This window comes from Lactuca sativa, chromosome 4 (assembly GCF_002870075.4).
Source record: "Lactuca sativa cultivar Salinas chromosome 4, Lsat_Salinas_v11, whole genome shotgun sequence".
NCBI classification, from domain to species: Eukaryota; Viridiplantae; Streptophyta; class Magnoliopsida; order Asterales; family Asteraceae; genus Lactuca; species Lactuca sativa.
Window position 1 is genome coordinate 22091178 of NC_056626.2, and position 144179 is coordinate 22235356.

Here is a 144179-nt window from a genome sequence, read left to right on the forward strand (position 1 = left end):
AGGCCCTTAGGACCGTCATTTGCGGCCACCAACCACCAGAGAGAAACCCTAAGAGATCTAGAGCGTTTGTGAGGAAGGAGAGGCCATTCTTGATCCTTTTGTGGGTGTTCTTGCAAGAAGGAAGTGACCAAGGCAAGAGGAGGTTGAAGGAGGTGTGATTTTGGTGGTTTTTGAGCTCATAAAGATTGTATTGAGGTATTATTCTCGGACCTTCTTCAGTTTTGGTGTTGATTCTTAAGGTTAGGGTTTTCTAACCCTTTTAGAGGTTGATTAAGTAGAGCATTTGGTCCCTTCTCGAGTTTGTGTTCTGGATCTGGACCCAAAGAGGTCCAGAGGCCTTAACCCTTGGAGCTTTATGAGTAATTTTGGGAGCCATGAGCTTGGGATGTCATTTTTGGTGCTAAATCACCATTTTGGACCATTTAGATGTTATATGAGTGCCAAGGCCCGAACTTTACGTGAGTATCATGCTTAGGGAGGCCAGATCTATGATTGTATGGAACATATCTGAGCTCAGGAGTTGTATAGAGTTTGTGCATGGCATGAACTCGCCGAGTCCGAAGAACAGACTCAGCGAGTAGTATGAAGGTTGCCCGTTAATCACTAAGTGAGTGGACTTGCCGAGTTGGGGAATAACTCGGTGAGTCAGGGAGAGTCAGGGGAGTCTGAGTTCAAGTTGGAACTCGCCGAGTTGTTTTTGAGACTCGGCGAGTTGAGTCGGGGTGGCCCCGCGATTCATGCCAGGTGGAGCTCTTCGAGTCAGGGGAAGTACTCGACGTGCCAAGAGAGGGACTAAGAGAGTCAGTGGACACGCGTAAACTCGCCGAGTCGCCCTAGTGCACTCAACGAGTCGGGTCAGAGTTTGACCGATGACTTGTTGACTTTTAGGGTTAAGTACAGTTGTATTTATGAGATTATTTACTTTATGTGATTAGGCGGAGGCTAGATCACATTTCTACTGAGTCAGATACTTACCAAGACGTCGAGGTGAGTCTTCTCACTCTACGTTACCTAGAGTGGTATTATGTGTTGACCAGATGGTCTTATTTGTTACGTATGATTTTATGTGCTATGTGATATATGTATGTGTATGATTTTATAGACCGGACCGGAAGGTCCAACGAGCTATGACCGGACCAGAGGGTCCAACGAGCTACGGGACTGGAAGGTCCCACTGAGACACATCGACCGGAGGGTCGTATTATAGCCTCGAGTGGCGTATGTGTTGTATGCGGTATTTTCGGGAACTCACTAAGAATTTATGCTTACCGTTGTCGTGTTATGTGTTTCAGGTACGAGTGATGAGCGCGGGAAGGCACCGACATGATTCGTACACACACGCATTGGAGTTTATGTTTGAGATTCTGGGGAGATGTTTTGTGATGATAACATTTGATACAATGTGTTTTGACATTATTTTATGAGTGAATGAATGTTTTAAAAATGAAAATTTGTTTTGAAAATTTACGTTGTTACAGAGAGAGACATCAAAATATGAACTTTGAAAATCCAAAGTCTCTTATATCATCATATTTAACAAAAATACTTAGGAACCCATTTTAGAATGGGTTTGGAAACATACCTCCCTTTTTGTGAATGCCTTTGATTACATGAAGAAATGTCAATTCCACAATTTTGAACTCCCTTTTTCTTTGTGTAACTTTCTTCAACAAACTTTCCAAGACACTTTAGATTCCATTTCTTTCGTATTACTTCTCTACATGGCTTTCTTTTAGATTGTGAAGACAAATTTTTGGGAAACCACACTTGCTTTATATTCTTAGGTTCTGGAGATGCTTTCTTTTCAACCCACATCTTCTTTGTCTTTATGCGACTTGACTTCATTTTGCGTGTGTGATTGGCCCTGTAAAAAGAATTACTTAAACAAGAGCATACATTAGAGAATTTACCAGCTTGAGCTCTTCTAATGTTTGGAGATGGAACTTGAGTTTTGATGTGGTGAGATGGAGTCTTCACAACTTGAGATGGCTTGGCAGTGTAACTTGATTTATCTGCGTAAACTGACTTGCTAACGTGAACTGGCTTTCCAGCGTGAACAACCTTATCGGGGAGAACTGATTTTTCAGTGTCTGATGTCTTTGCATTACGACTTGAAGTGACAATATGGACTTTCTCAAATTGAAGCTTGCTAATGTCAGACTTGTCAGTGTGAGAGCTCCCCTGATGTTCATCAGGGTGAAAACAAGAGTTTCTTGATGATGAACTCTCTTCAGGTATATCTTCTGTTTGAACACTAACAAATGAAAAGATTTTCTTCTTCATATATTTTTCTTTTAACTTCTCCTTCAGATCTGATATCTCTTTCTCCCTTTCAACCAGCTTCTTCTGCAACACTTCCATATCATCTTGGTTCTGATTGATGATTTTTTCTTTCAGATCCAATTCAGCAATGAAGAAAACGGATAAAGGAGCCTTTGGATCAAACATTAGTTCATGAAAACAAGATAAAGGACTCACATCGACTGCACATTTATTAATTTTACTTTTATTCTTTTCTTCTTCATTAAAAACATTTGTATCTTTTTTTATTCTCCCATTTAAAATAGTTCTCTCATCTACGAGACATTATATGGACCAAACATACTTCATATAATTAGATAATACCAAAGATAAGAAAACATACCATACTATCTCCTCTTTGTTTCTGAAGTTGTGTTCATGTCTGGATAATAGAAATAGATATATTCTTCTTCTCCTCTTTCTAGTTTTTGAGTTTCTGAGAAATACTTGAACTTCTGAATCTTTAACAGATCTTAGAACAAATGTTCTAAACCGCTCTGATACCAATTCAAAGTCCCATCCCTTTGTAGATTCGTAGATCGAATACAAACAAGAAAGAACAGTCAAGAACAATGAAGAGCATAAAAAGTAAACAACAAAAGAGATTCTCCAAATTGTTCCTTTCACCAAGAAAGAGTTTTGTCTTCACCAAGAAGACGGGTTGTCACAAAAACGGTTACGACACCAATCCATTCTACCAGACACTCAACATTGGGGTGAACGCTATTCTTGTATATATGCGAATCTAATCTAGTAAATCCCTTAAATCAAGAGATTGTATCTAATCTACATGTAAGTGAGGAATGGATCATATCAGATATTATCTAGATTCAGATATCAGCACCAGCACTTCAGAAGTTGATCAGAACATCAACTTCAACATCAAGGAGATCACCTTCAGGTTGATTCATCATTGTCAGGGTCAAGCTAATCAACTTCAACTTCAGCAGATAGTGAATGACCATCAGTGAGTATCATCAGTGTATCATCTGATCAGTGTGTCGTTAGTGTATAATCATCAGCGTCTGGACAGACTAAACAGTCTCCAATAGATGGTATCTTCATGGATTTGGTGCTGATAGAGTCTTTAGGGTCTTTCAGTCATTAGAGGATGTTCTTCAATCTTCGACATATGAACTTCCATCAACATATCTTCAAATTAACTAACTAACTATAGTGTATATACTTTGCATCATCAAATCAATACAATTGAGTGACCCAACAAAAACAATCGATAAACTCTGATCGTCACGTCGTGACATCCATATGGTCACGTCATGAGAATCTCATTGGGACAAGTTAATGTATTAAGGCCCTTATCCATTTAGTCATTCATCCTAACTTTTCAGATGGCTTTCTTATCCCAAAACCTTCTAAAGATCAATGTTTTATAGACATTCATGTCTAAAGCATGTATTGAACTCAAGATGGGTCAAAATGGAGAAAATGGGACCAAAATCCCATGCATGGATTCAAAATTACACCAAACTCCAGATCTAAAGCATATAATCTACAAAGTACCTCAAGGATCCGTAAAGTTGCCAACTTTATGGAATTCTTCCTCCCAAGCTAGCTCATGTTTGAAGAAGGAGGGACAAAACCCTATACTGGGTCTTGAATACTTACAAAGGTCCATATATGCCCAAATATAGTCTTAAAGCTGGCCAAGATGCTTCATTCACCACAAAGGTATCTTTCTTCCTTCAAGAACCACCAAAACACCTAGATGATCTGACAAATAGAGGATAAGGATTAGAGTTTCTTCAAGGGTAGGGTGGGTTAGGAGGCGATGGAGGATGATGGTGGAGAAAACCCTAGCCCTCAATTCCTTTAAATAAGGATTAAGCCCCAAAATTAGGGTTTGCTTTTGATCAAATCTCACATCTTGAAAAATAGAGTGTCACGTCGTGACACCTAAAATAGAAACGCACCTCAAATATCCGTGCCACACCATGGTGATGCCTTCGTCACGTCGTGGCCAAAAAAACCCTCAAAATTTACTTTAAATTCTATACCTCGAGGATATGAATGTTACATGTTTAATCCTCTTCACAATCAATTATTAATCTAAAATACACATGAAACAACATTTTGATTTATCCCTAATTTCCCGTGTATATTCTATGTTTTCTTCAAAGCTAATGTAATATTCCTTATGGTATTTCCACACAATAGCTCATTCCATCTCATCCGATGTCATCTCATTAATTAATTTCATGACCCAAAGAGTGAAATGATCATAACCCCCTCAATTAATAGGTGTTGGTTGAGTTGTTTCAAATTTAAATTCCTATCACGCATAATCAAAAAAGGCAACCATTTTTCTCTAATGGAGTTCCCAACATCACTTGGAGTATAATAGCTCTACTACTACTGTTGGCCTTCTTGTCGGTAACAATTTTCATTTCCATTCTCCCCATCGCATCATCATTCTATTTAGGATTCCAGAGGACATAATAAGAATGGTAAGCTTTAGTAGGGTTAACTCAGAGAGATGCGTTTCTCACAATCATCCTTCGGGTCGATGAAAACAATGGTTTATAAAATGTATGTGCCATGTTTAATTTTGAATTTCAAAATGCTCCGCCAAAGTCAATGACGGTAGCGGATCTAGGACTTTGAGTAGATTGGGGCATAAAAAATTATTCAAATACAACATTTGGTTCAGATCAAAATGGTTTTAAATAGTGGTCAGATCAAATGGCCTACTTCCTATTCCAATTTAAAGAAAAATGTTCATAAAGATAATGTAATTTACCATTCCAATATATAGAATCATAACACATTCTAGCCAAAATTCTCATAACAAACATCAAAGACTTAAATTTCAACAACTCTCAAAATTTCCATTCCAATCTAAAGAATTATAACATATTCTAGCAAAAATTCAGAAATTTTATAATATTTTATGAAGTACTACCATACTACTACGATCGAATATCACCACAAGACCTAACATCAATGACTCGAAAAGTTCAAAATTTTACAAAAATCACAAACTTAACAAAATTAAAAGACTGTAAGTAGGGGTGGTTCCACTATGGTGCCTATAGTGGCATTGACAACCCCTATTTTTTTGGACACAATGTAAAATTTTTCGAATTTTGTCGTTTTTTCTACTATTGTGCCACAACATACAAAAAGTGTGACACTGGCAACACCTACTACGAAATCCTACGTCCATCCCCATGTAAGAGAGAGAGAGGTTGTACTAAATTAGGTCTCCATCGCTCCAAAGCTCATCCCTTTACCTAAATCATCTGTTCAATTGCACAATATTTGTTTTACTATTATGCAACACTTTTTTTTTAAAAAATATTTGAAACTTTTATCACTTAGGTTGACTACGTTGAGGCCTTGAGGGCATACATATTTGGATCGCGACCATGGACCACGTACGTTGGGTGTACGTGGAGTATGCACGACGTACGCATGGATTAATGAAACCCTAATTTTAGAGTATTGCACCCTATTTAAAACTTATGATAGCCTCACTAGGTTATGTTTAGATAGCCTCCATCCCCTCTTGTCTAGAAAATTGAACCCTAAGTGAGGTCTTGAGAGTTTGAACCTTAAAGTGTGATTGTTGGGTGCTTGTGAAGGAGAAGAAGAAGTGTACCATTTGGAGTTGTGCTTGGAGCTTGAAGATCTGAGATCTGTTCTTCATTTTCTTTCCTTGTGAGGTAAAAAGCTTCCATCTTGCAAACCCATGTTGCTAGATTTAGTTTGGTGTCATTTTTGTACTTTTTGAGTCCATGGTTGGGTTGTTGAGCCTCTTGATTCACTCCCGAAGTGATTGATTGTAGATCTAGGGTCCTTTAGGTCCATTTGTCCATAAAAATGAAAGCTTTATGGAATTAGTGGTCTCGTGCATGAGTTAAGTCATTTGTTAAGCTATTTTGAGCTCTAAAAGCCTCATTAAGCCATACATGCACGTAAAGTTGGCAACTTTACGTGATAAACCACCGTAATGAAGTCAGATCTAAGTGTTGGTGTGAAGTCTTAACCGTTTAAGAGCTGAATGAGAAAGCTGGTTAAGAGGGTGGAGTATGCTGGGCGTACAAGCAGGTACACTGCATGTACAAGCCCTTAAGCGAGTATGCTAAACGTATGAGTTGCGTACGCCCTGCGTACTCAGCAGTGGGCTTCGAACATGTGGGCTTCTCGGTATTGGGCCATGTTGGGATTTTGATGTATTGGGCCTTGTTAGGCCATCAGAATAATCTTTTTGGGTTGTTGATATTTTATTAGGATCTTTGGTTGATGACCCATGAAAGAGGTTTGGGCCCAATTTGGAAAATTGGGTCATAATTGGGCTTTAGGAGATTATTTTGGAATTTAGGCTTTTTGGACAATTAGATTGGGCTTTGGCCTTGGGCCAAGTTAGGGAAAGGGTAAAAAGGACTTTTACCCCAATTTTGACTCTTAGTGTGAGTCGGGATCCAATGTCACACCCCAAAACCATGAACGGCGAAAACATCCTGGGGCGGAGGACGTCATGTACAGTATCACAACAGTGTAAAGTAGTAAACAAGCAACAACATCATCCATTGCATTAATAATAATATTTTAATACAAGTGTGTTCTTTCATAGAATAAGACATGAAAATAAGTAATCAAAATAAAAGACGAGTCTTGACCGCTCCGTCTTTTCAAAACCTGGTCTTCGTACCTGTCTACTGGTGACCTGAGAATACAAGTTATTTTGAAAGCGTAGATCAACATTTAAACTGGTGAATTCATGAGTATTTTAGTGTCAGTACTTTGTAAAACTGTAAAGAAAAGACTAGTAAAACTTTAGTCAAAAAGTTTGTATAAGTATGAAACTCTAGAAAATCCTATATTTCCTATTAGTATAAAAAGTAGTCTTCTACCAAGACCCAACTGTTTTGAAAGTTTTCCTCTCTGTAAGAATGAAGGTTTGTTCCAAGTAGAACTATTATTATCAAAATATAGCCTTATATTACCCTTTTATGTGAGAAGATCACAATTTGAAAATAATGGGAAAATGTATATGTGTACTACAGTATTATTTGTATTAATCACTGAAGTAATAGCTACCTTAAAACCAATGGTTTAAGGCAAAATGTGATATGACTGTTACCATACTAATCTGACTAAAACACGACGAAGAAAGACGTCGGAAGAAATGACATTTGGCACCTGTAGACTTGCAAGTCCCACTGTAGCGAACAACAAAGGTGTAAGATAGTCAATCCAGTATAAATCTATACGCAAACTCACGCTCTCCCTCCAGGAGATTTTGGTTACAAAACGTGACATAACGAAATGGTTGATGTGTCATTAAGTAGTATCTCACACTATGTTATCTCTGAATCTTGTTATAGTATACTTAATATAGTAATAGTATTCTATGTATAGTATTCTCTGTCTAGTATTCTCTGTTATAGTATGCTCTGTTATAGTATTCTCTGTCTAGTATTCTTTGTTATAGTATTCTATGTTATAGTATTCTCTGTCTAGTATTCTCTATTATAGTATTCTCTGTTATAGAATTCTCTGTTATAGCATTCTCTGTTATAGCATTCTCTGTTATAGCATTCTCTGTTATAGTATTCTCATTCTAGTATTCTCTGTTATAGTATGTAATAGTATCTTTGTATAGACTCATGAATGAACTAACTCTTGTGTGATTCCTTGTACTAGGAATAGTAAGTAGTATCTCCTAACTATACCTATTATAGTTACTAGCAATGTATGTATATGACTGAATAAAGGTATGCCTTTTCTACCTAAAGGTACTGAACGGACTGATAGAACTTTTATGTCTACATATGTATACATAATATGTAACTAATATTTATACGACCTTCGGACAAATAACCGAAACCCTAAGGCCACATCCAAACAAGGAAAAGGAATTAAAGCGACTTAGCAGTCCTAAGTCCTTTAAACATTACTTACATAACTATACATATATAGGCATGCATTTGACAATATAAAAGTTTAAAAGAAGTTTTGTAAAACATTTGAAGAGTTTAGTAATTAGATTGATGACTTCATGTGAATATATAAAACGATTTAAAAGCAGTTTGTTTGATATGAACAGTTTAAAGCATAAGAAATCCTTTGTTTGAAACACAGTTATAACAGAATTTGTAAGGAAAGATTTAGTATAGAAAGCAAGTTTGATAAAGAGTTTAACATGTAAAAGCATTTGAAAATCATTTTGAAGTAGTTTTGTTTACAAGATAGTTTAAAGCATAGTAAATCTATTTGTGTACTAGTTATTAATCACATGTGATTGATATAATAACTATCATGATTTAACATGTATTCCCCCCCCCCATAAAAGAATTGAAAAACATGTAAAAGCATTTAAAAGGTTGGTTAAGGGGGTATGAACTCACCTGTAGTGAATGATTTGGATGAACGGATGGTATAGGATGCTAAGTGTCAAGTGAAGACTTGAGCACACACACGGATCCTACTTAACATATATTGACACATATATGTCACCAATTAGTCACTTAACAACTAATTACTCAAATAAAGATACCCTAAAACATGGATAACACTTTGGTTCAAGTGCTAGGAGTACATTAGGGTTGCATCTAAGGAGTGTAGGGCTTCTCAAAGGAGTTTATGGTCTAAATGGTAACAACTCATGAGTTTACGGCCCATGGTCATTTCCCCATGAGTTTACAGCCGTAAACTCATGGTATTAAGTGCCATTTTGTGTATTGAGGTCTTATAAGTCACAAAGAAGCATCCTTACTTCAAGTCTAAGCCTTAGGAAGTCATGGTGACACCATCACACTCCTTTATAGAGTTTAGGGCCCATGGACCGTTCCTCAAGGGTTTACGGTAGTAAACTCTATGTATTCATGGTCTTTTTGATGTTTAAGGTCCCTAGTTCAATGGTTGTTGGTTCTAGGCTAAGTTCTAGTCATTAGAAAGGAAAAGAGGGAGTCATTGCACACTTAAAGGGAGTTTACGACCTTGGGAGATCCTTGGCCGTAAAATCCCCTCCAACCCACAAATCTTGATGTTTCTAAGGTATATACGAGATGATTCTAGTGTAACAAGCTAGGAAAAGTGTACTTACACTCTAGGAGCTTGATTGGGTGTTTAAGGTCCAAGAACACTAGTGTGTGTTCTTGGTGTTTTGAGGAACACTTGAAGATTTAAGTAAACATGAAGAATTCATGGATGAAATAGAGTATAACAACTAGATTAAAGGTTATAAACACAAATCAAACAAAGAAACACTTACATTTGGATGTTTTGGAAGAAGAATTGGATGATACCTGAGAGAGAAAATGGTTCTAGACTTGAAAAAGTGATAAAATGACTAAGTGTCACTTATATAGTCTTTAGGGTTTACGGACCTAATACCATTTGGTCCGTAAACTCCAAACTCTTGGATTTTAGGAACTTAAATGTTGCAAAATTTACCTTAAAGTATACTCTCTCCGGTTATCTCTTGTAGTGCTAGGCATTAGAACACTCAAACTGACTCCAAAAAGCTTAAAAGTTAGCATAAACAGTTTTGACTTCTATTGAAGTGTTTGACTGAGCAGGATAGAAAATTTCGGGTTGTCATATCATCCCCCCATTAGAGTTCATTTCGTCCCGAATTAGAGTTTAAGCAAGGAAGTAGCTACGAACAATCAAGTAAGAAGGGGTGAGGATATTTCAGTTTCACTGATCCTCGCGCTCCCATGTGAATTCTGGTCCTCGCTTGGCGTTCCAGCGAACCTTCACCCATGGGATGCGGATTTGCTTCGTCCGCTTGACATCTCTGTCCATGGTCACTACGGTTCTTCCACGTAGGTGTGGCTCTCGTTGAACTCGATCTTGTCGAGTGGGATTACAAGAGTCTCGTCGGACAGTCACTTTTTCAAGTTCGAGACGTGGAAGGTAGAATGTACGTTGTTAAGTTTGTGGGGTAGTTTGATTCGTAGATGCTTCTATGCTCTTTCTTACTACGAGGGTAGATAAGTAGGTCGTCTATAAGGACAATGACGAACTGATCCAAGTAAGGACAACATACTCTATTCAACATGTTCATGAATACTACGGGCGCATCGGTCTTTTCCGAGAGATATCACAATGGACTTGTAGCGTCCGTATCGAGTTCGGAAGGATATCCTCGGGAAATCCTCCTTTGACACATGTAACTGGCAATACTCGGATCTCAGATCCATCTTCGAAAGGTAATTAGTTCCTTGCGGTTGGTCAAACAATCTACCTATGCGTGGCAGAAGGTAACGATCCCTAATGGAAATCTTTTCGATGTCTCCATTAGTCGATGCACATACTAACTAATCCGTCTTTTTTCTTGATGAACCAGATCGGAGTTCCCCAGGGTGAGAAGCTCGGTCTTATAGAGCCATTGTTGAGCAGTTCGTTAAGTTGACCGGACAGTTCTTGCATCTTTGTAGGTGCTAGACTATAGGCCGATTTGGTTACATGGGTAGCATTTGATTGGATTCTAAGTTTTATTCGCATGACAGCACGATCACTCGTAGTCTTGACAGCACGATCACTCGTAGTCTTTTACGAGTCGTATATAATTTAAGATTGAAAAGGCAGTCAAATAAATGATTCTTCTTTAAGCTCACATCCAAACAAGGAAAAGAATTTAAAGTGGAATCATCAATTTTAATCTTGTAGAACCTTGATTATATACCACCCTTGCGTATACTTTCTTCAACGACAGATCAACCGTATGGGTCTTCGGGTTGAACTTGACGTACTGTACGAGTGGTACTCCAGGGAGGTTTGCTGAGCTATCTTCGGGAAGGACACGAATCATAAGGTACTCTATGCATGAGTACCTCAGAGTTCTGGAATGACGGCTTCGCTAGGACGGCGGTTACGGAGAAAGAGATGTACGCACGAAACTAGTATTGTGAGGATCGAATTGACTCAACTCAATGACAATGTCGGACTACTCGGAATAACTGGCGTTAGACTATTTTAAGAAGGTGTTACAAAAAAAAGCGGTGCAACCTATGAAAGAGTTTTAGTACTATAATTTCATCTACAATACTACAGCTGCGAACAAGATATACTGCTAAAAACAAGTACAAGCAGCACGAGAGTCCCTAACACTGATGGGGTCTCGCAAAAGATAAAACTCTAGTTACACTAGTATTCATAAGTTTAAAAGTCTGACATTGACGCCATAGAACACACCATAATTTCAACGTGGATCCGGAGTAGTCTCTCCGGCAGCGGTGATCCTTAGTATCTTCCCGTTTGCGCCAGAGTTCTTTGATATTGGACAATCCTTCCTGAGGTGTCCTATCTCACCGCATTGGTGACATATCTGGCTTGTACCAGCATCGGTGGTGGAAGTGATGTGTCGGGCCGGAGTTATGTGGACACAGTTGCTTTCGTTGTTCTTCCTTTTCGAACAATTCCTTTTAAAGTGTCCAATTTCACCGCAACCATAGCCAGCCTGGTTGACTCCGATGTCAGGGACTTGAGTGATGGGTCGTGCCGGTGCTCCACAGCTACAAGCATGGTGCCCTATCTTGTAGCAATTGCAGCATTGCATTTCATGGCAAGCCCCATTATGATGAAAGCTACACTTGATACACTTCGGGATTTTTCCTTCATATCGTCTGAACGGTGCTGAAAGGGCAGGGATTTCCACTTGTTGCATGGCAAGTTTTTAGAATCGCTTGCGCTCATTTTGGGCTTGACGCTTTCGTTTCCTTTTCTCGGTTTTACGGCTTTGCAAGTCTATGACTGTTATCATTTGTTGGTTTCCCGGATTGATACAACGATCGGAGTTGTCAACCCCTTTTCCAGTTGTGTTTGTGTTGCCAGAGCTGAGGTTTGCAAGGACAGCTGTCACAGCAGCTGTTGCCGCGGCTTGGAATGTAGTGGCGTCGATATGAAGGATAGGGGTTTCGTTGCTCGGTTGACTATTTCTGGATGATGACGTGATTCTGTTATACGAAAGAAAAGGAGTTCATGAGTGATTATGATTGAACCTAGACGTAGTCCTATTATTCATGTAAAGAGTAGGAGCATGTTCTCGAGGGTTTGACCTACATCCCTATGATGCAGTCCTAGTACAGAGTAGAAGTAAGTTCATAGAATGGTCACAAGATGTTTTCCGTCCAAACTAGGGTACCATTGGTTGGTGGATACATGATCCAACCTTTGAAAAAGAATTGGAAATGATCCCGGAGCTAAATTACCATAGTCCAATAATTTGACTAGAGTGAGTTTCAGATAGACTCCAACGATAGTATGATGTTAGTATTTGAACAAAGAGTGACATAGAAATTATCCAACTGTCAATATCATTGATGTTCATGATGAAATAAGTTTGGGAAAATTGACCTTGTAGTTGGTCTTACATCATATTCGGAGTAGAAAAGTTTTGACAGCATAAAGGCCTAACTAAAAGTACTTACAATACAAGATAGTTACATAGAAAAGTGCTACATAGAACATAGACAGGAAAACGATTCCTTATAACAAGAATGGAAAGATAAAGCATATCCTACTGATGACGGACATCCCTCTAGTGAACCCTTAGTTCAGCCAGTTGACGCTCCATATCAAGCATGTGTCTTTCGTACACCCTCTGGCATACTCAGAGCTCTATGACTTCGGCTCGTGTTTCAACTAGTGCTTGCATCAGAGCCTCATGGTCTCTCTCTGATCTCTCACGAGCATTCCTAAGGTGATTGGTGCGAATGGTATGCATTCTCGTATTGGCATCAACCTCTGTGATCCGATGGAGAGCTGTTCTGCCCTGGATTTTGTTTCAGGCAACTCTACGGACCAGGATTGGCAGACCTCTGTCTGCTAAGCCTCCTTCCTTTATGTTATAAAAGCTTTGGTCTCCATTAAACGGCATAGGTTGGTCTTGCTCTTCGCTTCAAGTCTCCAAACTTTCTACCCAAGGGGGCGTTGGGCCTTGAAAAGTCGGACGAGGGTTAGAAATTGGGTTGGGAGCCACCAGGGGTAGGTTCTCAACCTCAGGCTCGGAGTCAGCACCATCCGAAAAGCCTTCAACATGGTGATCATCCAAAGGGATTTGATGATCATCTTCTGGCTCTTCTTCAAACCATCCATCATTGCCTTCGTTCGGAAGGTACGGGTCACCGTGGGGATGGTCCAACCATGTTATCTACACGAGAATTAGGGTAACAAAATAATTATTAGACGTACTAACTAGATAATTATAAGATAATCTTCATCGGTTACTTCATTATTTGTAAAGTGCATACCAGTTATATGTAATCAACACAGGATACGCTGTCGAATAAATGACCTTAACTCCAAATTCACAAGGAATAAGGGGTAAAGCACAATTTCACAGATTCTAAGTCTATGAAATCTTAGTTACATATAACCTTAGTGTATCCACTTAGCAACTATTGACCTATTGATGAAGATCTTCAGTTCTCAACTAATTAATTTATAGTAACACAAAATACTCCTAATGTCTTCGTTGTGGTAGTGTTGGTAAGTTTTTAGACTTGTTGCCCTATCACAACCATTCTTGAGAAGTCTCCATCCTGAAGTTCATTTTAGGAGTCATATTTGGTATTAGAGCATTGTTTATAGTGAATTGAGTATATCAGCATTGTTCATAAAAGTTCATTTTAGGAGTCATATTTGGTTCATCAATCGCAGCATAGTTCATTCCTCATGGGTTTTTGGCCGTAAACTCTATGTATTCATGGTCGTTTTGATGTTTAAGGTCCCTAGTTCAATGGTGGTTGATTCTAGGCTAAGTTCTAGTCATTAGGAAGGAAAAGAGGGCATCATTGCACACTTAAAGGGAGTTTACGGCCTTGGGAGATCCTTGGCCATAAAATCTCTTCCAACCCAGAAATCTTGATGTTTCTAAGGTCTATATGAGATGATTCTAGTGTATAACAATCTAGGATAAGTGTACTTACAATCTAGGAGCTTGATTAGGTGTTTAAGGTCCAAGAACACTAGTGTGTGTTCTTGGTCTTCTTGGTGTTTTGAAGAACACTTGAAGATCTAAGTAAACATGAAGAATTCATGGATGAAATAGAGTATAACAACTATATTAAAGGTTATAAACACAAATCAAACAAAGAAACACTTACATTTTGGAAGATTTGGAAGAAGAATTGGATGATACTTGAGAGAGAAAATGGTTCTAGACTTGAAAAAGTGATAAAATGACTAAGTGTCACTTATATAGTCTTTAGGGTTTACGGCCCTAATACCATTTGGTCCGTAAAGTCCAAACTCTTGGAGTTTAGGAACTTAAATGTTTCACACTTTACCTTAAAGTATCCTCTCTCCAGTTATCTGTTGCAGTACTAGGCTTTAGAACACTCAAACTGACTCCAAAAAGCTTAAAAGTTAGCATAAACAGTTTTGAATTCTATTGAAGTGTTTGACTGAACAGTATAGAAAATTTTGGTTGTCACATCTAAATATTAATTGGATATTATTTTGTGATAGCGCGGGGATTTTAGCAGGCCAGCAGCCAGAGATTTTTCTGTGAGATTCAGCAGTGCGAGGTGAGTTTCCTCACCATGTTTAGCAAGTCTAAGGCACCAATGCCGGCCCATGATCAGTTATGTTAGGATACTAGATGTCTGTGTGACTCTTGTATGTGTATATGCTTATATGATTTGTATGTTGGGCAGAACCCGCTATACTAAGTGGGCGAGGCCGGATATGCGGGTTTGGGCCCGATACACTCATTGGGCGGGGCCCACTATGTGTTTGTTTATGTATGGTATGTGGTATTTTAGGAAACTCACTAAGCTTTGTGTTTACAGTTTTTAGTTTATGTTTCATGTACATCAGGATCAAAAGGGAAGAGCCCAGGATGATTGTAGGCACACACCACCTTTTTCCGCATTTTGAGATTTACTCTGATATGTTTTGATGTAGTGACATACTTTGATCTTTTGGGGTTGTATGAAAATGTTTGGATTAATGTTTTATTAAATCAAAAATGAAATTTTTGGGTCTTATTTTTGGGACGTTTCACATAGCAACAGTTATTCTAATCCCAATTTTGTAATACAAAATATAAGGTCACTAAATTGGTATTGGGGGAACTGTAACACCCGATCCTTGCAGGTAAATTCCATTATTTATCTCTTATGATGTGATGTTGGATTTTGATCTACACAAGGCATAGAGGGAGAAACTTGGAGCAAGTTTAAATGATCTACGCAGGGTATAGATCCTAGTATGCAACGCGTACTTGCCCAGAGCCCAAACCCTAATTTTGGGTTTTTTAGCCATATTTAATGTCTCTAACTCTCTTGAGGCCCTTCCATTCTCAACCTCCATTCCCTAAACCTTCCCTTTTAAACGCTAATTCCCTTTTTTTTGTATTTGTGATCTAAAGAGTATGTTCGTGTGCTTTTGAAGAAAGAAAAAGGTGGTGGAGTTGCTTAGAATCTCAAATCAGCCTTGGATCTAGAAGTTTCATTCCCTCATCCATCTCCAGGAGGTATAAAGTTCCTATCTTGATGTGTTTCTATGCCAGATCTAGCTTCGTTTAGGTTTTCATGCTTTTTGTCCCCATAACCATGGTGTATATGAGTATAAGCTACTCTAGACAATTAAAGTGTCATTTCCAGAAGTTTTTAGGCTTGAGAAGTTATTAAAACGAGAGCTTGGTCACTCTCATTCATCCATGCATGAGTTATGGAGCTTTGGGTGACTTTTAGACTTAGATTATGATCTTGTGCCTTTGGTATTCATGCAAATGGATAAAGTAATAGACTTTATCCATTAGGGCATTTGGGATAAGAGAGATATGGAAGTTGGAATGGACATTGGTCTAAATTAATGACTTAATGATTAATTTGGAGTTTCTGGGAGTATACAGGATGTAACTTCTCTTATGCGGGGTGTAGAGCCATATTTCCCCGAATTGCTATCTTAGGCTTTACGTTGGGCGTAGAGTTGGTACGTTGGGCATACTCAAGCTGGATGTTGAGTTTGACTTTTGTACCGTTGACCATCGTTCTAAAAGGCGCACCATGGCGCGCTCCAAGGCGTTCCTTGGCATGGGGCGTGGCTTCGCCATTACGAAAAACCTCATAAGGTTGCTGTTAGGCGTGACACATGGCAAGGCGTGATATGGCGTGCCATGGTGCGTTATAGCTTGTCATGGCGCATGTTTTTTCGTTTGAGACACATTTTTTTCTGTTTGTTATGTCTTTTTTAATCGGGGATACAAGTATTGTCTTTTCTAAAAAGTTGTTATATTTAATATAAATTTATATTTATGTGGTAATATAATTATAAATTAATACAAAATCACCATCTTACATCACGCCTTGAAAAACACCATGACGTTAAGCTTGAGGCTTGGCCTTGCCGCCACGTCACGCCTCACGCCATTTAGAACCTTTTCATTGACCCTTGACTTTGACAAAGTTTGACTTATGGTCAAATAAGGTAATTTAAGTAGTAGTTTGAGGCTTGGCTCATGTTTGTTGTTTAGGTGACATGTAGAGCCGGTATTTTGGAGCAGTGATCAATTCGGCTATCTTCTAGACTTTGAGGTGACTTTTCCTCACTGTACTCGTGGTTTGACGACACGAATGTCGGCCCACTAGGTTGTGTTATGTATCATGTATATAGGATGTTGTTATGATGTGGCAACCTTTAGATTGGTAGATCTGTATGATTACTTGAACTTGCTGATTATTGTTTATCTATTGCATATGTCGACATATTGGTGGTTGGGTTGAGGCGGGAGACCATCAAACCCTGGATGGTCGGGTTGAGGTGGTACTGATTCATGTGGTAGACCAACAAACCCATGATGGTTGGGTTGAGGCAATATGGCAATAAACCCTGGATGGTTGGGTTGAGGCCACATGCCAACAAACCTTATATGCATGTATTGTAATTGTAATTGTATTATTGTGTGGAGTTTTTTTTTTTTTTTTTTTTTTTTTTTGGGGGGGGGGGGGGGGGGGGGGGGGGGAACTCACAAAGATTTGCTTACAGTTGTGGATTTCAATGTTTCATGTACTTCAGATGATTGGGGGAAGACAAAAGGTTGATCGTACACATTATCTTATAGATTTTTATGATTTGAATGATGTCTTGATACTCTGATTTTATGAATATGATTTGGAAACAATGTTTTGTATGATGTATGGTTTATGAAAATGATTTCTGGAAAACGAAAATTTTTTATCATGATTTTAGGATGTTCCGGATATTGACCCCCTACCCCCAATCTTAAAGCGTACATTCGTCTCTGGTTAATTGATGACAAAACGATGGGTTTCTGACGAGGTTAGAGGAAAAAGGGGATGGTGGCTGAAAAGAAAATGTGAAGCCTCAAAGTTTTTAGAGCTTTTTTTATTATTATTATTATTATTATTATTATTATTATTATAAAGTTAGTCTCTAAAGTTTATTAATATTTTAAAATATCATAAAACAATAAATGTTTTTTTAGTAATTTTATAGACATCTAACAAATGGATCCTGACGGTAACAACCTCATAGACCATGAGTGAAACTTATGGAGACCATAAAGATGAGTCATATCAAAAATTTGCGGTGGAGAGTAAATCACAAGGACCAAAACCATAGTTACTTTTTTTATTTTTGTTATTGTCCATCCAACATTGGTCTGCAACTTTTGGAACCACACATGCATCATATTAAAAATTCAAAAACCAGAGTAAAACTCGGATGTATATTACTATAGGCTCATTAGATATTCAAAACTCAAAAGTAGACTAAAATTGTAGACGAGTATAAACTATAGGCACCTAAACTGTAATTTACTTGTTTGTAAACTTATCCATCCAACATTGTTCACGTTCTTTGAACGTCGTACACGAAAAAAGTGTATAACAAGGGTAACATGTTTTAACGTTATCGAATTTTTAACAAAAAGTATTATAGATGTATTGAGTGTTGTAAATTATGAGAATAAATAATCAGAATAAACGAGACGTCTTTTTTGTATGGGGACATGTTTTTTTTTTCTAGATTCAAGTACGAGTCTCTTTAAAACAATGAATATATTTAAATATGTCTCTATAGCTTATGATAGAATTTAACTTTAAAAATAATATTATTTTGTAAGCATCTAATTATATACATTCGGTAGATATGAACACAGAGAATATGATTTGAATACGATTATTTTGATTGTGATTTTAGTATTGATTGAGAAAGGTGTCTCCATCTCTTGAATGATAAAGTCGATGCAATGAAAGCCAAATGAAAGAATATAGATTGATACAGAAAATAGTATTTTAGAATATTCTTTTTTTGTTAAAATATCTTATTAAAATTTTGGTTGATATATATCTTAATTAGGGATATTGTGATTTGGGTAATTTTGAATATTAACTGTTATCCTTATCTACCCTAATAAATAAGAATGATTTTGTCACATGTCATTCTCTCATTCAATTGACTACTTGTCATTTTGTCATTATTTTGAGATATATTTATTTCCACTTGTCATTTACTTCATTTTTTATTTCCAATTTATCATTAATATAACTTCTATAAATTAAACCTACCATAATGACTATTAATTTCAAATTTCAAATTCTAAATTTTAATTTCAATTTCAAATAAATTTACAGTTTAAACCTTTGTGTTTAGCATTTTGTTATAATTATCCATTAGGATACAAATTTGATAACTAAACACATAATTTTAATTTATTTATTTTTTGCATGTATTTTTCTCATAATTTTCAGTTATCTTAAATTTCAAATTCAAATAAATTTTCTATTTAATCATTTATATTAGCATTTTGTTTTAATCAACCCATATAATATACGGGTCTCACACCTAGTTAATTATGAATTATCTTCGAAATTAAATATAACTTTCTTACAAAATTAGTATAATTCATTACAAATATAGTATTTGTTATTAACATATCGAAAAAGTAGCATTGGTCACTATAGACAAATAAATATGATAAGGACAAACGAAAACAAAAGAAGTCTACGATCTATTAGAAGTTTTGAACCTCATTTTTTGTGGGAGGTTTTCACTCGATCCTTAAATTCCATAATACGGGTTTCCAAATTTCAGTTTCTGCAATTTTCAGTTATTACCCAATTTACGTTTATTAGTTTGGATTGTAATGTCAAAGATATGGAAGTTTAATTCGACATCACGATTAGGCAGAAAACAATTTTAAGTGTCTAAGGGCCCCACATAAGGCTGTTAATCGGGTCAACCCGATCGGGTTTCGGGTTAATCGGGTCGGGTTAGTCGGGTTTTCATAAAAAATAATTTAACCCGACACCCGACCCTATTATGGTATCGGTTGGTCGAGTCCGGGTTAATCGGGTTTCGGGTTAATAGGGTCGGGTTTGTCGGGTTAATAGACTAAACACTTGATTTAAACATAATATATATGGTTTTTTCAAGAGTGCAATCCGATATAAACTCAAACCATTTTTTTACTCTTTTCTTAACATCAAGAATGCATACGAATTGAAATAAATTAAAAATAAAAGATCATAGTCCTCATGGTTATTACAACATATGAGAAAGCATGCATACCACAATAACTAAAAGAGTTTTCCCATTATAAATATTAAATATATGAACTTTTAATCTCTAGTTAACGATCAACACCATGTAGTTTATTCATGTTTATAGTTAGTTTAAAGTAGAAATAACCATCAAATAAAATCTTTACTTTCTCAGTTGCTCCAGTACTTTTGAGATTTTATATCTTTTTGCACTTCAACTTCACCAATGGGAGTTACTTGACCCTCGTATGCTTCTAGAGTCACAAAAACTTAAATTTTCAAAGGGTTTATAGTCTTTTGCCAATTTTGATAGTTTCAGTCCCTAAACCCTTTTATTTGACAATTTTGGACCTTCTGGTCGATGACTAGTCAATGTTGGATACATGTTAGGTTTGAGCTGCTCTAATTTGGTCTTCATCAGCAAGACATGTTCCAACTTATTGTTTCACCCTTTTTTGGTCCGATGGAATCCTTCCAAAACACCAACTCCACCGCCTTCTCTACTGACTTCTACTCTTAGATTTTTAAAATTCGACCTCCTCCTCAAAACTTCCATCGTTTTGTAACCAACCACCATCTGGAATGACAAACATGATGCCTCTGAGATGAAGTCGATCGACTAGGACAAATTCTTTGAGCACTACCCCTACCCCTCACCCTTCACTCTTTCGTCTCCTTTCTCAAATAACCGTCGTTGTTGCATGCCCTTGGTTTAGGACATTAACAATCGTTTTGGCTGTTTAGGATAAGACGGTCAAGATCTGGAAAGTTGTTGATGTGTATAAGATTTGAATATGATTTTTTTTGAGTTTGCATATTGCCCTCTCCTTTGGCTTATTAACTGCTCCTTACATATCATAGTTGGTGTTTCCAGCCGCCACCATCACATTGCTTCACTACCATGAAGATCGAAGGTGCACCAAAACCCAAGAAGTGTTAGTTGTTCAACAATCGCAGAAGAAAGAGATGGCCAACCAACGTTTTCTAAAAGCCGATGATGGCTATAGTGATTGGGGTCAGAGGCAATTATATTGGACGAGTTCCCCTGCTGATTAATACTATCCTAAATAAATATGGGCATAAAACTTTCTTCTAAATTGTTCTTTATTTTTCACTTTTTTTGAATGAAGCTTTATAATTGGTATTGTCATTTGGAAGGGATGGTGGAAATTGGTCAATTTTGGAATCGGAACACGGTCGCCGCCCATGACCACCATCGGATAATCACTGCCACCTTCAAGACCGAAAGCACATGATTGCCTTCTAAGGAGTTCGATTCAAGTTAGATAGATCATTTTTTTGTTGTTGACCGTCTTCCAAATTTTATTTCACATACGACTGCCCATGACCACCATCGGATAATAACCACCACCTGTAAGACATTGTCTTTCTATAAAATACGAAACTTGCCTATGATAACGAAAATGAAAGGCAAAATTATTGAAGAAGAATGTGGTGATGAAAATTAGATGGTACCCCCAAAGTCTAGTCATTACAAAACAATGACTATAATTTCCAATATAGTTTTTCAAGTATTGGTAGTATCTTTGATCGTGAGTGTTTTATCGTTTGGTACATTATTTCATTTTAACATTTGAAAGTTGTTTGTCGTTTTAAAATCATGGAGAAATGTATCATAGACAAAGACTTAAGGACGAGTCATTTCAAAGGATGGGATGACGATGAATGAAATCGTGTTTTAGGGTTTTCTAATTTTAGAATTATTAGAGTTGGTTAGTAGTTTTATCTTAATTTGGGGATATATATTGTTTATGGTAATTTTGAATATTTTATTAATATACTTATAATCTATAAATTATATTCTAAATTAGAGATATTTCTTTCCTTACATTATTAATATAGTCGTTTATATATACTTAATACAATTTTTTATGTCTTAAAATCTAATAAAGTTTATGAAAGAATTTAAGAAAAGTATTCAAAATCAACACAACATTGAGACTCTAATACCAACATTTAAGATAACCACTACTCGAAAACATTAAAAAACACATAAAACATAAACGAGCATACATGTACATTTCAAAAGAAAAACGTTCGTCAAATCTTTTTTTTGGAGCATAGATCTCTCTTATACGCAACTCTAAGAGTCCAACGATGGTTTTAGTTTTGAAAAATGATAAGCTGATCAGAAGTTCTCGAGTTCTTGTAAATCTTTAAATTCTCAAAAGAATATATATATATATATATATATATATATATATATATATATATATATATATATATATATATAGAGAGAGAGAGAGAGAGAGAGAGAAAGAGAGAGAGAGAGAGAGAAAGATCTTTATGCTGAAAGATCATTATGAAATGATATTGCTAATAACATTAGATTATATAGGGTCACACAATATAAAAAGTAAATACTAATTGATTATTTATTAAGTAATATGATTATTCATAAATTAAATCATCACTAGTATTTAATTGAGGAATTATTGTTGTTGAGAAAATAATAATTAACGATATCATAACTAGTTATATTTCATCAAATGGTATGATTTAAATGTTATGTACAATATTTTGGACTTGTAGTAGACCGTTGCAACATGTTGTGAACATATAATGATAGAGGAGATGTGGCATCCACTCACTCTCTTTCTTTCTTCTCCAAACCATCCAAACAAGGACAAAGGAAATGGGTTTGCTTATTTGACTTTGCTCTTACACAACTTACTTACTTGCAAGTATTGATTTCGTTAAATGGAAGCATAGGCTTTCATCTAAGAGTGTAAGTATAAAAAAAGAGAGAGGGTATTAAGTAGTTACTTTCTTCTTCCTCTTTTTCTACACAAAATCCAAGAGAAAAAGGGTCATCCCCTTTCCTTTCTCTTTCAAGTTTGTTGCTAGTTTTTAGTGCTTTTCTTAGTTCTCCATTGAAGGATTATTTGATATAAGTCTTATAGGCGTAATAAAAACTCCATACAAGTGAAACACTAGCATCCATTGGTGCCTTTGGTGACTTGTTGGGTGGATACACATAGTGATATTCTTACTTGGATCTTTACCTTCTTCATTAACTTTCTAGCCTCCCCTTGAGGACTCAAAGGACTACAAAGTTTGTTATACTTTTACCTCATCTATGGTTGTTGTTTTCTTTCCAATATTTGCAAGTAGACCGTGGGAATAAAATTAGTTTTATGTTCCTTAAATCTTAAGTCTTCCTTTTCTAATATTGTGTATTAGAAACATTTTTTGAATAAAATCCCACCAATTGGTATCAATGTCATCTTTCAAGCTTGGTTAGAGTATCTGATTATTTGGATAACCTTGGTTTTTGGAAAATATGGATATCGTTGTTTTTGTTAAAAAAAAGTACATATATATATATATATATATATATATATATATATATATATATATATATATATATATTCTATGACAACTTTATAGTTGTTATTTTTTTATGACAAGAGTTTACATGTATTTTTTATCACTTAAATTTGTCTTAGAAAAACAAAAGGTTGTTGTGTAAGTTAATTGTATTTTAGAATGCATAAACAACCCATGGACCATTTGTGTTGACCTTTGAAATTGTTTGTAATATTCTTTTATTCATATGAGATGTAATAATCAATAACTAGTTTTCCATCTTTGTTATTTTGTAAGTAATAGATTAGTTTAGACTAGTTTATTTTTCATAAAATGTAACAAGATGAAGAAGATGTCCATTTTGGAGTAAGAAAAAGGACCCCACGTTTTAATAATATTTTAATAAAATTTTATAAATATCTTGTAAAATTGCTACAAAGAAGATTGCCAAAGTAAGTGAGAGCATAAAGGCAACAGGAAGATTATTTGGTTCATTTTCCCCTTTAGGAAATGACTTGACACTTTTGTGTTAGCTTACAAAAGTGTTACTAGATCATGACTTGTTTTATGTCTTAATGCACTTTTGTGTTGTTTATTCAAATTGTTGATTATTTTGTGTGGTTGATAATTAGTTTCTACATGCTCAAATAATATTTTGGACAAAATAAACATCAGAAGGAGTTTGACTTTTAATATAAAACTTGGAAACATAAGATGTATATGTTGGGTTTTTATCCAAAAATTCTTTCAGAAACATGAACATACCAAAGAAAGACTTAAGATTTGAACTAAATTAAACAAGTTTTATTCCCACCATAAGATCATTTTTCAAGACTTATAAAGATTAAAACAACCATAGAAGGTAAGTGTTACAACCTTTGAAGACTTTGATCCTCATGGGAGGTTGGAAGTTGATGAAATGTGACATTAAGCTCTAAATTAATCTCTAGAAGTATCCACCATTGCAAGAATGAAACCACCAAAACATGCTAGTATTTCACTTGTAATTTGTATTCATAAGCCTTAGAAACATATACCAAATATATGTTCAAAGGTGAACCAACAAATGAAATTTTATCTAGCACTAAATTTAAGAAGAAGGAGGAGAGGGAGAGACATTATTTTTCAGATTTTGGAATCCCTTTAAGAGCACACTTGCTCTCGGTTTTGAGGATCAAAATGAAGAAGAAAATGCTTAAAAGAACTAGCACCAAATGCATGCAAGTCCCTTCCTTTTATATATCATCTAACGTAAGAAAAAGGTGTAACCATAAAGCAAAAGAAAAAGAATCTCTCTAAAATGCATGGAACATACAATAAACAAAGGTAAAGCACGCCTCTTAGAAGCATGGTGCAATATGTTAGATAACTCAAAAGCAACTCATTCTTTGTCCCATCTTTTACTTTATATAACTAGTTAAGTGTGTGTGTGTATATATATATATATATATATATATATATATATATATATATATATATATATATATATATATATAACATATAACTAGTTATATTTATAATTATCTCTTTTATGTAAATCACATTTATATACAAATAAAATTTAGCTAGTTTAATGAGATAAATATATCTTATAAATAATCATACTTTATGATGTATTTTATAAGTTGTTATTTCTTCAATAAATATTATTTCCCTAACTAATAAATTCCCAATTAGTAAAAATATCATTTTCGTAAAATAATAATTTTCCTATTAATAATCAATTAATAAATAATCAATTAATGGTAACTTGCTATAAGGTCTGACCCTATAAGATCATATGATATTAGCAATATCATTCTATAATGAATCTTGGGCATACACGATCTTTCAATCTCCCACTTGCAGAAGAATCATCATAGATTGATATAGACAGTGGTGAACATCTAGCAACATCCCCCCAATGACACATGAAGAAGAATATCATTCATTAACATCCAATTATCGAAAGACCAAAGCTTCAATTGATGTATAAGGTAAGTTTATCAGTTATCCCTTTGTTATAGACATCTTGTTGAACATGAGACTTGGATCACAATCAATCTCATTTGGTGTTTAACTTTGGGTAACGCACGTTAGATGTATAATTCTCAACACATAAGAGGAACAAATCCCATGTTGGCTATATAAGCCTCTTGTATAGTTCACACCATACCTGAAAAAGGCTTTTATAACTACCCGGTTAAGGATCAACATTTGACTATATCAAAACACACCACTCCCTACACTTAAGTCCCACTATGTATCTCATGTGTTAGGGATATAAAGATAGTACCTTTTAATCAAGTATATGTGGAGTATTTGAGATATTGAAACTGATTTGGCATATTTGGTTATTTAGGGAAGCCTTTTTAGGGTTAATCATTTTATGATTCCCTACGGTGCCTTTACAATAGAAGTTCTTAATCGAGCTCTTCTAAGGCATTGGTTTTATATTAAGGCATAGATTTATTATTTATGGTATATATTTATTGTTCTCTATAAATAATCATTAGGTTAGCTTTTGGTGTAAGCTTTTTACCAGATTAGGGTTTTTCTCTATACGTTCATGTGATAATCAATATACAAAAAACCTTTATTAGATTAATTGCATATGTTGGTGATTGATTCTTGATTGTTCTTGATATTCCGCATTCGTCATCTCATATTTATTCCTAACAAGTGGTATCAGAGCGGGTTCTTGTAGATCTCAATAATTATTGCAAGAATCAATCTTGTTTATGGCGATATTTTATCATGAATCTCACCTTGTTCTTCAAGTTTTGTAATTTTCTGAAAAAAGAAAGTCTAATACATCGTTTTATTGCAAAATCTTGTTTAGATCTGTTATCCTCTACTCATTATTTCATTTGATTCGTTCTTGAATTGTGTTCTGGAAAAGAGTTAGATGGAAATTTTCATGTTTATTTGAATTTTCGTGTTCAGATCTACTTTATCTCTCTAAAATCCATCTCATATCTGTTTTCTCTCTCTAGAAACCATCTCATATCCGTTTTCTCTCTCTAGAATTCATATCAGATCTACTTTCTCTCTCTCTTCAAGTTATGTCACTTGTTGAAGATCTAATGGATAAAACGAATTTATTGTTTGACTCCATTTTAGAACTTGGATTAAAGGTTACTAAACCAATCTATGGTGTTGACAATGTGACCATGTTTCAAATCAGTGGTCAATGAATGATATTCTTGAGTTGTATAATCTTCTTGTTGATAAGAAAATATCTGAATACTCATCTATTAATTACTGTGAGTTAAGAGAGAATGAGAGAATAGTAGAACAATTTCGTATTATATATGATCATTTAGATCGGGAACATAAATAAATGTTGGGGATGAAAAGGGTTGAAAAAGAAAAATAAGAAGTTCATCATGTTCTTAGTGAAGTTCATAATGTTCTTCATGGTTCTGAAGAAAAGAGACTCCAGATGTTCTTGTTAAGGGGGAGTCAAGTGGTTCATGTTTTTCAGAAGAGTTACATTCCGAATCTGGTACTTCAGAAGATGAATGTCACAGAAATTCATCTGAAATCGTGTAAGTGAAGAGATTTTGTTTTATTGGAACTCAAATAGATGATTCTTTATGTTTTGAAGATGTTTATGAAGGAATGATTACTTACAGAAATTCAATGCTTCAAGAAACTCAGATTTATCAAACTCTAAAAGTTTGTGTTGAAGTCCTCTTCAAATTCAGAATGGTGAAAAGGTTTTTCAGATCCACAATTTGTTTTTGAAGCCTAGAAATAAGAAAAGGAAGAAGAAGAGAAAGAATAAGAGTAAAATAAAGAAGGTTTGGATGCCCAAGGTACAAGTACCCAATGCTTGTGAAAAAGTTGAGAAAGTTGAAGTCAAGCATCTTCAAAGAATATTTAATTCTCATTTTTCTTCAGTTAAAAATGTTAAAAGTTGGAAGGAAAAGAAAAGAGAATTTGGTTGGTTTAAAGAAATTTATGGAAATTTTTGTTTTCCAACTAAGAAGCGGATATTATTTTCAGAGGATGATAGATATTCTCCAAATAAATGGGTTTGAAAGAAAGGAACTTCAACGTTGAACCTTAAATGGATACCAAAAGTCCCATAAAAGATTTTGTCATTTCAAAAAAAAATGAAAAAGGGATAAAATATGATGTTCAGTCAAAGAGGAGAAAGTTTATTGAAGAAATCAATTTCCATTGACTTTTAAGTGTTGGAAATGACAAAAGGTGAAAAAGTTGAAAAGATGGGGTGAAAAGTGACATTTTTTGCAAAAAGAAGGCTGTCATCTGACACATTTCAACAATAAGGGTACAAGTCGCCAGTTCACAACATTCAGGAGGGTCAGATTCGCAATTTCTTGAAAAATTGGGGTTAGTTTCGCTTGTTTGCACGTTGTTGTGTTCTTTGAAGCGAAGATAGCCTAAGACGCTAAAGCAAAGATGCTTTCTTATTACTCTGAGAAACGAATCATACTTCGCAACGAACTCACCAAAAATGAAACTCATAGAAGCGAATATCACAGACGCGAAGGTCACAAATGCGAAAGTTCATATTCGTTGGTAGCTCCTTCTTTCGAAACACAATGCTAGGAGCGAAAGTTATATATTCGCCGTTCTTGGCTCGGGGGAATCAGATTCGCTCTGCAACACTTTCGTTGACACTCTACTGCATCGAAATCAATCGAAATCTATTGCATCTACAGGTTCGTTTTCATGGATCGATAGTTCACAGTTGCAAATCAAAAACAAAAGTCAAAATTAGTTCGCAACGAAAGTCAAAATTGCAATCTATACCACACATTCGTCGTCTTCCATTCGCATTTACAGTTTTGTTGTCCTTGGCTAACTCGTAAACGAAGGCTTGCTCGTAATTGAATCAACTGGTTCGCAACTCTTGGTCTCGTAATCAAAGGAAATAACTTTTGTAATTTTTGGATTAAGAATTAGGATCGCAATTGGCAGAACATATTTTGGGAATTTGGAATTAGATGTCAAAAATCGTCGACATCGTTATTTGAAGTTGTTGTTTGATATTTCACGTAATTGGAACACCAAATCTGATAACGGGCCTTCATAATCAAAATCGGGATACAAATTCGGAACGGCAATAGAGTGATTGTGTTTCGGAAGTCCAAAATAAGATCTTATGGTTCGCTATATTCTGAAATCGTTGCACTGGAAGTTTGTTTTCTTTGATTTTGACTTTTGAGAGTCAAATGCGTGTTCTTTTTCGTTTGTATGAAGAAGATGACTCTATGTTACAAATACAGTCCCCAAAAGTTATCAAGATTGACAGTTTCCACCCTTTTGAAAGATCGTTATTTGTTTCAGCGTTAAATTGAAGATAACGGGATATATTTTCATCTTTCATCCCCTGACTTTTAGAACTTCACAGATTTAATCCAATATTTTTTTTTCTAAAATTTTGACATGGTTTTGTTTTAATATTTTTGTGGGTGTCTTTTTAATTGTCATCGTACAATGAGTGAGATGGCAAACGGGCAACAAGCTGTGCCGCTAAGCCTTTTTGAATGGTAAAACTAATTCTTTTAAAGACTACATCCGAAGATCTAGGGGATATAACATTATTATGCATGATTCGTTGTACTCTTTTAAGAAGCTCTACCGCATCCGGTGCGAGGAAACCAAACGTATCAAATGTAAATGGTATGAACACCTGTTGATTTTCCAGACACGATCTCTCATGTTTGGTGACTTTGCCTGTGGTTGCTTTTAAAGCAGCATGTCCCGCTGTGAAACCCCTAGCCATCAGGCCCACGAGAGGGGATACCCCTGTAAGATCCACACATGCGTGTTTCTCTACGACCCATCCAAAAATCAAAATGTTAGCCGGTCTGAGGGTTGACCTTCCTTCTGTCGGGTCTTTTCAATTTTTTTGGATTTTTACCATTTTTACCCTTCTTTCCAAAAGATTTTCACTTCTTATCCTTTTTCTTTGGTCTTATTCTTTTCAAACTCTTCTAAAATAAATTGTTTCTTATTCTATTCTTTTGTCTAAATTTAAAATCGAAAAATACAATTTTTTTTCCGGTTTTAATTTTTGTGAATTGGGGATATTCCAAAAGGATTTATTTCATCTATTTTGACAGGCTTTGAAGATTGCTGGTGATTCTTCTTAGCTTTTCGGATTCTCTCCATGACATCTGTTGAGAATTCAAGGGGGAGTGATGATTATTCAAGGGGGAGTTCGTATTTGGAAGATTATTCTTATTTCTCTCGCTTTGAAGACCCCATGTGTTGATGTGTCTCACAATTTAGGGGGAGAAATTCCAAGAAGATCGGAAATCGTGATCTTCATCAGTTTCAACATCTAGGGGGAGATTGTAGAGTATTTGAGATATTGAAACTGATTTGGCATTTTGGTGATTTAGGGAAGTCTTCATAGGGTTTATCATTTTATGATTCCCTACAGTGCCTTTACAGTAAAAGTTCTTAATCGAGCTCATCTAAGACATTGGTTTTATATTAAGCCATAGATTTGTTATTTATGGTATATATTTATTGTTCACTATAAATAATCATTAGGTTAGCTTTTGGTGTAAGCTTTTTACCATATTATGGTTTTTCTCTGTACGTTCATGTGATAATAAATACACGAAAAACCTTTATTATATTACTTGCATATGTTGGTGATTGATTCTTGATTGTTCTTGATATTCCGCATTCGTCATCTCGGATTTATTCCCAACAGTATCACTCATAACTGCGATCGATGAGTTAATCTTAATGCGGGTCCGTTCAATACTAGTTCCTTCACAAGTACCTATGAAACTTGGTTACAACCACTTGCCTACTTTTATCTAGTGAGACTCAACCAATCCAAGTCATATTAGTCTTACTTCATAATTGTTCCCACAATTATAACCGACTACGATCCTTTATAATAACTAAAACATAGCAAGTATTGATGTGATGATCATATCCCAATATATCAAAACAATATATAACAATGGTTGGCTTAATGTTCCAATATCCAAATACTCAATCCAAATCAAAACCCATTTCTAGAATAATAAAGTCTTATTGCTGAAGTGTGACCATTCATACTTAGCTCAAAAGAAGGAGTTTATTAATGGGTCTGACTAAATTTAATTTGTGTGAATTCTACGAATACTATCATCTCCATAATAAACTTTACTTTAAGTATAGTTAAATATCTCAAAGAATATGATTGATGTTCTTTAGTGACATAGATTCTCTTAGCTTGATTAAATATACTCTCGAAGTCACAAAGAATTCTATGTGATCCTTGAATGGCATAAATCAACATAGTTTTTCAATGAACTCATTCATCTAATCATACTTGATTTCAATTTTTGAAGTAATAGTGTATTCTTATTTAGAAGATTGTGCAATTATGTTTTCCTTGGATCTCATCCATACAAAAACTTACTCTTCATTCCATAATGAAGTCATGATCCATTTGTAATTCATAATTATATATATTCGTTTTGAAGTTAGCATCTTATGTCAGTCTTTACATAATGATCTTCTAAACTGATTATCTCATGAATATTCCCTTAGTTCTTCTGAAGTACTCTTAGAATGTTCTAATAGTCATCTAATGACTTAACCATGTATTTCATTGGTATATAACGATATGACATAAATGATGGATTTATTTGCCAAGAAAATAGAATATAAATCATTTTATCTAGCTCAAAACTATTTTCTAGGTCCTTTTTGAGATAGACTCAAAATGGTGTCATGTGACAATGACAAGAATCCTCCAAACAAATCTTGTATCTTGACCTCTTTCAAGATACTGTTAATTCATGCAACATAAATTTAAAATTTTAAAATTCATCTTTATCTATATCTATAGACTTTACATTCCAAGAATGTATCTTGTCATTCCTAAGTCTTTCATTTTAGAAATATTTTCCGAGTTAAGGTGAGGCAACAATGCATAGTCAGAATGTTATTTAAAAAGATTAAGTATGTCTCATTCATAAAAGGTTAAGGATATCACTATCCGCCCACTAGTTCTTAGTAAACACATATGTTCTTTCATTTTGATATAAAATCATACCTAGTATCTCCATATGTTACACATTTTTCTAGGATAACATGGATTAAGAAAATTTATAGGTTAAGCTATATGGATATCTTCTAGTAGATGTCTTTAAGAAAAAAAATGTCTTTCTTGAAATCTATTTGTTATATATCATAATAAGAATATGAAGTTATAGTAAATAATTGATGGATTTTATACAAACCATCCTATGTGTGCATGCAACCCTAGATTTGGATCTATGTTTTTCTCTATTAGATACATAACTTTATGAACACAAGAAGAACCCTAGCATACACCTAGGTATTTCGAAATCTATGTAGTAGAAGGGATTACATACCTCTAGTTGTTATATTGTAATAACAACACATATCTTCAATCTCTTAGTCTTGAAAGCAAGTACCACAAGTGTAGTACCTCTAATGGCTCATAAACACCACAAGCAATTGGAGAGGCAAGAGAGAGAGAGAGAGAGGGAGAGAGAGGGGAAAGGCTAAAATCGGATCTAGGTCTTCTTGGGATCAAGTGGCCAATTTCCTAAGGCCTAAGGGGTCTTTAAATAGGGTAGATATTTGGGTTTCAATCCTTATCCTTATCTGGTTGCTTGCCCACCAAGCAACCCATAAGATAAGCCTTGAATCCTTATCATGGACGAATTCTAAGGCCCTATCACCTAGAATTCGTCCACCCTATCCATAGGGCATCTATTTCCCTAATTTGCAACTATCACATAATTACAATTCAGCCCATCTAGTTTAATTAATTACATTTGATCAGAAAATTAATTATTGACCAATATTAATTAAAAAAATATGATTTCTCCTTTAATATATTATTCTTATAATATATTAATAAATCACAATAACCTCTTTCTCTATTATTTCTCCAGTCAAATTGCTCTGGTGAAGGCAACCCAAAAGGACCATGCACAACCGGGTCAAGTACTTACCAAATATGGTTACGGGTTTAGACACTAATCCAACAGTCTCCCACTTGGATAAGTCTAGTAACCAAAAATGCAAGTATAACTCGATTAGCAATCGTAGCTCTCAAAGACGCTGTCGAACTCTGATCTTATCAGCAACCTGTCCTTTAGATAAGGGATCGTACAGTCCTCTGTTTTAGATATCGTGCGGAAAATCTCATGGAACATAGTCATATTTATTGTCCAACAGTTTTTTTCTCGATCTCGGATTCATTTGACATAGAACTTAATTGAACACATTAATTCAGTCCTGACCGGGCCCGACACATAAGTCAAATCAAATCATCGAGGGGCCCTGATATTGCTTTTACCCTCTTAGGTTAAAAGAAACAGATAAACTTCGACTTATATGCATTTACTACTCACTAATCAAATTATACACAACAATGCTTTTTATGACATCAATTTACTAATGCGGTTTCGCATTATCAATGTACAATTAATTAGCAAACAATAAACCATATATCTTGGTTTTAAGACCATATGATATTATCGGCTTGTGATCACTCGTGGTAAAATCCATGAAGCGATTCCAGCAAGCACGGGTTTATTCCAATGCTCAAAACTCATTCATCAGCACTCATGAACGTTGTAACAAAACTTTGTTATGTCTAATACCTTTCAGACAATTTACACACCAATTCTTGATAATCTTCATTCATACCTACTTCTAACATATGAACGACTATGGATCGTTTGAATAATTCGATTATTCTTAATTAACTCAATTATTCAGGAAGTCAAAATATGCTAATCAAAATAATAGTTAAACAATCAACATAAGACAGTGACCGTACTAATAAATAACACTCCTTTATTTAATCATAAAATGTCAATTACATTTATCTACTACACGTTTCTAAACTATCTAATCCAAATTAACATCGTCCTTCAGCCCAATGTCCCTAGCGTGCTGCAAGTGCTTAACCCTACTCAGTCCCTTCGTAAGCGGATCTGCCGGGTTATCCTCTGATAATATCCTCTTAACTACGAGGAGTCCTTCTTCTACCCGATGTCTAATAAAGTGATATTTTCTGTCGATATGTCGAGATCTACCATGATCCCTCGGTTCCTTGGTCAAGGCAACCACTCCTTCATTATCATAGAAAATTTCCATAGGCTCCTTTATGGCAGGTACAACTCCAAGGTCTCCAATGAAGGTTTTCAACCATATCGCCTCCTTTGATACTTCACTCGCTGCAATGTACTCTGATTCGCACGTTGAATCAACTACGATTTCTTGCTTGGAACTTTTCCAAGTCACTGCTCCTCCATTAAGGGTAAAGACCCAGACCGACTGTAAACGGTAGTTTCTCCTGTCAGTCTGGAAGCTGGCGTCACTATACCCTCGCACCTTTAAGTCATCATTCCCTCCGAGGACTAGAAACCATTCCTTGGTCCTCCGAAGGTACTTAAGGATATTCTTTCCTGCGGTCCAATGTACTCTGCAAGGGTTCCCTTGATATCTATTGACCATGCTCAAAGCGAAGGCCACATCAGGGCGAGTACAAGTCATAACATACATGATTGAGCCAACTGCAGAAGTGTAAGGTACTCAGCTCATCTCTGTTATCTCAGCTTCGGTACTCGGACTTTGAGTCTTACTCAACATGGCATTACTTTGTATCGGTAATTCTCCCTTCTTCGAGTTTTCCATACTAAAACGTTTTAGCACCTTGTCCAAGTAAGTATTTTGACTAATTCCTATTAGTCTCTTACTTCGGTCTCTCACTATCCTTATTCCCAAAATATAGGAAGCCTCTCCGAGGTCCTTCATAGCGAAGCACTTCCCGAGCCAAGACTTAACTTCCTGCAGAGTCGGGATGTCATTTCCTATGAGTAGTATGTCATCGACATACAAAACGAGGAAGCTAACTATACTCCCACTGGCCTTGACATACACACATGATTCATCTTCGCTTCGTACAATACCAAACTCTTTGACTTTCTCATTGAAGCAAAGATTCCATCTGCAAGATGCTTGCTTAAGTCCATAAATGGACTTCTCAAGGTTGCACATTCTATTGGATGCTTCATATTGACAAAACCCTCTGGCCGAGCCATGTAAACATCCTCAGCCAACTTCCCATTAAGGAAAGCGGTTTTGACATCCATTTGCCATATTTCATAATCATGAAATGCAGCAATGGCTAGCATCACCCTAATAGACTTTATTTTAGCAAATGGTGAGAAGGTCTCATCATAGTCAACTCTGGGAGTTTGAGTAAAGCTCTTTGCAACCAATCACGCCTTATACGTGTGCAAATTCCCATCCATGTCGGTCTTCTTCTTGAAGATCCACTTGCACCCAACCGTCTTACGTCTGGGCACATTGTCAACCAAATTCCAAACTTGGTTGTCACACATGGACTGAATCTCGCTGTCCATCGTCTCTTTCCATTTTGTAGACTTCGGGCCTGCCATGGCTTCCTTATAGCTGTTAGGTTCATCTAGATTTACTAGTGTACTATCACTAATATACGTGTCCCCTTCAGTAGTAATATGAAAACCATACAACTGGAGTTGAACTCTAACTTTTTTTGAACGTCTAAGAGGTAAGGATTCGTCAATCGGTTCAACCGGAGTTTCCTCCTCGGGTTGAGCGCTAGCGTTAGAGGTTCCTTCATCACTCGACTCTTGAATCTCTTCAAGATCGATTTACCTCCCAATGTCCCCTTGGCTTATGAGTTCTCGCTCTCGGAAAACCCCTATCCTCGCAACGAAGACAACATTTTCAGTCGGTCTATAGAATAGATATCCAAAGGATTTCTGTGGGTAGCTGATGAAAATACATCGCTCACTATGATGTTCACGCTTGTCGTGAGTCTCTCGTCTTACGAAAGCCTCGCAACCCCAAACCTTGATATGTGCCAACGAGGGAGCTTTCCCTGTCCACATCTCATGAGGTGTTTTGGTAACCTTCTTTGTAGGGACTAAGTTAAGGATTTGGGTGGCAGTCTCAAAGGCATACCCCCAAAATGAGATAGGTAGTGAAGCACGACTCATCATGGAACGAACCATGTCCAACAGGGTTCGATTACACCTCTCAGCTACACCATTCAACTGTGGTGTCCTAGGTGGCGTCAATTGCGAAACTATTTCGCATTCCTTGAGATAGTCGTGGAATTCAAGACTTAAGTACTCTCCTCGTCGATAAGATTGAAGCATCTTGATTTTCCTGCCCAATTGATTCTCCACTTCTTATTTAAACTCTTTGAACTTTTCAAAGGTTTCTGACTTATGCTTGATTAAGTAAATATACCCATATCTACTATAATCATCGGTGAAAGTCACATAGAAGCGGTTTGTGTCCCTTGTGGTGGATCTAAAGGGCCCACACACATCGGTATGTATGAGATCCAATAAACGCTCACCCCTCTCACAAGTGCTAGTGAAGGGTGACTTGGTCATCTTTCCAAGTAAACAAGACTCACACACGTCATCGTCCCTAAGGTCGAATGACTCCAACACTCCATCCTTTTGGATTTGGGCTATGCGTTTCTTGTTGAAATGTCCAAGACGATAATGCCACAAGCATGCTTTATCCATACTATTGGAAGAATCCACACACAATACATCATTTCCTAGGTTATCTACAACCATAACAATTTCATAAATTCCATTACAAGGCAATGCTTCAAAATATAAAACACCATTTAGATAAGCATAAATCGAACCTTTCTGATTATCAAACGAATATCTAAATCCTTTTCTAAACAAACCATGAAATGAAATGATGTTTCTTGCCATATCTGGTGAATAGCAACAATTATTTAAATCTAAACCTAATCCATTACTAAGCACTAGAGAATACACTCCAATCTTGGTGACAGACGACGATCTTCTGTTCCCCATGATTAGATTTATTCTTCCATGCTCCACATCCCTATCTCTTCTTAGTCCCTGCAAATCAGAACATATGTGAAAACTACATCCTGTATCAAGAACCCAAGAAATAGCATGTGATGAATCATTAGATTTAATTGTGTAAATACCTGCGAAGGACGGTTTGATCTTCCCATCCTTGATGGCTTGCAGATATTCCGAGCATCTTTTCTTCCAATGCCCTATTTTGTGGAAGTGGTGACACTCTGCCTCCTTTGGGTTTGAGTCGGGCTTAGCAGAACCAACTTTGGTTCCACTAGAAGAGGTACCATCTTGGGGCTTTCCCTTGTGGTGACTCTTTGAAGGATCCTTCCTCTTCTTTCCCTTCCCTTGCCTAATGGACAAAACAAGAGCAGCGGGTGGAGTGAGAGTTAACGCAACATACTTGTCCTTGAGGTTGCTCTCAGCAGTCCTTAGGAGCCCTTGGAGTTTGCTTAAGGTGACCTCTTCTTGTTCATATGGTAGGTCATCCTAAATTGGTTGTAGCACGAGGGCAAGGAGTGAAGAATGATGTCGATTGCCAAATCTTCCCCAAAGTTAACATTTAACTTGCGAAGACGATCAACATACCTCTGCATCTTTTGCAAATGCGAGGTTAGGGATTCTCCACTTCCCATCTTAGTGGTGATCTTGTTGGTGATGATCTCATAGCACTCTTGCCTTGTGCTTTGGTGGTACCTCTCCAACAAATCTTGGTGCATTTTGTACGGATACATGTCCTCATAGGACTTTTGGATTTCAAGGTTCATTGTGGCTAGCATAATGCAATGAACTTTCGTTGCATCAAGCTCATGGGTATCAAAGACGACCATTTCTTCGGGAGTAGCGATTTCCGGATTGATCTTTTCAAGCTTCTCGTCGAGGACATATTATTTGTCCTCGTAGCAAGCAATCATGCGAATGTATCTTATCCATTCGTTGAAATTCGATCCGTCAAATGTCACCTTTTGACATAGGCTCATTAGCGAGAATGAACCAGTAGCAGCGTTGTTGGCGTTTGCGTTAGACATCTGAAAATAGAAAGGAACAAAGTTTGATTAGAATTGAATCCCTAATTAAACACCCAAAATGAGAAGTTAGGGCTAGGATCCAACAACATTATTTACACATTAGAAAAGGGATGTCGAAATCCAACATGCAAATAATATGGAGGTAAGTGAATGACGATTCACTAATTTTTCACCATGAAAAACATAAAAGGTTTAGGTTTTAAATGTATTGAGAATTACTAGATTCCTTTTTAGATTCATTGAACTTTTCAATGACATGTTTAAATCTCGATATGCCCCTCTCGTTTGTGACTGGGATGCCGAGGATGACAAAGCGGGTGTGAATAACCATGCAAATGTACATGGTTCCCTCATTGTTACAGTCACCTATTCGATGTGCTGGTTAACCACACACGCTCCATCGAACTATGACAAACAATGAGTCACCCGTTGCCACCTTTGCTTAGAACCAATTAGTGTGCCGGTTAACCATACACGCTCCACTAACTTCTTAGCAAGGGTGCAAAGTGTAATTTCATGGGATTGCATCAATTCACTTTTGCCTAAAGTATCTAGGATTGGGAATTTTGTAAAAACGTTTAGTTACTTTATATAGATTCATTATACTTATTAATGAAGAAAGGATTTCCCTATCCTACCCGTTCGGCTAACGACCCTCCACCAATCAAGGAAGCGGTGGGTAAGAGTGGATACCCATTAAATGACCATTTTTTAGGCCATAACCTTATAACCCCCCCCCCCCCCCCCCCCTTATAGATTGGTTTCGTGAATGAGGCCTACTAACGGTAAGACTAGCATTTTAGTTATACATATATGTATTTATTAATCTTGTAATAATATAATAGTATAGGGTGTATTTTAAACATTTTAAAATACTAGGGTTTTAATTTCAATTTAAAATTTTCGAAATTTATAACCTTTAAATTAAAATTTTAAATATTAAAAATCTCGATTTAATAATTTTCTAAATTAAACAATTAATTTGAATTACTAAATCATAAAGGATTGTCTTAAATTAAACAATTAATTTTATCCTAATGCCTTAAATCCCTCAAGATTTCGAAAATCATGGGATGGGATAATTCAAAATCTTTAATTACCATATTTATCATTAAAAGATAATTACAAGATATGGGATTATCCAAATCCCTAAACTTTAGGATCTTATCTTGAGGAGGAGGCATATTTCGAAAATCCTAGGGTTTGCAAACCCTAGATTTCGAAATCTTGGGCACTAAGGAAAGGGTTTTAAAACCCTATCAATATTCGAAAACAGGGTTTCAAGAACCCTAATTTCGAAATCTTGCCTCCTCGGGTTTATTGGCCATAAACCCTAAAGTGTCAAATACATACAATTGTATAATTCTAATTGAAAACAATTTAACCATAAGCTCTGATACCATTGATGGGTTTTATACGAACAATCCTATGTGTGCATGCAACCCTAGATTTGGACCTATGTTTTTCTCTATTAGATACACAACTTTATGAACACAAGAAGAACCCTAGCATACACCTAGGTATTTCGAAATCTATGTAGTAGAAGGGATTACATACATCTAGTTGTTATATTGTAATAACAACACAAATCTTCAATCTCTTAGTCTTGAAAGTAAGTACCACAAGTGTAGTACCTCTAATGGCTCACAAACACCACAAGCAATTGGAGAGGAGAAAGAGAGAGAGAGAGAGAGAGAGAGAGAGAGAGAGAGAGAGAGGAGAGGCTAAAATCAGCTCTAGGTCTTCTTGGGATCAAGTGGCCAATTTCCTAAGGCCTAAGGGGTCTTTATATAGGGTAGAGATTAGGGTTTCGGTCCTTATCCTTATCTGGTTGCTTGCCCACCAAGCAACCCATAAGATAAGCCTTGAATCCTTATCATGGATGAATTCTAAGGCCCTATCACCTTGAATTCGTCCACCCTATCCATAGGGAATCCATTTCCCTAATTTGCAACTATCACATAATTACAATTCAACCCCTCTAGTTTAATTAATTACATTTGATCACAAAATTAATTCTTAATTAATTATTGCCCAATATTAATTAAAAAAATATGATTTCTCCTTTAATATATTATTCGTATAATATATTAATAAATCACAATAACCTCTTTCTCTATTATTTCTCCAGTCAAGTTGCTCTGGTGAAGGCAACCCAAAAGGACCATGCACAACCAGTTCAAGTTCTTACCAAATATGGTTACAGGCTTAGACACTAATCCACCAATAATATCCTTGTTGATCTAATCAAAGCTAATTGTGAAATAGGTTTGATAATAATCAATGTCATGAGTATGATAAGGATCATAGTCTATGACATGAATATGAGAAAATCCTTTTATGACAAGTATTGCTAAATATGTATAGATGTTAAATGTGACCCGAGCATTTGGATCATGTTCATGGAGCATTTGAAGCATTTTGAACTCAATGGAGCACATGGGGTTCATGGAGCATGTGACAAAGGAACAGATGATCTGAGAAAGGAATGGATCATCTAAAAAAGGAACGAATCAAATAGAAAGGGGTTTGGAGCACCTGGAAAAGGTTTGGATCACTTGGGAGTGATATAGAGCAACAAGGGGACCTTGTTGTTCCATATGTTAAATGGATGGGCCTATAAGGATGTTGTTGCGCTGTGGCATTCCTTCTTGCGCCATAATTCTCCTTCTTGCACCATGAGGGGTTCCTCTTGCGCCATGAGGATCCCTTTTGTGCCATGGGGTATGCTCTTGTGCCATGCATGGCCTTTTTGCGCCATGCATATTCCTGTTGCACCATGGTGGTGTTGTTTCTCCAATATTGATGTTCTTGCGCCACACTTAATGTAGCACCCGATTCCTGGTATGAATTTCATTCAAGAATTATTCATTTTTTGGCCTAGAACTCGGTGAGTTGATGGCCAACTCGACGAGTAGGAGCGAATTGGACCCGGGAGTTTAATGACCTACTCGACGTGTCGGCAGCCAGACTGGACGAGTAGGCCCTGACTAGACAAAACCCTAATTTAAGGGATTGCACCTTATTTAAACATCTTATTTAGCCTCCCTTCGTCCCTATTTCTCTCAAGAACTCTCCATATCAAACCCTAGTCGCGTGTGTAAAGATCTAAGGCCTTTGTGGTGGTTTTTGGTGATTTTGGAACATAAGAAGGAAGATAAAGGCTTGAGGAATCAAGAGGAGGCTAGATGAGTTCGATTTTGTGCACAATCTGCCGTTCCATAAAGGTATAAAGTTGATACCTTGCTATTTCATGTTTTAGATCCCTTTTTGGGGTGATTTAGGGGCTTTTAGGTGCCATTCTTGGTGACCAATCATGAGTGCAAGCATGGTTGGGGGCTAAAACTTCATATCCAAGGTTTTTAAGGGGTTACAAGTCAGAAAGGGACTGATTTTGGAGCTTTAGAGAGCCCCATGCATCTTAAGAGTCTCATTTAGGGCCATTTGAGCTCATAGTCCCATGCATGCACATAAAGTTTGTAACTTTATGTGCTAGATCGATCCTAGAAGCCTAGATATATCTTTTGGTCAAGTGTTGTACGTCAGAAATTGAGAAATAAGAGTTGGTAATTCTCGACTCGGCGAGTCGTTCTTAGGACTCAGCGAGTCCATGGCTTGACTTCCCTTTTCTGTTATGGTTCGAAGGAACCCAGTGAGTGTTAGAGTGGTCTTAGAGGGGTCCGAGGGAATGACCCAACACATTGGACTTAGCCATAGACCTGGGAATCATAGGACTCGGCAAGTGTATGAATAGACTCGGCGAGTCCAAGGCAATCTCCCAACGTTCGAAGATGAACTCGACGAGTTGTTCATACAACTCGGCGAGTCAAGGGCAGGACTTGTTCATAGGATGGAGATGAACTCGATGAGTTGTTCATACGACTCGGTGAGTCGGATGAAGGTTCATTCGGGGTTGTTTTAGAGGTTGAACTTGTCTAGTTGTTTCCAAACTCGACGAGTAGAGGCGTGGAGAAGGACAGATGAATGGATAGGGAATCGACGAGTTGGCGGCCCAACTCGGCGAGTCAAGTCAACTGGAAGTTGACTTTTAATTTGACTTGGTCAGGGGTAAAATAGTCATTTTACCCTAAGAGTAGTTATCAGTGTCTGATTAGGTGTTTTATGGATTTATAGCCTGAGGATCACCAGAGCAGCAGTCAGACATCTGCCGATCAGGTTTTTAGCAGTCAGCCTTACGAGGTGAGTTACCTTCCAGTAGAACTGGGTCTAAGGCACCAATGTCAGCCCACCAGTATGAGTCGTATGTTAGATGATTATCTTTGTGATATTCATCTAGGTTTTCTGCTACCTGATATGTTATGTGCCAGTATGATATGATGTTATATGCTAGTAGCAGTAGGGGAGATAGTCCCCAAGATTTTCGGTTGATAGGGCCGAAGGGGGGTAGTCATACCTAGTCATGCTAGATAGAATATGATTATGGTTACATGTTATGTGGTAGTAGTAGAGGGGTGAAATAGTCCCAGTATCTGGTCGAGAGGACTGAAGGGGAGGCCAGCACCCAAGTATGCTAGGCAGTATCCGGTCGAGAGGACCGAAGGGGAGGCCAACACCCAGGTATGCTAGGCAGTATCCGGTCGAGAGGACCGAAGGGGAGGCCAACACCCAGGTATGCTAGGTAATATCCGGTCGAGAGGACCAAAGGGTTAGGTTGGGCACCTATATATGCCTGACGATATATGTATGTTATGTGATTGTATGGTATGCGGTATGATGGGGGAACTCACTAAGCTTCGTGCTTATAGTTTTCAGTTTTGTTTCAGGTACCTCTTCAACGAAGGGGAAGGAGCCGGCGCGGTAGTTGCACATCATACACACATTGGATTCCACCTTATGAGATTTCTTGGGATTGTACTCTGACATTGTTACTACTTTTATGATATGATTTTCAGACGTGGGATTATGGTTTTATGAAATGATATGACATGGTGATGTTTTTTGATAAATGTTTTCTAAATCGTTATATCAAAATTGAAATTTTTGGACTCGGAATTTAGGATGTTACACTTAAAGCCACTTACGCCATCCATATTCGTGTTGTGCCATCATTGCCCAAGATGGACCATCTTGGTCCTTGATGATCCAAGTATGCTATGAAATCCTCTATGATGCTCAAGATCGTTCAAGGATGCGTAGAAGTTGGTATTGCTCAAGGATTACACCATGTTATTCCACCATGATGGTTGTTTTACCATTAATGTTCATGATGTGCCACTTTTAAATCATGATGCTCCACTATGGCACAAGGTGATCCATCATGTGTGTTGTTGATGATCATGGGTTGTATGACATGTAAGAATGTTCCATAAGATGATGCATGGTAGATTGTGATTAGTTGATACCTTTCATGGGCCTATGGGTCAATGGGCTTGGCCCATTAGGGTTTTAAGTCTGATCCCTCAAGTATAAATAGGGATGTATGCTACGTCATCTTGTATCTTGAATTCTATAGAGATAGGCGAATCTCTGTCTAATTGTATTTGTAACCTATGTTTGAGAGCTCTAAAATAAAGAAAACTCCCCTCCTTCCCGTAGACGTAGGTCACCTTGACCGGACCTTGTAAATATTGTGTCTTATATGCTTATAGTTTTGACTGTTATCCACTTTACTTCCTAGCAAGTGGTATCAGAGCTGTGGTTTGTATTCCTGTGATTGAAGATGTCTACTTACAAGTTTAGTTTGGAGAAATCCCATGGTTCAAATGATTTCCAATTATTGAAGGTGAAGATGAACGCTCTTCTGGTTTAACAATGATGTGCAACAACACTGGATGGAGACGCAACACTACCTAAAGATATAGCGGCTGAAAAGAATATGGACAATTTGATGAAGGCACATAGTGCCATTCTATTGAGATTAATAGATAAAAGTGCTGAGAGAGGTCGTGGATCAAACAACTACTTCTGGGCTCTAAGAAAAACTTTGTGACATGTACCAGAACAACTCATTGACGAACATGTTGTATCAGAAGCAAAACTTGTACACTCTCAAAATGTTTGAAAGTACCCAAGTGAAAGATCATCATGATAACTTCAATCCAATCATCTTGGATCTACAAGGTGTAGATGTGAAGATTGAAGATGAAGATCAGACACTCATTCTCTTATGTTCTCTTTCGAACTTATATGAGAATTTTTTTGATACCGTGCTCTATGGTTGGACAACGATCACTGTGAATGATATGAAGGAATCTCTGATTTCCATCTAACTGAAAAAGAAAAGTTTCAGCTGGAGAGGAGGTGTCTAGTTCTGGTTTGTTCGTAAGGAGAGGAAGGACAAAAGAGAGGAAAGGGGGAAATAGAAGGAGAGCATGTTGAAAAATTCAAGTCTAAAGGTTCATCATATGCAAAATGTTATAAATGTAATGAGAAGGGACACTTGAAGCAAAATTGCCCATAACTGAATAATGGGAAGTTCAAGAGTGAATCAAGCAAAAATAACACTGCTATTGTGGTTCAGGAAAGATCTGATGAATGGGATGATGGTGATGTATTGATTGTTAGTACATCAAGTTCTACTGATGATTGGGTCTTGGATTGTGGAGCATCCTATCACATGACGTATAATCGTGATTGGTTCAAATCCTTCAAAGAGTGGGATGGCACAGTCAAGATGGGTGATGACTAGGTGAGAAGTATCAAAGGTAGAGGCACGGTGCATATAAATATGCATGATGGCATGGTTAGAAAGTTAGATTGCTGGTATGTTCCAAAACTTCAGAAGAATTTAATTTCTCTTGGCACATTGGCTAAGATTGGGATGAGGTTTGTTAGTGAAGGTGACTGGGTCAAAGTAACCAAAGGCTCCCTCGTTATAATGAAAGGAAAGATGAATCATGGAGGGATATATATCCTAGAAGCCAGTACGTTTTTGGGAATGGTGGCTATCTCCAAATCATTGAATGAAGGTGATGAAAAGACAGAGTTGTGACATCATAGGTTACGGAACATGAGTGACAAGGGCATGTCAGTTCTAAGTAAACAAGGATTGCTTGGTGGAGAGGCTACTGGAAAGATAAAGTTTTATGACGCTTTCATCAAGGGAAAGTATTGCAAAGTGAAGTTCGGTACCAGTCAACACACAAGCTAGGAAATCCTGGAGTATGTTCAGTCATATCTGTGGGGTCCTTCACCAGTGAAGTCTCAAGGAGGATGCTCATACTTTGTGGCGCTCATTGATGAGTATTCATGGAAGGTTTGGTTGTACTTTCTGAAGACCAAATATGAGGTGTTTGGGAAGTTCAAGGAGTAGAAGAACATGGTTGAGAAAAGGACTGGAAAACAGGTCAAGTCTCTAAGGATTGACAATGAGTTGGAGTTCTATAATGCTCCATTTAATAGTTTCTACAAGGTAGAAGGTATAGTGAGGCACCGCACTGTACGACACACACCACATCAAAATGGAGTGGCAGAATGGATGAACCAAACACTCATGCCACGTGTAAGGTGCATGTGAATATTTGCTAACTTATCCAAGAAATTCTAGGCAGAAGTAGTTAACACTACTTGTTATCTGGTGAACATATCACCATCAACTGCAATAGATTTGAAGACTCCTTAAGAGGTATGGTCTGGGAAACCCTCTAACTATTCTAGTTTACGTATACTTTGATGCCCCGCGTATTCTCATGTGAATGATGATAGACTTGAGCCAAGGGCAATGAAGTGCATATTTCTAGTATATGCGACAAGAGTAAAAGGTTATCAACTGTGGTGTACAGAAGAAGGAAGAACTCCTAAATTTATCATGAGCATATATGTAACCTTTGATGAATTTTCCATGGGTAACCAGAGAAGAGGTAATACAAATCAAGCAGGGAACAAAGATCATGATGCTAGCCAGAAGGTGGAGTTTGCAACTTAAACTCCAGGCAGAGTTGTGATAAGTGACGAAGCACAAGGTGGCAATAAACAACCTGGACATGATGAAACCCAAGAGCAACCCATGGGATTTCTGTCCATTGGTGTTGATGCCGGGAAGGATGATGGGTCCAAATAAATAGAAAATAGAAGATCAAGGAGGGTCATTCCACAAGCCGATAGATATGTGGGATGTATAAATTCAGGTGAACTTGATTCCATTGCTTTTGCTTTAGCAACCGGAGAAGACATTGAAACTATGGAGCCTCAATCATATAAAGAGGTTGTAGCGAGTAAAGAAGCAAATGACTGTTTGATGGCCATGAAAGAATAAATGCAATCTTTAGAAGAATGAAACATGGGATGTTGTTCCATTACCAAAGGGAGCAAATTCAGTAGGATGCAAATGGATCTTTAAGAAGAAGGAAGGGATGCCGGAAAGAATAATATGTTGTTTGTGATTATATGTATATTGTTGTGTGTATCGGTATTTTGGGGGAACTCAGTAAGCTTCGGGCTTACAGTTTCAGTTTTGGTTTCAGGTAATTCAGATGATCACGGGAAGGCGAAGGCGTGATTGTAAAACTCCTCAAATTTTATGATTTTGATGAAACTATTTTGAAAACACTTTTTAATAATTAATGGTTTTAATTGGCTGGAAAAGTTTTAAATTTGCTTGATTTTTATGGGTGTTACATAACAATGATGCCTTTAATATATATCATGTTAAAGTCTATTGCTTAAAGAAAGTTGTTTAGGAGTAAGACCTTTAAGTGTATACAACTTCACATCTCTCGCATGATTGTTTAACAAGATATGAACCCATTCATTGAATTTGTATCTATTGAATGTTATTCTTTCATTAAGCTTTTAAATAAAATGAAAATTCATGGCTATGATTGTTAGGCCGAAAGTGTTGTGAGAGTTGAATTATAGTGTCTTTATGTTTGTATCTGTTAATAGCAAAAGTCTAAGGACTTTCATTATCTTAATATATTTCCAAGGTATCCGAGTGTTTCATATGTAATGTCTTGTCCTTGTATTTTTTGGTCTATGAGTACCCTATAAATAGGGTAAGTACGTATAGTTTAGTGTAAGAACTTTCAAATCAACACACTTTTACTCGAATTCTCTCTGTATTATTGTGGACATCAACTATGTTGAAAAACAGATCTTATTTAGATCTACGTGTTCTTACTTGCTTTCATTAAATCGATTGAATTAAACACATTTCATTTAACTTTTCAATTGGTATAAGAGCAAGAATCACTACTTTGATTGAAGAATTTGTTCATGTTTTTTATCTTTTTGATTCGTTCTTTCAGATTCATTTTTCCGCAAGATAAAAGAGTAATTCCTCGTTTAATCAAGTGTGATTAATCGATTCTACTTCTGTTTTTGTCAATCGATCTTATAAGCAATTTATTTATCTTCTAAGAAATTCTTCTTTTCATTGAATTAAATGGAAAATCTCAATGTAAACACAATAATGAACTTCGCGAATCTTTTTGGGTCTTCAACCTAGATTCCGATGCTAATATTTTATACACATTTTTAGGCAATATATTAATACATCTTTATTAATATTTGGTTATTTTCAAATATATATAATACTTATGAGGTTAAATTGTATTTTGTAGCCAAAAGGAACAATCTTGAAGAATAATGACCAAAATTAATGAGAATTGGAACTTTGGAGGATTGAAGATTAAAAGAAGGAAATTCTTGTTGAAAAGTCAATCTCACGACGTGATGGGTCAAGCTCACGATGTGAATATCAGATTCTATGGATTGCTACCCAACTCACGACGTGAGACTTCAAACTCACGTCGTGAGAAGCAATTTTCAAAATCTATAAATTAACCTTCATTTTCACGACTTGGGAGGTTGGCTTAGACATATTCTAGAGAGATAACCGAGTTTGGAGGTCTAAAACTTGCGAAAAACACCTTTTGAAGGAAAGTTTGCTTGAAGATTAAGAATTGGAAGATCTAATCATCACATTCAGTTTGATTTATTTGAATCATATCAATTGCTTATGAATTTGTGTGTTTAATTTCAGTTACGAGTAGCTAAATTAGTTTACTTTCATTTAGGTAGATGAAACCTTGAGTCTATGGTTTAGTTTATTATTTTATGGATTTCATAAAGTTGGTTTTGTGTTTGTGTTTGATTATCATTGCCTAGCATGTTAAAGTTTGTAACTTTGTTGCGTAAATTCAAGTTTAGTGTAGCTTAGTGACCATTAAATTACATGAACTTGTTTAGCTAGTAGTTTAGTGACTATTAAATTGTTAGATCTAGGAGTGACCACATCTAGATCAAGTAATAAAAGTAACACATTTAGCTGTGTTGGAGAACATAATTTTGACCATAACTGTGTTGGCTTAATTGCCTAGATAAATCTTACATAGCGCATCTATAATTAATAGCTAATTCTGTGTTTTGCTTATGTATGACCATACAAGATAATTAATGAATTAGTGAAAATATTAGTAAATTTGGACTTGAATTGCTAATTACATAATAATCAGTAGCCAACTTTAATAATACATAATTAGTAACTAACCATACGGAAAATGTGGATCCGAACTAAACGAAGGTGTTTTAGAATATTGATTAAAACCATAAGTTAAGTGTTTAAGTTTGTCCGAACTTGAAAAATCAGATAAAAACCCCCTTTTGACTTTTTTTTAGATTAATCTATTAGTAGTTAGGTTATTTAATTCAATATGTTCCCAGAGTTCGATACCCGACTGTTTGTCCTATATTATTTTCGAATATTAGGTCCATTACCTTAAGTCGTAATAGTTAGTTAGATAGTTGGTAAAACTAGTAGGTATAATATTACACATCAAGTTTTTGGTACCGTTGCCGGGGAACATCTATTTTGTTTTAGATTTAACTGCTTTAGGTTAATCGATCCTTTTTGTGGGGTTAAACCTGCAAAAAGTTAATTTATAGCATTAGTTTTTTCTGAATTACTGAACTCACGACGTGAATTTGGTTGTTTTACGTTTTATTTCGTTTTCAGCTTCTGTTTAGTTTTTTTGTTTCAACACGAGGTGGTATCATTACCTCATCCTAGTGAACGTTCAGTAGGAGTTTTAAATTGCTTTTTGTTCATTTTTACGTTTTTATATTTTGTGTTTATTACAGTTGTACATGACCCGTGGATCCAATACACCTTTGATACCACCGCTTGAAGATCCAGAGTCAGCCCTTCGTAAAAATATGGACAAGAATGTAGGAGAAACCAACACAACAAAGAAATCACAGTTCAAAGATCTTAATTCGTTTTTTGGAAAGAAGAAAGGACATAACGTAAGTGAATCAAGCAATCCCCCAAAGGAAGAAAGCAAGGTTGAAAGCTTTGAGCTAACTCCTAATACACAAGAATCCGAATACGAGTCTGAACCGAAATTAGAAAAAGAAGAGAGCAAACCCGAAGACGAGCCAAAAGACAAAATGGCAGACATTTCCGACATTTTGATCGAAACATACAAAAAGAGAATTCGAGAGGAAACTGGTACAGGCTTAGTGTAACCCACAATTCCCGCTACCGCAACATTTAAGCTTAAAGTACATATTCTTTCCACGCGTAAGGACGTCCCATTTTCCAGGAGAGATCATGAGGATGCTTAAAAACAACTTGATGAAGTCAATTTTAAAGGAGTTGCTAAGGATTGGTTGAAGGCACTCCACCCAGTGCCATTACTACATGGGCACAAATGTGTGAACAATTATTAGAGCAAATTTAACTGCCATCAAAAGTGTCTAAACTCAAGAAGGCTATAGCTAATTGTGAGCAACAACCGGGTTAATCACTTTATGAAGCATGGTAGTGTTACAAGGAAGGGATTACTTCGAAATTGCCGACAAAATGATCTTAATGTGCAACAAGAAGTATCAATCTTCTATGATGGGGTAAATGTGATGACAAGACAACTCCTTGATTCTCAAGGACCTATAACGAAGAAAAATCCCGCTGAAATTACGGAGCTGATTGAAGAGATTTCTAAGCATTCGCGTGGGTATCACAATCGTCGAAATGATGGAGCTAAAAGAATTAGGAGTGGCACTTTTGAAGACATGGCGACTGTTTTTGCTATGCTAAATAATATGGACCGAAGATTAACAAGGATGAATCAATCCATACATGCTATACATGTGGGTTGTGAAAAATGCAATGGTTCACATTTGAGAAAAGATTGCCACTTGTATGGAAATGGGAATAAGAAACCTCAGGTATGCTACTCAAGTGGAGATTGTTGCGATGAAGATTGGACGAAGCCAAAGAAATAACGGTTACCATACGACGAATACAAAAAGCAGAAAGAAGAAAAATTTAGGCAAACAGGCCGAGGCTTCTACCAAAAAGAGCAACCACAACCTGAAAAGAAATTTGATTTAGAGTCCATGCTTACTAGATTCATGGAGGCTTCAAAAAACGTCATAACGAGAACGATGAGGTGATAAGAGACCAACAAGTTCTAATGAGAGGCCGACAAGCTTTACATAGAAATCATCAAGCATCGATCCAGAACACTAAAGCTCAACTTGGCCAATTAACTACACTACACTACTAGAAAAACAGCCTTTTAAGACGCGCAATACGTGTCGTTAAACGCTCATACGACGCACAAATGTGTGTCTAGGAAGGCCCTGTCATAACGAGAGATGAAACTCTTTTGCGCATCATCTATTTATGACGCACAGTTATGACACGCAATGCGTATCAAGGAAGGCCGTGTCATAGAGGAAGACGACACGTATTTGTGTGTCGTAACCTTACGACGCACGTTTTTATGTCAAACAATGCGTATCAAGGAAGCCATTGTCATAAAGGAAGAAGACACACATTTTTGTGTGTCATAATTTTAAATGTTTTTAAAATTATATATTTTTGATAGATTTACCAATTTTCATATTAAATAACACATTAAAAGTCTGAAAACACAAAATAAAATATCATAAACAATAAAGATAATTCATTGCACTAATATGTCAAATACAAATAATCATTCCAATAGTCAGTAAATATAACATATTGTATAATATTTATTATAGAAAACAAAACATGTACAACATTAAAAGAAACCCATGACTAAATTCTCCTTTGACAATCTCCTCTGACAATTTTTTTTCTATGAGAATAACCTGAATGCAGGAACTTTGAGAGGCTGCAGGGCATGGAAGGAGGTTGCTAGAGCTGTCAGAACATACACAGGGCAAATTGGTAACTTAATATGCAATACAAGACAAGATAATATGATAGAGAAAAGAGAAAAGTGAATACCCACCTGAAAGTTTTCACCTTCAAAAACCGGATCAAGGGTACTAAGGTCAAGCAGCCAATCAATGAATAACTTGAAATACGGTCTAGGGTTGAATGTTGTACATCAATACCCCCAAAACCAACATTGGACCAAAGCTTGGATCTTCCATAACATCATAAATTTTTTCAGGAATATTTTTAAAATCTGAAATACAACAAATGAAGTAAGGTGGTGCTAATATGTTTGTTGTTGTTAATGATCTAAAGGTAAGTTTTTATCATGCCTATTGAAATATAAATAAACCATACATTATATGTTACTTGACATAGAAGCACCAGGATTACATTACAGTGAGCAATAATAACCATCAAACAATACTTAATAACATTGTCCCAAATATAAAACAAAAACAAGAATTAATATTTGTTGAAGCTTTCTCGTTTATTAACTTACTAATTTCCTCAACTAGAAAAGGAGTGCAGCAACCAAATAGAATTAATTCAACACCATCAGACCTTTCACTATTTTAAATACATAATATTGTGTATACTTTCAAATGATATAAACATATTATTGAAAACCATGAGTACCAGGTAAGCATCTATAAATAACATGTTTGTTATAAACATATTATTGAAAACCATGAGTACCAGGTAAGCATCTACAAATAAACAACTCTTATAGTTGTATCCTTACTTATGGGGGACACTATTGCTTTGTTCATTTTTACTTGCATAGAATGTACGTATTTTGTAAATTTGTTGAATACTTAGAACCTGAAAACTTAATATATATATATATATATATATATATATATATATATATATATATATATATATATATATATATATTATTTAACTTATTACTATAGATTGATTAAACAACTCAAACAACAGGAGAGACAAAGAGAGACTTACAGGACATATATTAGTTGTGAGTTGATCATATGTGATCTTAGACTTCTTTTCTATAACCTGCAAAAACTCAAAAATTCATGTTTAGTTTTGATTTTTTGGGGGGTTTTTGGATAAAGTAAATTTTGGAAAAAAGTAAATAAGCATACCAGAAATCCAACTCCCTGTCTTACACACTGAAGTTCATCCGATGCTGAGTCTGCATGCTAAGTCAATAAGAGGTTAGACCTACCAACTCACTTCAACTAATATTTAAATAAGAAAAAAATAACTAAACTAATAACAAAAGTAGATTGCTCTTTTTGGAAGCCTGAAATATTGATTTCCCCTTCGATGTATCCACTGGTTTTCCTACCAGCAAGGACATCCAATAAGGTAGTCTTACCTGCTCCACTATGTTATATTTGACTTGTATTTTTTGTTTTATTGTATAAACATGATACTGAATTGTGGTTATTTGTGTTGATGGTACAAAATTAGCCAACGTGGAACCAATGTCAACGTTGATTTACAAGAATCAAACACTTTCTTCAATGAAGAAACCAAAACACAGAAACTTGTGAACAAAAATATCGAAACTTTAAGTGAAAATACATCGGAACCCAATTCTTCATCCCTTATTACTCACACTCAAGAAAAGGACAAAAATATGGTTACAATGGTATGTCTTTTATTCATGTATATTTGTGTATAAATTTTATATAATTATATCCATGTTCTTAAGCACTTTTCATCTACTCGTTTTAGGTAAATCCTACATCAAAAATGAAACAACAAAAGCCAAAATTGAAGGCTGATGACTTTATTTCTGTGAAGGCTAAAACAAAGGAAATTAAAATTTTACACATGGAGGAAAAAGAAAAGAAAGCACCTCAACCTACTACTCCCATTGCGCATTCTGTGAGAAAAACTATAAAATCAGAAGTGAGTGTTAACATTTAACATTTTCTTTTACTATATTTATCACTTTCTCTTTTTTTTTATTTTGACATAAAACTACTAAAATCACATGGATGAATCATAAGTATCTTATGTTAGGAATCAAGTATGAGTTTTGTGAAGGCAAAAGTATTCCTCTAAATAAAAGGTATCATTTTTTTGGCATTTTGCTTTAAATAATTTGTCTTCTTGTGGTTATACAAGTTGTGTCATTTACTCATTTCATTTATATTGTAATATTTGCACCATTATGAAAGAATATAAATCTTTAAAACCAATGGAAACCAAGTCTTTGATGTTGGAGAAGAAATCTGCCAACAGGTTTGGAATATATAATTCCATAGGATTTGGAATTGGATTCCATTCCAATCTTTTTTAAAACTTTTTCCTTACATTTATAGGATTAAACAAACTACAATGACATCAAGTGTCAATAAGGCTCTACAGGTTTCACTTTTAGGAGCGATCAACGAGCAGAAAAAGGAAAGAGGCAAGACAAGACAAGTGTCGGTCGTGCTTTTTTTCTTGAGATATTAGATTTAAATGATATATTTAAATGTTTATTTTTTTTTATTTTTCAGGAAAAAAGGGTAGCTGACATGGATCAACATTCATATTCTTCATATGGAGGACAAGGACAAGCCACCCAGCCTCCGCCTTCAACTTACCCTCAAAATCAAGGATATGGTCAGCAACAACAACAACTTGAGCAGTATGGTAAGCTCCTTGCCTACAACATGCTGCCACAGTAGCAGGGAACCTATGGTCAGCCTTACGGACCACCTCCACCTCGTTAACAGTAGCAACAACTTTACCCTATGTCAATTGGGCCCACCCAACAACCTTACCCTCAGTATGGTACTACTACTCCTACTCCTGTTAATAATGATGGGTATAATCACCCTGGTGGTTACGCTCCTTCTCCGCCGGCTTCTGGGTAGGGACAACACTTGGCACCTGGTTATGCTCCTCCATTACACCATTACCACAACAATGAAAACATTAAATAATTAAAGAATTAAATTATTAATTCTTACCAAAATCAAGAATAGTAGGGTATAATGTTCCATTTTCACCCTCATTAATATAGTCAAGCTCCTCAAAGAAACGTGCAACCCATTCATCAACTAACCTAACAACATATGAAGAAAGGGTATAATGGTCATACATGAGAACAGAGTAAGAGCTATATACAAAGAAAGGGTAAAATGGTCAGACAAGATGAAAAGGTAAAAAGGAGTGTCTGAATAGTTAACCATTAAGAGGAGCTCTATTAACTATTAAGTGAAAAAGAAATAAGAAATAGGTAGTAAGATTATATACATATATATATATATATATATATATATATATATATATATATATATATATACCTTGATTAGGTTCATAAAACCTTTCGATTAGAAAAACAAGTGTGCTTTTACTGGACCCACTACCACCAACCACCGCAACTGTCTTTCCAGCCGGGAAGAAAATGGAAAACTCTTTAAATATAAGAACATCCGGCCTTGAAGGGTAACTAAAAGACACCTCCTTAAATTCAATGTTCCCGTTGACCTCGATCAAACATTTCCCATCTGTAGAGTCTTGAACTATAGTTGGTTTTTGCTTAATAATTTCCTATAATTTATATCAGCGGCTATCCCTTTGTTGAATGCTCCAAGATTCAAAAACGAATGACCCAAACTCCTGTTATGATTATATTAATTAAATTTGTGAAGAAACATAATTGCTATTATTATTATTAAAAAAAACAAAAAAGCTTACATCCCACCATCTGTCTGCCCATTCGTAATAAATACACCCGCATACCAAAACACAAGCGCCCATGACATGCAAGCGATTCCATATGTGCATCCCAATCCCAATCCTTTTGTCATTCCTGCTTTGTATCCCAATTTGAGAGTGTGTTGTATTGCATCTGAATATGAATCGAGGGCTTTGGTTTCTCCCGCATATGACTACAATGTTTTTACTTGTGCAATAGCCTATTAATGAATAACAATATATAGTCGATTAACATATGATCATATAAAGTAAGTGATTAATTTATTAAGATTTAAGGTTTAAGATTAGCAGATTACCTGTTCAGCGATGATGCCAACATTGGCATAGGATTCACGACTTTTGGAAGAGAGACCTGTAAGAGTATAAGCGTATAATACACCTGCAAATGTGATTCTCTGAATGATTGCGACACTTAGAATAGCTAGCTTCCATGCAGAAATGAAACCAACCACCAATTCCTAATCTTAGTATTTTGGTACAACCAATTTTAGGCATTTTGAATAGCTTTGATTTGAATTACACAGTGGTATTCTCACATAGGCAAATGATCGAACACCTGATGTGCACAGGAAAATAACAACAGATATCGTAAAGATGAAGATGAAACAAAAGTCAGGAGTGAAGATGAAAATCGACAAATTAACAAAAAAAACATACAAATTAACCGATTTAACTCACAGATTCAAAAACTGAAAAAATCCAACAATGTCCTTTGATTTCCTCTGTAAATGACCAAGTTTTAAAAGTGTTGATGGAAGACATCGTTTATCTTATCGGAGTTGAGTCGATGAAGAAATCGTTTATCTTATCGGCTGAGGTATAAAAGTATTGAATGAAGAAGGTCGATTTTAAGGACGTGGAGGGAAGGAGGAGATATTCCCAAGTTCGATTCGGTATTCCCTGTGTTGTTTCATTAGACGCAACAGTGTTGATGTCAATTTCATCAGATGCACTCCGAACTCTTAGAGATGATGGGGTTCGATGCTGGTGGTGGCGGTTAGGGTTTCCAAAGGGATGGTGATGGGATTAAAAACAACTTTTAATCTATGAAGATCGATTAGATCTTGAACAAGTATATCAATATGAAACAGCAAGAACACTATATTAATAACAAGGCAGAACGCAATAATAAGAACAAACAGCTTGAATCAAACGTGTCGAATGATTAAATAAAATCCTTAGAAGAGCTCGATTAAGAACATCAACTGTAAAGGATTGGAAGATTACAAGAGAGCAATATCGTAAAACTCTGGAATGCTAAAACTGAAATCTTGAATCTTAACCTAATATGCATGCAAGCGATAACTTATATACAATACATAAAAGGCTCTCGGTTGGACAGGCCCAAACCGGAGAATACAAGGCTAATCTACGAGCCCAAAAGACGCAACACAAAACTGAACTTCAGCCTAACAATCTCCCCCTTTGCGTCAATTTGGAGCGAGACCTTCACTTCTTACTTGGGCCGGCGGCTGAAGCTGGTACCTTCTTCTTCACGGTACTAAACAGACATTTGGTTATGGAAAGGATGGTCTGTCTAAACCGGATGTACCAATTGATCATATCTTCAAAGTACTTGATGTCATCAGCCGAATTGTCCTTACACCGCTTGACGATTGATAGGACGTGTTCCAAGCAGGTAGTGGTGTAGAGGTGCTTGTCAGCTAATGCGAACAGACATTTCTGTCCTTCGGCTCTGGTGAACATCTAGTGCTTGAAATATTCTAACCATAACTCTGCTCTGCAGCTTTCACTTTCGTGAACTTGCACCCCTTCGGAGTTACACACCTTCCTCTTTTCCTTTTTCCAAGGAACCCTCTTGGCCATAATGCCATTCCAACCGGTGCCACAGTGCTCGCCCCAAGCGACACCACCCTTTTTGCGTAACCGCTATTCACATACTCTGGTTCCCATTGCAGGGGCTCTCAATCCCATGCACTCTCTCCACTCATCAAAATCACTGCCTCAGCTAAACAAGATCACTAACCCGGGGCCAGACCTTCCAATGCAATCACACTGCAACATACACAATCCGCAATCTCAAACTGATCCAGCAATACCAACAGAGTCTCTAGCATGACTGGACCGACTCTCATAACACATACCAGCCACTCGAGGCTATATCTCTGTGGGTCCGTACACCCAACTCTGCGAACCCTCAGGTTCGAACTCTGGGAACCTTCCGGTTCCAACTCTAGAAACATGCACAACATAAATCCCGTGGGATTAACGCAGTACAACCCATCACGTACCTCAAACATACCAATACTCTGATCACATAACCCCGGTTACTTACTCAAGCTTGATCCCGGCCTTCTCTCAGGCCTCCACAATCGAATGCCCTAGGTCTGTATCCCGCCCCGCATACCCGACACTCGCTCTCGTCGGCCTATACTCTGCGCTGACAAACATTGCTGAATCCCAACAGCTAGGCACCCTCACATACTCATCGATCTTCCGGAGAATTTTCTAATTCTCCCCTCCACTAAAGCACTGACTAACTGCCACCGATCGTCATTAACGACCTTACAGAACAATCCTGTACAAAGAGAACAATTACACACTGACTGCTTCCCACAAGCACAAGCAACCCTCAACAAAACACACCTCCTCCCTGATCAACCCACTCACAAGAATCTAGTCCTTCAATCATCCACTCCACGACTGTAGATGCTACCCGACAATCAACCCAGTGCCGCACCTCCCCTAACAACCCCCACGAACGATAACCAAAGGAATCCTCGACAATAACCCATAACCAAACCCACAACCTGCCCAAAGGATGAACACCACATCGAGAACCGTACAAGACTACTGACACTAAAACACCAATTATAACCATACCCAACCATCAGGGAATAACGTATGCCAAAGCGAAAACCTGAAGCACCAATCCCTAACCATGCCAGACCCGCGAAACAACGAATACCGCATCGAAATCCATACAAGATACCAGCACAAACAATACGCCAAAATCAATGCAAGACAATTAAGACATCATGAAAGCATCATACCCGCAGCTGCCTCCGGCACTGCTCCGTCTCCCTCTGTCGCACGCAGATAAGCCCGACCCTGAGCCCTCTGGAGCTCCGCTTCATCCTGTCCTCCTCAAATCCCGTATTGGCACTGACTGCCAACAATCCCGTGCACAGTGCCCCTCCTTTCCGCACTTGCGGCATGCACCACCGGACCCGCAAGCTCCGATGTAACCCCTTTTTACTCGACCATCGACACCTATGGTCTCATGATTTCCTACTGCATCTCTATACCCCACTTATTACTACTCCTGACAATTCTTGCTTTCTTACATACTGCACCCGGTTCTCCCCCACTAAGGTTCGAACCAACACCAATTAGTATACAATCAACCCACGACTACCTTTCACCAGCGAAATCGTACCTGCCCCAGAAAAGTGCTGTGCAACACCCGATAGTCCCTCCCCTTATGGAGTCAATCAATCCCCTATACTCTGAACCTCTAGCTAACTCTCCAGGAACTTCTCATCACAGCTGCCTCTAATCGTTCCAAATCCCATACTGATCTAATACTAAGCACCTGCACCACTTGATAACATATCTGGCTCGTAGACCGCACCGCAGCATCATCGTTCCTCTTATCTCAACTCATCAATCCGTATCCAACGCCGGATTTGTCCCAAGAACAGGGACTTACCCTCAACATAGACGACAACTCTCCGCACTGCAAAACTCGTCTGAACTCTTCACTGCTACCACTATAACCCAACCTGTTATTCTCAATTAGGTGTGGTGTGGTTCTCGACTACCTCAGCCCCAACTGACTGTCTGTTCATGGTAAATCTCTGTCTCGCGGTACACCCGCTACCTGATGCTCTGAGGGAAGTCATTATCGATAACTACCTGCAGGGTGTACTCCCAATCCATAACTGAAACACCAGACCTCTCGCGTCTTGCACACGAGCATAAATGACACTACCCACCCAAAAGGTGACCTCTCCTCTGTCGTCTGATTGCTCAACTCAACTGAAATTCTCCCCTGTCCCTGACTCTTACCAAAATACTCTGATAGGCACTTGCCTTTCCCCTCAAGGAACGCCTCTCCGTACTCAATCATGGTCTACAGGCCTGAAACCCATAGCGTCCAATCTCTACCTCATCGGTCATAACCGGATAACAAGATAGCCACAAGCATCATCCACTACGAACCATGGTATTCATCCCATGACATCCCTCCTCAACATGCTTCAGTGTATGGTACCTGAACCATAGCACCACTCCTCAATCTGCTCCAATGTATAGCACTCGGACCACAACATCTATCTCAATCTGTTCCGATGTATGGTGCCCGGACCATAACATCACTCTGTATCTGCTCCGATGTATGGTATCCGAACCATAACATCGCCCCTCAATCTGTTCCTTAGGACCTTTAGGATGCCCCCTATATCAAGTATGGGTCCTCTGCTTTCAGTAGTACGGGCCCATACTACCTGCCACATCTACCCATACTTTCCACACGGACCATCCCAGAGTTCCTAAGTAGCTGATAAACCTGCTCTTTCACCCATCTCATCGCGCGTGCTCGCTTTCCAGCGAAATCCTCTACTCTACCAGCGCACTCATCTGGCTAGGTTTACTCCCTAGTCCCTTCCGCTGTCCTCCCACTTCTTTGCTATCAGCTGCTGAAGAGTTCCTAATGATGCCAACCCTCTACCTCCTGAGTATCGTCATACTCACTTAGTAGCTGACTCCCATCATCGATAACTCCACAAAGCACAAAGCAAGCAGCATTCGAGCATTGAAGCATACATAGGACTCCCCATCTGTGGTAGCTCCACCTTCTCAGCTCATCCTCGGAAGTACCTCTGTACCCCGTAGCTTTACCCCTTGTGCGTTCTAACTAGATACTCTCACTCATCACATACACACAAAAGCATAACGCACATATAACAACAAACCCTAGACTAAGGCATCACAAATCAGGCCACTCTAGTCCTAAGATGTGAAATACCTAGCCTGTCTCTAGCATGCAATAATGTCTCATAAGTGCATAATAGATATTTCATAATACAAAAGTAAGGGTATTTTGGGAAATCACCGTTTGGCTCTGGCTGATTGTACACACTGCTCTTTCTTGCTTTCTCTTTGAACTCTTATTCACTTTTAGAAAACTATTTATTTGAAAACCTTTTCTTAATTCCTCAGTTTGAGTCCAGACTCACCTGTAGGCGCGTCCGAATCCCTCAAACCAAGGCTCTGATACCAATTTGTAACACCGTGGATTTTCAAAGAAAAATTTTTCTTTTAAATAATCAATTTAATATTAAAACACTTGTTTAAAATCTTATTCATATTCGAATTACAAAACATAGTTCCATTTTCATTTGAATAGACAACCTGGATCCTCCAAAATACAACTCTTTCCTCGGTGTGTACAATCGAGCCGATGCCATTCCGCGTTACTGAAAGAACCTGAAACAACGTAACATAAATACCGTAAGCACGAAGCTTAGTGAGTTCCCCAATATACACCTTACACAATTACGCCTTTCCAGGCCCGACCTTCCGGTCCATCACACATCATATCGCCTTCCGGCCCATAACATATTGCCTTCCGGCCCATAATATAATCGCCTTCCGGCCCATAACATACATAGCACACATAACAAATAACTTACCACATATAGCATACATATCACATATCATATCCGACCTTCCGGTCACACAGTCAAACCCTTCCGGGTACAGTATAGTGAGAAGACTCACCTCGCGGTCACTGGAAGATAGCAACTCCTGAAATCTCTTGCACTTGATCCTCCGAGCTACAAGCTCCCTGTCTCATCATATATCTCTTTTTAATACTTCTATCTTCCACGTTAACTGACCCTAAAACGTTACACACAGGTCAACTCTGGTCAACGGCCATCTCGACTGGACTCGGCGAGTACCCTGGCGACTCGGCGAGTCTAGTCGTCCTCACCAATTCCTGCATGATCCCTTTCTACTCGTCGAGTATCCCTCTTGACTCGACGAGGTCCTCGTGGAAGAATCGCGGGGCCACCCCGACTCTACTCGCCGAGTCTGAAGAACAAACTCGGCGAGTCCCAGTGGATCTTCAAGCTACTCGCCGAGTCTGATCATCCGACTCGGCGAGTCCACGCCATGCAGTCGATCGAACTGCTTCCTGAGATACATATATTCTCGAATATACAAACATGGGACCTTCTGGACCTCTAAGGGTCCTAATACAAGGTTATAAACGTTGAATAACAACACAACAATCCATCTAGACTCCAAATGGGTTCCATAAACCCTAAATCTATATACACATCAATCACAGGAGAATGTAATCCGAATTATTACCTGAATGATGTACCTTCCATGTCCCCAAACTTCAGAACTCGAACTCCCTGCAGTTCCTTTAGCTAAAACCCTTCTCCTCCTTGCACAACAATTCCTTCAAGGTCACCAATGGCCTTCAAGCTTGCTCTAGCCGCCCCAGTCGCCTAGGGTTCTTCCCAATCGATCCAAAGTCGTGAAATGACGGCATAATAACCCTTATATACGACCCAATACTGAACGGCTAGGGTTTCCGCTGAACAGCGTCGACTCGCCGAGTCCATATCTGGACTCGTCGAGTCCAGTCGTGAACCCGCGACCAAACCTGCGACCCTACTCGGCGAGTCTGGCTCTAACTCGTCGAGTCTCCCCTTTAAAACACCCCAAAAATGCAACTTAACAATACTTGAGATTTTGGGCTGTTACAATTGCGACTGTTCTTTCGTTTTAACATGTCCGCAATGGTCTCCTTGTCTTCATCTTCATCTTCATCTCCATCCTCTGCTATGTGTTTGCCTTTGTCCTTCACACCCGAACCCGAGGCATGACCAGTTGGGGGTGGTTCGGTTGTGTGAGTAGCTTTGGAGGACGGAGGTGGTTTCGATCCTTTCTTCTCTTCTCCCCCTTGTTTCGGAATGGACACGAAACTCTGAAGGCCTTCAATTTTGCTTAAGAGGTCCATGGCCGGGGAGAGCTTTTCAGCGAGGGTGCGCCTCACCGAATGATTAAGGATGGGGTCGTGTGCTTCCAGGATGTTGGATAGAGCCGCGTGGACATCCGAAACACATGTCTTGATGACTTCCCTCTCGGATCGAAGAGCTTCCAATTGTTGTTCAGAGTTGGAAAGCTGCGTGCTCTTGACCTTTAGGGCAGTTGTTTTACTTGCCAGAACGTCCATCAGAGAGTTCTCTGCCGCAAGATCCTCTTGTAGTTTTGCCAGACGGGCATCGATGGAGGCACGGAGTGCCGAGTTGTCGTCGCTGATATTTTGTCGGAGGGTAGCGAACGAAGTCAACTCCGTCGAGACGAACTTGGCCAATTGCTGAACAATCGGTTCCAGAGTTGTCTTTGTGGCATTGGCGCTTTCCTGCAGAGACTTCAGCAGGTCAGAAGCGTCGGAGAATAGTTTATCGACTTTTTCGGTCGCTGCCTCACAAGCTCGGGTGGAGGCGTCTATCGCAGCAGTAGCTGAGACCACTGAGTCATGTTGAGCCCTAGAGAAGGCATCAACTATCCTCTGAAGGGCAGCTTCAGATAAGGATGACTGCTGATTGGAAGAGGAGGCGAGAAGTTGATCAACCTTCTCGTTCAGCTCGCGGAGATGCTTCTTTGTCACAGGAGCATCATCCTCCTCATCACTTTGAACTTGAAACAGACTATAGTAGACCGAATCAAAGTTCAGGTGATCACCACCAATGTATTGATCATCGCCATCGGAGGCGTCTTCTGGAGATTGAGGTGGTGGTGAAGCTGGGGGTGTTATGGGTTTGGTTGGTTCAGGTTGAGTGGGTGGGGGGTTAGTTTCGGGTGGTGGTTGTGTGGGGGTTTCGGTTTGTGGAGGTTCGGTTACAGGTGGGGTTTCAGTAACAGGTGGTGTTTCGGTTGATGTGGTGAATATGGGTGGTGGTATAGGGAATGAGGTTGGTGGTATAGTAGGGTTTATGGTGGGAATGGAAATAGGAATTGTGGGTGGAGGGGAAGGAACTGGGGATTGGTGAAGTTCCATCTCCGGGGTTGGGGACCGAGGGGGTGTGTTGCCTCTTTGTGGAGATTCGTCTTCTTGTGATCCCTCAGAGTCCGAACTCCCACCTTCGGATTCACTGGAGGTTGAGGGAAGGACGAGCTTTCGTTTCGGTTGGGTCTTCCTCCTTTTCGGTTGTGGGGAGGAAGCAGCCTTTGGTTGTTTGCGTTTCTTGGGAGTAGGTTTTGGGGCTTTGGATGGTTTCTTCCCCTTGTCTGCCTTCTTACCCCTGGCCACCGGTTTGTCGGCATCATGAATTGATCGCAGCATGTCCGGTGTCAGTTCCCTCGGACCAGATGGCCCTAACTCCTTGATCGCCTTGATCATACTGCTGTCTGATGGCACACTTCCATACATCGACTCCGGGATAGAGCCAATGAAGGAGAATTTCGATGCATCGGATACGATGATCTTCTTGGTATGGAACGTACCGACAGAAGACATCGGTGCACCGTCAGCAGTGGGGACCTCAAACCTGTCCATGGCCCATCTTGTGATCAAGATCCAGAACCGGGCCAGCGACACTTCAGAGTGTCAAGAAGTGGAAGAAAGGCTCTGAATCAGCTGTTGCCAAAGGACAAACCCATAATCTAGGTTGATCCCGTTGTACACCCCATACATGATTGACAGGAAAAGACGACTGGCCCCGTCCGATCCTGAACTCCTCTCAGACAGTCCCTTGAAGAGAACTGTAAATAGCCCATTCCACAGGGGCGGTAGGCATGACTTCTTGAACCTTGCGACGGAGGTTAGAACTTCCGTGTAGCCCATGTTGTAGAACATGCTGTATAACATGCCAACCGGAATCGTCTCCGGGTTAACACGTGATGGGTCTGCAGCAAACTCAAGCATGGTGCAGAAGCGGGGACGAGAAATCGACGTCTTGTGTTCCGCCACTTCGAAAAATATCCGGTCGACGCCCTTGTCGTAGTAGGCGGTCGCATAGACCTGAGATAGAGCCACCATTGGCACCGTTTCAATTCTGGACAATGCCGGAGCAAGCTGGGAGAACTTGAGGCATTCGATAACCGGCGACATGTAGGGATCATAGGCTAGTGGGTTCAGATCAATGACAAGGCATTGTTGAGGTCTGATGGGAAGAATCTGAGAAGTAGCATGAACGGATGAAGATTCAGCCATTGTTGTAGGTGTGGAGAAGAAGATGACCGGGAGAGAGTTTTGGGAGTAATTTTGCTTTGGGAATTATGGGGGCAGTAAAGAGGTAAAAGGTGGTGTTGATGGCTTTTTATAGTAGGTGATAGGAGAGAGAAAGATCGTTTCAAATCTCTTATTGAAATACGGAAGGGTTTTAGAGTGACTGATTGGTGACAGTTGGGACGTGCGATGATCACGTAGGAGAGAGAGTGTCAGATTCCTAGGATCACGCCGCCCAATAAGCGCCGGTTCAGAGAGAGAAACCGTTTCCATTTCCACACGCGCCATTAATGCCAGATGGATGCCGCTTCAATACTGCACACGCGTCCAATAAGTGTCAGAAAAAGCGTGGCTTCTTCAAATTCACGCGCCCTCCTTTTTACCGTCGTTTGAATATCTATCCTTTGAACTCCCGCCGCGTCAGCAACCTTTTGAACTTATCCCTTTTCTTTTAAACGCCACCTTTTGAATAAAATGCCCACGTGGATTATTGGCAACCACAACTTCAGTATTAACCATCCATTGATTATCCAGCCTGTAAAATAATTAGTAACGGAATTTTTGAAAATCTAGGATTTTCGTGCAAAGAGTGTAAAAGATAAAGAAATAAAGCAACTCTTTTTGGAATGATCTGTGATGTCAATTATGACACGAAACTGATGATCCCGGGCACGAATCTCTTCCTTCAAGGTCAAGACAGACCTCAAAGTCTTAGTGTGGAATCCCGTTGAATTTCGATCAAACATTTATCAATAAATGTTGAAAGGCTTCTTTAAATAAGGCAAATTAAGGGTGGTTTCGTTTTGATTCAACAATTCAATTCCTGATATAAGAACGAACGTGAACAAAGTACTTGTGAGACCAGTGTAGTCTGTTGAACAAGTAGGTTTGAGTTAATTTTGTAGTGGTTTGGATTAATATGAAATCTCAGATAAAAATTTAAAACTGGATCCCTTGGGAAGAAATGTCATGGTGTGTAACAATTTCATTGGAACCACGCAAGAAGGAAAAAAAAATGAGATTTCATGAAGGTACATTCGTTAATTCATTGGTGAAAACTTGATCAAGTTAATTGGTCACCGTCAATTCATTGGTGTTGAATTTTGGGTTTCACTCAGCTCGTAGTGGCACGAAGCTAAGATCATAAACACAGATGTTGTGTAACCATAAACCTCAGTGGTAGTTGCTGAGAGTCTCAAGGGTTACAGTGAGGATACGAATGTTATGGAGAAGTATAATGGGGATGGTGAAAGAAGACATAGTACCTCTGCTGCGAACATAAGGACCAAGCAGGAGACTCTAAACTCATGTGAGAAAAGAGTGAGGTAGCTCATGATTAGAATAAATGAGTTAGCCTTATTGGGAAGACAAGGTTTGTGTATAGCAGGTCATGAAGGCTATTATTCAAAATCTTATGAGGCTTGGGACACATACAGCAGCATGCTTCTAGGGACACTTAAGTAAGTTATCAAATATATCCTTATAAACGAATGAGCACACAAAACAAAAAAATTAAAATATTTTTGGAGTTTTTGAAATTGAATAAAAAAAAACTTTGGAATAGAGAAGAAAAAAAAATTGAAAAACCGAACCCGAACGTTCGGTTGGTTTCGGTTGGAAAAAGTTGAAAAACCGAACCCGAGCGTTCGGTTGGTTTCGGTTCAGAAAAATTTTGAAAAACCGAACCCGAACCTTCGGTTGGTTTCGGTTCAACAAAATTTTGGAAAACCGAACCCGAACCTTCTGGAGGTTTCGGTTCAGGAAAATTTTTAAGAAACCAAGGAGTTTAGATATGCAATAAAAAAAAACTTTTCACATAAAGAAAAACAAATTTTGCACAAGAAATATACAACTCAGAAAAACTACCTTTGAAGAAATGATCGAGTGAAATGGTCGAACCGAACCCGAACGTTCGGTTGGATTCGCTTCTTACGTTTGAGATCGAGAGGTAGTGTGAGGTACTGACTCTGATTCCATCATACCTAGCCCTTGCAAAATTTTATTGAATGATGCTTCTGGAAGAGCTTTGGTGAAGACGTCAGCCAGTTGATCAGTGGTTCTTACGAAGTGAACTTCGACATTTCCATCTTCCACATGATCTTTGATGAAGTGATACCTCAGTGCTATGTGTTTGGTTTTAGAGTGTTGCACCGGGTTATGACAGATCCTAATTGCACTTTCAGAGTCACAATATAGAGGGATCTTCTTCATATTGAGTCCATAGTCTCGAAGTTGACTCTGGATCCAAATCACTTGTGATGTGCAGGATGCAGCGGCAATGTATTCCGCTTCAGCAGTAGACAGCAACACACATGTTTGTTTCTTGGATTGCCAGCTGACCAACTTCCCATCAAGAAATTGACAGCCACCAGTTGTGCTTTTGCGGTCGAGTCCACATCCTCCAAGGTCAGCATCAGAATAGGCTTGAACAAAGAAGCCAGAGTTGGATGGATACCATAGACCTAAGGAGGCGGTTCGCTTGAGATAGCGTAGGATGTTCTTCACTGCCAGCATGTGAGGTTCGCGTGGGTTAGCCTGAAATCGAGCACAATAACATACAGAAAACATGATATCAGGCCTGCTAGCAGTTAGATACATCAGTGAGCCTATAATTTGACGATAGAGCGTGATGTCGACAGCCGGTTTATCCAGTGAAGGGGTAAGTTTGGTGCCGAATGCCATTGGGACTTTGACTTTTGAGTCTCCCATCATTCCAAACTTCGCTAGGAGAGTCTTTGTGTAAGCTTCCTGATTGATAAAGATGCCTTCGGGTCCCTGTCTTATATTTAAACCAAGGAAAAAATTAATAGGACCCATTGAGCTCATTTCAAACTTAGTCTCCATCAACTTTCTGAATTCAGCTGTTAAGCTGGGATTTGTAGAGCCAAAGATGATGTCATCGACATAAATTTGAACTATCATAAGGTGGTTACCTTCCTTTTTGCGAAAGAAGGTTGGGTCAACCGAACCTTGTTTGAATTTGGACATCTTTAAAAATTTTGTAAGCGTTTCATACCAGGCTCTCGGAGCTTGTTTGAGGCCGTACACAGCTTTATCCAGAATGTAGCAATGATTTGGATACTTTTCGTTCACGAACCCAGGAGGTTGCTCCACATACACAGTTTCTTCAAGTTCTCCATTGAGAAATGCGCACTTGACGTCCATTTGGAAGACCTCAAAGTTTTTGTGAGCAGCATAGGCCAGAAATATTCTAACCGATTCTAGCCTAGCTACTGGAGCGAACGTCTCTTCGTAATCTATTCCTTCCTCCTGACAGTATCCTTTGACAACCAGACGAGCCTTGTTCCTTATGACATTACCTTCCTTGTCCATTTTGTTTCTAAAAACCCATTTGAGACCAACAACTGAAGCATCCGGAGGAGTTGGAATGAGGCGCCAGACTTTGTTCCTTTCAAACTCGTTTAGTTCGTCTTGCATTGCTTGAACCCAATCAGAGTGATCGAGGGCAGTGTTCACTGTCTTCGGTTCAACTTTTGATACAAATGAGTTAAACATACAAAACTCAACCTTTGAGAATAAGGATGTCTGTTTTGCCTTCAGTTGAGATCGGGTCAGAACCTTTTCAGATACATCACCAACTACTTGAGAGATAGGATGATCTCTGGTCCATTTTGTAAGAGGAGGGTAATTCGGATCGAAGGTTGGATCTAGTTCAGCGTTGATCATCTCTTCAGGCTCAGATTGGCAATCGAAATCAAGCGTCATATCATCATGCTCCCCCTCAATTGATGAGTCTTGAGAAACACGAGGTTCAGGGGTTTCTTGTGGTGCTGAATTTTCAGGCATTGAAGCACCTTCGTTTGGAGGGGCACCTTCGGTTGGAGAGTTACCTTCGGTTGATGAAGGACCTTCGGTTGAAGTAGTAGAGCTTGGCTCCCCCTGGACATGTGAGCTAGGTTCACCCTCGACATGAGAACTTGGCTCCCCCTCGACTGAAGCATTGTTGGTTGGAGATTCATTAGTAGGCGATTCTTCTTCATGCATTCTTCTTGCAACATCTTCGACAATCTTCTTCATATGATCTATTTTGTTGTCGGCTGCACCTGCTTCGGAGAGAGAAGCTTTTTCAGGTTCATCAAATAGTTCCAGAAAATTTTCGTACAGATTGGCGATTGAGACAGTGACTTGGCCAGTTTGAGGAAAGATTTCACTGGCAGTGTCATCTATGGCCTGTAGCTTCTTGACATAGTTATCGTCGAAGGTCACATAGTATGTCTCTTCAATTTTTCTTGATCGTTTGTTTAGGACCCTGTATGCCTTTGAAGTGAGTGAGTAACCCAGAAAGATTCCCTCGTCGGCTTTTACATCAAACTTGTTGCGGTGTTCTTTAGAATTAAAGATGAAACACCTTGAGCCAAAAACGTGGAAAAATTTCACATTGGGCTTCCTGTTGTTCAATATCTCATATGGTGTGAGCATGAATCGCTTGTTGAGATATGACCTGTTTTGAGTATAACAAGCAGCAGAAATAGCGTCAGCCCAAAAATAAAGAGGTAAGGAAGCGAAACTTAGCATAGTTCGGGCAGCTTCACACAGAGATCGGTTTCGTCTTTCGACTATTCCGTTCTGCTGTGGTGTGTAGGGAGCTGAGAAATTATGGCTAATTCCCTTTTCTGCAAGAAACTCTTCAAACTCCCTGTTCTTGAATTCGAGACCATTGTCGCTCCTGATGTTGCGAACGACCTTCTTGAGCTGGACTTCAATTTGCTTGATAAACACTTTCAGCTTTTGAGTCGCTTCAGATTTGAGCTTTAGAAAGAATACCCATGTAAATCTAGAGAAGTCATCAACGACAACAAGAATGTACTTGCTACCACCGATGCTTTCAATAGATGAAGGACCACACAAATCGATATGGAGCAATTCGAGGTGTTCAACAACTTTTGTGTTAATTATGGATGGGTGACTTTGACGACTCTGCTTTCCCATTTCACATGCAGCACATAAATGCTCTCTGTCAAACTTGAGCAATGGAAGACCCCTAACATGACCTCCAGTGACAAGTCGGTTAATATCTTTGAAATTGAGATGAGAGAGTCTTCTGTGCCACAACCAGCTTTCATCGGATTGAGCTTTTGATAGCAGACATATTGCTGGGTTTCCTTTGATGGGTTTCATGTTCAGCGGAAACATTTCACCCTTTCGCTCTGACTTCAGAATCACTTTCTTTGTCTTTTTCTCTATGATTTCAGAACCTTCATCATCGAATGAAACTTTGAGACCTGTACCTCCAACAAGCTGAGATACACTGATGAGGTTGTGTTGAAGTCCTTCCACATAGGCCACCTTCCTAATGGTAAAATCACCATTCGTTATCATCCCATATCCCTTTATGGTGCCGAATGAGTTATTTCCAAACTTAACGTTGCCACCATTTGCAAGAGATCTGTATTCCCTGAGTTCCTCTTTCCTCCCTGTCATGTGACGCGAGCAGCCACTGTCGATGTACCATTCTTCGTCAAACTGCTCGTCACTTATAACCTGCAAAAATTAAGCAGATTTAGGAACCCAAAGTTTCTTGAGTCCATGTGACGTTTTCATGGGAACAGGAATAGTTAGAGAGATGTCAACAAGATATGTTCTTTTAATTAAAGTTGTTTCATCTTTCTTTTTAATGGTGAATACTTTTATTTTGTTAAGATTAGGTTGGTTTCCTGTGGGCTCAGGCTTGGATTCATCGACCTTTTGCTTTCCCTTCTGTTCAGCTGATGAATGAGGTTTTTGAGGAAAAGTGGGATTAGCTTTAGAGCAAGATGGAGATGAATGAGTAGAAGTAGAATGACGAGAAGAGTTAGAACGAGAGAATTTGGATGGGGAGGACTTCCTTGCTGATGACTCTAGGTGACCCTTTTGCTTTTGATCGTTGGTGGGTTTAACCTTTGAGTCTTGTTCTCGTCTGACTTCAGAGCCGAACCTCTGAGTTCGGTTGGAGTTGTTCTTGGAACCGAACCTTTGGTTTCGGTTGAAATCCTTTTCAGAACCGAACCTTTGCTTTCGGTTGGTATTTTCATGCGAACCGAACCTTGACTTTCGGTTGGTATCTTCTTGCGAACCGAACCTTGGCTTTCGGTTAGTGGAACTTTCAGGCTTTCGTACAGGATTGTTTTCATACTTCAGATTTTTGTCTTTGTGTGAATAGTATGCATTCTGGGAGTGCCAGAATTGTTTCCTTTCAGAAAGGTTTTTCCTGTATCTTAGGTTCCTTTCTATCTTTTTATCCCTCATCTGTTTAGGTTGATGATGAACGTTCGCTTTCGCTTTTGATGTCACCTTTGCTGGTTCCTTTTGAACTTTAGGAGTTTTTCTTTGAGCTGAGGGTGCAGAGGGAATGTTTGAAGAAGATTCAGTTTGCCCTGAGAAAGTGGAAGGAGTATCTGATGAAGTTTCACTTCGGGCTGTTGGCGTAGAAGGAATATCTTCTTTTGCTAAACAATCATCCTCTTGGGGAATTTCTTTGGTACCACTTGTACTTGGTTCACTGAAATTATCAGGCTTGTTCAAGGGTTCAGGTATGTACCTCCCTTTCTTCATCCAGGAGGTTCTTTCAGAAAGACCAACGGTTTCGTTTCCATTATCAATAGGAGCTTCCCAGAAATACTCATCACAACCATCAGCATTGTCTTCGTTAACAATAGCTGTGAGTTCAGCTGTTTGATGTTCGGTTACTCCAGTCACCTTGTATACTTGATTTGGAGTGGTCCTGACCTTTTGATACACAACAGCTTTTTCTACTAATTTCGGGGACTTTTGTTGGGACAATCTGGCGAATTCCACAGAATTTTCAGAAATAAGGTTTTTGTGGTTTTCAGTTTCGCTTTTAACAAATTCTGAGCAGTCAACTGTATCCTCCACAGAAATTTCACTCATGTTTTCGTCCTCGTTAAGCTCAGATGAATTTTCAACATCGATTTTGTTTTCTGAGCTTACGTTGGCGTTAAGAGAGTCAAACTTTTGCATGGTTTCGGTTCTCAGTTTAAGTCGGTCATTTTCGTCCAAAAGGTTTTTGAGCATGTCCTTGTGGTCTTTGGACTTAATGAAGGACTCAATTTTGTCCAGTCCATACATATAGGTTGGATTGACATCATCAGACGATATCACACTTTCACAATTGTAAGCTTCGGCATCGATTTCATCCTCCTTAAATTCTAGAAAGGGCAAAATCATGCGATGGATCTTTTGACCTATCTCACAGTCCAAGTGAAGTTGAGTAATATTGGAATATAAACATTTAGCTATTAAACAAAAAACATTTCGTTGTTTTAACAATTTCAAATTGTCTCTCTGCAAATAAATGTTTTCGTCTTTAACTTTAATTAATTCCGACTCTTTTAACTCAATCCACATTCGCCGCTCCTCACTCTTCGACGCCGCCCTGCTTAATTGATCAGTCAGGTTAGAATTGGTGACTCGAGTTTGAGTTAGGCTACTATCTAAATGAGAAATTCTTGTATTAATATTTTTTAGTTCTTTCTCGTAAGAGGATGATGGTACTTTAGATGAAATAAAAGCAGATTGTACCTTCTTAATCAGTTCATCGAGTTCATTGAACTGCTGGCTGAGTGGTTTGGCCGTAAAGCACATATCCTCCTGCACCTTCGGTCCATTGCTTCCTCCATCGGTGTTGTATCCCCTCATTTGAGACACCTCAGTCACCATGAAGCATTTTCCACCACTGCTTTCCTCCTTAGCCACATATGCCTTTCCATGAGTAGGCTTTCTCACTTCTTCGTCTTCTGAGTCAGTAGACCAAACTTCAGTGCTACCGAACTCATCGTCATTGACCGAACCCTTCACAATAAGAGCATTAATAGAAGGGTTAGCGGTAGACTTCTTCTTTCTTAACTCATCCAATCTCTTCTGCAGCACAGCTTCCTCATCATTTCCATTGTCCTTTTCAGCCATCTTCTTAAGAACACAGTCCTTAGCGTAGTGGTTCTTGCCACCACAATAGAAACAGCTTACTCCGGAATCGCCATCTGCTTTCGGTTCCTTTTTGGGCTCCTCAGCCTTCGGTTCATTGTTCGCCTTTTCAGAGCTGTAACTCCCCTGCCAGTTTCGGTTTTTGTTGCTGGGGAATCTCTTCTTTATGAACCTCTTAGGATTGGATACCATCATGGCATAATCCTCAGTTGAGAGGTCATATTCATCCAAGTTGAGCTCTTCATCCTCCATCACAGCTTTACTTTTAGATAGGAGGGCCAACGAACCAAGACTGGAGACAACATTCTTCTCTTGAACCACAATTTTCTCTTGGGACTTTAGAATACCCACCAGTTTCGCCAAAGAATATGATTTAAACTGTTCATGGGCTTTAACTGTGGAAACAACTGCTCTCCATTCAGATCGCAGTCCGTTCAAGAAAGTAACCTTTTGTTCGATAAGCTTCCTTTCAATGTCGTGTTTGATCATCTTGCTGAGAAGATGATTGAAGCGATCAAACGTCTGGGTCACAATTTCTTCGGCCCCTTGCCTAAATTCACCAAATTCAGATAGAAGTAAGGTTTGGATGGAATGTTCAAGATCTTCGTCTGTGGAATACAGTTCGCGAAGTCTATCCCATACTTCCTTCGCCGTAGTGCATGAGCTGACCAGCCTGAATGTGTCGGACTGAAGGGCGAATCTGATCAACCTAAGTGCCTTAATATTGCACTGGAGTTTGTCTTTTTCATCTTGCGCGATATTCGTCACGTCCTTGAGCAGATCATTGTACTCTTTTTGCGTCTTAATGATTCTGGACGACGTAGAATGAGAAAACGGTCCACTGATGATGGCTACCCATATGAGATAACCATTGTCCTCCGATCCAATCACATAATCTTCGAAATGATGCGCCCATACTTCATAGTCATGGGTGTACAAGATTGGAATCTTTGTCGTCGAACCGATGCTGTTGGAAATATTAATAGGGTTTGATTGCGTTGCGTCCATAATGATCGTAAAAACCTGTTCAAAGATCAGACTTGTAATAAAGCAGATTAGGGCAAAACAATAAATACTAAGATACGTCAATTAAGATGACGGCTCAATAAATATCGATGATTGCGGAAAACCCTAATGGAAATCTTTTTCACAGAAAAGATGTGTATCGATTACACAGCCTCCTGCTCTGATACCAATTGATGGGATTAAAAACAACTTTTAATCTATGAAGATCGATTAGATCTTGAACAAGTATATCAATATGAAACAGCAAGAACACTATATTAATAACAAGGCAGAACGCAATAATAAGAACAAACAGCTTGAATCAAACGTGTCGAATGATTAAATAAAATCCTTAGAAGAGCTCGATTAAGAACATCAACTGTAAAGGATTGGAAGATTACAAGAGAGCAATATCGTAAAACTCTGGAATGCTAAAATTGAAATCTTGAATCTTAACCTAATATGCATGCAAGCGATAACTTATATACAATACATAAAAGGCTCTCGGTTGGACAGGCCCAAACCGGAGAATACAAGGCTAATCTACGAGCCCAAAAGACGCAACACAAAACTGAACTTCAGCCTAACAGATGGGATAGAGAGTGTAGAGGTAGAGGAAGACGGCTGCTTCAAAAGGATTGACAGCCTCACAATTCTATTAGGGTTCATTGGTAGAAGATTGTAGAAGGAGATACATGGCGGGGTGTTTAATTTTTTGGGATTTCATTTCCCCCCATAGGCTATTAAAAAAATGGAGAATGCGCGTGCCTTCCTAAAAAAATATAAAACGACACCTTTAGAGGACACACTTTTTTCGTTAGGTGCCCTCCGTGTTTTTAATTTTTTTTCTTGAGACACTAATTTAAGGGCACGCAAAAATGCGTGCCCTCTATCCTTTAGTTTTTGGAAACCTGACATTATTTTTAAGGACACACAAAAATGAGTATCGTAAATATGTGAGTGTCATTGTTCGCGCATCATTAAAGGGTATTTTTCTTGTAGTGCTAGTTAATGAGAGATTATCTCTACAAATTCCCGATAAAAAGCCACAACAACATGTCATGGCCATTGACACTGAATATGATATTATTGCTGAGTTCCTATAAGATTTAGAAGAAGAGCCAAGTAAGCCTAAACAACAATAAAAGAAGTCAAAAGTCGAAGATAAAAATGTTGCTGAAACACCAACCTCACGACGTGAGGATTGTAACATCCGTAAAATTCATGAAAAATTTAAACTTTTAGAACAACCTATAAGTCATCATTGTTTATAAATAGCTTTCAAAAAAGGTTTAATATCAGAGTTTTCCCAAATTCATAAAATCAAAACTCTAAGAGGTGCACGATCACGTCTTCGCCTTCCCGCGATCCTCTGAGGTACCTGAAACACAATCCAAAACTGTAAGCCCAAAGCTTAGCGAGTTCCTCTAAAATTCCAATACACATACAAATAGCACATATACAATAACATCATCCAATGGGTCCACAACTAACAGACTGGATTACTCCTAAGCTCACAACAAAAGTCTGGCTTACCCTTCGCCCACAGCCTATGTATGGATTGCTCCCCGACTTGATCAATCCTCGGACTGAACACCACTAAGCCCTCAGTACGAGTATGGCATACCCTTCCCGGCCCTCAGATTATATCAGGAATACTCACGAGCCCTCAATATAAGTCTGGTATGCCCTCCCTGGCCCTCAACTCATATCTGGTTTGCTCCAGGGTTTGTTGGCTACATCATGGAGTAGTACAACCTCAACCCACCCACATAATATGTCGACATATAACAGATAAAAGCATACACAGATAAACAGACAATGTCACAGGTAGTCCTACAGATCTACCAGAATAGCATATCAAATATAACATACATATCTATTCCATACTTATCATATCAAAAATATCAGGTTATCAAACCAATGGGCCGACCTTGGTGCCTTCGACCCGAAAGTATAGTGAGGAAAACTCACCTCACAAGATGAACATAACTGATAAGGCCCAACTACGAATTTAAACTCTCTACTCAATGCTACATCTAAAAAGTGACCAATTCCATCAAAATCACAACAATACCCAAAATACCCTCAACAGTCAAACTTGGTCAAACTTAGAGTCAACTGGTCAAAGTCAATAAACCCACTGAGTTAACCCAGCCGAGTCAACCTAACCGAGTTAACTAAACATGGGTTGCTCTATGCGAGTACGCGGGGCGTACTCCGGAGGTATGCTCAACATACACGAGGCTTCGCAGAGAACCACTATCGGTGTGGCTGACCGGGTACGCGGGGCGTACCCTCGCAGACCCAACTTCTTCATTAAGTGCTTAATGGATTTAGCGCTTGAAGTCAAACTTCAGATCCAAGGTCCAAAGGCATACCCAGGTCATAAAGTTCCCAACTTTATGATTTTTCACATCCAAAAAGTCCTTAATGCAAGGTCTTAATCCATCAAGACCTTCTACAAGAAACATGGAGCCAAACTAGCTAAAGGGACCTCATTTTTATGGCTTAGGACCCTTCCTAGGGTCTTAAAGGACAACCCAAATCGTCTAAAACCAAACATGCATAATAATGATACTTTTGACACAACAAAAACAACATAAAGCTTCAAAAATGAGATCCAAGCAAACAAAGCACCCAGGTGAATAATTTTTACCTTCTGGAGCTTCCTAAGGAGGTAATGATCCAAGATCCACATGCTTACTTCAACTTCTAAGCTCCTTGATGCAACTCCTTCTTTATGCACACCAGGAACACGCTTTTAGCTTAAAAACACTCTTAAAGGACTAGGGTTTGTCAAAAACAACTCAGGGGATTTGGAGGCTGAAAAGGTGGGGGGTAAATGAGCCATAAGGATGCTTAAATACCCCTCAACCCCTAAAACTTAGGGTTTCATTCAGACATAAGTACGCCCAACGTACATATGTGTACCCCCAACATACTAGGGCACGCCCTAGTACGCTTAGTGTACACTTCCTGCATCAACATTACAATATTGCCACTAGGGCTTCACATGGCTACTTCCTTCCGATCCAAGGACCAAAATGACATAATTTAAAACCAAGGGATGAATTTGCAAATATCTGAAAACCGGGGTGTCATAAGGATTCACACCTTACGACGTGGGCCCGGTGTGAACAAAGAAAATTTTCTTGCACTCAATATTTGTGCTCTGCTACCATTTCTTTCTCAAACAAAAGTTCGCCCACTGGTGCAAAAACATCTGAAGTTTATGAAGGAAGTTAAGGGTATTCCTACTAATACTCCTTTTATTAAATTCTTAGGACAAGTACCTGAATATGCAAAGTTTCTTCAAGACTTACTCGACACTCGCTAACAACTGGAGAAGACTTTCAAGGTGGTCCTTAGTGAGTAGAGTTCTAATGTAATAATGGAGACATACCAAAGAAGCTGGGAGATCTTAGACGCCGTACACTTCCATGTAAATTCAGGAATAACATGAAGACTTCTGCTTTAGCTGATTATGGAGCGAGCATAAATTTGATGCCTTACTCGTTCTATCAGAAGCTCGGTCTTCCATATTTGATGGCTACTAGAATAACGATTCACATGGCTAATTATTCAGTGAATCATCGTCGAGGCATAGTTGAAGACATCTTAGTAAAAATTGGAAAATGTTTTTTTCCAATTGATTTTTTCGTGTTAGATATGAAGGAGGATAAAAATGCCCCAATCATCCTTGGACATCCTTTTCTCAATACCACTCGAGCCTTGGTGGATATACACGAGCCAAATTTCACATTCCGGGTGGGAGATGAGGAAATGAATTTTGGAGTGGAAGATGGATTCAAAGAAAATTATGCTCAAAATGAAGTGTTCAATATTGATGAAGAAAGCGAGCTTGAGGAGTTGGAGAAATTAATGGAAGAAGAAATTCAAGCCATTAAAAAAGTTAAGTGTACAAAGCTTAAAACATCGATCCCAATGATTTTCAAAGTCTTTGCTTACAAAAATCCAAGTTCTTTAGTTAGTGAGGAGAGTGAAGAAGGTTTGGTGACAAATGATGAAGAAGAAGTTACACAAGACTTGAAAACACTAACTTTTGATAAGGAGAATATTGAGGCTAAGAAACAACAAAGTAAAGAAAGAAATGGTCCTAAATGTGTTGGAGTTAAAAAAAAGCTTGAAGAAGGTGATTATAATTTGAAAAAAGAAAATTCTAAGAAGGATTACATAAGGAGAGTGCAAGCATACAAGAAAAAAATGGAAGGAACAAATGGAGCAGTTGGTGATTGAAACTTCAAACGATTCAATGTGAGGCGGCACGGAGTCCGACTCATGACTCCTTTTAAAAAGAAGCGCTCCTCGGGAGACAATTCGAGCTCGGTTTGCGTTTTTCTTTTCAATTTTCTTTTAATTTTATCATTTTTATTTGAGAATTAGGGTAAATAATAATCAAAATTATCCTAATTTTTAAGAAATCAACAAAAATCAAGTGTGGGGTTTGAAATTATAAAATGGTAATTTTTTTTGTTAAAAGAAAATGTATTTTTTGGTAAAAATATTTGATAACACGTCGTGGTTATAAGCCCACCTCATGATCCATTTATTTGGCCCGTCTTTTTAGCCCAGTTACAAAATCATGACGTGAGTCCTAATGCCCACAACGTGAGCTTTAAAAAACACGAGACCACGGGCATAAACTAATCAGATGCCATTTTTAACACTTTTGTTCTTATACCTATGACGTGAGTTCTACTGGTGCCCCCACTTTGATTTCGGCTGCATTACTTGAAAATTTTCTTCTCTCTTACGTAATCTTACATAAAAGGTAAGAATTTCACGCTACTAATTCTTCGTTTTAACTAATTTTAGAGATTTACGGGTTATGGTTTATGTTCATGTTTCAAGTTTTCAATTACCCTCGATTTGATGTCATTTTCAACTTGCATGTTTCTTATTTATGCTTATAATCACTATTAGACGAAACTCTATGGGTGTATTGGACATTGTTTGCCCTAAAAATGTCCGATTTTGATCTGCCATTCGAATTGCTTTCGCACAGTCCCCACGACGTGAGTTTTGAAACTCACGAAGTGAGGCCTGTATTATAGCTCTATTTTATTTTCTATTGATTTTTTATTGTTGTTTTTGGTTTTGTTTGGTTTTGTGTTGAATTTTTCTCTACAATGGCGTTTCATGATAATGTGGAAGACCCACAATTTCTACATGCTCTAGTTTTTCGATTTGGAGGAGAATACTGGGAGTGTAGCCTCTCTGAATTTTCATGGAGATTGGGGTTGTACGAGGTATACGAGGCGATGACACCAATATTTTTACATTTTTACAGGTTGCAGTGAGGGAGCATTCAGAGGTTGTATCCAGGTACGTATTCTGTAGTACAATTGCTGCGGGGAACTTCAATTCCGGTGTTTCTCCAAAAAGCGACATTATATTCTTGATTCACCACCTTATCCACAGACTCATTATGTTTTCCATTCACTATAGGAAACAAGGGTATAAGGTCATGAAACTTAATTTGTTTGTTCTTATGGACAATTTTGGCACCCGGGGTATGTTGCAACATACCTTACTTTCTGGTGAGGTATTTGGTTGATCATGCAGTTAGTTCTCGGGCCGAGAGCCCAATATGCGGTGGGAATTTTGTGACTCATTTATCATGTTCTTATGGAGTTATCATTTCTGATATGACGATCAATTTTACATGGAAAGAGGGGAATGAGTTTTCTTTGAGCTATTTGGAAACAATGTGTGTGGTGGTTAATATGGGGAAACATTGGAGTATACCGGCCGATGAGGAGGAGGACGAGCCACCACAACAAAGAGGAAGGAGGAATGTGAGGAGAAAAGAAAGATAGAGAGATATCAACCACTAAAACAACATGAGCCCATAAGAGGAGGACCATCTCGGGATGAGATGTTATCAGGATATTTAGACCAGATGCATGTTAGTATGAATTAGATTGGTGGTACTATGGAAAACATGGTACAACATTTTATTATCAGCCAACCACTAAATTTGTGGTACCACTATCCGATTTTCCATTCATGGGATGAGATGTGATCGGATCAACACTTTGGAGTAGGCACGAGCGGAGCAGCTGATGATGAGGAATATGATGAATGCAGAAATTATCATTTTTATTGCATTTTTAGTTTTTTTTGTTATTTTTGTCTTTGTTATTTTTAGTGTGTTTTGGTTTTTATTTTGTTTTTTTAAAAAATTATAACCAACTATGTGACGTTTGTGTTTCTTCTTTCCATACTTTAGTTGCTTTATTGTAGAATTGGTAGAATATCGTGAGAGATAATAGAGATAAAAGAGATTAGAGCATACAAAGAAAAGCTGTGTCATTTAGTGTTATGAGTCGAGACCCATAAATTTTAATAAGTGTTGGATAAATTGCATGAGAGAAACGAGACTAGAGATGAGGCAAGAGTCAAGAAAAAAAATAGAGACTTAGAAGGGTCTAAATACATTAAGACATCCAGTTGTATTTCACTTGGATAGAAGAATTATTGCAAAACTGCAATCTGTAAAGACCCAGTTCTCACGATGTGAGCCTTCATTCCTCACGTCATCAGCACAGCGCTATCAATTTACATAATATGAATTGATACGACACCACGATGTGATTTCTGTTACCACGTTGCTAGTATTAAAAATGGCATTTATTTACTCTTCCAACTTTGCAATGTGGCGTATGCTTCCCTAAATTGAGATGTTATGATTTAAAGATCCTATGCACCACATTTGTTGAAGATTTACATTTCTGATTCACATTTTGCCGGCATGTTCACATATCTTAGAAGATCCAAGTTCCAGTCGCATATTCAAGATGTTCAAGTTTTCACATACGATCAAAATCTATCTCACCACTACTAACCCAAGTGATTCTGTTCCCTTTTCTCCCTTTTTATTGATTTTAAATTATTTTATGCATACAATGAGGGCATTATATGTAATGAGTGTGCGGTAGGCGGTCGAAAAAGTGAATTGCTAGAAAATTTTACAATTTCAAATTGTAAAAATAAAAAACATTAAAATAGATTTGAAGTAATGATGTAAAGATTGAATCTAGTAATAGTATAAACTTAAGTTGATAGTGTTATGTGTGCGAGTTCAAATGTTTGATTGAGCCAACATATGTTATAGTATATTTGTGGCTACCCAAGTTTTAGTGAACAACCATGTGATTTGAAAGGTAATCTGGTAGTTTATATGGGATGATAATTTTTGCGATGTGTACATGAAATCTCTCCAGGAGAGCTTATTGTCAGACCCCCAAACCAAAACGGCAGAATCGTTCGAGTGCGGATGACTTCATGTAGTATCTTAAAAGTTGAGTAAATAGTAAAGAAAGAAAATACAACCATCATAAATATAATTTAAAAAGTTACATTGTTGATTGTAATACATGTTTCAAAAGAAATTACATTATGATGATATAATAAGTTTGAAATTTGACGCCTTAGCGTCCCTTCACCAAAAGATGTGGTTTACCTGTATTACTGAATCCCTAAGAAATACAAGTAGTTTTGAAAAAAGTGTCAACAATTAAGTTGGTGAGTTCATAAGCGTTTTTGTATAAGAATTGTATGCCTCTTTGTATAAAGTAAACGAGTTTGTTTCTTAGAAAATCCAATATTTTCTATAAATGAATGGTAGTTTTTAAAAGTTCCAACACCGGAATGCATAAGTATTTTCCATACTTATTATAGTGTAAGTAGATTTATACATGTATATATAATCACTAAGGTGTTTGATAGCCCCGTAAACCAAAATGTTTTAATATTTCATGTGAGATTTATAACCGTACCATTGACCCAGACTGCTTGTAACAACATTCTTCAGGTGTTGGAATGTTATGATGTTTGTCACCCCAGACCTGTCGGTCCAACTGTAGCTAACAGTTTAGGTATGAGATTGTCAATCCCGTATAGATCTATACACAAGTATCACGCTCTCCCTACATGAGATTATGGTTTATAACACAGGACTTGAAATGCATACTTGAAAGTACGTGATGTTAAATGTCTCACAAAAGTTAGTATCAAATAGATTTACGTATGAAAAGTCCATTTTTTTTCTTTTCAATGTAAGTATTTCCTTTTTATAGTGTTCATAGAGTGTAAAATATCATGAATATCTCATAAACTATACCTATTATATTTTTTCAAAAGTGTGTTTCATTTGAATGATAATCCTTGGTCTATTACCAACTTTGCATGTAAAGTACAACGTTATTTTACTTATTTAACATTTATACACAAAAATGTAGAATAAGCTTTAGAAACTGTATGTAACGATTTGCATTTTAACATAAGTTTTTCTTGCATTTCACTTGTATTCTTCTCCCTATAATAGAGTAAAGATGTGTAAATATAGGGGTATGAACTCACCTGGAAAGTTTGATGATTTGAAGAAAACGATGCTTTGCTCGGGCAGCACTTCGACCGGAAACAAGTCGATTTCTCGGAAATCTCGAGGCTTCGAACTTCCGTCAGAGCTTGGATATGAAACCAGGATGTCGGGATAGTCTCAAGAGGGTAGAAGAATGAAATTTGAGGAGAAAGGTGGTAAATTAGCAATTAAAATCTAGATCCTTCGCATTCTTTTTATAGTGCTGGACACAACCTCGAACGCGGGGCGGTCCCTCATGCATCATAGCTTACGAACTTCGGACTCGACAGGCAGATGGGACTGGATATGGGCTCCGAACGCGGGGCGTTCCCTAGGGGTATGGCGTTCCCTTCGGACCGGCCTCGAAGTTTATGCCCCAATCTTTGAAATTCTGTAACTTTTGCGTACGTAATGTGTTTTCGACGTTCTTTATATGCACTTAAAGGTGAGAATATACTCTACAACTCTCATTTAGACTTCGTCGACTAATTTTGAATTTATTTTTAATATTATATTTTTAATAGGTCGGGACTGGAAAAGTCCGTTCAAAATCCATAACTTCTTCATCCGACGTCCATTTTCGTCTGTCTTTTCACCGTTGTACTACTATTGTTGAGATCTTCAATTCTCGTTTAGGTTGTGTCGGCTAAAAATCACTCGATCTTTATTTCGAGTTTTTAGCTATCTATCGCTATATCCGAAACTTCGAAAAATCATAACTTCCTCATACGAAGTCAGATTTGGAGGTTATTTTTATGTATGTTTACGGTTTATTGATATCTACAACTTTCATTTAGATACCTAAGGCTAAAAAGTATTTTATTGGAATTTCACATTTTATGCTTAACAGTGTTTTCCCGGTTTTGACGCGGATCTTTGATTGGTCATAACTTCTTTGTTATAAGTCGGGTTTGAGTTTTCATTATATTTCTGAAAACCTTGACACGATATCTATCATTTTATGTATCCCAGTTGAGACTTTTGAACATTTTATTTCTGACGCTATTTTTATTTATTTATTAATTCAAAAATAGATTACAATACTTGACTTATGTCATTACATTGACTTGAAATATCGGGTTGTCACATCATTCCTCCGTTAGAGAGAATTTCGTCCCGAAATTCATTCTAAGATAAGTATTTATGGACTACGGAAAAGATGCGGGTATTTTTGTTCATCTGATCTTCGCGCTCCCAGGTGTATTCAGTTCCTCGCTTTGCATTCCAGCGGACCTTCACAATGGGTATCCGACTTTGTTTTGTTCTTTTAATTTCCCTATCCATGATTTCTACTGGTTCTTCTACAAACTGGAGACACTCGTTGATTTTGATTTCGTCCAGAGGGACGACGAGGGTCTTATCGGAGAAGCACTTCTTTAAGTTTGACATATGAAAGGTAGGATGTACGTTATTGAGTTCCTGCGGTAATCGAAGCTTGTATGCTACCGGACCGATCCTGGAAAGGATCACGAATGGTCCGATATACCTTGGATTTAGTTTCCCATGTTTTCCAAAACATATTAATCCCTTCCAGGGAGTGACCTTCAATAGTACTCGGTCCCCAACCTAAAATTCCAAGGGCTTTGGTCTTTTGTCCGCATAACTCTTTTGTCTGTCTCTTAAAGCTTTTAGTCGTTCCCGAATTTAGACAATCCTTTTAGTGTTTCTCTTATGATTTCCGGGCCTGTGAGAGGGTTGTTAGGTATTTGTCCTCTAGCTAGTTGCGTGTCACCCACTTCAACCCAGCATAGAGGTGCTCTGCACTTGCGACCATAGACGGCTTTGAATGGAGCAACCTTGATGCTAGTGTGATAGCTATTGTTGTACGAGAACTTGACTAATGGTAAATGGGTATCCCATGCCTTACCAAAATCGATCACACAAGCTCTTAACATATCTTCCAAATTTTGAATGGTCCTCTCACTCTGACTGTCGGTTTGTGGATGGTAAACGGTACTCATGTCTAGTCTCATCCTTAGAGATTTTTGTAGTGACTGCCAGAACTGTGAGGTGAATCTACAATCTCTATCGAAGATATTGGTACACCATGCAGTCGCACAATCTCCCTGATGTTCGAGTTAGTTTCTCCATCTTGTCAGTTTCCTTTATTGGTAGGAAGTGCGCAGATTTGGTTAATCTGTCGATGATCACCCAGATGGTGTCAAGTCCATCCGCTGTTTTGGGTAACTTGGTTATGAAAGCCATGGTTATCCGCTCCCACTTCCAATAAGGTATTTCAGGTTTTTGTAACAATCTCGAGGGCTTTTGGTACTCTACCTTGACTTTGGCGCAATTCAGACACTTGCCTACATAGGCAGCAATTTCGGCTTTCATGTTCGGCCACCAATACAATTTCTTGAGGTCCAGATACATCTTGTCTGAACCAGGATGCACGGAGTATCGATTCTTATGAGCCTCATTCATGACAACGTCTTTGAATCCACCAAACTTCGCTGTCCAAATTCGATTCATGAAGTAACAAACTCCGTCACCCTTGACTTCAAGATTCTTATCCATTCCTATTAAGCCTTCGCCAGCCACGTTTTCGGTTTTCAAGGCTTCCATTTGAGCTTCCTTGATTTGCATGGATATGTGCGAATGGATCGTCATGGTTAAGTATTTTACTCGGCGGACCGAGTATTCCTTTTGACTGAGAGCATCAGCTACTACATTAGCTTTTCCTAGATGATAACGAATCTCGCATTTTTAATCGTTCAGTAGTTCAACCCTTCATCTCTGTCTCATGTTGAGTTCTTTTTGGTTGAGAATGTGCTGAAGGCTCTTATGATCGGTGAAGATTGTGCATTTCGTGCCGTAGAGATAGTGCCTCTAGATCTTTAGGGCGAAAACGAATGCTCCCAGTTCGAGGTCGTGGATAGTGTAGTTAACTTCGTGCGTATTGAGTTGCCTCGAGGTGTATGAAATGACCTTTCCTTGTTGCATTTGAACACATCCAAGACCTTGGTTTGATGTGTCGTAGTAGACCACAAAGTTTTATGTTCCTTCTGGCAAAGATAATATAGGTGCGCTGCATAGGGCTTGTTTCAGTGTTTGGAACACAGCGTCTTGCTTTTCTCCTCAGTTTTAGGTTACACCCTTATGAGTTAGGGCGGTAAGTGGTTTGGCAATCTTTGAGAAGTTTTGTATGAATCTTCGGTAATAGCTAGCAAGGCGCAAGAATTGTCGGATTTCCGTTGGAGTTCTTGGAGCTGACCGGATGTCGATTGCCTTGATTTTGGAAGGGCCCATGTGTATCCCTTCTTTGCTGACCACATGACCAAGGAAATCTACTTTCCTAATCCAAAATTCGCACTTTGAGAATTTTGCGTATAACTTCTTAGCCCTTTATGTTTCCAAGACTATGCTCTTCTTTACTCTTCGAATAGATGAGTATATCATCTATGAACACGATCACAAATTTGTCCAGGAAAGAATGACATACTCGGTTCATTAAGTCCATGAACACCGCCGACGCAATTGTTAATCCAAAGGGCGTCACTACAAACTCGTAGTGACCATAACGAGTTCGGAAGGCCGTCTTGGGAACATCTCCTTCCATGACTCGCAACTGGTGATACCCGGATCTTAAATCGACCTTTGAGAAGTAGCTTGCTCCTTGGAGTTGGTCGAACAGATTGTCTATGCGCGATAGAGGATATTGGTTCTTGATTGTGAGCTTGTTTAGTTCTCGGTAGTCGATGCACATGCGAAAAGATCCATCCTTCTTCTTTATGAATAGGACTGGTGCTCACCAAGGTGAGAAGCTTGGCCTGATGAATCCTTTATTCAGTAGCTTGTTTAGTTGGCTGGATAATTCCTGCATCTCTACCGGGGCTAGACGGTACGAAGATTTTGCTTCTTTGGTAGCTCCGGGAATCAAGTCGATTCTGAACTCGACTTGACGTTCTGGTGGAACACCTGGAAGATCTTCAGGGAAGACGTCGGGGAAATCGCCGAGTTCTGGAATGTCTTTCATATCTTTCGTTTCTTTTTCCTTATCTACCACATGGGTTAAGAAAGTATGGTATTCCTTGCGCAGGTATTTTTGGGCTTTGACGCAAGAGATGATTTGTAAATTGTTACTGGATTTATCACCATAAATGATAAGAGTTTCGCCATTTGGCAGATTATGGCGAACAGCGCTTTCGTGACAAAGTATATCAGCATGGTGAAGGCTTAACCAATCCATACCGATGATGACATCAAAGCTTCTTATAGTGATCGACATTAGATCGATTTGGAACAAATGTTCATTTAAATCTAACGTGCAGCCTATGTACATATCGTTTGTGCTTTCTGTCTTACCATTTGCCATCTCTACTGTAAATATCTAATTAAGTGATTGGGGGTTTTGTTTAAGTAAGTGTTTGAATTCATGACTCACGAAACTCCTCTCCGCACCACAATCAAAGAGTATGCATGCATAAGCGCTATTGAGGAGAAACGTACCCGTAACCACCGTGGGATCAACTATTGCTTCGTTCTGCCCTATTGTCAGCACTCTTCCTATGTCGCCAGCATTCCTTGACTTAGGGCTATCTCTCTTGTAGTTCCCAACTTCACCACACCCATAACATGCATGGCCCATGCCAACTCCATGAACTTGGGTGATTGGTCACGTTGGTGCCTTACAGAAACGGGCAGTGTGCCCTTTCCTGTTGCAATTATTACAGTGCATCTCCTGATAATTTTCGTTGTGATGGAAATTGCATTTTCCACACTTTGGTAGGCTTCCAACATATTGCTTTGCAGGTGTCCAACATGTCTTAATACTTTTGTATAGCTCTAACTATGACATTAAACTGTTGCATGCATGTATTTGTACATTTCTGAAACTAACATTTTAATTTAATGAAGTATGGTTGGTGCAAAAACGTTTTTTCAGAGAGTTTTAGTCCTTTTGCATTTATAGTTTGTATAACTAATGTGGTTCGATATACTTAGTTCACTATAAATAGTGCTCTGATACCAATTTGTCACACCCCTAAACCAGAACAACAGAATCAATTGAGGGCGGATGACTTCATGTAGTATCATAACAGTTGAGTAAATAGTAAAGAAAGCAAACACAACCATCATAAATATAATTTAAAAAGTTACATTGTTGATTGTAATACATGTTTCAAAAGAAATTAAATTATGATGATATAATAAGTTTGAAATTTGACGCCTTAGCGTCCCTTCCCCAATAGTTGTGGTTTAACTGTATTACTAAATCCCTTAGAAATACAAGTGTAACATCCAAAATTTCAAAACAATTAAAACTTTTCAAAATCACCCATTTTATTAACGTTGTTACAAAAAGGTTTTCAATACATTATTTAACAGAGTAATTTCCCAGGTTCATATCATAAAACACCAACGCGAGGAACGGTACGATCACGCCTTTGCCTTGCCACAGACTCTTGAGAACATGAAACATAAAACCACAACTGTAAGCCCGAAAGCTTAGTGAGATACCCCCAGAATACCAACCACATATACGCCTTTCCAGGCCCTGACCTTCCGGTCCATGTGTCTCAGGGGACTTCCGTCCCTGCTGGGTAAACCTTCCGGTCCTACCCACGCCGACCTTCCGGTCCATCACACAACATATTGCCTTCCGGCCCATAACATATCGTCTTCCGGCCCATAACATATTGCCTTCCGGCCCATAAGCATAAAATGCATATATAACATAACAAATAATCATATAGCAGTTCATAGACAACAATCGTTCAACAGATCACATATCATAGCATTACTCTAAACAAGATACCGGTCTAGCCGGTCACTAGCATAACATTACCCTATGAATCAGTCAACATACTAAATGCATACATACGCCTTTCCAGGCCATGACCTTCCGGTCCACATAGCAATGCCTTCCGGCCCATAACATGTAACGACAACTACCCGGATTTCCATCCGATAAAAGGGTCGGCCTTGGTGCCATAAACCCTAGCGATATAGTGAGGATAACTCACCTCGAAACTGCCGACTGAACAAATAGCTCAAGCTGCTCCGATCACTGATACGATCTCCACCTCTGGACAGCCACCAATGCACTGAACTCAAACAATAACAACAATTACCAAAATACCCCTGGAACCACTGGTCAATCCTTGGTCAAAGACAAGGTCAAAGTCAACCCCTGACTGACCCTACTCGCCGAGTCAACCCTATGACTCGCCGAGTCCCCATACTCAGAACTTCACTCAACCCGCGATCTAACTCGCCGAGTCACCCCAAGACTCGCCGAGTTCAACGACTCTGAGTCCACTCGCCCTTAACCCACCGATTCCTTAAGACTCCCTTTCTACACGTCGAGTATCCCCTTTTTACTCGACGAGTTCCTGCTGGAAGAATCGTGGGGCCACCCCGACTCAACTCGCCGAGTCTGAAGAACAACTCGACGAGTCCCAGTTAATCTTCAAGCTACTCGCCGAGTCTGTTCATCGGACTCGGCGAGTCCATGCCATGCAACCGCTCAAACTGCTTTCTAATGGCAGAACTGCTCCGACCATTCATAGACCTGGCCTTCCTAGACTGGTTCATCACGTAAGGTCCTCATTTCGGTGCTCATAATACACCCCATGACTCATAATTTACATTTTGACCTAAGGCATAAGGATTCCAATCCAAAACCTCCATCAATTCCCGAAATGCTCAGGCATGGGACATTCTGGACCTCCAAAGGTCCCAATACAGGGTTCCAATCATTTGGGTAACTAGGGTAACCATCAATCTAGTCACAAAAGGGTTCCATAAACCCTAAATCCATAAACACATCAACATAGCAGAGTATACTCGAATTCTTACCTGGATGATGTACTCTCTGTGTCCCCAATCCTCAGAACGTGGCTCCCTTGTTGTTCCCTTAGCCAAGCCCTTCTCTTCCTTGCACAACAACTCCTCCAAAATCAACAATGGCCTTTAACCTTGCTCCAGATGCACACAATCGATTTAGGGTTTCTCTCAGAAGGCTAAAATGAACAATGACGGCCAATAAGTCCCTCTTATACGTCCCAAACCTGAACGGTTAGGGTTTTCGCTAAACAGCACAGACTCGCCGAGTCCATATCCGGACTCGTCGAGTCTAGTCGCGAACCCGCGACCAGGTCTGCGATCCTACTCGGCGAGTCTGAGCTCCAACTCGCCGAGTCCCCTCTTAAAACACCCAAAATCATAATTATATCAATATTTGGAATTCCGGGCTGTTACAACTCTCCCCCACTAGAACTAGACTTCGCCCTCGAAGTCTCACTTTGAAAATAGCCCCGGATGCTGCTCCCACATCTCACGTTCCAGATCACAGGTCATTTCCGATCCCCTCCGGTGCTGCCACTGAACTAACACCAGAGGTATTTCCTTATACCTCAGAACCTCGATCTTCCGATTTCTGATGACCACTGGTCTCTCGGCATAATTCAGGCTCGCATCCACCTGAATGTCTTCTAATGGGACCACTGCCGACTCATCGGCTATAAACTTTCTCAATTGCGACACATGAAAAAAAAATTCGTGGATCTGTCTCAATTCCGTTGTCAACTCCAAACGGTAGGCGACCCGGCCTACTTTCGCAACCACACGAAAAGGCCCAATATACCGGGACCCCAACTTGCCCCTCTTCCCGAATTGAATCACTCCTTTCCAAGGAGAGGCCTTCAGGAGTACGAAGTCGCCGACCTGAAACTCAAGCTCGGACCGGCGTCTGTCTGCATAACTTTCCTGTCGGCTCTAGGCGGTCAATAACCTCTGTCTAATATGCTGAATCTGCTCTGTCGACTGAAGCACGATCTCTGTACTGCCCATCACTCTCTGTAACCGAGAATTACCGAAGATGCAATTCTGCTCTAAATCTCAACGATCACTCGACCCAATAAGGGTTAGGAAACCATGAACCACCGGATCCCCGATCCAAAGCCCACTTTGTCCATTCTGGACCGACTGAGAGACCCATTCTCACTCTCAGAGCAACTCTCACGAGTTCTCCTCTTGCAATCACATACACATGCTGAACTAGCCCCAACACCCGCAGGTTGGAAGACCCGATACACTGATGATATCCTCGAACATCTCCCAAGATGAACCACTACATCCACCCTATAGTCTGATCAGAATCACACTGAGAATTTAAGATTCTCTCTCCCCCTGCATCCCTTCTGAGCCTCAACAGACATCCCAAACCGGATGGGTTCCTACTTCGCTGCCGCCAACACGATGCTCAAAGCCATACTCGAAATACTCTAACCATAACTTCTGCTCTGCAGCTTTCACTTTCGTAAACTTGCACTCCCCTTCGGAGTTACACACCTTTCTCTTTTCCTTTTCCAAGGAACCCTCTTGGCCATAATGCCATTCCAACCAATGTCACGGTGCTCGCCCCAAGCGACACCACCCTTTTTGCGCAACCGCTATTCACATACTCTGGTTCTCATTGCAGGGGCTCTTAAGCCCATGCACTCTCTCCACTCCACAGAATCACTACCTCAACTAAACAAAATCACTAACTCGGGGCCAGACCTTCCAATGTAATCACACTGCAACATACAAAATCCGAAATCTTAACCTGATCCAACAATACCATCAGAGTCCCCAGCATGACTGGACCGACTCTCATAACACACACTAGCCACTCGAGGCTATATCTCTGTGGGTCCGTACACCCAAACTCTGTGAACCCTTAGGTTCTAACTCTGGGAACCTTCCGGTTCCAACTCTAGAAACATGCACAACATAAATCCCGTGGGATTAATGCAGTACAACCCATCACATACCTCAAGCATACAATACTCTGATCACACAACCCCAGTTACTTACTCAACTTGATCCCGGCCTGCTCCCAGGCCTCCACAATCAAATGCCCTAGGTCTGTATCCCGCCCCGCATACCCGACACTCGCTCTTGTCAGCCTATACTCTGAGCTGACGGAACACTGCTGAATCCCAACAGCTAAGCACCCTCACATACTCATCGATCTCCCGGAGAATTCTCCAATTCTCCCCCACTTAAAGCACTGACTAACAGCCACCGATCGCCATTAACGACCTTCCAGAACAATCTTGCACAAAGAGAACATTTACACACTGACTGCTTCCCACAAGCATAAGCAACCCTCAGCAAAACACATCTCCTCCCTGATCAATCTACTCAAAAGAATCCGGTCTTTCAATTATCCACTCCACGACTGCAGATGCTACCCGACATTCAACCCAGTGCCGCATCTCTACTATCAACCCTCACAAACGATAACCAACGGAATTCCCAAACAATAACCCGTAACCAAACCCACAACATGCAAAAGGATGAATACCGCATCGAAAACCGCACAAGGCTACCGGCACCAAAACACCAAACTATAACCATACCAAACCATCAGGGAACAACGAATGCCAAAGCGAAAACCTGAAACACCAATCCATAACCACGCCAAACCCGCGAAACAATGAATACCGCATCGAAATCCACACCAGATACCAGCACAAACAATACGCCACAATCAACGCAAGATAATCAAGACATCAAGAAAGCATCATACCCGCAGCTGCCTCCGGCACTGCTCTGTCTCCCTCTGCCGCAAGCTGATAAGCACGACCCTGAGCCCTTGGGGCTCCGCTCCATCCTGTCCTCCTCCTGAACTCCTCAAGGTGGCCGGTGCTAGAGCCTGCACCGGTCCTGCAGAAAGTTGTGGATAGTTGACCCTCAAATGTCCAACCTGCCGACAATGATGACAAATCCTCAAATCCCGAATCGGCACTGACTGCCGACAATCCCGCGCATAGTGCCCCTTCTTTCCGCACTTGCGGCATACACCACCGGACCAGCAAACTCCGGTGTAACCCCTCCCACACTTCCCACAAGTGTGGCCGCTCCGATCCCCCATTCTAACATCAACGGTACTAGACCGTTTCGGCGCTGGCTGCGACTGTATCGGAGCCTGCCTCAGCTCACGCAACTGCAACTCAACCTCTAACTCACGCCGCATGGCGGCCTCCTGAAACACCAACAAGGTCTCACACCTCTGTGCAGACACGAACTGTCTGATATCCCCCTTGAGCATACTCAGATATCAGGACATCTAAGCCTGCTTCGAAGCGAACTCAGGGCAAAACATCGCCCTCTCAATAAACATCCTGGTGATCTCAGTCACCGACTCCAAATCCTGCTTCAGCTCAAGGAACTCCCTAGCCAATCTCTCCTTTTCATCCCCCGGAACATAGTGAGTACTGAACATCTCTCTGAATTGATCCCATGAAACCGCAGCCCTCTGCGCATCGGAAAATGACCTCGTAGTCAATCTCCACCAATCCTTCGCTCCGAGCCTCAATAGGTTCAGAGCACCCCTCACCCTCTGATTAGTAGGGCATAAACTCGTGGAGAAACACCCCTCCACGTCTGATAACCATCTCATAGCAACAATCGGGTCCTAAACTCCATCGAATGTGGGAGGCTTCGTATAATAGAAGTCCCGATACTGAAAACCCCGACTAGCTCCTCCCCTTGCCACTGCTACAGCCGCTGTAGCCGCCGCGGCAGCCGTCTCTGCGAGAGCCGCATATCGCTCATCAAAATACTCAATCATGGCGGTCTTGATCGACCCAAACAATTCCGGCAACTCAGCCCGGAACAATGCAGCAACCCCATCGTGCAGGATCTTGTGAATCCTCGCATCCACTCGCTTGTGCTCGTCTGATTGATAACCTCCGACAACACCGATCCACCTGGAACTCGCTCTCCCGCTCCCGATCCTGATCCGGATCCACTATCATCATGCCTCGAAATCTCCATACTGAAGACACCCTACCAATCTCAGACACTTCCCACAATCCTGGGATCCAACTCTCGCAACCCTACCCTAGAGATCATGGTTTCCCTTATACGCGTATGGGTCCTGTGCTTTCAGTAGTACGGGCCCATACTACCTTCCACACCTACCCATATTTGTATGAAGTACTACCACAATACCCTAGAGAACATGCGTAACAACTATCAACCCTCACCACTAGAGGAACACTGAGAATATCCCATAAGGGACCCTAGGCTACAGGAATCACAAATCAGGCAACATTATCATAAATTCCTGAAGATCCCTAGCCTAAATCTAGTATGCTGTTCTATCAAGCTCAATAAAACAAATATCATGTATGGTATCTTGGGGTTATCTACTGGCTTCGGCTGATCGTACCTCCGCGTCCTCCTTTTACTAAATTTAAAAACCATTTTAATTTCTCTTTTTAAAATCCTCCTCGATTTGAGACTGGAGTCACACGAATGTTTCCCCCAATTCACTCAAACCAAGGCTCTGATACCAACTTGTAACATCCAAAATTTCAAAACAATTAAAACTTTTCAAAATCACCCATTTTATTAACGTTGTTACAAAAAGGTTTTCAATACATTATTTAACAGAGTAATTTCCCAGGTTCATATCATAAAACACCAATGTGAGGAACGGTACGATCACGCCTTTGCCTTGCCACAGACTCTTGAGAACCTGAAACATAAAACCACAACTGTAAGCCCGAAAGCTTAGTGAGATACCCCCAGAATACCAACCACATATACGCCTTTCCAGGCCCTGACCTTCGGTCTATGTGTCTCAGGGGACTTCCGTCCCTGCTGGGTAAACCTTCCGGTCCTACCCACGCCGACCTTCCGGTCCATCACACAACATATTGCCTTCCGGCCCATAACATATCGCCTTCCGGCCCATAACATATTGCCTTCCGGCCCATAACATATTGCCTTCCGGCCCATAAGCATAAAATGCATATATAACATAACAAATAATCATATAGCAGTTCATAGACAACAATCGATCAACAGATCACATATCATAGCATTACTCTAAACAAGATATCGGTCTAGCCGGTCACTAGCATAACATTACCCTATGAATCAGTCAACATACTAAATGCATACATACGCCTTTCCAGGCCATGACCTTCCGGTCCACATAGCAATGCCTTCCGGCCCATAACATGTAACGACAACTACCCGGATTTCCATCCGATAAAAGGGTCGGCCTTGGTGCCATAAACCCTAGCGATATAGTGAGGATAACTCACCTCGAAACTGTCGACTGAACAGATAGCTCAAGCTGCTCCGATCACTGATACGATCTCCACCTCTGGACAGCCACCAATGCACTGAACTGAAACAATAACAATAATTACCAAAATACCCCTGGAACCACTGGTCAATCCTTGGTCAAAGACAAGGTCAAAGTCAACCCCTGACTGACCCTACTCGCCGAGTCAACCCTATGACTCGCCGAGTCCCCATACTCAGAACTTCACTCAACCCGCGATCTAACTCGCCGAGTCACCCCAAGACTCGCCGAGTTCAACGACTCTGAGTCCACTCGCCCTTAACCCACCGATTCCTTAAGACTCCCTTTCTACACGTCGAGTATCCCCTTCTTACTCGACGAGTTCCTCCTGGAAGAATCGTGGGGCCACCCCGACTCAACTCGCCGAGTCTGAAGAGCAACTCGACGAGTCCCAGTTAATCTTCAAGCTACTCGCCGAGTCTGTTCATCGGACTCGGCGAGTCCATGCCATGCAACCGCTCAAACTGCTTTCTAATGGCAGAACTGCTCCGACCATTCATAGACCTGGCCTTCCTAGACTGGTTCATCACGTAAGGTCCTCATTTCGGTGCTCATAATACACCCCATGACTCATAATTTACATTTTGACCTAAGGCATAAGGATTCCAATCCAAAACCTCCATCAATTCCCGAAATGCTCAGGCATGGGACATTCTGGACCTCCAAAGGTCCCAATACAGGGTTCCAATCGTTTGGGTAACTAGGGTAACCATTAATCTAGTCACAAAAGGGTTCCATAAACCCTAAATCCATAAACACATCAACATAGCAGAGTATACTCGAATTCTTACCTGGATGATGTACTCTCTGTGTCCCCAATCCTCAGAACGTGGCTCCCTTGTTGTTCCCTTAGCCAAGCCCTTCTCTTCCTTGCACAACAACTCCTCCAAAATCAACAATGGCCTTTAACCTTGCTCCAGATGCACACAATCGATTTAGGGTTTCTCTCAGAAGGCTAAAATGAACAATGACGGCCAATAAGTCCCTCTTATACGTCCCAAACCTGAACGGTTAGGGTTTTCGCTAAACAGCGCAAACTCGCCGAGTCCATATCCGGACTCGTCGAGTCCAGTCGCGAACCCGCGACCAGGTCTGCGATCCTACTCGGCGAGTCTGAGCTCCAACTCGCCGAGTCCCCTCTTAAAACACCCAAAATCATAATTATATCAATATTTGGAATTCCGGGCTGTTACAACAAGTAGTTTTGAAAAAGTGTCAAAAATTAAGTTGTTGAGTTCATCAGCGTTTTTGTATAAGAATTGTATGCCTCTTTGTATAAAGCAACTGAGTTTGTTTCTTAGAAAATCCAATATTTTCTATAAATGAATGGTAGTTTTTAAAAGTTCCAAAAACCGGAATGCATAAGAATTTTCCATACTTATTATAGTGTAAGTAGATTTATATATGTATATATAATCACTAAGGCGTTTGATAGCCCCGTAAACCAAAATGTTTTAATACTTCATGTGGGTTTTATAACCGTGCTATTGACCCAGACTGCCTGTAACAACGTTTTTCAGGCGTTGGAATGATATAACGTTTGTCACCCCAAACCTGTCGGTTCAACTGTAGCTAATAGTTTAGATACGGGATTGTCAATCCTGTATAGATCTATATACAAGTATCATGTGACATCCCCATTTTCACGGCCAGAAAAGACCGATTTTGTTTATGCTTTTTAAAAATCAGAGTATCTCTTTTAATAAAAACGTTGCGGAATTTGTTCCCAGAAAAAAAACATGATAATTTCATTATCAAAGCATTTCCGAAGAAATGTATTTTTATTCATTTTAAAACATTTGGGATGTCATCATCAATACAGAAACATAAGCATAAACAGAACTTACATTCATTTACACTAGTGATCTGTATCTCCTTAATCTCTCAGTGTAATGTAACTTCACATCGTCATTTGAGATACAAGTAAACTGAGTGGGTTAGGTTGGGAAACCTATTGAGTACATAGGGTTTTCAACCCACAATAATATAATTATTATGTTTAATCATCAAACAATTAACCCAATTACCCATCCCCATTATCTTCTTTATTCCTAAGTACCTTCCATAAGGATTTATCCCAAGGGTCGTTTCCTACATCATATTTACCTCTCATCTCCTTAGATCGTATTTCCTTATATTTTTGTTCCTAAGGACTCTCCCTAAGGATCATCGCCTACATCACATAGACAATATTGATTCAGGGATTACTCCGTCAATACATGTCCAACAAGGGTTAGGGCATCATCGCATGAATACATAGTTACAACATCTCCTGAACTCGTAATTCATAGTAAGGGGTGAGAGTATCATCGCATGAATACATAGTTACAACATCGCCTGAACTCGTAATTCATAGTAAGTGGTTAAAGTATCATCACATGAATACGTAGTTACAACATCGCCTGAACTCGTAATTCATCACCTACAGGTTATGAGCCTGCTGGTGTTTCCACGGGGTTGTCTATAATAGTCTGTGGTCACCATCTATACTCTGGTAGATTACTACATCGCCACATTGTCGGTTAAGGTTATGGTATCTCCTTTTATCCTACATCACCGATTCATTATGACCTATCTATCCTCACCTAACTGTCATCACCTTCCTATCATCACCTATCTCTCATCATTTTATTTCATCACACACCAACTATTTCATCTACCCATGTTTTATCCCAACATATTTTTAGATATAAAATACATATACAATTTAAATCATTTTAAGCGTGTATAAAAAATCTTTCACCCAACTTAGACAACAAGTATTCAGACAATATGCACACATATCATGTAGTTTATATAAAATACTTCATATCTATGTGTAAGATGAAAGTAACTATGCCCTCACTTGAAAAGGTGGTGATTCCGAACTCAGACAGCGCTTCGCTTCTTAAAAAACATAATTTCTTTCGACAAAACCTAGTATTATTACCACTAGAGTTTAGTCTATTATTCGCCGAGACTAATTAATAGATTAGCTATTATTACTATTGTATAAGCGTTAAACAATACTTATATAACTCATAATATTATCCCAAGTACTTATTATAAGTTCCTAATAACGTTACTATAATTAAATAAAAGCTATATTAAAAATAGCGTATGCGTAACTCATTTACAACGGGTTTTATAGAAAACCGGGCTTTGCACGGAGCAGAGTTACCGAGCCTAAAATCTCTTCTTCTCGGAGTCTTCGAGCACTCCGGGGCTTCCGCCTCGTGCTAGGGATGTTCCCTAGGCTTTTTAGGGGGCTTCGGGGCTAGAGAGAGGTTCTAGAGAGAGAGTAAAGAGAAGAAAGAATGGGAAATGTGTGAAGAAAATGAGGGTGGGAGGTTCTATTTATAGGGTGAAAATGGGTGAACTTGGTGCTACATGTCACCATCTAGTGGCAAAACTTGGGGAGAAAGCAATGACCAAGATTGTGCCACATCACCCATTTTCGCACAACACACTTCCGACTTCTGAAATCCGTAACTTTCACATACGAGTTCCATTATTGACGTTCTTTATATCCATGAGTACGTAAAAATAAGATCTACAACTTTCATTTTTACTCTGTCAGCTATTTCTCGATCGACTTAAATTTAACAGTACGAGGAGATTATACTGTTAAATGTCCGCGTAAAATTCATAACTTCTACATGCCGACTCTGTTTTCCTCTGTCTTTTTACCGTTGCGTTCCTATTAATGAGATCTTCAATTCTCATTTAGGTCGCGTAGGCCAAAAACCGCTCAAACTAAAATTCGAGTTTCGAGTTGTGCACTGCTAAGCCAAATCTTCGAAAATTCATAACTTCCTCATACGAAGTCAGATTTGGGCGTTCTTTTTTTTATGTTCTCGGTTTAACGTATAATACAACTTTTGTTTAGATCACTAAGTCTAAAAATCACTCTATCGTAAATTCACTATTTACGTCTCCTGGTGACGTGCCGGTTTTGTCGAAAAACTTAGACGGGCCATAACTTCTTCGTTATAACTCAGATTTTGGCATTCTATATATGTATGGAACCCTTGAGATATATTCTACAACTTGGTTAAGATTATTTATTCTAAATAATCTTTTGTCGAAAATTCATTTTCGACCCCTATTATCTCTAAATTAACTAGCCCGGGTCTACGTGAAGTTAAATGTCTCACAAAAGTTAGTATCAAATAGATTTACGTATGAAAAGTCCAATTTTTTCTTGTAAAAATTAAGTATTTCATTTTTATTGTGTTCATAGAGTGTAAAATATCATGAATATCTCGTAAACTATATTTATTATAGTTTTTAAAAATGTGTTTCATTTGAATGATAATCCTTGGTGTATTACCAACTTTGCATGTAAAGTATAACGTTATTTTACTTATTTAACATTTAAACACAAAATGTAGAATAAGTATTAGAAACTATATTTAACGATTTGCATTTTAACATAAGTTTTTCTTGCGTTTCACTTGTATTCTTCCCCCTATAATATAGTAATGATGTGTAAATATATGGGTATGAACTCACCTGGTAAGTTTGATGATTTAAAGAAAACGATGCTTTGCTCGGTGAGCACTTCAACTGGAAAGAAGTCGAATTCTCGAAAATCTCGTGGCTTCGAACTTCCGTCAGAGCTTGGATATTAAACCGGGATGTCGGGATAGTACCGAGAGGGTAGGAGTATGAAATTTGAGGAGAAAGTTGGTAAATTAGCAATTAAAATTCGGAGCCTTCATATTGTTTTTATAGTGCTGGACACAGCCTCGAACATGGGGCGTTCCCTCGTGCGTCATGGCTTACAAATTTCGGACTCGACAGGATGATGGGACTGACTTTGGGCTCCGAATGTGGGGCGTTCCTTCGGGGTACGCATGGCGTTCCCTTCGGACCAGCCTCGAAGTTTGTGCCCCAATCTTTGAAAATTTGTAACTTTTGCGTATGTATTGTGTTTTCGACGTTCTTTATATGCACGCAAAGGTGAGAATATACTCTACAACTCTCGTTTAGACTTCGTCGACTAATTTTGAATTTATTTTTAATATTATATTTTTAATAGGTCGGGACTGGAAAAGTCCGTTCAAAATCCATAACTTCTTCAACCGACGTCCGTTTTCGTCTGTCTTTTCACCGTTGTACTACTATTGTTGAGATCTTTAATTCTCGTTTAGGTTGTGTCGGCTAAAAATCTCTCGATCTTTATTTCGAGTTTTTAGCTGTCTACCGCTATATCTGAAACTTCGAAAAATCATAACTTCCTCATACGAAGTCAGATTTGGACGTTCTTTTTATGTATGTTTACGGTTTAATGATATCTATAACTTTCATTTAGATACCTAAGGCTAAAAAGTATTTTATTGGAATTTCTCATTTTATGCTTAATAGTGTTTTCCCGGTTTTGACATGGATCTTTGATAGGTCATAACTTCTTTGATATAACTCGGATTTGAGTTTTCTTTATATTTTTTAAAACCTTGACACGATATCTATCATTTTATGTATTCCAATTGAGGCTTTTGAACATTTCATTTCTGACACTATTTTTATTTATTTATTAATTTAAAAATAAATTACAATACTTGACTTAGGTCATTACTTTGACTTGAAGTATTGGGTTGTCACACTTATGTGGTTATTTCACTTACACTAATACCTCTAACCAATAAAGGTTGAAGATAAGCTCCCTTGCTTAAGCATGTAGGATTGGGAAAAAAAGTAGATATTAAAAAAAAAAAGAGAGAAATTACCAAAAAGTTGTAAGAATTTTGGAGCTATCGAGTATGAAGATCAAAAGATCAAAATTCTGATGAATCAATATGTGAAGATACCAAAAATCAAACAATAAAGGTGGTAAACTCAAAGAAATCAACTATCAATTATTTAACGAAATGAAGAATTCCAAGGAGCTCCATTATGGTATGAAAAGTTATAATTTCTAGATTATGTATGCTTAGGTAACTAAACCAAAAATATATTGAGGTTAAGAAAGATTTATGAGAATGGATTTGGAGGTTTGCAGAAATGAGTGTCGTATAAGCTAATAGGTGAAGGTTCATATGGATTGTGGGTATTAGGATTGGGAAGTTATTAGGATTTTAGACACAAATATACGCATTGAGGTCTTGGTATAATGGTTGAGTTGAAAATGGATTGTTTTATGTGATGTTGGTGATGAGAGTTTGACTTAAAATAAATTAGTTTTGCTTGAAGACAAGCAAAGGATAAGTGTAGGGTATTTGATGTTGCCATATTTATACATATTTTTAGGCAATAGTTTAATACATTTCTATTAATATTTTGGTTATTTGTAAAGATATATGATACTTATGAGATTAAATTGTATTTTGCAGTCAAAAGGAATAATCTTGAAGAATAAGGACCAAAATTGATGAGAATTGGAACTTTAGAGGATTGAAGATTAAAAGAAGGAAACTCCTGCTGAAAAGTCAATCTCACAACGTGATGGGTCGGGCTCACGATGTGAATATCAGATTCTAGAAGATAAACATACAGGAAGTCAGAATCCTTGTCAAATATGGATTGGTATCCAACTCACAACGCGAGACTTCAAATTCACAACGTGAGAATCAATTTTCGAAATTTATAAATTAACCTTCATTCTCACGACTTGGGAGGTTGGCTTAGATATATTCTGAAGAGATAATCGAGTTTCGAGGTTAGAAACCTGCGAAAAACGCCTTTTGAAGGAAAGCTTGCTTGAAGATTAAGAATTGGGAGATCTAATCATCACATTCGGTTTGTTTTATTTGAATTATGTCAATTGCTTACGAATTTGTGTATTTAATTTCATTTATGATTAGCTAAATTAGTTTACGTTCGTTTAGGTAGATGAAACCTTGAATCTATGGTTTAGTTTATTATTTTATGGATTTTATAAAGTTGGTTTTGTGCTTGTGTTTGATTATCATTACCTAGCATGTTAAAGTTTGTAAATTTGTTACTTAAATTCAAGTTTAGTGTAGCTTAGTGACCATAAAATTACATGAACTTGTTTACCTAGTAGTTTATTGACTATTAAATTGCTAGAGCTAGAAGTGACCATATCAAGATCAAGTAATAAAAGTAACAAATTTAGCTGTGCTGGAGAACTAATTGTGACCATAATTGTGTTTGCTTAATTGCCTAGATAAATCTTACATAGCCCATCTATAATTAATTACTAATAATGTGTTTTGCTTATGTATGACCATAGAAGGTAGTTAATGAATTAGTGAAAATAATAGTAATTTTGGATTAGAATTAATAATTACATAATAATTGGTAACCAGCTTTAATAATCCATAATTAGTAACTAACCATAAGGAAAAGGTGGATTCGAACTAAACGAAAGTGTTTTAGAATATTGATTAAAACCGTTAGTTAAGTGTTTAAGTTTGTCTGAAGTTTAAAAATCAGTTAAAAACTTTTTTTTGTCTTTTCCTTGTTTTTAGATTAATCTATAAATTGTTAGGTTAGTAAATTAAGTTCGTTCCATGAGTTCGATACCCAACTGTTTGTGCTATATTATTTATGAATAGGTCCACTTCCTTAAGTCGTAATAATTAGTTAGGTAGTTTCTAAAACTATTAGCTATAATATTACGCATCAAAAACATATGCAAAAGAAGTCAAGTTTGAAGAATATGAAGTAGGATTTATCCTTAACTATGACGTTGAAGTTGTTTCCTATTACTCGAATAATAGGGTGAAAAAGTTTTTCAAGAAGTCGATGAGTAGAAATTTCAAAAATAGCTTGGAGAAGAAGCTAATGTCAAATGTTGGTGGAAGTCAGAAAGGACTAGCGAAAGTTGAGAATAAAGAGGAAGAGAAGAAGTATAAGTTGAAATTGAAAGGTGATTCGGGGTACAACTGCAACTACTGCAATGGCCATAATCATTTGGCTAAAGATTGTATGTTGCAAAAGAAGGAAGAGAAGAAAGAGAAGGTGAATGATGAAGCCTATTATGCGAAAAGGTTTGAAGAAGTTCTTGCTGAGACAAAGAATCTTCCGTTGATGGCTAAAGGATGTGATGACAGCACTGACTCTTATCATATATGGTCTTCCAGATCTGATGATGAGGAAATGTGTCATCCCACCCATGGTGTGTTATTTACGAAACGTAAGAAGGTGGATATAGGAAGAAGAACTAGTTTGATATGGAATAAAGCAATGATGACATAGGGGAGAATACGAAAGAGGAGGGGAGTGGTGAAGAAGATGTGGAGACCTCTGGGAAGTGTTTTGTTTCGACAACACCAAAGTCTCCAATGACAGCTAAGGTACATGATCTTCTCATTTCTCTTAATATCCCTTTAAATTCTTATCATGCTATTTTATGCAATTTAGATGAAAGTTGCTCTTATTTGAATGACATGATGAGTTCGATGAGTAATGAAGCTGAAAAGTCTAAGGCATCTCTATATGAAGCACAAAATAGGTTGGAGGAGAAGAATAGTAAGATTGAGAGTTCAGAACTTAAAAATACTAATATCATGTGTGATAGAGATGGAATTAGCTTGGATAATTGCATGTTAGCTAAACAGCGAAACATTTAATGTAATACTATGATATGCATGTATGGTAAATTGACAGATCTCTATTATTCTGTTGATATTTGTGTTGAACAACATAGGAAGTTGATTCCCTATATTATTATCAAAAGAGAGTTAGTTGATGAGACTACTTTCGTCTGTAAGAGTAAAGTAGTTGAATATCCAACCATTCCTAATGATTCATATGCTTATGGTGTTGTTAACATAAATTATTGTTTAAATGCTGATGAACTTGTTAATATCGTGAATGAGACTTTGACCAAAAACGAAAAAATCAAAATTTTGAACAAGACTGAGAATTCGACACAAAGTACTCAACAAAATGTTTTGTGATATCGAAGATAACTCTCACAATATAAATGAAATTGAAGAAGAGGAATGTATTGATTGCTCAAAATTATATGTCATTAATGTCACTTCGTTAGTTAAAGGCAAAGATAATTAGACTCAACAACGAAGTTAAATGATGAGTTTTCTTCAACAAAAAAACTTGTGATTCTAAAAAAGAGAACATTATTTTTGAGGACATAACAAATAATGAAAGTGATACTGATGATGATTCTTTTGAGAGTGAATTTTATCGAGTTGTTGAAGCTCAGGTGTATGATGATACAGAGCAATTTACAAAAATTTTGAAAGAAAAAGGAAAACAATATTTGGAAATAAATACCTTCTTTATCCAACTTACATCAAAGGTCTTCCTAATCAAGTTTTTGTAACAAAAGGAAATGCAAATAACTTTGATTAAAAAAATGCATGAATTGTTGAAAGAAGATAATGAGAATGTGACTGATGAAGGTTTTTACTCAAATCAGAATATGGAGGAAAACAAGTTAAAAAAAAGATCACATGTTTTTCAACATCAAAAGAGTCAAAAATCTTTTTCCAAAGAAAATGAAAAGAATTCGAATAAAGTTTGGGTTGTGAAAACAACTAAGCCAAATGTCGAAAGAAAAATTAAAGAAAATTATAAGCAACCTTCACCTAATGATTCTAGTAATCAAAAGGCGAAAGCTCGTGATTTCAAAAAGAAGGAAAAATTAGTTTCACAAGAAGAACCTTTCAAAAGTCAAAAAGAAAAAGTTCAAAATCTAGATAAGAAAGTTGAGAAATCTGATTTGCAAAAGGAAATTTCCAAAAAAAAAAAACAAAAGGCGGCTTATTAGAAGAAACAAAAAGAACATCAAAAGTCAAAGTTTTTGAAATATAAGAATTCTTAAAATTCTGAAAAGAAGCTTTCACAAACATCAAAAATTCATACTTCAAAAGAGTCTTCTCAAAATGATTTGAAAAATATCAACAAGAATTTTGACTCAAAAGTGGTTTTCGCAAAAAGCAAAAGTTGTTCAAAAAGTGAATGAGAAAAAGAATGTTCAAGAAAGTTTTCATCAAAGTTTATGTTGAGAAAAATGTTCAAAGGAGAATGGTTTTCAAAATAATGAAATGGAACCACAAAATTGTTTTCAGAACAATGGAGAAAGAAATTTTTCTCAAAATCGAAAAGTTTTTCAAGATATAATAACAAGTATGAACAATGGAAAGTAAAGTAACTTAAGAACAATAAGCATGTAAGAGAGAATGATTTGACTAAATGATTCTTAGTATTGATATGATAGAGAATGTTGCACTCATGCATGTAAAAGCATTCAACCTTACATCTCCTTAAATAGGCAAGGAGTGAGAAAATAAGTCAAATCACATAACGTGCATGGACTAGAAGACAACTGAAGATCAACAGACTGTCAAAGCCATATTTGTTGATATTCTCCCATGTACTATACAATAAAACAACTACTAAAAGACAAGTTAGTACTAGGAACATTTAATGCACTATACAAACTCAAATAGGAAGTAATAAAAGGAGGTGTCTCGGATAGATCTTCTCTTTGGAAGAGGCATCATCTCAGAATTCTTCAACCTCGGAAAAGGCTTCACTTTGGATTACTAAGGAACACTTTTAATATATGAAAAATCTCCCCCTAACAGACCTTAATAGTCATTTAATTCAATCACTTAGCTTCATCAAACCCAAATAGATAAGCCTTTTGAAGCCATCTTTAGACCTCGATGTACCATCGGAGATGCCCAATAAATTTCTTTTTCACACGTTCGGAAGAATCACTCTTGGCCACATTGAAGATGAACTTTTGGAGAATATTGGTGGGAACAAAATGTTTGTATAGTACTCGGAAAAATTCCTTTTGATTGGTCTTCTTCTTGAGATAGATGTAACCAAGTTCTGGTTCTTCGATGGGTCCTTCAACTAAAATCTGAGCTTCAGGAAGTTCGATAGTGGTTTTGGCCAAGAATTTTTCTGTTCCAACAAGATGAGAAAAATCTACATATAATCTACATAAATTGACAATGTAGTCCTTCAGGAATCCGATATTTGAGTTGTAGGCTCCAGTGCTTGAATCATTTGACTGGCGATCTTGGAGGTGAGCAGTAATGACAAGAATGTCATTGGGATTTACTGAAGGAAAATCAGCATTCATGATTGTGATGGTAGATTCTTTGTTCCAAGAAATGAAATATTTGTCGAAGAGATAATCAAGATCAAACTTGCTATGGACTTTTCTACCATGACCAATTATCTTGGTGATTCTTTTTCGGGACCATAATTCCTTTTGGGTTTATGCGTTGGTAGAATAAAAGGTGTTCAATCTCTCACGCTCAATTCGAATGATAGTTTGAGGATCATCATTTGGATGCAGAGGTGCAAAATTGATGTAGAAACATCCATGTAGAGAGATTGGCAAGTCCGGTTGATCGGCATCTTGAGTTGGAAGATCAAAATACATAAAGGGCATGAAATGTATGTCATGAATGATTCCTTCTCGGAAAAGAGGAGAAATGCTCAACATCGAATTTGGGTTGTCTTTAATCGCTTGAATCTGAATGATTTCATCTAATGATTGATCAATTTGTTCATGAGACTAGCCCTCAGACTTTCTAAATGTCTTCACTAGGCTGTCTAAATCTGTAGCAATATTTTTGCCTTTATCTTGGGGATTGTCACATTTTCCAAAACTAGAGGAGATGATTTGGCGTCCAGATTTAGTGATGAATATTTTGGATAGACGAGGAATCAGAGGCTCTTCAGGGATATCATCAGGTTTTTGGGTGGGAGAAGCTTCATCAATTTGAACCATCCTCAGAGTAGGAATTTGAGGAAGCATGGACTGAGTGGCTCGGAATGCATCAATTGACAGTTTGGTTTTGAGCTTGGCCATGTCTTGACTCCTTTTGAACACTTCCGATAAAGATGATGGCCAAGAAATTGAGTACCATTTCATATTTTATGCTTCCAAAAAAACTTTCACAACTTCTTTATCTTCTGTTTCAATAGGTTAGAAATCAAGAATTTCATCATCAGTTGATTCATCTCGGAGCACAAAATCCGAGACGGGTTTCCATTGAATTAATCTTCTTTCTTTTTCTACCCTTTTGTATGTGATGGCCCTACTCCGATGCAAGTACAGACTCTAACTTGATTTCCTCCAATCGTTCGAAAACTCATTAAAAACTTGTATTGATATGCTTGGTGAGAGCGTCATATTCCTTGACTGTAGGAGCTTGTGCTTTGAGGTGTACACATGTTTCGCCAAGAATGATAAGCATCTCATCGAATTTGTTGTTTGACACATACACAATATTCCAAGTCGATCGAATGAGTTTGATGATCACCTTTTTCATGACCATGTTCATGGCATATTTTTGATGAATATCTTTCTCAAGTCATTGAATCTATTTCTCATGACGAACATGAGTCTGCTTGATGAGCTCATTGGTAGCATTAATCATATCGTCTTGGATTTTAAGCATGTTGGTGGTAGTGGAGATGTGATAATCGAGTCTGTCATTTTACTTTTGATAAACTTCTTCGATAGTGTACTTGAGAAAAAGGAAAATGAGTTGGTCAATCTAATTGGCTCGGTCAAGTTCCGAGGGAGTAGCAGCTTGGATATCGGAAAGAGATTTGAGGATGAGATCAAGCTTTGAATCAAAATGTGCAACTTTTTGATCAAGTTTCTAATTAAGGCATGCGACCTTCTGATTAAGTGTATCGACTTTGGAGTTGTCCGAGGAAATATTATCTCGAAGTTCTAACAGGGTAAAAGGATCTCCAATTTTCTCATCTGAGAATCCTATTTCCAAGGTGGAACTTTTGGATTTCGTATCATCTTTATTTTCATCACTATTTGGTTCGAAAGGCTTGGAATCGTCAATAGGAGTATCTTGAGCTTCCTTATCTTGAATATCATTCGTGGTGCCTTCATGGGGAGGAGAGGAGTTATTGTTCCCATCAATATTTTATTTTTCAGATTCTTCAGATGAGGAGAGGCCGAATTCAAAGTGTTGTTTCGAGGAAGAAGGTTTCTGTAGAAGCTTGAGGGCAGTGGGAATCATAACGGCACAAATAGAAGTGTTATCATATTCAAATATGATATCCTCAGAAAAATCTTCTTCAACATTTGGCTCAGGACCTGCTGCACTTGTAAATGTTGGTAAAGCATCTTCAGTGTTGTCAGGAACGAGAACCTTGGCACATAGAGTCTTCTCTAAGGCGTTGATGAATGGTTGAAGCTCCTAATCTATTTCTTCAATTGATGGGAAGGTGAAAGGATGATGATTTTGGAGAGTACGTTGACCCATAGAAATGAGGGTGTATTCAACTTGTTATCTAGTAAGCTCTGGATGTTGCGAATGAGCCCTGTCTACAAAATCAGACCAACTATCATCAAAAACACCCGATCATCATGTACCTGAACAAGGTATCACACCGGTTGTGGCTTTAGAAGTAGGAGGGACTTCTCCTAGTTTAGAATGCTTAGAATCAGAGGCATAGGCCCCTGATTATGCTTGTAAACAACAGAGAGGGATTACCCAAATTACGCATAAGTGTGTCCCATAGGGATTCAAGGGACTTTTTCAATACCAACACCATCTTGTTAAGAAGATGGAGGTAGATTATGAGTAGACTCCTCATGAGTGTGTGCAAGTGATTTTCAAGCTCCGAAGGGTACTTTGGAAGAGTGGCCAGGTTGGGTAGACGGATATCCAAAGTCAGATCAGATGCAAATTTGTGAATCCTTTTGAGAGGATTCATTGGCTTTGGTTCTCTTTTTAGCTTGAACTTAAGAAGGCGATGCCTTTATCTTGGCAAGATGTTTCATGCATCCTCCATAGGTGCTGGATTTTTTCTCATCCGAGGGGGTTTCATATGATATTAGGGTAGGCTATGTTGGGATAAACACAACCGAGATCTCAAGATGATGTTAGAGATGTGATGATTCAGATGGAACCATGGACAACATATGCTCAGGTAGACGTCTAAAAGGTCCAAAGGCAGATTGACTTAGTAACCTATAAGTCTTAATAGTTTTGAAAGTATATTATACCTCTTGGATGTCCGAGTTGAGAGGGATTGCTTAATATCTCTCGGATTAAAGTTGTTGTAGCGTTAGATCCCAGAATCTCAGACTCGAAATCTCGTTCGGCTTCCTCTTGACTGCGAACTTCCGAAAATCTTGCCATAGCACCTTAGGCAGGTTGATGGCGTTAGTTCTTCCAGTGAAGATGTTGTAGACAACATAGAGCCAATATTTGCTCATGGTGTCTGTACCACCATGTTTTCCTGATAAACTTCGAAGAATCAGGTGCATCAAGATGGTCCAAAGACAAGGAACGACTGATATCTTAAATTCCTTTGCCTTGAACTCCCCATTGTAACCGATTTGGCTCAAAAATGACTAAAACTCTTCATACGTTGGTTCTCGCACTCGAAACCTTTGGGGTTCTCTACAAATCCTATGGCCTTAAAGAAGGTAGCTTTGTGAACCGGTACAATTAGGTTGTCTTTGATCTTTGTTTCAAGAACATCTTTGTCAATCTTCACTCGTTCAAAAGCTTTGTGCAGAAGTCGTGGAGGAAAATTTGGGTTAGGGATTTTAGTGAGAGTAACTACGATAGGATGGAAGGAGATGAACTCAATTATGATGTATATAGATTCATCATAATCCATGGGATCGAGAGAAAACAGTTGGGTTGTTTCTATGAGTATGAACTCTGTGGAGGAGGATGAAGCGGATCCCTTGGATGATTTCTTCTTAGTTGTTGGTTTGGAAGCTTTGGATGCCATTTGAGTGGATTCAAAATCCTTATAAAGGTTGGATGTTTTAGGTCGAGTCGAAGAATGAAATGATGACACCCGAAAAACCAAAACGGGTTACATTTAATGCATAGCCCAAAAGGTCTTCCTAAGTGACACTTGCAAACAAAAGATGGGACATTTGTTTGTTTAAAAGAGTAACCGTCGATTCAGTTCATAAAAACACTCAGTACTTTATTGGAACGTATGCCACAACATGTTTATTAAGAATTAAGAGGACAATCATAAAGAAAATTATCGTTAATATGTCTATGAAAAAAGTTTCAGAGTAAAACTTTAATGAATACCTTAAAATTCATTTGCTGTGGAGATTATCGGAATAATAAGATTCCGAGATGGGATGTCATAAGATACTTCTGAAAGAATTTGAACACATCATTAGTACATGAAATAGAATTCGAGATAGCACAATCTCAAACAGAATATCAGAGGTAAAAATGCATGAAGATCTTAGAGGACAAGTTTTGAAAGAGTTGAAATTCCGAGAGATGAAAGAATAGAGATGAAAGGGAGGTAGGTGAGATAATCACATCACCATCTCGGATTTAAATTCTGAGGTGTACTTCAAAGATATCATTATGAGGTGAGATATTCAAGGATTTCCGATGTAACTATATCAGACCAAACTTCACACGATTAGGATGGCTGAAAACTTGAGACTAAAGGAAATGTTAGACAAAAAAGACATATAATTATCCTTTATTTTCTGGGAAGAAATAATTCTAAGGTGAAAATGTTTTAGCTCGGAATTACTGAACTTTCTAATGTTTCCATCAGAGAGTGCTGACTTCTTGGAAGAATTGAGGATCAAACATCATCATTCCTATTTTGTTCAGAAACACATTAAATTTGGTTTAGTCTAATGCATTAGTAAAGACATTAGCAATTTCATCATCAGATAGAACAAAAATGAGCTCAATGTTACCTTTTAGAACATGATATTTAATAAAATGGTACCGGGTGTCAATGTGCTTGGTCATGGAGTGCTGAATTGGATTGTGAGAGATTGTAATTTAACTCTGAGAGTCACAATAGATACGGATTTTTTGAAATCAATAACCATAGTCCAAAAGTCGATATTTCATCCATAGAACTTGTAAGGTGCAGGTTGCATTAGCAATCCATCAGAGAGTGCAGACTTCTTGGAAGAATTATGGATCAAACATCATCATTCCTATTTTGTTTAGAAACCCATTAAATTTGGTTTAGTCTAATGCATTAGTAAAGACATTAGCAATTTCATCTTCAGATGGAACAAAAATGAGCTCAATGTTACCTTTTAGAACATGATCTTTAATAAAATGGTACCGGGTGTCAATGTGCTTGGCCATGGAGTGCTGAATTGGATTGTGAGAGATTGTAATTTCACTCTGAGAGTCACAATAAATACGGATTTTTTGAAATCGATAACCATAGTCCAAAAGCCGATATTTCATCCATAGAACTTGTAAGGTGCAGCTTGCATTAGCAATGTATTCCGCTTCAGCTGTTGAAAGAGTAGTACAATTATGATTCTTGGATGACCAGCTAACCAATCTTCCATTCAAAAACGACAACCACCAGACGTGAATTTCCTATCAAACTAAAGTCCTCCATATTTTGAGTCAGAATAAGCTTGAAGAAGGAAACTCTCGTTTGTAGGGTACCAAATTCTGAGGTGCTTGGTTCCTTTGAGATATCGGAAGATTTGCTTAATGGCCAGAAGATGAGACATCTTTGGATTAACCTAGAATCTAAGACACATACATGTAGAGAACATGATGTCCAGACGACTTGTAGTGAGGTAAATTAGCGATCCAATCATTACCTTATACTTCTTCTGATCAACAGTAACACCTGATGGGTCCGAGAAGATCTTGTGTCTGAAACCCATTGGAACCTTTGCAGAGGCCCAGGTGTCCATTAAATATTTCTTCATAAGTTCATAAATGTATTTCTCTTGATAATTGAAGATTCCTCTGCTGGTCTGTTTAATTGGCATGCCGAGGAAGAAGCTCAACTCACGATTCATACTCATATGGAATGGACTAACCGTTAGGTTTGCAAAACCAACAAGGATCGTTGGATCCATTGATCCAAAAATGATTTCGTCGACATATATTTGAACTAAACTGAGATGGTTTCCATTCGATCTTTTGAATAATGTAGGATCAAGAATTCCTCTTTGAAAACTGGAACGCTTCAGAAAATTAGTGAGTGTCTCGCACCAAGCGCACAGAGCTTGCTTGAGGCCATAAACAACCTTTTGAAGTTTGTAACAGTAGTTCGGATACGAAAGATTTACAAACCCAAGAGGATGTTGAAGATACACTTCATAGACAACTTCACCATTAAGAAAAGCAATCTTAACGTCCATTTGGTAAACTTTGAAGCCTTTGTGAGCGGCGTAAGCAAGAAAGATTCTGATAGCTTCAAGACGAGCTACAGGGGCAAAGGTTTCGTCATACTCGAGTCCTTCAATTTGAGTAAATCCTTTGGCTACCAATATCACTTTGTTTCTGATTATTACTCCAGCATCGTCGAGTTTGTTTCAGAATATCCATCTTGTATCAACAATAGGGTGATCTCGAGGAGGAGGTACAAGAGTCCATACTTGATTTGTGTCAAATTTCTGCTAGCTCTCCTTGCATGGATGTAATCCAACTAGAATTTTCTAAAGATTATTTGATGGATTTGGGTTCAACCATTGATATAAATGACGAGAAGTGACACTCATTTTGAATGTTTGCAGCAGAGCGAGTTTGAACTCCAGCGTTAAGATTTCCAATAGCTTGATTCAGAGGATGATCTTTTGTCCAGATATATACAGTCTCGGAAGTTCTTGTGTAGCTGGATGATCTTATATCAACGATGGGGTTATGTTGCTCCCCCTTAACAGTTTTCATTTGAGGATGATTCTTCCACTGAATTTCTAAACTTGATATGTCAACGTCATCATCGTTCGAAAAGTCAAAAAATTTGGCATCATCTTCATTATTGTTCAGAATGGGATCAAATTCAGTGAATTGATCAGTTGCATCTTGAAATCCGTCAGCATTTGATTTGAGGGTTGGATGAATATTCTCCCCCTCAACCTGAGAAGGTTGAAGTGGATCTGAATCAAATGGAGGAAAGGTTGGGGTCGGACCAGAGACATTTTGACAAACCGGGAATTTTGACAAGCACTTCAATTCCTTTGATGAAATTTATGAGTTTAGAGGCTGTTTCAGACTTTAGCCTAAGGAAGAAAACCTAAGTAAACCATGTGTAGTCATCAACAATCACAAGAATATACTTTTTGTGATGTAGACATTCTACTGTAGATGGTCCACACAGATCAATATGAAGAAGTTACAGTGGTTCCAAAATAGACTTTTCAATAATCAAATGTTGACCTTTCTTTGATTGCTTCCTACATTCACACATAAAGCAAATATAATTATTATCAAATTTAAGTAGTGACAAACCTCAAACCAGATCATTCAAGTATCGGAAATTGAGATGAGTAAGCCTCCGTTACATCAAGAAAAAACTTTTAAAGAAGACAAATTTTTTACTTTTTAATGATCATATTGATGTCTAAATGATACATTTTTGATGCGATGTGATTTGATAAGACATTATTTATGGTCTTCTGTTATAATGTAGCTATGCTTCTTGCAAAATTCAACTCTTCGATTAGCATTACTGAGTTGAGCCATACTGATCAGATTATGCCTGAGATCAGCAACATACGCCACATTAGAGATAAAAGAATTTCCATTGGTCAAGATCTCCTAACCTCAAATTTGAAATATCGAATTGTTTCCATAAGTAACATAACCAACATTAGGAGCAAGTTTCAGATCACGCAGAAAGTCTTTCTGCCCAGTCATGTGGATGGACCAAGCAATATTAATATACCATGTTATATCTTGTTTTGAAGCATAGAATGCCTGCAAACTCAGTGAGTTTTGGAGTTTTTAGGCCCCGGGTTAGATTTAGGGACTTTAGCATGGGCTTTGGACTTAGTTTGTGATTTCTAAGCAGCTAGTATCTTGGAAGGCTTTTTCTTATAATCTTTTGGAAAGATGCAAAATGTCAAGGTCTTTTCATTTACCCAAAAGTCATATTGAACAAATTGTTGTTTAGATACTTCTTTCCACAGAAAGATAGTTTTCTAAGATGTTGCTCGAGGAATCGTTTTCATAAGTGTTTCAGTTGCATATTTAGACTTTTTCACTTTCCATTCAAACTTTCAAACTTTTAGAAGGTTATCGAGCAACATTATTTTGAGCATATTTTCCTTTGTTTATTGCATTCGAAAGTGTAATACACCGACTCCCAAGTATGAGTTTTAAAGTATTATGTACATGTTTATGGACCTACTCGACGAGTTGGTTACCCTAGCTCTTCGTGTAGAGGCGGGTTAGCCCGCGTAGATTATTAGCCTTACTCGACGAGTCGGAGGACCTGGACTCGATGAGTAGGAGTTGGGAGATGAAACCCTAATTTTTTGGGTTTGCACCCTATTCAAAGGACCTTAATCCCTTACCTCCAGTCCCTTATCACCTCTTGATAGCCAGAAGAATCGCTAATCACTATTAACCTTGTTCTTGAGTGTTTATGAGGCTTAAAAATGATTTTGGTGCATTTTGTGAAGAATGTGTGAAGTATAAGAGGCTTGGAGCAAAGAGGAGCTTGCAGATCTGACTCTACTTCATCTTGGCATCATTTTGAAGGAAACAAGTCTTTACCTTGAGTTATCTTTAGCTAGATCTTTTCAAGATTATGTTTAGGGCCATCTTTACTATATTTGGGAGTCATTTTGGGTGCTAAACAAGATCTGAAGTTGCAACTTCAGATCTGGACTCCTCCAGGTCTCAAACTCATAAAGCTATCAACTTTATCTTTTATAAACCCCTCACCATGCCCTTAACCTCATTCTAGACTTGGTTTTAGTGTTCTAAACCTTTAAGACCTTGCATGCACGTAAATTTTGCAACTTTACGTGGAATCTATGCCTTAGGAAGGTGGATCTACAATATGGAGCTTTGGTGTGGCTTAAAAACGTCTGGATAAGAAATGGACTGCATGAACTCGACAAGTCACATAGCAGACTCAGCGAGTCGGATGAAGATTGCCCGTATTTGATTCTGCATGAACTCGGCGAGTTAGTAAGAGGACTCGACAAATCAGTTAGGGTTTTCCCCGACACCTGGACACGCAAGGATTCGATGAGTTGGTTGGAGACTCAACGAGTCAATTAGGGTTTTGGTGATTTCTGAGTTCTTAAGGAACACGATGAGTTGCTAGGTGCACTCGACGAGTCAGGACAAAATACAATGTTGACTTTGACCGTTGACATTGACTTTGACTAAGGGTTAACCGGTTTGACTTATAGGGGTATTTTGGTAATTTGGGTATTATGGAAGTGAATCATTGGTGGATGTAGGTGTTGGACTTGTAGCTGCACTTGGTGGAGTTTGACTTGATCACTTCGAGCTACTTGTGAGGTGAGCTCTCCTCACTATATCAATTGGGTCTAAGGCCTGAATGTCGACCCTTTTTGGATTTATATTTGGGTTATTGCATGATATGCTTATTGATTTACATCCTGGTAGTTAAGATGGTGATATGCTTAGTGACCTGGTTAGGTCGGTATCCTGGTATATAGGATGATGCTATGTTAGTGAGCGATTAAGTCTGTATCCTGGTTATAGGATGTTGTTATGATTAGTGATCTGTTAGATCAGTTTACGGTTATACATTCTAGCGTATGATATTTATGTGCACATGTTTGTTTGATTGGGGGTTGGGTTGAGGCGGTCCTGCTTTGTGCTGAAGGCCAACATACCCAGAGCGGTCCGGATAGACTGAAGGCCCTACGAGGCGGTACAGTCAGTCTGAAGGCTCGACGAGAGGTCCGGATAGGTTGTAGGCCCCGCGAGGCTGTCCAGACGTGCTGAAGGCTTGGAGAACGGTCCAGATAGGTTGAAGGTCTGCGAGGCCATCCACTCAGGCTGAAGGCTCATTATGCATGTTGTTTGCTTATATGTTATTGATATTTTTCATGGCGTTGTTATTTTGGGGGTAACTCACTAAGCCTTCGAGCTTACATTTATCGATTATTGTTTCAGGTACTTCAGATGATCGCGGGAAGGCGAAGGCGTGATCGTACACCTCCTTATGTTTACATGTTTTGATTCTGGGTACTCGGACATTATACTATTTTGAAAACAAGTTTTGTAATAATCATTGGTTTTGAAATATTTTAAAAAGTTAAAATTTTTCATGATTTGTATGGATGTTATAGAAGGCACATTAGGTTTTGAAAGTTGTTTAGGTTTAAAAATCATGCCATCCGAGGCAGCAATAAACACAGAACAAGAAGAAACTATTCGAGGAGAGCTGGTTTTCTTTGATGAGGTCTCAAGTGTTACATTTTTAACACAAGTGACAGATGTGTTCTGGGCATCCGAGTTAACAGGATTAGATGGCCTGTTAAGGATCCAAACAGGCATGAAAAGATTGTGATTCCTAGTAGTTTGACTAACTGTTTAAGACACTTTCTTTTCAGATTTCTCAAAAAACTTAGAACATTGCCTAGACCTAGTTACTTTTCCAAGAGCATTTCTAGCTTCGATATTTCGAGGAAAATTTTCTTTCTTGTTTAGCCAAGGTTTCTTCCAGTAGTCAGATGATGACTTGGAAGTTTGTATAATCAATGGATTGTTATAACGAGGCTTAATTGACACTAGAGTCGATTTTGAGACCACCTTGGAATTGGAGACATAGGAGTCAGACGAGATGTCATCATCACTCTTAAGTTCTACATCGATATCAAGAGATGCCCAAAATGAATTGGATTGGTCTCAATCATGTCCATTTGTCTCATGATTGATTTCCTAAATAACACAATTGTACGTAGGACCAGAGTTCGAAAAATAAACTCGACTACAACCTGTGTTAGGTAAGGATTCTGAAGACTTATTCAAGTCCAAGGATATTAGAGGTGGAAGAGTCTAAACTCAAGAATAAAAGATTGATATTTGTTCGAAGTCTCAGGATGGGACGACAATGGTGAGACATGGGTATCCGAATAAGTATGGTTCGGAATGTCTCCCATAAACCGTAGGTTTTGAAGTTCCTTCAAGGGACGAACAACGGGTTTCGAAAACTCGCTTCCGATACCTAGTGCTTTGGAGAAAGGGTGACGATAATTATGCGTCATCAGTTTGTTAGCTTCAAGAACATCAATAGAGTTATGTAAATCATCAATTTTGGCATTAAGACGTTTATTATCATTAACTAGGATGTTTCTTTCACTAAAAGTAGTTTCAAATTTGTCTTCCAAAATAATACATTCATCTTACGCCATTACATGTTCTCTTTCTAATGATTTAATCTTATGTCTACGGTCTTCAAAATGTATTCTAAGTCTAATCAATTCAGTATCCATCTTCTTACTAACTTCACGGGCAGCCTCAAAGGCTCTAAGAACAGATGTCATATCTCACTGAATTTGAGTTAGATAAGGTTCACAAATATTCAAATCAAAACTATTATTAGTGATCATGGATTTTACCTGTTGGATGATGCTTCAGCCAGGTGGATCATTTGTTTCCATATAGTAGTAGTTTGGCTCAGTGTCGTCATAATTATCTTCAGAACCAGAAGACCAATAACCTTCATCACATTCAACCGATTTTCTAGCCACTAGACACAAATTCCTTGTAGATTTTTCTTCACTTACGTCTCTGGTCAACAAATACCCATCAACATTCCTTGAAACAATAGTAACAAAAGCTTTTTCACTTTCAACAAGTTCTTTTGCTCTATGCGTATAACAAGCAGAATCTTTCACTTTTTATTTTTTAGGAATATCAGCCAAACAGTCTTTTGAAAAGTAGTTTTCGAGACCACATTTATGACATACAATCTTGGGCTTGACTGATTTCAGAACTTCCCGAGGTTCCGATGGGTGAGTTGGAATCTTGGGGTGATAAGCATGTGGATTTTTATTGGGTTTGGGGTAACGTGGAGCTTGAAATCGATTATGAGGAGGTTTTTGATTGGGATTCCACAGACGTTTGTACTTCATAGACAGAAGTGAAAATTCTTGCTGGAAATGAAGTTCGGTATCACTATCTTACGGATCAAGTACTACGTCATACAGATAGTTCGGAATCGGTGGAATATGTGCCACTAGTTGAGTAGGTCGAATAGGATGAATAGGTGGGATGACTCCAAAAGTATCCGAAACTGATGGGTTCGGAATCAATGGATTGACATAACTTACTAAAGCGAGAGGACCTCCTGATAGTTCTCTCAACATTTGAGCAACGTTGGATTCATGACCTTGCAGATCATCAAACAACTAATAGAGTTTCAGTTTCTATAGAGATGAATTACTCTTAAGATAGGGCTTAACGTTTCCCCATCTTTTTCCAAGGTTGTTGATGAACTTGAGATTATATTCAACTGGAGTTCGGACTACTCCATGTGTTGTCATGATATACACAATGATCTTGTGTCGATATGATGCAGAGGCTACAGATTCACCAAGAGTTGTGGTGAAGTTGTCAAATTCATTTACAACTTAATTCAAGCACCTATCATTTACGTTCTCATGTCCTTCGAATGAGTCGTCAAGTGTATCCCAAATCTCTTTAGCAGATTTGCACAATTTTATGCGCTCTAATAGAGAAGGGGGAACAACAAACACCATTTATGAGAAAAAAAATTGATCTGCATGAAGCTTCTCAAGGTCTGATGCACTTAAAGACATTGGACAGAGCTATTCTTGACCCATGTGTGTAGCAGCAACATATCTGACCATTTGTCAAACAGTAACATCAGGACCATCTTTTACAGACCTCCATATCTCTTCACCTTTCTCTTTACCAAGCAAAAATCTCTCCATTCTAAATTTCTAGTGATCATACTCTTCAACGACTAGAAATGGGGCACACGTTGGGCAACCTACACTATTTGTTATTTGCATTAAATACATTTGTTGAGTTTGATTAGAAGAAGTCATTGAAGTTAAGATACTAGAGCTGAAGTGGTATATAGAAGAACTTTTATCCTAAACACAAAAATGATTAAGATACCAAGGTAATCTACAGACAACTATAATCTGTTCTAATTGATTTAAAGAACAACTACTTAGGCTCTGATACCAATTGTGAGAACAAGAAACAATATGTGCAGACAAAGTTTTGAAAACTCAAATCTTAAATTAACTTAAGATCAATGTCTACAACTATTAACAATCCAGTCAAGTCTGGTAAACCAGTCTTGACTCGAAATAGAGATATTCAACTAAGCGTTCAAGATATAAAATGATTAACAAGTATGAATAATGTAAAGTAAAGTAACTTAAGAACAATAAGAATGTAAGAGAGAATGATTTGACTGAATGGTATTGATATGATAGAGAATGTTGGACTTATGTGTGTAAAAATAGTCAAACTTACAACTCCTTAAATAAGAAAGGAGTGAGACAAATAAGAAAAATTACATAAAATGCATGGACTAGAAGACAACTGGAGATCAACAGACTGCCAAAGTCGCATCTGTTGATCATGTCCCATGTACTATACAATAAAACAACTACTAAAAGACAAGTTAGTAATAGGAACAATTAATGCACTATAAATACTCAGATAGTAAGTAATAAAAGGATGTGTCTCGGATAGGTCTTCATTTTAGAATAGGCATCATCTCAGAATTCTTCTACCTCGGAAAAGGCTTCATTTTGGATTGCTGAGGGATCACTTTTCATGTATCACAAGTTGATGTTTCTCAAAGAAAGGTTTAAAAAGATAAAATCAAAGTTGAAACTTTTCTATTGAATGATTACATATCAATGCCTAAAACTGACGAAGTTAAATTAATCAATAACATTAAATCCAAAGTTCGTAGTTGGGTCTTTAGTTCTTCATTGCACACTACATTCCAAAATAATTTCCAAGGACCCAAAAGGTCTTGGAGACTTAAATCTCTCTAAATGATCGCAGTACTATGTGACGAGCAATATGAAAAAAAATTGATATATCGATAGTGGTTGCACGCTTTAAATGACTAGAAGGAAGGAGAATTTTGGAGACTATTGCAAGTTAGAGGATTTTTTATTAGTAAAGTTTGGGAACTACCAAAAGTGAAAGGTTAAGGGATATGGTAAAGTTACGAATGGAAAGTTCACAATTAAAAGAGTAGCTTATGTCGGAGGGTTAAAGCATGACCTGATAAGTGTTTCTCAACTCGTAGTCAGAAATGGGAACCGAGTGATTTTCGATAATGAAGGAAGCGTAATTTCAAACAAAGACACAAAGGAAGTTTTGTTGAGGTTAAAGCGGAAGAGTAAGATGTTCACTTTGGACATAAAACCTATAGCGGGCATTACTTCAGTTTGCATACTATCGAAAGCCTCATCTAACCTTAGCTGGCTTTGGCATCGAAGACTTTCTTATCTAAACTTCAAAAATCTAAACAAACTTGTTCCAAGTGATATTGTTTATAGTTTGCTTGTTTTGAAATTTGACAATGATTCGTTATGTGCAACTTGTGAACAAGATAAACAACATCGTTAAGGCCATCTAATCACAATTGATTCAAAGATCTTTGAATCATTGGAACTTCTTCACTTTGACTTGTGTGGTCCTACAACTGTTGAGTCTCTCAATAAGAAGAAGTGCATACTTGTTATTGTTGATGATTTTTTATGATTTACTTAGGTTTTCTTTCTCTGACAAAAGTCTAAAATAGATCAAGTAATGATCGATTTTATAAAAAATATTGAACTATGTTTGACGAAGAATGTTTGTAAGATTAAGAGCGGCAATGGTTCTGAGTTCAAGAATCGAATTCTAGATTCGTTTTTTACTGATCGGGGAATTTCTCATAACTTTTCGTCTCCTTACAAATCACAGCAAAACGGTTTTGTCGATAGGAGGAATCGTTCTTTATGTAAAGTGGCTAGGACGATGCTTAGTTATGCGAATTTGCCTAAATATTTTTGGACAAAAGCAGTTCCACCTCCTGCTTTTGAAAAAATTATTCGTTTATTCATCGCCATTTCAACATCACAACTTAAGAAATCATTAATGTGAGACCCACTATTTCTCTAATACCTTTACAATATTATTACTCCAAACATGCTACATGCATATTCATAAAGATATTTTACATATATGGTCTTATTACAAAACACTGGATACAAACCGACTATTAAGATTGCTACAAGTTTTATATATATTACATAACTTCCCGGGAATTTATACACTAAATACAAAAGCTATAATATTATATATTCTACATCTTCTACCAGTACATGACTATACTGGATGTTTATCACCTGTAATAGTTTAAACATTAAGAGGGACAAGCGGGTGACGCTTAGTGAGTTCAATAATAGTTACAATATAACATTATGCCATATACATATCAATATGATAGGATCAAAGAGGGGCAAAGAACAACAAAGGCATATGTGTATCATATGACAGGCTTTCTATATCAACCAATAATCTGATTCAATGATATAAAATCAATGAGACATAACAATTCCAACTTGATATACATCAATAAAGCTTCATCCCAAATGGCATAGACAATACAATTTCAGATTATCAGTTTTGCTAGAATATACAAGCTTTCAGCCCTATGTCAATACCAGAAGTTATACGAGTCATGCTCTACATGGCCAAAGGCACAAACCCAATACCAGAAGTTATACGATTCATGATCTACATGGCCAAAGTCATAAATCCGATACCAGAATAATACAAGACATGCTTTACATGGCCAAAGGCTCAAAGCCAACACTAGAAGTTATACGAGTCATGCTCTACATGATCAACAATATAAGACCAGAATAACTCAAGAAAGCACATTGAACATATAACACATAACATACAATTCTCCCTATATTAAACTCACCGTGAAATAACCGATTGGTAAAATGATAATTTGGGCAGCCCTTCGCCTTTACAAATGACTTTCTTTGACAAAACCGGGGATTTTCGTTGAAAACTGGGCCTTGCACAGGCAGAGTTTCAAATTGAAAAACTCTTTTCTAAGGATCTTCGAGGCATTCCGGTAATGCTTCGGGTGTTAAGAGGTTCGTGGTGGTTTAGAGTGGCTACAAAAGGAGTAGAGAGTGAGAAAGTGTGAGAGTTTGTAACCTAAACCCGGACAGCTTCGCTTGCTATTTATTGTAAGAGCCTGATCAATGTCTTGAGTGAATGTTTAAGATCAATGCCTGCTTACTAATGAATGTTCTAGTCAAGCCTGGATAGACAAGTTAAGTATGAGTTAACGCATTCAACAAGTGATCAAGCAATAAATGAGAAATGAGAATAAAGATCAAAGTAAGGTTAATAAATGAATAACAAGAAGAATGTTATTGAGAGAATTGAAGTAACTTAGTAACTACCAAATAAGTGAAAGATCCGTCGTTTGACTTTGCATTGAAAGCTCCTTTAAATAGGAGTGTAGGATACATTGAATAAACTGAGTGACTAACATAGAACCAGACAATAGAGATGTTCCTAACATTCTGATTGTCTAACTTTACAAAAAAACTAAGTCCTATGAAGTGTCAGATCAACACAAAGACAAATTTCATTAATTGCATAAGGACAAAATATTCATTCAGGATCAGCACAGATTCCGGACATGATGACCATTCTGGAATGCCTTCACTTCTAAACATCTCGTCTTCTACACTTTAGGTCCGGACAGATTCCAGACCACTCTCCACCTCGGAACATATGCACACTTTGGAATTGGCACCGGGACTTAGAATTGCTAGAGTTTCACTTTCAGGTTCCAACAATCTCCCTCTAAGTGAACTTTGCAATCCAGTCAGTTTATATAGCTTCATCTTTAATAAAAGTGTAGGCTCTAAACAACCATTCTCTGACTTCAATATACCAGGTCAGTTGACTTACAAACTTAGCTTTGACTTGTTCCAGATATTCAGATTTGGATGCACGAGAGATGAACATCTGAAGGGATTTGGTAGGAACTAGATGTTTGTCAAGCACATGGAAAAAGTCCTTCTTGTTTGTCATTCTGGTTGTGTAGACAAACCCTAGAACCGGTTCATCAATTGGACCATATGCAAGTAGTTCAGCTTCCGGAAGAACAAAATCGATTTTTTGCAACAAAGTCTTCTGCTCCGTATAGGTGTGCCAGCTCATAGTCGCGTTTGCAAAACTCCGCGACATAGTCCTTGAGGAAGCTCAGAGCAGCATGGTAAGCACCGATACTGATATCATCGTTTTGAATTCCTCAGAAGTAAGCAACCAATGTGAGAATGTCATTAGGATTCATCGAGGGGAAATCAGCTTCATTGATGGTCCGGGTTGTTGGTTTGTTCCGGAGGATGTGAAATCGAAATAATGGGCAGTTGAGTTCGAATTTCACTAGAATTTTTTCTTCCAAATCTCCCGACTTTGGTAATTCTCTTCCTCGTCCACACTTCCTTAAGAGGTTGTGTATTCTTGGAATAGAATGTTTCAAGCCTTTCTCGCTCAGTCCGGAGGATCACTTCCAGGTCGTCATTGGGGTGAAGAGGAGCGAATTTGATGTAGTATTTGTTGTATGAAGAGAGAGAGAGAGAGAGAGAGAGAGAGAGAGAGAGGAAGATTGAGATGTTCAGAGTCATTTGTAGGAACATCGTAACACAAGACAGAATGATTTCATGATTACGGAGAATGCCTTCTCCGCATAAAGGAGATATTCCACGCATAGGATCAGGATTGTCCTTGAGAGCTTGGATCCGGATGCTGTCGTCTAGTGCCTTGCTAATTTCCTCATGAGACCATCCATATTTTTGCTTTGAAGGAGGTCCGGAGTGGAAGGCTTGTTGTTCGGCTGTCATAGGCTTTTTTTCTTTGTCTCTCTTTAATGCAGACATGATGAACTGCATGTTCTCATCAATTGTAAATTCCAGAACGGGATTCGGAAGAGGTTCTTCCGGAATGTCATTAGGGAGCCGGAGTGGGGAACCCTGGTCTAAAGGAGCGATTTTTGGGGCCGGAATGGGTGGAAGCATTGAGGGAGTGGCTCGGAAGGCTTGAGATGTAAGTAGGGACTTCACATTGGCCATTTGAATTCCCATCCGAAGAGTATCATGTAGAAAAGATGGCCAGGAGACAGTGGACCAAATTCTATTTTCTTCATCTGTCATAACCTTCAGAAAAAGCTTCTTCGGAGCCTCGAGACCAAGAACTCAGTTTGTAATATACTTCTCTTCATCACTGTCTTCATCATCATTGCTTTTGGAAGGGGAGACGGAAAGAATCTTCAGTTCTTCTTCATCAGAGTCATTTTCATCTTAGAGAGAGAACTCTGATCCAGTCTTCCATGTTTAACTAGGACCTTCTCCCCCTCTTGCATTGGTTAATCGACAAACCGGTGCAAGCATTAAGGTTTTCATCCCAGAGAGAGAGCTCCGAGGCAGGCTTCCATGTTTGACTAGGACCTTCTGGAATGTCATCAGGGATCCAAAGTCGGGAACCCTGGTCTAAAGGAGCAATTTTTGGGGCTAGATTGGGAGGAGGCATTGAGGGAGTGGCTTGGAAGGCTTGAGCTATAAGTAGGGACTTCGCCTTGTCCATTTGAATTCCCATCTGAAGAGCATCAGGTAGAGAAGTTGGCTAAGAGACAGTGGACCAAAGTCTCTTTTCTTCATCTATCATAACCTTCAGAAAAAGCTTCATCGGAGCTTCGAGAACAAGAACTCCATTTGTAACATACTTCTCTTCATCACTGTCTTCATCATCATTGTTTTTGGAAGGGGAGACATAAAGAATTTTTAGTTCTTCTTCATCAGAGTCACTTTCATCCTAGAGAGAGAACTCCGAGGAAGGCTTCCATGTTTGACTACGACCTTCTCCCCTTCTTGCATCGATTAATCGACGAACCGTGAAAGCATTAAGGAGTCCTTCAGATCATCAAATTTTTTGAACAATTTTTGAAGTCCGAGGTTGAGTTGTCAGGTGAGAGCATCGTAAGCTTCAAAAGTAGGTGCTTGAGCAGCACGATGATTGAACAGGTGTCCAAGAATGGCTAGCATCTCATCAAACTTTCGATTCGGAACATCAACAATGTTCCAAGTGGATCGAAGTAGCTTGATGAGGACTTTTTGAATAATAAGATTCATCTCGTCTTTCTGGTTGATATCCTTCTCCAATCGTTGAATTTTCTTCTCATGACGAACATGGGTCTTCTTAATAAGATCGTTGGTAGCAGACACCAAGTCATCATGGACCTTTAGCATTGACGTGATAGTGTCAATGTAGTGGTCAACCGAGGCGTCATACTTGGCCTCAACCTCTTCTAGGGAGTGCTTGAGCCGAAGTGAGATGAGTTGATCAAGCTGAGCTTCTCTTTCAGCAAGTGAAGGTCCGTACTGATTGAAGAGAGACTGAATGATGGCATCAAGTCAAGTCCGGAAACCTTTTGATCTAATTTGGTGTTAAGCTTTATTATGGAGGTTTCGATTGAACAGACTTTCTTCATGGTATCGGACAAGTTTGTTTGAATTTGAAGGAGAGAAAATGGATCTATATAATCACCAGCTAAGGATTCGGTGTCAGAATCATAGTGTTGTGGTTTTGCTTGATATTATGAGGGATTCGTAGATGGACCAGACTGAGTGGTGACATCATCTTCATGTACCTTGATGTTGGAGTTAGATTAATCATTCGGAGTGATTGAGGAGGATGATCTGAAGTCAAAAGCAGTCTTGGAGGATGATGGCTAAGATTGAAATCAGACAGAAGACATGAAGTTGGGATCCGGAACAGTTTTTCCTTCATCATTTAGCATAATTTCGTCAGAGAGTTCTTCATCCGGATCAGTTTGGATGAATTTGTTGTGAGGTTTGATTGGTGGTTGTTCCGAAGCAAGCTCTTTGTCGGTATCAACATCAGTGGGAGGAACGTATGGAAGATTCCTTTGAATAGCTCTGTTACGCATTGAAATAAGCGTGGCCTCCTCCTGAGCTCTTGTAAGATCCGGATGTCTTGATACATCCCTATTCACATAATCTTCCTATTTAGGATCATTAGCACCTGGTCGTCCTGTACACCTTCCGGGTATCAGACCAGTTGTGGCATCCGAAGTCAAAGGGACTACTCCAGCTTCAAAATGCTTGGGGTCCAGAATAGGTGTTCCGGAGTGTGTGCGTGAGGAACAAACAATAGGAATACCAAAGGTGACACGTGGCTTTGTTCCAGGGGGTGCAAGAAACTATGTTCAACATCGGCAACACCTTTTTGGGAAGGTGAGGGTGGATTATGTGGTGACTCCCCGTATGTGTGTGCTTGTGTTGTTGAAACATTGAGGGGTACCTCAGATGAGTGGGCATGAGGGGTGTTCGGAAGGCCAGAATCAGCCTGAATGTCATGGGTTCCAACCTATTGAGATGGGGAAATGACTTTGGGTTTCTTTTTGTCCTTAAGCTTCGTAGGGGAAGTCTTCCTTTTGGCAGACTTTTTGGATTTCTTTGGTCCGGATACGGAAGGATGGACCTCTTCTGGAGTGGGCTCAATGAGGACTTAGGTAGATTGTGTTGGGTCGAACACAGTCGAAGTCTCCAAATGGTTTTGAAGGTGAATGGATCCGGAAGGGATGAGGTCCAACATACGTTGAGGTAATCTCCAGACAGAACCAAAGGAAGATTGGTCCAAAATTCTATATGATTTTACAGCCTTGAAAATAATGCATACCTCCGGAGGAATCATGTTGACAGGAATAGGTTCCGAGAGTTCCTTGAATAGTTGCTGAAGTGTCAGAGCCCAAAACCTAGGGTTGAGATCTCATTCTCCTTTCGTTTGATGGAAAACTTGCAGAAGTCTTGCCATAGTACTTCCGGAAGGTCAACCGCATTGTTGCATCAGGAGTAAATGTCGTATACCACATACAACCAATCCTTGCTAAGGGTATCAATTCCTCCATGCTTGTCAGGTAGCCCATGAATGATAAAGTGCATCAATACATTCCATAGGCTGGAGACCGCTGACTTCTTGAAATATTTGGCCTTGTAGTCTTGAGTGTACCCGATGTGGTTCAGGAATTGTTGAAATTCTTCAGCTGTTGGTTCTTGAACATTGAAATTCTTGGGGTTTGGTTTCACTTTGATTGCCTTGAGGAAAGTGGATTTGTAGAATGGTATGATTCTATCTCCAATAATTTTTTTTCCAGAACATCATCTTCGAGTTTGACTCTGGTGAAGCCTGTGTGAAGATGATGAAGTAGGAGAGGTGGTTCAGGGACTTTTGTGAGCAGAATGGAGATGGGATGGTTTGCTATGAACTCGATCATAACTCTGATGGATTCATCGTAATCCATAGGGTTAAGAGAAAACAATTGGGTTGTGTCCCTGAGAAAGGGTTCAGATGATGTCGATGATGAGGATTTCTTGAAGGGTTTCTTCTTGGCAATGGATTTCATGGGAGTTGAGGTAGTTGGTGCGTTTTTCTGTGAAGAAGATTGCAAAGTTATTGTTGCAGAAGGTTGAATGCTTGAAGAACATGATGAACGCAAAGAAGATTAGAAGTTTTAGAGGGTTTGAGCGCGTAAAGAGCTAAAAGGTATGTTTGGGGAGTATTTATATGTGAGGAAATCAGGTCGAGTTATAAGGGTAATCACGAGGATCCGAATTTGAACCGGGTTTCATTAAATGAGTAACCGCTTTTGGGGGTGAGTTAACTTGGGAAGGGAAAGGTAGGGTTGTTTGTAGCTTGAAATTTAAAAACCTAAAAGGCGATTAGATGGATGCTTTTGGAGACATGCAGTTATAGTGCGAAAATCAACGAAGATTGGATAAGGATCCTCACAAAGTAACTGTTATAGAGAAAAACGTTTCACCTTATTGACCCTTGGATTTCCGAAGGATCGATTCCGAACAATTTGAGATCCGGAAGTTAAAGAGTTGAGTTCCGGATTATGAAAATTTTGAGAGATGGTCCGGAATATGATCAATCCAAAGTGAAGCTTAAAATTTCGGAGTCAAAAGGTTTGAGATTTCGAAAAAAAAAAGTTAGTGATTTCGAAGTTAAAAATTTGCGATTCCGGAGCAAAATTCTGAAATAACGATTTTAAGTTCCTGAGTGAAAAATTTAGAAAAATTCTGGAAAATGATTTGTAAGACATTCCGAAATAAGATTTGATAAAAAATTCCGGAGTGAATTTTGAAAATTTCAAAGTATAGAATGCAATACCTTTCCTGAGTGGAATTCCGGGATGCCATAATTAATGAAGTATATTTGGGGATGCAAAAAGTGATCAGGATGACTATGTGGACTTAAAACAACAAATGATCAGGATGAACTGTACAAGTTAAACTCAAGTGATGGTCAGAAATAAAGATACATAAAATGATCTTGTGTATTCCAAGGGAGAATAGTTCCGAGATTAAAAGTTCTTTTGAGATCGGAACCAATTTTCATCAGAATATTTCTATCAAAGAGAATAAGTCTCTTGAAAGAATTGAGGATCTGGCATCATCATGCCCATCTTGTTCAGAAAACCATTGAATTTGGTTTCGTCTAATGCCTTAGTAAAGAGATCAGCTATCTTATCATTAGATGGAACAAAAATGAGTTCAATGTTACCATTTAAAACATGATCTTTTATAAAATGGTACCTTATATCAATGTGCTTAGTCATGGAGTGCTGAATTGGATTGTGAGAAATTGCAATGGCACTTTGAGAATCAAAATAGATAGGAATGTGTTGAAAGCGGTAACCATAATCCAAAAATTGAGATTTCATCCACAGAACCTGAGATGTACAGCTTGCAGCAGCAATGTATTTGGCTTCGGCTGTAGAGAGTGCAATGCAATTTTGTTTCTTGGATGATAAACTGACCAAACGACCACCTAAGAATTGACGGCCACCTGATGTGCTTTTTCTATCAAGTTGAAGACCACCATTGTTTGAATCCGAGTATGCTTGAAGTAGGAAGCTCTCGTTTGCTGGGTACCAGATTTCAAGACTCTTGGTACCTTTGAGGTAACGGAAAATTTGTTTCACTGCCAAGAGATGAGACATCTTTGGGTTGACTTGAAATCTGGCTCACAAACATGTGAAAAACATGATATCCGGACGAATTGCTGTAACATAGAGCAGGGATCCAAGCATTCCTCTGTACTTCCTTTCATTAATTGATACACCTGAAGGATCGGCAAAGATCTTGTGTCCGAATCCCATTGGCACCTTTGTTGAGGCAGAGGTGTCCATTTAGTCTGTTTGACTTGGAGACCAAGAAAGAAGCTTAACTCCCGGTTCATGCTCATTTGGAATCAATTGATCATCAGTTTAGCAAAATCAACAACCATAAATGAATTCGTATATCCAAAAATGATGTCATCAACGTAAATTTGAACAAGTATGAGATGCTTTCCATTCGATCTTCGGAACAAGGTAGGATCTAAGATTCCACTTTGAAAACCAGAGCGCTTGAGAAAGTCAGTGAAGGTCTTGTACCATGCGCGAGGAGCTTGCTTTAGACCGTAGACATCTTTCCAGAGTTTGTAACAGTAGTTCGGAAAAAGAAAGATTAACGAAACCAGGGGGACGTTGAAGATATACTTTTGTATCAAGTTCACCATTAAGAAAAGCACTCTTAACGTCCATTTGGTAAACTTTGAAGCCTTTGTGAGTAGTATAAGCAAGAAAGATTCTGATGGCTTCAAGACGTGCAACAGGAGCAAAGGTTTCATCATAATCAAGGCCTTCAATATGTGTAAATCCTTTGGCCACCAATCTTGCTTTGTTTCGAATTGTAACTCCTTCATCATCTAACTTGTTGCGAAACACCCATCTAGTACCAACAATAGGGTGATCTGAGGGAGGACGCACGAGAGTCCATACTTCATTCCTATTAAATTTTGCCAATTCTGCCAATTCTTCATGCATGGCTGTAATCCAGTCAGCATGTTCTAATGCTTCCTTGATGGATTTGGGTTCAACCATGGATATGAATGCTGAAAAATGATATTTGTTTAGAATACTAGCAGCATATCGAGTTTGAATACCATCATTAGGGTTTCCAATAACTTGGTTCGGAGGATGATCCTTGGTCCATGCATGTAACCTTGGAAGTTCTTAAGCAGCAGACGATCCAATATCAACAATGGGATTGAGTTGCTCCCCTTGAATGGTTTCAACTTATGAAAGATACTCCCCTTGAACTTCTGAACCGAAGAGGTTGACATCATCATCAGAAGGGAATTAAAGGAAGTTTTCATTTTCATCAATGTTTATAGGATAGGAGTCATCAAAATTAGCAGCTACATCTAGGGATCCATCTACATCTGAACCGAAAGGAAGAACGTTTGGGCAAAACGTTAGTGTTCGGTACAAACTACCAAGGGTTGAAGGTATTCCAAGATAGGATTTAGGTACCTAAAACAGGAGGAATGAGAAATCTTCTGATGGAGGAAGCTCACAAGACCATGTACTCGATTCATCCCGGCAACACAAAGATGTATAGGGATCTTAAACCCTACTACTGGTGGTCGATGATGAAGCTCGATGTTGCAAAGTCTGTGGCCGAGTGTGTGACATGTGCAAGGGTTAAGGCACAACATCAAAAACCATATGGGAGTTTAGAACCTTTACTTGTACCCATGGGTAAATGGGAAGACATCACCATGTTTTTTTTGTGACTAAACTGCCCAGAACGAAAAGCGGTCACGACATGATTTGGGTGGTGGTTGATCGATTTACAAAAAGTGCACATTTCATAGCAGCCAATAAGAAGTGGTCTATGGATAAGCTTGTAAATGCTTACATGAAGGAGATAGTGAGACTTCACGGTGTTCCATTAACGATTGTATCAGATCGTGAAAGTCGTTTCACGTCAAGGTTTTGGAGAAGTCTACAAGAGGAATTGGGTACGAAATTGTGTTTAAGTATAGCTTACCATCCACAAACCGATGGTCAGAGCAAACAAATGATTCAAACATTGGAGGATATGCTACGAGCATGTACCTTGGAATTCCAAGGTAATTGGGATGAATATTTACCTTTGGTAGAAGTTTACTATAATAATAGTTTCCACTTAATCATTAAGATGGCACCTTATCAAGCTTTGTACGGAAAAAAGTGTTGAATGTCGTTATGCTGGCTTGAAGATGGAGAAAAGCAGTTTATGGGACCTGAGATAGCCCATCAGACTGCTGAAAAGTTAAAAGTGGTTAGAGAAAGGATGTTAGCAACTCAAGATTGTCAAAAGAGCTATGTTGAAAAGAAAAGAAAACCGATAACATTCGAAGTTGGAGATTCGGTTTTACTTAAAGACTCACCGTTGAAGGGACTTATAAGATTTGGTAAAATGGGAAAGTTTAGTCCAAGGTTTATTGGACCGTTTAAAGTTCTTCAGAGGATTAGGAACAAGACTTACAAGCTAGAACTACCAGAAGAACTAGATAGTATTCATAACACTTTCCATGTGTGTTATTTGAGGAAGTTTATGGTAGAAGTTCCCAACAAAATTCCAATTTCAGAATTAAGGTTGGATGAAAGCAAGAGGCTAATCGAACAACTAGAAGCAATCCTTGACCGTAAGACTAAGAAGTTGCGACGCAAGATGGTCGAATTAGTTCTTGTACGATGGAAACATTCGAACGGGACAAATCTCACCTGGGAAACGGAGAGTGACATGATGAGTCGCTATCCACATTTGTTTGTTGATGTGTGATTCTGGGGATAGAATCATCCAAAAGGGAGAGATTTGTAACGCCCGTGTTTCTGGGCCAAAGCATAAATGATGATGTAATAGTCTAGGTCAACCTTTGTAACTCATTTTAAAAAGATAAAGAGGAATTATGTGAATATTATGTGAATTATGTGCTTATTTACTTAATTATTATGATTTAATGAATTAAGGATAAAAATAAGCATCAAAAATAAATATTAGATAATCTCGATATCTAAGGATCAAGTTGTAGTGGTTGAAACAAGGATTTCGGGGATATAAAGAATACTGAAATCCAAGTTATAACGAAGAAGTTATGACTTGTCGAAGTTTCGTGACAGAACCGACATAAAATTGTGTAACGTAAAAAGTGAATTTACGATAAACTGTTTTTTAGCCTTAGCGACCTAAATGAAAGTCGTAGTATTCGTTAAACCAAGAGTGTTCATAAAAAGAATGTCCAAATCTGACTTCGTATGAGGAAGATAGGAATTTTCTAAGATTTGGCATACTAGTTTGTAGCCCGAAACTCGAATTTTAGATCGAGTGATTTTTAGCCGAAATAACCTAAACGAGAGTCGAAGATCTTGTGATAGTAGTTCAACGGTAAAAAGACAAATGAAAATGGACGCCGGATGAAGAAGTTATGAATTTTTAACAGGCTTTTCCTATCCCGGTCTGTTAAAAATATAACTTTAAAAAAAAAAGTCAATATTAGCCAACGGAGTCTAAACGAAAGTTGTAGAGCATAGTCTCACCTACGCATGGATATAAAGAACGTCAAAAACAGAGTTCATATGTGAAAGTTATGAATTTTTGAAGTTTGAAAATTCGGAGTACGCCCAGCATACTCGTGTGTGTGATCCGAAGTTGGCCGCGTTGCCTACTTTCACGCATGCCGACACGTATATTGAACCATCGACACGTTCGAAGCCACTAAGCTTCTACGCGTAGCGTACTAAGTTGTACGCCCAACGTAGTGGCTATTAAGGATGTATACCAATCGTACAATGGCTTACGCCCCGCATAAAGGACTGCTGAGCAGTACGACCAACATACATAAAACTATGCCCAACGTACGGACCGATTCCAGCCACTATAAATAGAAACCGAGGGCTTACGGATTTGTTTACAATTTCCACTTTTTACACCCTCTTTCATCTCTCACACTCTCCTAACACCCCCTGAAGTCCCGATAACATCCCTAATACCTGAAGCAAGTCCCGAAGCCCCGAAGATCCCGAGAAAAAGAGTTATCAAGCCGAAACTCTGCCCACGTGAAGCCTGGCTTTTGAGAAAACATCCTGGTTTCATCGAAGAATATTGTTTTAAGAGACGAAGTGTTGTTCAATCGTCATCTTATTAGGCGAGCGTATAGTCACATTCATCTTACACATAGATATGACGTATTTTCTATAAAATACGTACTATGTGTAATTATTTTTTGTGTTTATTTGAGATGGGTGTTGAATAGATGTTTTATACAAGTTTTAAATTGTATATATATTTTTATCTCCAAATATGTTGGGTAAAACATGGTTAGATGATATAGTTGATGTGTGTTAAAATGATGAGAGGCATCGATATTGTTGTTGTTTTAGTCATCTAACGGAGTATAGATGACAAAAACAGACTTTGTTAGACAGTCCAGTAGAACGCTAGCAGGCTCATGACCTGTAGGTGTTTGTGAACTTAATGTTCAATGGTATACTCCATCCCCCACATGGTTGCCTTATTTGACATAAATTGCTGAGGAATCCCTAAAACAGTGTTGTCACCCTGATGAAAATCCTTAGGCTATGTCCCTTATGAAAGGTGTTTAGGGATGTAAATTGAGGATAACGGGAACGAGTAAGCAGGGTTAGCGTTGATGAAATTAATAAATTTATTGTTGGTTGGTGAAAATTAATAAATTTATTATTTATGGGTTGAAAACCCTATATGCTCACCAGGCTCCCAAGTCTGACCCACTCAGCTTTTTATATTACAGGTAGTGGACCCAAAGCATAATTTGGAAGTGAAGAGATATTTTTGGGAACAAATTCCGCAACATATTTTGGGAGATTAATCTGATTTTATTTTAAAAGCATCAACTAAATCGGTCTTTTCTGGCCGAGAAATTTGGCGATGTACAGTAAGACCACAAGAAAAGCAAGTAACAGTCTTCATTGGGCAAACGGGCTTCATGTGGCCTATTTCTCCACATCCGTGACATATCACAAATCCTTTTTCGAATCTGCATTCTCTCGGATGATTCTTTCCACAATTTCGACACGATGGTAAGTGAAGAGAAAAAGATTGTGATCCACCACGGCCACAAGGGGTATTATGAGATTGCACTTGTTTACTAGGTTTGGACCGAATGGATTGAGCTGGTGGAATAGAGGAAATAGGAATAGTTCGATCAACATGTGGATGCTTCGGAATAGAAAGAGCGGCACCACGTATTTCTAAGTCAAGCTCGCGCTTTCGTGCATACTCAACAAGTTTATCAAATGACATAACATCCCAAATAACCACGAAATCGCGGATTTCATACCGTAGTCCTTCCAGGAATAACTGAATTTTATCATCTTCAGTTGGAATATACTTTACAACAAATCGTGATTTTTGATTAAATTGAGTTTCATAAGTATTCACAGTCATTCCTCCCTGTTTAAGCTAGAGGAATTATTTCTCCAATCTTCTCCTCATGTCTAGAGGACAATACTTTCCTAGCAAACGAGTTTTGAACATTTCCCAAGATAAATCATCCTGGTCATATCCGTTGAGAGCTTCAAATGTTGCTTCCCACCGGACAAAGCTTCTCCGATGAGCATTGCATAAGCATAATTAGCCTTGTCTTCATTAACCACATGAGAAATACGAAATACTTTTTTGTGTTCTGGATCCATGTAAGAACAACAATGGGATTAGAACACCTGGAAACTCCATAGCACAATTACTCTTGAAAGTTTTGAATGAGGGACGTTTCGCTTCCCTTTTTGAAGATTCTATGGTGGCTTTCTTTTTTCCTTTATCACGATTCTTTTTATGTTCTTCGAGAGTCTGCCGAATAACACCAGTAATTTTATCCACAAGTCGTTCCTCATGAGGGGATACTGGAGTATTTACTTCATTAGGTTGAGGATCTCCACCCACATCTGGTGTATGGCTACTCACCTGTTCAACCATTGTTCTGAAAATTTAGAGTAATATAGTATTTTAGAATATTAGAATTTATCGTTACCTAATAATTTACTTAAGTCTTTCCTATGGTTTATATTCATTTACTTATAATGAATCCGTTCATATATTGAACTTCTGATAGTTTAAGTCTAAATACCAATCTGTGGTATTTAGTTCACTTAAACTACTACTCTGATACCATGACTGAGAGAACCCCTTTCTAAAACTACATCATAATATATAATAGTATTCATTTTTAAACAAAACACGATAATTATACATGGTTAATAACGTGTATGTTACAATTAACAAAAGGAAACCTAATGTGAAAATGTTCCATGTTTTTAGTTGTAGATGTTTCATAATGAATCTCAAAGATAATCTTTCCAAATTTCAAACAAAAGTTGACGAGGTAATTTTATTGGGATATTCACACAACTCTGTCGCATATAGGGTGTTGAACAAGAGAACATGAAAAGTTGAAGAAACATTCAATCTCATATTTGACGATTACTATGTCAAGAGAGTTAAACAAGAATTTCTTAAGAAACCTATAACTTATAAAACAAATGAAGTATCTAAGATAATGCCTACATCGATGTTGATATTGATTTAATCTATAGTATACATGATAGGGAAATTGATGTTGAGATCAACATGGAAGACAATCAAGTTCCAGAGGCATCAAAGTACTTAGATGATTCGACAATCACTAATGAAGAAAATGAATCTCATTCATGATTAGCCTCAAGACTCAATGTCAAAATAACACAAAATTCAACTAATGCTCAAGTGAAGGGGGAACACTTGATTTCTTCACCTCACGTTGAAAGAAGAAGATCAACTTCTCAATCTATCGTTGATGGGGAGTTGTTGAACTCACATGTTGATATTAAGAGGGAGTTGTTGACTTCTCAATTTGGTGTTGAGGGGGAGCACCAGACATCAAATCTATTGGTTAAGGGAGAACCAAGTGGAATGAATCATGATGATAGTGATGCTCAAGGTAATAGAATTGCCGATCTTAATGATAAGATTTCTATTCTAGATGAATTATCAGAAGTAAAAGAGACATTTGTGGATGGACATTTGGATTTTGATCCTATATTTCCTCCTATGGAGAAATGGAGAAGGGATCATCCCAAAGAGAAAAATCTTGGTGATCCAAGTTTGGGTGTTCTAACACGAGCATAGGTTCGAGCCATGAATAAGGTTCTAAATGTTCATCAGGAATTATGTATGTTTAATGTATTTATTTCAAAAATCAAACCAAAAACAATCAAGAATGCATTAGAACATCTCAATTAGGTTGTTGTGATGCAGTTTGAGTAGGCTAAGTTTGAACGAAACAAAGTTGGAGGTTAATTCCAAAACCTGATGATGTTTCAATTGTTGGTCTTAAATGGGGTTTTAAAAATAAAATGGACAAAGAAGGTAATATTGTATGAAACAAAGCTAGATGAGTCGTAAAATGTTATTATCAACAAGAGGGAATTGATTATAAAGAAACCTTTGCCCCCATCATAAGCCTCGATGTTGTATGAATTTTTCTGGTTTCTACAGCTCATAAGAATTTCGACGTCTACTAGATGAATGTTAAGTGTGCATTTCTTAAAGGTGTTCTTGAAGAGATGGTCTATGTCTAACAACCGTCTGGATTCGTAAATGAGAAGTATTGTGATCATTGCTACATCCTTGACAAAGTAGTTTATGGGTTAAAACAAGCACCTCGCGCTTCGTATGCAACGCTTACCAATTTTTTGAAAATCGCCAAATTTAAGCACGGATCAGTTGATCCCACTTTATTTTGTAAGAAAGTAGGGGATCACCTAATGCTTGTTCAAATTTATGTCGATGACATTATATTTGGTTCTATTGACCCAAAGTTGTCAAAGGAATTTGAGGAGCTTATGAAGAGTCAATTGGAAATGAGCCTGATGGGGAAAATCAAACATATCTTGGGTTTAAACATTTATCATAGCACATGTGGAATTTTCATCAATGAAGAAAACTATACTCAAAACCTGCTTGAAAGTATGGAATGACGAATTGCTCGAAAGCTAAAGTTCCCACGGTAGTCGGCACTCATATAGGTCCTTTGTTGGATAGGCTTGATCTTGATCTCAAGACATATAGAAGCATGATCGGTTCACTATTGTACATAACTGCAAGTCGACCTGATATTATGTGTTCTGTGTGTAATTGTGCCAAATATCAAATGAATCCCAGAGAACCCCATCTTACAGTGGTGAAGAATATATTTTGTTATCTTCATGAAGCTTCGATTCTTGGATTATGGTGTCCATCGAATACATTATTCTTTATCCAAGCCTACTCAGATGCTAATCTTGGAGGTTTTCAGTTGGATCGAAAAATCACTACAGGCGGATGTCAATTCTTAGATGGGAAACTTGTGAGTTGGCAGTCGAAAAAGTAGACATGTGTATCGATTTGACAGTTAAGGCTTAATACATTCCTGCTGATGCTTGTACCTCTCAAGTGATCTGGATCCAAAGTCAACTACGTGACTTACTATGCAATTAACGTAAAATGCAATTCACATATGTCATAATCCAGTTCAACATTCCAAAACTAAGCATTCCATACTACTTTTTCATTAAACTCTAAACTATATTACATTAATTCATCTCTCTCACTAGTTAGGTTTTGCAACCCTAACTTTCCTTAATGGATTTCTCATTGGAAATTACATAAAAATTTCGTTCAAAGCTTCTAAACACTCTCAATAGCATATAAATCGAGCTATAGGTCGATTAATTCAAGCAATCAAATCAAACTAACAATTTCACCATTGAAGCTCAAAGCTCTATCAAACACTCATAACTTCTTGACCGTGTCGTGGTAACCAGTGTTGGAGACCAGTTTCAACTTTCTTACCGCACCGTGGTGTCGCATCTCTGAAATTCAGTTCCATCTTTGGCTAATTCCCATTCCAACTTCAAACACTCATAGCTTCTTCATTTCAAACCAATGTTCAGTGGTCGTTATATCTACACAAAGGTGGGAATGAGTTCTGCAACTCCATTAAGTCACTTTGGACTGAATACTTACAAGTCTAAATCTATTAAGCTGCAAACTTGCCACTAAAGGCATAAAATTCCTATTATACCCTTTATGGCCTAAATGTACAATCTATTGCATTTATTCTCTTGAAACCAAATATCTTATCTTATAAAAGTCACTTAGCCTTATCTCGACTCATTCCATGAAGTTTCATCTTCTCATTTCATTAAATTCCTCTAAATGGGCAAATTGCCCTTTTGGCAAAAAAACCTCTAAAAGTCAACTCTTTCTAACTTTTTAGGTTCTTATAGTAGATGTTGACTTGTTGAATAGTCATAGATGCGTGTCAGAAGTTCCTTGTCGATTTTTTACATTTGTGGACCCCTGTTTGTTTTTTAGTGTTGTTCATTAGGAGTTTGGGCTACCATTGATGGGGTATTGGTTCTGGACACTTCGAATTGTGGTGTTTGTTGTAGATCTTTTGGATGATTTATCAGGTTGTTGTGTACCTAAGTTGCATTAGGAGCAATAGGTTAATGATGTGACATCCCCAAAATCTCGGCCAGAAAAGACCGATTTCATTTATGCTTTTTAAACATTTTCAGAGTAAATCCTTTTAGTTTTAAAAGAGATGCGGAATTTGTTCCCAAAAACAAAACATGATAAAATAGATATTTATCAAAACATTTCATATAGAAATATGATTTCATTTCATAATCAAAAGTCGGGATGCCATGTTCCGATACAGATCATAAAGCATAAACGATAACATTACAAGTCGTTCAACAAATATATACATATACAGACTTGTAAACAAAAACAACTTGATGATTCGCCCATCTTAAGCTCTTGCGCCACTTCCTGTAATACAAATAAACTGAATGGGTCAGGCTTGGGAGCCTGGTGAGCATATAGGGTTTTCAACCCACAATAATTATATTTAATTTCAACAATCCACAATAAACCCGATTACCCATTCCCGTTATCCTCACTTTTACGTCCCTAAAATAACTTCTATTATAAGGAACCTAATTCAGGATTTTCATCGGGACGGACATTACTGCAGAGGGGCTTCCTCAACAATAAGTGTCCTAAAGGCAACCATGTGGGGGATAGAGTACACCGGTGAACACGTCGTTCACAACACCTACAGGTAATGAGCCTGCTAGTGTTCCACAGGACAGTCTAGAATAGTCCGTGGTCGTCATCCATACTCTGCTGAATGACTAGAATAACACCAATAACACCGAGGCCTCTCATCTGTTTATTTCACACCAATTATCTACCCATGTTCTACCCAACATATTAGTAGATAAAAAAATATACATTTTTATACATTGTTTATAAAACCTGTATAGCATGCTTTAATCAATACATATTCCACATAACAGATGAGGCATACACACATAACACGTATTTCATAGAGAATATATCAGATCTATGAGATAGAAGAGAGTGAATATACATTCACACATATAACCACAAAATATTTACACGTTGCACGTATTTTATATTAAATACTTCATAATATTGCGTTGGAAAGAAAATAACTACACACTCACTTGATCAGAAGATGATCCGACAGCACTACGGCTTATAGAAGTAGTATACTTTGATAGATCTGGAAGATCTTCACCAAAATCGAACTCCTCGCGGGCAGAGCTTCGGCTCGGGAATAACGCTCTTCGGGATCCTCGGGGCTTCGGATCTTGCTTCGGGGCTCGGGAATGATATCGGGGCTTCGGGATATGATTGGCACACAAATCGAGGCAAAACTTAGAGAGAGGGAAGAGTTTGAACAAGAGAAAATGGCTGATTTCGAGTTCTATTTATAGGCTGAGGGTCTGGGATTACGCGGGGGGTAATCTCAAATTACGCAGGGCGTACTCGGTTACGCGGGGTGTACTTTGACGTCACTGCATGCGTCGATCTGTGGCACTCGAGTATTGGTCAGGCAACTTGCATCCGACTGAGTACGCGGGGCGTACTCAAATTACGCGGGGCGTAATTGACTCGTCGAACTTCTAAATTGCGTAACTTTCGCATAAGAGCTCCGTTTTCGACGTTCTTTATATCCACGCGAAGGTCATACCATACTCTACAATTTTCATTTAGACTCCGTCGGCTAATTTTGACTTTATTTTTTATTATTTATTTTTAGAAGGCCGGGACAAAAAAACTTCGTTATAAATTCATAACTTCTTCGTTTGACGTCCGTTCTCGCCTAACTTTTCATCGTTTCGCTACTAACAACGAGATCTTCGATTCTCATTTAGATTGTTTCGGCTAAAAACCGCTCGATCTCAAATCGAGTATTCGGGCTGCATACCGCTAAGTCGAAACTTAGAAAAATCATAACTTCCTCATACGAAGTCAGATTTGGGCGTTCCTTTTATGCACGCTCTCGGTTTAACGAAATCTACGACTTTCGTTTAGATCGCTAAGGCTAAATATCGCTCTATCTTAAATTCATATTTTTACGTCACTCGACGTCGTGCCGGTTCTGTCGCGAAACTTCGACAGGTCATAACTTCTTCGTTATAACTCGGATTTTGGCATTCCTTATATCTCCGGAATCCTTGTTTCAACCACTACAACTTTATGCAAAGATATCGGGCTTATCTCACACTTTAATTTTGACGCTTATTTTATTTTTAATTCATTAAATTATAATAATTAAGAAAATAAACACATAAATCACATAATTCACATAATTCACAAATAATACATTTTTATTATTTCAAATTGGGGTTACAAAGGTTAACCTAGACTATTACATTGCTAAAAATGGCAATCCCAGAAACACGGGCGTTACAATTCTCTCCACCTTAGAATGATTCCGTCCCTGGAATCACACACCAGCAAACAAATGCGGATAGCGACTCATCATGTCACTCTCCGTCTCCCAGGTGAGATTCGGCCCATTCGTGTGTTTCCATTGGACAAGCACTAACTCAACCATCTTACGTCGCAATTTCTTAGTCTTTCGGTCAACGATTGCCTCCGGTTCCTCAATCAACCTTTTGTTCTCATCGATCCTCAACTTCGAAAGTGGAATTATGTCGGGAACTTCTCCCGTGAACTTCCTCAAATGACACACATGGAAAGTGTTATGAATTCCATTCAGTTCTTCTGGTAGTTCGAGCTTGTAAGCTTGGTTCCCAATCCTTTAAAGAACTTTAAACGGTCCAATAAACCTTGGACTTAACTTTCCCTTTTTACCAAATCTTATAAGTCCCTTCCACGGCTAGACTTTAAGCAAAACCGAATCTCCAACTTCAAAAGTCATCGGTCTTCGCTTTTTGTCAGCATAGCTCTTTTGACGGTCCTGAGCTGCTAACATTCTTTCCCTAATTATCCTCAACTTTTCAGCCGTTTGATGGACTATCTCCGGTCCCATAAACTGCTTTTCCCCAGCCTCAAGCCAACAAGACGGCGTACGACACTTATGTCCATACAATGCTTCATAAGGTGCCATCTTTATGCTCGAGTGAAAACTATTATTATAGGAAAATTCTACCAAAGGTAAATGTTCATCCCAATTACCTAGGAATTCCAAGGTACACGCTCTCAGCATATCTTTAAGTGTTTGTATCGTTCTTTCACTCTGACCATCAGTCTGCGGATGGTAAGTTGTACTTAAACACAACTTGGTACCCAATTCCTCTTGTAGACTTTTCCAAAATCGTGAGGTGAAACGACTATCACGATCCGACACAATTGTTAACGGAACACCGTGAAGCCTCACAATTTCCTTCACGTAAGAATTCGCAAGCTTTTCCATAGACCATTTCTCCTTTGCTGCTATGAAATGCGCACTCTTAGTGAATCGATCGACGACCACCCAACTCATGTCGTGACCACTTTTTGTTCTGGGCAGTTTAGTGACAAAATCCATAGCAATGTCTTCCCACTTACCCATAGGCACAGGTAATGGTTCTAAACTCCCGTATGGTTTCTGATGTTGTGCCTTGACTCTTGCACAGGTTAAACACTCGGCCACATACTTCGCAATGTCGAGCTTCATCGTCGGCCACCAATAATAGGGTTTCAGGTCCCTATACATTTTTGTGCTACCGGGATGAATCGAGTACATGGTTTTGTGAGCTTCTTCCATCAGAAGATCTCTGACTCCTCCTGTCTTAGGTATCCAAATCCGATCTTGGAACACCTTCAGTCCGTGACTGTTTACACCGAACACCAACGTTTTGCCCAAACGTTCCTCCTTTCGGTCATTTTTCTCAGAAGCTTCGCTTTGAGCTTTCTTTATACTTTCCAAAATAGTCGAGACAACTTCAATTCTCAACGCTCTTGGCCTTTTCTTTTCAAGATTGACCTTCCGACTGAGAGCATCAGCAACAATATTGGCCTTACCGGGGTGGTAAAGTATCTCACAGTCGTAGTCCTTAAGTAATTCCAGCCAGCGTCGTTGCCTCATATTCAATTCTTTCTGACTAAAGAGATATTGGAGACTCTTATGATCAGTGAAAAGTTTGCACTTCGTGCCATAGAGGTAATGCCTCCATATTTTCAGTGCGAAAACTACCGCTGCCAACTCCAAATCATGAGTCGGGTAGTTCTTTTCGTGCTCTTTCAGCTGTCGAGACGCATATGCGATCACCTTATCCCTTTGGGTAAAAACGCAACCCAATCCAACCCCAGACGCATCGCTATAAACAGCGAAGTCTTCAACCCCATCGGGTAGAGAAAGTATCGGTGTCTCGCATAGTTTCTTCTTTAGTCTCTCGAATGCTTCTTTATGCTTATCACTCCAAGCATAAGTAGCTCCTTTGTGGGTCAAAGCTGTTAATGGACTAGCGATCGAAGAAAAGCCTTGGATAAACCTTCGGTAATATCCGGCTAATCCCAAAAAGCTTCGGATCTCCGTGGGACTTTTAGGTTGTTCCCACTTCATCACAGCTTCGATCTTCGTTGGATCAACCATTATCCCTTCTTGGTTGACCACGTGACCCAAAAATTGGACTTCACGAATCCAGAAATCACATTTGGAGAACTTCGCATACAACTTCTCCTTCTTCAAGACTTCTAACACTTCTCGTAAGTGTCTGCCATGCTCCTCTTGGCTTTTTGAATAAATCAGAATGTCATCTATGAACACTATCACAGATTTATCAAGGAACGGATTACAAACTCTGTTCATCAAATCCATGAATGCTGCTGGAGCATTGGTTAGTCCAAACGACATAACCAAGAACTCATAGTGTCCATATCGCGTTCTGAATGCGGTCTTCTCTATATCCTGCTCCCTTACTTTCAGCTGATGATATCCTGACCTTAGGTCGATCTTTGAAAAATAACTTGAACCTTGTAGCTGATCGAATAGGTCATCAATCCTCGGCAACGGATATCTATTCTTTATTGTTGCCTTATTCAGCTCTCGGTAATCAATGCACATCCTCATGCTTCCATCTTTCTTCTTTACGAATAACACCGGAGCTCCCCAGGGTGATGAACTAGGTCTAATGAAACCTTTGTCCAATAACTCCTGAAGTTGCATCATCAGCTCCTTCATCTCCGTTGGTGCTAATCGATAAGGTGCTTTTGCAATTGGCGTTGTTCCGGGCAACAAGTCGATACGAAATTCTACTTGTCGATCGGGCGGTAATCCAGGAAGATCTTCGGGAAATACTTCCGGATAATCACACACAACAGGAATATTTTGCATCACCTTCTTTTCCTTCTTAGCGTCGATCACGAATGCTAAGTATGATGTACACCCCTTAGTCAAACATTTTCTGGCTTTCATTAGAGAAATGATCCTAGAATTTACTCTGTGTTTATCTCCATACACCATAAACGATTCCTTCCCAGGCGGGTTCACTTTCACTATTTTCTTCTTCCATAAAATTTCGGCATCATTGGCGCTAAGCCAATCCATTCCCAAAACGATGTCGAAACCGTTAAGTTCGATAGGCAATAATTCCTCGTGGAACTTATTTCCATTCAGATCAATTAAGATGTTTTTCATACGATGGCTAACAGGTACAAACTTGCCACTAGTAACTTCGACTAATAAAGCATTATCTAGTCTATCAACAGGCAAAACTAGTTTTCTACCAAATTCATGCGATATAAAGGAGTAGTTGGCTCCAGAATCAAATAAAATTTGGGCAGTCAATTTCTTAACGAGAAAGGTACCTGAAGCGACATCAGCTTCATCTTTAGCAGCTTCCAGTGTCATCTGGAATGCTCTCGCCTTTGGCTTTGGCGGAATGTTGGGTCTTGCTGCTTCCTTCTTTTTCGGACAATCCCTTGAGATGTGCCCCTCCTCACCACAACCATAACAAACATTCTTGGTGAAGGTGCAGTCATTGGCATAATGCCCTAGCTTTCCACATTTGAAGCATGTGGTTTCCCCGCCACACTTCCCATGATGCTTCTTCTTGCACTTGTCGCGCCATTTCGCCTCTACCTTTCCTCCACTTCCTCTCGAACTAGACTTCGAGAATTTACTTTTCTTGCTGGACCCTAAAAATCCATCGATTTTCCATTTCTCGCCAACCTCTGACCTTTCCAGACCCTTTTCCCTGATCTGGGTCTCAACATTTTTAGCATCCCAGATGGCGGCTTTCAATGTGGTTGCTTGCTTAACCATTGGACCATAGTCCGCTGGTAGCCCAAGGGCAAACTTGTTGACCTTAGAGAGTTTTGTAGGCACCAAATATGGGATAAACTTCATATTTTCTGTGAAACTTGCAGCATATTCAGTAACGCTCAATTTCCCTTTCTTCAAATTCTGAAACTCATTACTGATTTCCAGAAGGTCCTGCTCGGAGCAGTATTGCAGTTTTAGTTGTTCCACAAAGTCTTCCCAAGACATTTTGCTTGCTTCTCCCTTGGGCATAGAGTCAGCTAACAGCTTCCACCAACTCAACACGCCAGATTTTAGCAAAGGGATCGCAAGAGCGGTCTTCTGCCTGTTGCTGCATTCGCAACTTTCAAACATAGTCTCCATTTCGGAGACTCAGTCCATAACTTGCACCGGCGTCGGGCTTCCGGATAGACATGATGGTTTGGATGCCATGAAATCCTTATACTTGCACCCACGACCATCATTTCCTCCATACTGGTTATTGCGTCTAACCACTGGTTGTTCGTCTTGACCAATGATGCCACTAAAGTTTTCTCCTTCAGACTGCCCTCCATTCTCCTCGGGCTCTTCCGCTTGAATGGATGGTTCTTCACGATTCTGCCTAAGCAGGCGTCTTTTTTCTTCCATCTGACGATCCAACATCATTTGAATCATCATTTGTACACCAGCCATTGTTATCGGCTCAGGTGCATCAGCTACGACAGGTACTTGTTGATTTACAGGCGGTTGATTCCTATTTTCATCAGCATTTCCAACTCCGCTTCTTGTTCTCACCATTTTTTATCTACACACCGAATAATTTCACCTTATTACTCCAAACGATTACATGCTAGTTCTAATATCGTATACATACGCTTAGAATCCTAAACACATAAACCTTCAGATCCGGTTGACAACAAACCGTAGATCCGAACAAATAATATCATATATGGCAACATATAACATTTAGCACATAAAAGCATTTTAGGCAACTTTCCTAAAATAAACTAGTGCTCGTGTCTAAAATTTATCAGACACACATCTCACAATCTCCACTTAGCATACTAAGTTTAAGTCTAGAAATCCAACAAATTCCTAGTTCGCTTAAACTAATGCTCTGATACCAACTGTGACATCCCCAAAATCTCGGCCAGAAAAGACCGATTTCATTTATGCTTTTTAAACATTTTCAGAGTAAATCCTTTTAGTTTTAAAAGAGATGCGGAATTTGTTCCCAAAAACAAAACATGATAAAATAGATATTTATCAAAACATTTCATATAGAAATATGATTTCATTTCATAATCAAAAGTCGGGATGTCATGTTCCGATACAGATCATAAAGCATAAACGATAACATTACAAGTCGTTCAACAAATATATACATATACAGACTTGTAAACAAAAACAACTTGATGATTCGCCCATCTTAAGCTCTTGCGCCACTTCCTGTAATACAAATAAACTGAGTGGGTCAGGCTTGGGAGCCTGGTGAGCATATAGGGTTTTCAACCCACAATAATTATATTTAATTTCAACAATCCACAATAAACCCGATTACCCATTCCCGTTATGCTCACTTTTACGTCCCTAAAATAACTTCTATTATAAGGAACCTAATTCAGGATTTTCATCGGGACGGACATTACTGCAGAGGGGCTTCCTCAACAATAAGTGTCCTAAAGGCAACCATGTGGGGGATAGAGTACACCGGTGAACACGTCGTTCACAACACCTACAGGTAATGAGCCTGCTAGTGTTCCACAGGACAGTCTAGAATAGTCCGTGGTCGTCATCCATACTCTGCTGAATGACTAGAATAACACCAATAACACCGAGGCCTCTCATCTGTTTATTTCACACCAATTATCTACCCATGTTCTACCCAACATATTAGTAGATAAAAAAATATACATTTTTATACATTGTTTATAAAACCTGTATAGCATGCTTTAATCAATACATATTCCACATAACAGATGAGGCATACACACATAACACGTATTTCATAGAGAATATATCAGATCTATGAGATAGAAGAGAGTGAATATACATTCACACATATAACCACAAAATATTTACACGTTGCACGTATTTTATATTAAATACTTCATAATATTGCGTTGGAAAGAAAATAACTACACACTCACTTGATCAGAAGATGATCCGACAGCACTACGGCTTATAGAAGTAGTATACTTTGATAGATCTGGAAGATCTTCACCAAAATCAAACTCCTCGCGGGCAGAGCTTCGGCTCGGGAATAACGCTCTTCGGGATCCTCGGGGCTTCGGATCTTGCTTCGGGGCTCGGGAATGATATCGGGGCTTCGGGATATGATTGGCACGCAAATCGAGGCAAAACTTAGAGAGAGGGAAGAGTTTGAACAAGAGAAAATGGCTGATTTCGAGTTCTATTTATAGGCTGAGGGTCTGGGATTACGTGGGGCGTAATCTCAAATTACGCAGGGCATACTCAGTACGCGGGGCATACTTTGACGTCACTGCATGCGTCGATCTGTGGCACTTGAGTATTGGTCAGGCAACTTGCATCCGACTGAGTACGCGGGGCGTACTCAAATT